The sequence below is a fragment of the Micromys minutus genome, assembly GCF_963924665.1.
Source record: "Micromys minutus genome assembly, chromosome: 29".
NCBI lineage: Eukaryota > Metazoa > Chordata > Mammalia > Rodentia > Muridae > Micromys > Micromys minutus.
This window is the reverse complement of record NC_137964.1, coordinates 14,454,302-14,594,800: the sequence shown is the minus strand read 5'-3', so window position 1 is coordinate 14,594,800 and position 140,499 is coordinate 14,454,302. Positions and strand designations below refer to the sequence as shown.

General features: G+C 49.8%; 8 protein-coding genes across 10 annotated transcripts in view; 5 read left to right on the top strand and 3 right to left on the bottom strand.

The window, feature by feature from the left end:
• Window positions 1-5,382, top strand: part of METTL27 (methyltransferase like 27) — an 8,375-nt gene extending 2,993 nt beyond the window's left edge. The window contains exons 5-6 of the mRNA XM_080941176.1: window positions 541-633; window positions 4,476-5,382. Coding sequence (XP_080797302.1) covers window positions 541-633; window positions 4,476-4,756 — 374 coding nt within the window. The 3' untranslated portion in view covers window positions 4,757-5,382. The remainder of the gene's footprint in view (window positions 1-540; window positions 634-4,475) is intronic.
• A 5,522-nt stretch (window positions 5,383-10,904) lies between these two features.
• Window positions 10,905-12,300, bottom strand: CLDN4 (claudin 4). Its single transcript, XM_080940456.1, has one exon. It carries the CDS (start codon window positions 12,122-12,124, stop codon window positions 11,492-11,494), a length of 633 nt encoding a protein of 210 aa, XP_080796582.1. The 5' UTR covers window positions 12,125-12,300; the 3' UTR covers window positions 10,905-11,491.
• A 35,483-nt stretch (window positions 12,301-47,783) lies between these two features.
• On the top strand, window positions 47,784-49,013 carry CLDN3 (claudin 3). Its single transcript, XM_080940525.1, has one exon. The coding sequence runs from the start codon at window positions 47,991-47,993 to the stop codon at window positions 48,648-48,650; it is 660 nt and encodes a 219-aa protein (XP_080796651.1). The 5' UTR covers window positions 47,784-47,990; the 3' UTR covers window positions 48,651-49,013.
• Window positions 49,014-70,004: 20,991 nt separating this feature from the next.
• Window positions 70,005-72,610, top strand: ABHD11 (abhydrolase domain containing 11). The gene is made up of 6 exons (XM_080940862.1): window positions 70,005-70,184; window positions 70,313-70,448; window positions 71,342-71,515; window positions 71,667-71,837; window positions 71,956-72,137; window positions 72,347-72,610. Exons 1-6 carry the CDS (start codon window positions 70,057-70,059, stop codon window positions 72,477-72,479), a joined length of 924 nt encoding a protein of 307 aa, XP_080796988.1. The 5' UTR covers window positions 70,005-70,056; the 3' UTR covers window positions 72,480-72,610.
• An 11,830-nt stretch (window positions 72,611-84,440) lies between these two features.
• STX1A (syntaxin 1A) lies at window positions 84,441-110,248 on the top strand (the record flags this gene model as incomplete). 2 transcript variants are annotated; one of them, XM_080941297.1, is made up of 10 exons in its annotated part: window positions 84,441-84,470; window positions 96,772-96,849; window positions 97,165-97,264; window positions 100,835-100,909; window positions 101,604-101,677; window positions 101,779-101,887; window positions 102,334-102,407; window positions 105,174-105,311; window positions 108,544-108,654; window positions 109,323-110,248. In XM_080941297.1, 10 exons carry the CDS (start codon window positions 84,441-84,443, stop codon window positions 109,398-109,400), a joined length of 867 nt encoding a protein of 288 aa, XP_080797423.1. In that variant the 3' UTR covers window positions 109,401-110,248. The 2 variants fall into 2 exon arrangements, with proteins under 2 accessions (XP_080797423.1, XP_080797422.1); XM_080941296.1 differs by lacking the exon at window positions 109,323-110,248 and having other exon boundaries at window positions 108,461-108,589.
• A 1,693-nt stretch (window positions 110,249-111,941) lies between these two features.
• BUD23 (BUD23 rRNA methyltransferase and ribosome maturation factor) lies at window positions 111,942-122,173 on the bottom strand. The gene is made up of 12 exons (XM_080940577.1): window positions 122,100-122,173; window positions 121,972-122,009; window positions 119,562-119,657; window positions 119,403-119,485; window positions 119,087-119,183; window positions 117,568-117,664; window positions 116,118-116,168; window positions 115,346-115,431; window positions 114,832-114,877; window positions 114,547-114,605; window positions 112,501-112,590; window positions 111,942-112,384 (listed from the first exon to the last, which is right to left on the bottom strand). The coding sequence occupies exons 1-12, from the start codon at window positions 122,145-122,147 to the stop codon at window positions 112,330-112,332; spliced, it is 846 nt and encodes a 281-aa protein (XP_080796703.1). The 5' UTR covers window positions 122,148-122,173; the 3' UTR covers window positions 111,942-112,329.
• Window positions 122,174-122,332: 159 nt separating this feature from the next.
• On the top strand, window positions 122,333-123,398 carry DNAJC30 (DnaJ heat shock protein family (Hsp40) member C30). Its single transcript, XM_080940787.1, has one exon. The coding sequence runs from the start codon at window positions 122,337-122,339 to the stop codon at window positions 122,994-122,996; it is 660 nt and encodes a 219-aa protein (XP_080796913.1). The 5' UTR covers window positions 122,333-122,336; the 3' UTR covers window positions 122,997-123,398.
• A 10,433-nt stretch (window positions 123,399-133,831) lies between these two features.
• On the bottom strand, window positions 133,832-138,613 carry VPS37D (VPS37D subunit of ESCRT-I; the record flags this gene model as incomplete). Of its 2 annotated transcripts, XM_080941316.1 has the most annotated exons (4): window positions 133,832-134,221; window positions 134,637-134,719; window positions 136,887-137,058; window positions 138,476-138,613. In XM_080941316.1, the coding sequence occupies 4 exons, from the start codon at window positions 138,611-138,613 to the stop codon at window positions 133,832-133,834; spliced, it is 783 nt and encodes a 260-aa protein (XP_080797442.1). The 2 variants fall into 2 exon arrangements, with proteins under 2 accessions (XP_080797442.1, XP_080797443.1); XM_080941317.1 differs by lacking the exons at window positions 134,637-134,719; window positions 136,887-137,058.
• Window positions 138,614-140,499: the final 1,886 nt, after the last annotated feature.

Genomic DNA, 140,499 nt, shown 5'->3' with positions numbered 1-140,499 from the left:
CAGTGAAGAATGCTTGGAGATTTTGCAGAAGACCTAGGTTCGCTTCTCAGCACCCACATAGTGGCTCACAACCTTCTCTAACTCCAATTCTAGGGGAATCTGTCTGATGCCCTCTTCTGGCCTTCTTGGGTACTGCATGCAGGTGACCCTCAACCATACATGCAGACAAAACCATACACATAAAATCAAAATAAATCAAAATTAATTAACTAAAAATAAAATCATTTAAAAGTGACTTATGGGAAGAAGGGTTAATTTTGGTTCACAGTCTGAAGGTACAATCCATCCTGGTGAGGTTGTCACAGCAGCCAGAACAGAATGCAGCAGAGAGATAAGCTAGTATTCGATCCGCTTTCTCCCTTTTCTTCAGTCTGGGATCCCAGCCATGGGACAGTGCCATCCACCATTAGGGCAGGTCTTCCTAAATTAGCTCAGTCTAGAAACTCCCTTACAGACAAGCCCAGAGATTTGTCTCCTAGATCCTGTCAAGTTAACAAACAACAGTAACCATTACACATCTCCACCCCGCCCCATGCGCAGGCACCTTTGACGCGGTGATCATTGTGGGAGCCCTCAGTGAGGGACAGGTGCCCTGCAGTGCCATACCTGAGCTCCTAAGAGTCACCAAGCCGGGTGAGTCAGAACCCAGCCAACCACGCCCCTCAGGCGCCCTTTCCCCTCTCCACATCTCTCAGGCCAAAGAAGGGGGAGCACTGCATGGGGGTACCCACCCCAGACCAGCACCCCACTGCTGCCACTTTATTGCCCCAACTTGGCTGGCACAGGATAAGGACAGACAGCTGGCCAGCTCACCTGCTAGCCATGGGCAACCAGAAGCATCTCCACCCTGCTGCCCTTTGTCCTGTCTTATAACCAAATGGCTTTGTTACTAGGATCCCACCCCATCAGTCATGTGGTGACAGTTGGGTGCCGTCATGTCTGTGAGGCCTTTGCTTCAGCCTAGTACCCGATAGAGGTCAGCTGAGCTCCATCTTCCTGTCTCCTTATTGATTTGGGGACTGCCCGTCCCTGAGTGTTTTTGATAGTTCTTTTTTCCTGGTCTGTTCATTCAAGATGACAATGGGACTAGCTTGGATCAATTCCACACGCTGAGGGGTGGAGAAGGCTAGAGCTTTCTTTTTCCTATGGTACTGAAGATGGAACTCAGCACCTCTGGCAGGCCATGTTCCCCCAGACCACTCATGGGGCAATTCTGGGAAGAACCTCCTTTACTGAGCCACGCCCCCAGCCCCTCACTGGGGGATTCTAGGCAGGGGCTCTACCACTGAGCCACGCCCCCAGCCCCTCACTGGGGGATTCTAGGCAGGGGCTCTACCACTGAGCCACACCCCCAGCCCCTCACTGGGGGATTCTAGGCAGGGGCTCTACCACTGAGCCACGCCCCCAGCCCCTCACTGGGGGATTCTAGGCAGGGGCTCTACCACTGAGCCACGCCCCCAGCCCCTCACTGGGGGATTCTAGGCAGGGGCTCTACCACTGAGCCACGCCCCCAGCCCCTCACTGGGGGATTCTAGGCAGGGGCTCTACCACTGAGCCACACCCCCAGCTCCTCACTGGGGGATTCTAGGCAGGGGCTCTACCACTGAGCCACGCCCCCAGCCCCTCACTGGGGGATTCTAGGCAGGGGCTCTACCACTGAGCCACGCCCCCAGCCCCTCACTGGGGGATTCTAGGCAGGGGCTCTACCACTGAGCCACGCCCCCAGCCCCTCACTGGGGGATTCTAGGCAGGGGCTCTACCACTGAGCCACGCCCCCAGCCCCTCACTGGGGGATTCTAGGCAGGGGCTCTACCACTAAGCCATGCCCCCAGCCCCTCACTGGGGGATTCTAGGCAGGGGCTCTACCACTAAGCCACGCCCCCAGCCCCTCACTGGGGGATTTCAGAGAAAGCAGGGAAGATCAGTACTCTCAGAATAAATTTTTTTTTCAAGGGTTGGGGGCAGGGCAATCCCAGGAGATAGGGTAAGGAGTTGCCTGGAAGAAGTCAGAAACTCAGGAAAATAGGAAGATTCAGAAGAGGGTCTACCTGGCCTAGGGACAGAATGAGGAAGTTAGGAGGTAAAAATATTTCCTTTCCCCAAGCCCTACTTCTGGAGCTAAGCCTAGGCATGTCTGGGCAGGATTCTGTTTCAGAGAGGCCAACAGAAGCTAGGGCATCCATAGGGTCATCAGCAGTAACACAGGTTGGGCTCAGAAGCTCCGGAAATGCCCTTTGTGTGAACCTAAACAAAATAGACTCTCCTGTTCCAGCCTGAACCCCTCACCTTCCTCACCCCATCTGCCAGGAACTAGCCATACTGGATACACTGTAGCTACTTGGACATAGTTCAAGACAGATTAAATTATATCAAATGCAGATTTATTCTGCTCCCATGCAAGTACACTGGCCCAAGGGATGTCATCATGGGAAGGGAGAGAGGGGAGAGACCAAAATGTCTAGATTATATAGGGAAGAGCCTCTAGGGGAAGGCAACCTAGATTCCAGGGCCTGGAGTAGGGTTGGGGGCAGGATGTGTCAGGTAGGGACTGAGGGATGCTGGGAGAACCTGGAGGCCAGGTCTGCTTTGGTGTGTAAAATATGCACCTCAGCTCCTTGGGGTCTGAACCCAAACAAGGGTTAAGATCACTTGCTGCTCTTGTGAATGACCCAGGTTTGATTCCCAGCACCCACATGGCAGCTCACACCTCTGTGTAACTCAAATTCCAGGGGATCCAATACCCTTTTCAGGTGCCCACCTGCACCAGGCATGCACAAGGCACAAGGTATATTAATTATTAATATGAAATAGTTTTGTGTCATCACGTCCAGATTTTTTCTTCCCCCACCCCAAAAAAAGTGAATGTCAAAGCTTGGATCCCAACAGCCCTAGTAAATTGGGCCTGGCCATCTATCTCCAATGCATCAATTAAAGTCAAATTGCCAGGTGGTGGCGGTGGCACCCTCTAGGCCTGTGCTGGGAGGCAGAGACAGTCAGGTTCTGAGTTTGAAGCCAGCCTGTAGAGAGTGAGTTCCAGGAAAGCCAGGGCTACACAGAGAAATCCTGTCCGAGAACATAAATAAGAACCAAGCAATACAAAACGCAATGAAAGCTTTGTTCAGTGTGGCCCCATTGGGAAGGGGCGCACAGCTGTCTAGTGATACACACGTGCCCCAAGCCCCTCTTCCCAGTCCTCACATGGAATTTAGGTTTAAAGATGGGGCAGGAGTTTGCATAGGTAAGTGGTCCTGGTTAAGATACAGTACCACCTTACCACTGACCCACTGTTATCTGAGCTGCAGTGTTTCTAGCCAGGTGTCAGAACTGTAGGAAGACCTTTCGGAGAAACAAGTTCCTCCTCCGGCTGGCTCCAGGCTCAATCTGAGCTTCTTAGGACCACAGAGATGAGTTGCTGGTTAAGAGGACCTAGGTTTGGGGTTGGGGATTTAGCTCAATGGTAGAGCACTTGCTAGGCCCTGGGTTCAGTCCTCAGCTCTGTAAAATAAAAAGACCTGGGTTTGATTCCCAGCACCCACAGTGTGGCTCACAACCTTCTCTAACCCTAGTTCCAGGAGACTCAACACTCTTTACATAGCCCCTATGGGTACAGCACATGCCTGGTGCACAGACACACAAAGACAGGTAAAATAAGCGCTCCATTTTTTTTTTAATTTTATTTTACTCTTCCTGCCTGAGCATGCTAAATGCTGAGATATTAGACCTGAACCCCCATGCTTGGCTCTGTCCAGGATTTTGCACCCACGTATGCACAATGCACCTACTTGTCCTTCTTCCCGTGAAACAGAATTACCATTTCCCCCTGTGCCTGCAAGAAACTTAGCAAAAAGAGATGGACGGCCATGGAAGGACCAATACTTGTGTGCTTTCCTGCTGTTCCCTGAGTCTTGTCTTTTAATGGGGCTGAGTTACAGACCGCGTGGTGCTCCCTGTCCCCACTAGGGTGAAGAATTCCCAGAGTAAAGGACACTGTTAAGGGATTGCACAGGAGCCTGACCTAGTAATACAGACCCGTTATCTCAACTACTGAGAAACTGAAGCAGCAGAATCTCAAAACCAAGGCCTGCCTGTGCTACACAGGGATTTCAGACAGCCTTGGCAATGCAGCAAGACCCCGTCTCAAAAGCAAAAATTAAAAGAAATAGGCACATAGCTCAGGGACAGAGTATTCACTTAGGAACCTTCATGACAACTAGGAGTGTGGCTCAATGGAAGAGTACCTGCCTAGAATTCCCCCAGTAAGGGGCTAGGGCTAAGTTTTTGTTTTGTTTAATGGAAATCATGGCAAACCATCAGGTTAAGAAAACTGAAGGGGATTCCTGGGGGGGGGGGGGTTGAGGGGAAGTAACTTTAGGCACCAAACCCTAGAAGTAGAAAGCTGGCCCGGAACTGAAGTCTTGAGCAGGGACCTTTGTACATTCCTCCAGCTCACTTACCCATCTCCCAATCCCCCCTAGGTGGGCTTGTTTGTCTGACCACCAGGACCAACCCATCCAACATCCCATACAAGGATGCCCTGGAAGCCATCTTAGACTCCCTGGAGCAGGCTGGAGCCTGGGAACGCCTGGTGACCCAGCCTGTGGACCACTGGGAGCTAGCAACGTCAGAACAAGAGACAGGGCTGGGCACCTGTGCCAACGATGGCTTCATCTCTGGCATCATCTACCTTTACCGAAAGCAGGATACAGCTCAGGGTGGGAGAGGGAGGCTCAGTATCCAACCCCTAGATGACCACTGATCCTCTATGTATGGCCTTTGCCCAGTGTGTTTTCTTGGCAGGTCACCAAACCAAAACAGGCAGCTTTCCACTCAGTGAGACGTCCTGTGTTGAGGTAATAAAGCTGAGAGGGATGGGAAGGGCAACTCCCAGCACCTTGGCATGTACATTGATTGTGCAGGCACGTCCATACATTCTGGTGCACGGGCTACACATATACCAGATACAGAAAAGATAAAAATAAAGCCATCAAGAGACCACTGTGTTCTGTAGCACAACCAAGCACCATCCCACCGCATTTTCCAAAAGATGTTGAATTCCAACCCATGAGACGGCTCAGCAGATAAAGCCACACATGCCACCAAACCTGATAACCTGAGTTGGAGCCTTAGGAGCCATGCAGCGAATGGAGAGAAATGACCCCTACAAGTTGTCCTTTGCCATCTGGCTATAGCATACCCGTGCATGTGTGTGCAGGCTTACACACGCACAAGACAAGTAAATGAAGAACTAAATGGGGTGTCACTCACACTAAGGGCCATGGTGGCATACGCATTTAGTCCTCCTAGCTAGCACTCAGGCAGAGGCAGGCAGATCTCTGAGTTCGAGGCCAGCCTGGTCTATAGGATAGCCACAGCTACACAGAGACGCCCTGTCTTGGGAAGGGGGAGGGAAGGGGAAAAAGAGAAAAGAAAAATGTTAAGGGCTGGAGAGATGGCTCAGTGGTTAAGAGCACTGACTGTTCTTCCAGAGGTCCTGAGTTCAAATCCCAGCAACCACATGGTGGCTCACGACCATCTGTAATGGGATCTGATGTCCTCTTCTGGTGTGTCTGAAGACAGTGACGGTGTACTCATATAAACAATAATAAATAAATCTTTAAAAAAAAAACCACAAAAAAGAAAAATGTTAAGGTATTGGTTTAACTAGCCATCACATGTTTCACATGTATGTTGATTGTGCAGGCGCGTCCATACACTCTGGTGCACGGGCTACACTTATACCTTTGGGTGGCAGGTATAAGGATCATGAGTTATAGGCCAACCTGGGCTACCTAGTCTCAAAAACTAAAATAAAATAAGCGGGGCAGAGAGTTTGCTCAGCGGTTAAGATCATTGTGCCAGATCATTAATCTCAAGGCTCGGAAGGCAGAGGCAGGCAGATCTCTCCGTTCCAGCCAGAAGATCTGGAGGACAGAAGGAGTTCCAGGACAGCCAGGGTACACAGACAAAGAAACCTTTTCTTAAAAAACAACAAACCAAGGGCATCTGTTGCTCTTGCAGAGGACCTGGGTTCAATTCCCAGCCCCCATGTTACAGCCCACAACTTTCTGTAACTCCAGTCCCAGAGAGTCTAAATGCTTTCTTCCTGACCTTGGCAGGCACCAGATATGCACATGGCACACATACATATATGTACAGGTCAGACACACACACACACAAAATAATAAAGAACTTTTAAAATGAAAACAAAACAAAGTTTTAAATGAATCGATAAAATGAATTTTAAGAGACATTTATTTTAAAACCTTAGCTCTGGTGTGGTATTGCGTACCTATAACCCAGGCACTCAGGAAGTAGAGAAGAGGATTGGGAGTTCAAGACCAGTCTCTGCTACATAGAAAGTTCAAAACCAGTCTAGGCAGCACGAGATCCTGTCCCAAAGAAACAAACCATGTGGCTGACAAAGATGGCTCAGCAGATCCAGGCACTTATTTGAAGCCTAGAGACCTCAGAGTTCAGTCCTCATAACCCAGACTGTGAAGGGAGAGAGAAAACCAACGCCACAAGTTTGACCTCTGACCTTCATGCAAGTGTTATGGGGTTGCAGAGACAAGAGAATCCCTGAAGACTGGCCAACCAGGCTAGCCAAATCTGTGAGCTCTGAGTTCAGTGAGAGACTCTGTCTCAAAAACCAAGGCGGAGAGTGACTGAGAATACCTGATATGTTTATACACACACACATACACACACACACACACACACACACACAGGTGGGGGTGGCGGAGGGAGACTGACTCAAATGTGCCTCCATAAAGGGAATTTCAAGGCATTTAGGAGACAGGTTGGCGAGATGTCTCAGAGAGTAACTTGAGTTCAATCTCCAGGACTCACATGACAGTGAAGAGAACCAACTCCAGCAAGGTGTACTCTGACCTCCACAAACTGCATGCACACACACAGTAACAATAGAAAATAGATGTAAAATAACTTCTAATGACAAAGAAATGGGGTGATCTGATTTGTGGGAGAAGGTGGCTGGAAAACCATATTCAGAGAACTGTGGTTTAGCCTGGTCTGAGATAGTAGCCCGGGGCCCCATGATGTCAAAATAACAGTCCCTGGATACTTGTGCAGCCCCAAGCAAAGAACCTGGCTTCAACCGGTCTGAGCTAGGCAAGACTAGATCCAAACTCGAAATAGAGTAAAGCAAAGTAAACAACCTTGCACCATCCAACTTCCCTGTCCCATCCAGTCCTCTCCCCCACCCCCAAGAGAGATGTTATCTGTTGTTAGCTAACAGGGGAGTAAACTGGGCTTTCCAGAGTCACATGTGCAGCTGGGCTGAGGAGATCGGTAGATTAGCCTGCCCAGAACAAAGAGCTATGCCTAGGTGGGCAGGTTATACACACCTAGCACCCCAGCCACCTGAGCAGCCGAGGCTAAAGATCTAAAGAGGCCGGAGAGATGGCTCAGCGGTTAAGAGCACTGACTGCCCTTCCAGACAACCCAGGCTTCATTCCCAACACCCACGTGGAAACTCACAACTTCCTGCATTTTCAGGGGACCTGACAAAACACCGATGCACGTGAAATAAAACTAAATGAATAAATAAAAAACTTTAAAAGAGGGCTGGAGAGATGGCTCAGTGGTTAAGAGCACTGACTGCTCTTCCAGAGGTCCTGAGTTCAAGTCCCAGCAACCACATGGTGGCTCACGACCATCTGTAATGGGATCTGATGCCCTCCTCTGGTGTGTCTGAAGACAGTGACAGTGTACTTAGATATAATAAGCAAATAAATCTTAAAAAAAATAATTTTAGAAGAGCTAGAACTGTAGGGCTCTTTAGGATCCCCCAGTGAGGGGCTACAGGTGTACTTTGTAATAGCCTGGAAGTCCTGCCCAGAAGCCCTGGATTCCATTCCCAGCACAGGGGATAAAAATAGATTAACAATAGAAAAAAATATAATTTTTTCATCTCTTTTTTTTTTCTTTTATATATTTCTCTCCCACCCCCAGTTTTTCAGTGTGGCCAGCCCTGGCTGTCCTAGACCAGGCTGGCCTTGAACTCACAGAGACCCACCTGCCTCTGCCTCCCCAGTACTGTGACTAAAGGCACGTGCCACCAAACCTGGTTTATATTTCTTTACGGCATGTGTTTGTGTGCTATGGAATAACCTGCTTACAGAGGTCTGACGACAGCTTGCAGAACTATTTGAGCTCTGGAAATACAATTTAGGTTATCAGACTTGGCCGCAAGCTCCATTATCTGTGGAGCCATCTCACTGGCCCAAGAAAGGAAAATGATGTAATGTCACCTTTGTTGTTCTGACATCTTTTTTGTTAATCTGACACAGGCTCAGAGGGAGGTCAGGTGGGCCTCTAACTGGCTAAGGGCTAGCAGGTTTCTCAAGCCCTGATCCTCTAGCAGCCTCCTCTGGAGCATCTAGGATTACTTAAAGGCCTTTGTGTCTGTGTTGCTTAATTTCAGGCAGTGCTGAGACTTGAATTCAGGACCCCTGGTATGCTAGGCTAGCCCTCAACCCAGGAAGGGTACATTCCTGCACCTTGGTGAAAGGATGGTGTTGTTTGTTTTGTTGGTTTTTCTGGCTTTAAAGAGGGTTGAACTATGTAGCCCTGGCAGGCCTGGAACTCACTATGTAGAGCAGGCTGGCTTCGAACTCACAGAGATCTGCCTCTCAGCCACCTGGCTTTTCAATGTTTAACAAAGAGGAGATTGGGGCTGCTCAACAGTAGAGCCCTTGTCCAATATAGAGCCCCTGGATTTGATCCCCAGGACCATAGGGAGTAAAAAATTAACTAAGAAGAGAAAATAGAACAGATTGGGTCATTATATAGTCTCAGGAAGCCCAGCTTGGCCTCAGACTGCCTATGTAATGAAGGATGGTCCTGAACTCGTGAGTGCTGGAATTCTATCACAAGCACACTCACCTGACTCTAAAACAACATAATTTCACTATGAGATCTTGGTTATCCCCACAAAGTCAAGAAATGGTAAGTGGGTGGTTGAGGTGGCTCAGCCAGCAAAGGCATGGGCTGTGTAAGCCCAGTGCTGAGTTCCGCCCTGAACCCACGTAAAGATGGAAGTCCCGTCTCGGTTTTGGAGCTGAGCCACAGTTGCCCATGAACAGGGAAGGGTTGTTTCCTTTCCCACAAAGGGACTGTGTGGATGGGTTTCAGAGCTAGAAAGCTAGTGTATGTACTTGAAGCCCTGGGTTTCATTCCAGCTCCGGATGATGTCCGTGCCCATAATCCTAGCACCAGAGAAGGGGAGGAAGGAGAGTGCAGAGTTCAAAACCATCCTTTGCAATGAACCAAGTTTGAGTTCAGTCAGGATATATGAGACCCTGTCTCAACAGACAGAGTGGGGATCCAGGCCTGGTAGCTATGTCTCAAGAGCAAATCCTTCAGCCTCAGCACCACATAAAACAGGCATGTGGTACACATCTCCAATCCCAACACTAGGGAGGGAAATGGAAGCAGGAGAGTGAGTTCAAGGCCATCCATACACACACACACACACACACACACACACACACACACACACACACACATACCTGGAGGCTAGCCTGAGCTACGTTAAGATTTTTTTTTTTTAAGATTTATTTAAAGAGGGCATCAGATCCCATTACAGATGGTTGTGAGCCACCACATGGTTGCCGGGATTTGAACTCAGGACCTCTGGAAAAGCAGTTAGTGCCTTTAACCACTGAGGCATCTCTCCAGCCCTACATAAAGAGATCGTATATCAAAACAATAAAAACCCAAAGGAGTGGATAGAAAAGTCAGGGCGTGGTCCAGGAAGCCTTGGGGTGGTGCAGGTGTGGGTTTAAGGCTTCTCCATACCTTGGACATTCCAGGGCTGTGAAAGGACGCCTGAGGGAAGAGACTACAGCCCGGACCTGTAAGACCAGCAAGGCTTCAAGAGCAGGGCAAGGACATCCTTAGCAAAGGGGGCTCTTGTACAGTGTCCTGTGGAAGAAAAGCAGGCCAGCCTGGTTGCTCAGAGAAATAAGACAAGGGTAGAAGAGGCAGGTGAATTAGCCCCCATTGTTCCTGTCATCTGTTCTTTCCTGGTATCCCCAGCCCCACCCCATCCCCCAGTCCTGGACATACACTAGGCCCTGGATAGAGTTTCCCCTCTAATAAATTAAGAGCTTGCCATCATGGTAGCGCACTCAAGGACTGAGGGAGGAGGATTGCGTTTGAGTTTGATGATAGTCTGGACTTTATACTGTGACTCCATCTCAAAAAAAAAAAAAAAAAAAAAATTCTTTTTTAAGGGCTCAAATCCCATGGTCCTCCAGGTTAGAGATAGTTCTCATTTTTACAATTCTCCTGAATCACTTTTTGAAACAGGGTCTCATGTAGACCAGGCTAGCCTTGAACCTACTAGGTAGAGGGAGATGACCTTTTGGGGATGAGTATGGGACACTGGGCCTCAGACGAACCGAGCTCCATCACTGTGTTATTACAGCACCAAGGTCTCCTGTGAACCCTCAGCCACCCCTCCAGCCCCATCCCATCCAGTCAGAGAACAGCCCAAACCTTTCCTGTATGCAGGTGTCATTTATTGTAGAAAATAATAATAATTACAGCTGTGAACAGACCTTAAATTACAAAACAAGAAACCACAGAGAAGGCAGGGGAGTCCAGGAAGCTCCCTGGTGAAATGCCATCAACCCCCCCATCTTCAGCAGACTGGCCAGCATCCTTGAAATGGACAAGGGTAGAGAATTCAGAGGGGCCCACCCAAAAGGCCCAGGGTCCTTCTGAGGAGGGGATACAGAGATCAGAACATTTAGCAAGATAGTAAGGGAAAGGGGTGGGGACACCCCGGGCTGCTTCTAGGTCCCCAACCCCAGCACTCCCCAAACCAGTTTAAACCAACTCCACCCTTCCCTCAAACCCGTCCATCCACTCCACAGAACTTCATTTCGAGGGTAGGTGGGTGGGTAAGGCCCCAGCCATTGCTAATTACTGGGAGGATTCCATGGCAGAACCCATGGGCTCTCAATGGCTCTTTCAGTCAGTCATCCGGCACAGCGAGACTCCAGGTAGGACCAGGTGTGCTCACAAACGTGGGCGGAATGGCAAGAGTGGCGCTGGAGTGACATGTGTAGGCTGAGAGAGTGAGGGGATAGAGAAAGGACAGTGGACGTTTGCTAACGAGCAGGACATCCACTCCAGAGTCCAGAGTCACAACCTGAGCTATCCCGGCCAGCAGGACCCAGCTCACACGCCACTGCTGTAACCAGCCGCTCCGTACCCAAGAGCAATTCGGGTGGAGGCAGCAACGAAATCCTTTTACATCCATCCTCGCGGGAGCCTTGAGATGTGTCCAAGTGGGGCAGGTGGGTCCCCAAGGGCTACGGGCTTGTAACTTAGCACAGTCCGGGTTTGCAAGTAGTCAATGCCCCATTAGCAGGTCCGGTCCTGGAGAATGTGAGGGGCCACAGGTTGTTATGAGCTCAATCCGGAAAATAAAGGCAATGCGGACATAGAGTGACCCACCTTACACATAGTTGCTGGCGGGGACGGAGCGGGCGGCGGAGTACTTGGCGGAGTAGGGCTTGTCGTTGCGGCGAGGTGGGCAATTGCAACAAAGGAGGCCTCCTCCCAGGAGCAGCAGCCCAGCGGCGGCCCAACCGATGTAGAGCGAGGCCCCCATCTCCCTTTTCTGCCCGGAAGCCACCAGAGGGTTGTAGAAGTCGCGGATGACGTTGTGTGCGGTCCAGGACACAGGCACCATAATCAGCGTGCTCGCCACGATGAACACGGCTCCGGCTGTGATCATGACCTTGGCCTTGACGGTCTCGTCCTCCATGCAGTTGGTGCACTTGCCCCCGACCACCGACAGAAGCATCCCCAGAGCCCCCACGATGATGCTGATGACCATTAGGGCTCGGGCGGCCTGCAGGTCCTGAGGCAGGGCCAGCATCGAGTCGTACACCTTGCACTGCATCTGGCCGGTGCTCTGAACCACGCAGTTCATCCACAGGCCTTCCCAGCTGGTCTGGGCCGTGACGATGTTGCTGCCGATGAAGGCGGTCACCCGCCACATGGGGAGCGAGCAACTCAGGATGACTCCCAACCAGCCCAGGACTGCCAAGGAGATTCCCAGCACCTGTAGTCCCATGGACGCCATTGCTCAGCCTCTGCAGGAGTCAAGGGTGGTGACCGCAAAAAGTATCTCTCTCTCTCTGGAGTCTGTGGGCTGAGAAAGCCTTTTCTGGGGAGCCGCGAGGACACAAAGCCAGCCGAAGGTGCTGAGCCCGCTACCCTAGCCACCAAGCGCGAACTCTGCCGCTCTCTCCTGCCCGCACCTGCCACCAGGACCGGAGGCCACAGGTGCTACAGTTAAAGACCGTGGAGGAGGGGCGGAGGCAGAGGGAGGGGTTTCAGTCCCCAAGGCCTCCCTCCCGACCAGTTTCTCTGGATTCCTGAGCCCGGGCCAACAAAGGCGTTCTTCTGAGGCCCCACTCCTGGGCCCCTGAGTCACCCGCCAGTATCACAAGAAACTACCATCTCCCCCAGCCTCCAGGCTCACGCTGAGGTCAGCCGGGAGACAGACACTGAGTCACCAGCCAAAAGCACCTGGATGCTCACCGGGTGGGGACAACTAGGAGGGAAAGGAAACCAAGCCTAGCCAGGGTTCAGAGAGGAAAGCGAGGGTCCCCAGGACTGATTCGGGGCTCCAGTGAGACCAGAGAATGGAGCCCCATCATAGGAGAATTGAGGGTAAAAGCCGGGCATGTATGTCTAAGAGAACCCCTGTCTCAATGGTTTGCTGCTTTTGGCAGATCAATTTTATCACCACCATCATGGTTGTTACTGTCATTACTAGCCAGCATCTGCACTTTGCCTCAATAGCAACTTTCCTACCATCGGTGGGAGGAAGTTGGTGTGGGGAAATGAGGGCCTGGGGTGAGGACCTGGGGAGCCAGGTCACCTGCTGTCCTCATGTGATTTCTCCACCCAGCCCCAGTGCCTCAGGGTGTAGAGGTGAGGCACTTTGGGCCGGAACAGGAGACACAGAAACACAGAAGGGCTAGTGGGATGCTTTAGTGGGTAGAGTTGCTTGCTGCCAAGCCCCAAGGAGACACACACGTCCTCTGACCCACAAATTCGACCGATAAATAAATAAATAAATGCAATTTTAAATGGGGGGTGTGGGGGCAGAATCCTGTCCTCTCTTCCTGCAAAACCCGGCCGGGCCCCAGAGACAGGATTCATTTCATAAATGGCTGTTTACCCTTCAGAGACACAGGGGCTATTCCCAGAAAGTCAACCTGGGCACAAAAATCTGTGGAGACTTCAGGGGTGGGGGGAGCCTCCAGCAGAGGTGCAGACAGGGAGATCAATAAAGATGGTATGCTTCCTGGCACAATTCTAGGGGGCTTCTCTGGGCCACTGTATAAGAGTATTCTGGGAACACCAGTATGGAGAAACACCCTCTCGGGGTGATTGGGCTACGTAGTGAGTACTGGGTCAAAGGGAACATCTCAGGAGGAGACAGCAAGGAGATGGGGGTCAGAGAGATGTTTCACAACACAAGGAATCTAGTTTGACCGGACAATGGCCTTGGGAGATACAGGGAGGGGATTCTGAGGGAAAGGTAGTCTCAGACTCACCTCCCGCCCCCCATCTGGTAAAGGCCAGAGATGAACATGTCTGAGAGCAGGCTGAGAGGGGACCATGTGTATCCCAAAGGCACCTGGGAAATGCTGGTGAGGAGAACCGCAGGTTCACAATAGGGACAGAGGGGACCTAGAAGAAATGATTGTTGATGTAGTTCCTGATCACAGCCATATCTGCCTCTGCCTTTCGAACGCTAGGATTAAAGGCCTGTGCCACCACTGTGCCTGGCTTTGTTTTTTTTTTTTTTTTTTTTTCCTAAAACAGCATCTTGGCATCTCCAAGCTAGCCTGGAACACAAACTGGCCTCGAACACTTGGTAATGCCCCTGCCTCAGTCTCCAATCTGCTAGGTGTGCACCCCACTCTCTCGTGTTTCTCTTTGTGCCACTTTTGTGGGTGAACAGCTCGAAGACCACCGTTGCCGTAGATCCCTGAATGCTGGTCACTGTTCAGAACCCTATCCGCTGCCCCGGGCTGCCCGCCTGCCTGCTGATTCCAACCCTAACAGACACACAGTCTCTTTAAAATAGCCCCCCCCCCGCACCCCTCCCCCTGTATTTGAAACTGGAGTCTCGGTACGTAGCCCAGGCTGTCCTCAGATTCTCGTTTCTTATCCTCCTGGGTGCTGGGATTACAGTTGCTGGGATATGCTATTGTATACAACTGGTGCATAATCTCGGAATCTATAGAGGATGATCTTCCCCCATCCCATGTGGTCTGTGAGTGCTCAGTACTTGGAGTTTGTTGGAGACTGGATCTGGGCCAGTAATATGCTCCAGGGTGAAAAGACCCAATGGAGCAGGGTTCCCCTCCCTGTTACAAGAGGGAGGTCAAGGCCGTGGCGGGCACACACACGTCCATGCCTCTTTCTGAGCTGGGGGCTCATGAAGCCTAGAGCAATGTCTTATCAAGTTAAATTCGAAAACTAGGTGCGGCGGGGGCACACACCTGTAACCTCAGCACTCTGAGGGGGAGGCAGGAAGACTATCACAAATTCAAGGCCAGCCTGGGCTACCTGTGGAAATTATATTCCAAAAAATAAAGTTATCTGGACATGAGGGTAATTCCAGCCCTGGGTAAGGCTGAAGCAAGTAGAGACAGGCTGCTGAGCATCCACCATTACCAAGGTGACTCCTTTCCGCTGTCTGTGTGACCTGCCTATGAGCACGTCGCTTACCTCCTGTAAGGCCTGCTACCCTCAGGGCTTTGCCACCAAAGGACCACATACTCCCTTCACCACAAAACCCTTTCGCAAGCTACAAGTCTGAGGCCAGCTTGGGCTCATAGCAGGACTCGGTATCAATAAATAAATAGAAATAGAAATTTAAAATAAACAAGAGCTAGGGATAGACTTTTTAGTTGGTATCATGCTTACGTATCATACGTGAGCCCCGGGTTCCCTCCAAGGCCCCACACAGACTAAACATGTGGTGCATAACTGTAACCCCAAAACCCAAAGGTGGAAACAACAAGATTAGAAGCTCCAGGCCAGTCTGGGGGCCACATGAGATGCCTTCAAAATCAACAGAAAGACTGGGCATGAATGCTTATGCCTTTAGAGGCGGGAGAGTCGTGGCAGGCAGAAAGGTCTCCGTTAGGGAGTCCTGCGCAAGCCAGAGGCAAGACCCTACCCCAGAAACAAACATACAAAAGCAAGTTCAGTGTTCCGCACGGGGGACCTGCACATAGTAGGTGTGTGGAGGACGTGTGATTCAGGGTGCCCAGTGCATCTCCTGTTTTCTCACCACCGTCCTGCCCCTCCCCCAGGCGGCAACACTTCAGCAACACAAACAGGGACGGTTTCAGCCTGGACCACGCCTCCCCTGGACTTTCCAAACATGGCTCTGAAGACTCTCTCGGAAGTCTGTGGGTTCAGCAATAACAGAGATAAGCAGCAGTCCAAACCGGAAGTGCTTTCCTGCCCACGAATGACCTCACGCCAGACTCCCAGTCACCCTGCAAGACTCCAGGGGCACCGGTGCTAATGATGAATAAACTGAGGCCCAAGGAGAAGCAAGCACTTGCCTTGGATGGGTGGGGCAGCCTTAGCCAGGTTTTCCTTCCCTGTTGCCCCAGCAGGAAGCAGATGGCCAGACCCCCACCCCCAACACACACACCTCTAACTGTCTTGTCCTCCACTTCCGGCTCTCACCAAATGTCACCGAGAAAGCAAGACGGAGGAGGGAAAAGCACACAAGCCCTAAAACTTTCCACCTGTGTCCTGAGTGACTAAGCGGTTCAGCCATCCACACAGGAACAGGAAATGGGAAGGGCTGTGGCAGAACATTGGGGGAGGGATGGGGGGACAGGTGTTCCCAGGTCCCACAGGCATCGGTGGTCAGCCAGGGCAGGTGAGGCTGCGGAGCCTCCTAGAGGTTAGACAAACAAAGCGGTATCCTGGGAGAGCAATCAGATCCGGACAGGCGGTGGTTGGGCGAGGCTGGAGGACATTTGAAGGTAGCCATGTTCCCCACACCCTGCCTGCCATAAAGCAAAGCACTCGTAGGCCCAGGAAGCCTCTCTACAGCTTCCATGGCTCCCTGAACAGTAAAGCGGAGAAGACAAAAAAAAAAAAAAAAAAAGAAAATTCACCTCCACCTGGCCCTGGCCTTGATGCAGATGGTATGCAAACTCCTGCTGCAAGCCTTCCGAATGTGTCTGCAATTTGTTTGTGGGTTATGGGAGGCAGATTGGTGTGTGTGTGTGTGTGTGTGTGTGTGTGTGTATGTGTGGATGTGTGTGTGGATGTGGTGTGGTGAATGTGTGATACGGATGTGTTGATTGTCTGGTGTGTGTGTAGGGTGTATGTGTGTATGGTGTATGTGATGTGGATGGTGTGTGTATGTGTATATGGTGTCTGGTGTGTGGTATGGATGTGTGTGGTGTGTGTAAAATGTATGTATAGTGTGTATGTGTGGGTGGTGTGTGTATAGTGTGTGTGTTTGTGTGAGAGAGAGAGACTGACAGACTCTTGCTGATCCCTGAATTCACCAGTAGGCCAGGTTAACTTAACAACAAGCCCCAAATCCTCCTGCCTCCACCTTCCCAGCCCTGAAATTACAGATACCCCAAACTCAGCTCTTCTTATTAGTGCAGCAAGCACTTTTCCCACGGAGCCATCTCCTCAGCCCAAAGGCTACATTAGGTTCCCGGCCTGGGCACTGGCAGATCTAAGGAGGGAGACACATCCTCAAAACCACGAGGTCACTGGAACAGCAGAGAAAACATACATCGTTAACCTAGCCACACTGAGAAGAGTAACAGAGATCTGGTGACACCCCTGAAAGTTCACCCTTGGCATCCAGACAAGAGTTTTAGCTTTGAATAGGGGGCAAGGGGCAAGAGGTAGGCAGAGCTGTAATGGTCACATACTCTGCAACACAGGGCCAACCAAGCAATCCTAGTAGGCATGGGCCCACCCACCAATGACCCATCATCCTCTCCTGTAAGTTGTCAGAACTGTGTGAACCCCCTTTCCAGGGGAGGCAAACTCCCCCTCTGGCTGGGGTCAGGCTTCAGCCTTTTGCTTCCACCAACATGAGACTCTTGGGGAATTCCAATTTCTTAAGAGCCATTGTTCTAACATGGCGCATTGGGATGCACGCCTGGGAAGAGCCTGGAATGGTCTGAACACTCTCTCCCTCGGTCCTCCTCTTGGTTTTCGGGCTCACATCTATATCCTGACAGCATCCGTTTGCATAGGGATGGACAGCACGGAGAGGCTGGTGAGCCAGCGGATGGGACAGCTGTGGTGGGGGTTGGAGGAGGGCGCTGCCCCTGAGAAAAGCCAGCTTGGATGATCTGAATCCACCAGCACAGGCATTACAGTCTCTCCTGTGAAAAAGACAGTGACCGTGTAGTGTGACAGTCCTGATGAGCTAAACACACACCTGTGTCCCCCTCTTCGCCCATCATTCTGTTAGAACAATGGCTCCTGAGATATTGGGGCAGGGCAAAAAGCAGAGAGGCAAGACTTAACCAATGTCAGTTTCACCTTCAGAACAGTGGTATAAGCATTGAATTCCGAAAATGGGAGAACGGGGAGCTGGTGGTGAGAGCTACGCAGAACTAAACGGTCCAGGTCAAAGTGGGGGTTCGTTGATTTACAACAGTGGTTCTCAACCTTACTAATGCTGTGACCCTTAGTGCGGTTCCTCGTGTTGTGCTGAGCTGCAACCATGAAATTATTTCATTGCTACTTCATAACTAATTTATGCAGGATATCTGATATGCGACTCCTTCAAAGGGTCACACACACCCAGGTTGGGAACTGTCATCTACAAGATGGTTCTGAGCAACCCTTCTTGCCTGAGGGAACAAGCTGTTTCTAGGTTTTTTATATTTGTTTGTTTGGTTGGTTGGTTGACTGATGGATTGATTGCTTAGTGTGTCTGTTTCTCTCTCTGTGTGTGCACATGCTCAGAGGTCACAGTACACTTGTAAGAGTAAGCTCTCTCCTTCCACCCAGTGAATCCCAGGAATTGAACTCATGTTCTCAAGCTTGACAGCAAGCACCCTTACCCACCGAGCCATCTCGCCAGCCCCACAAACTGCTTAGAAACAGATAATTAATTACTCTGCTCCAAAGTGCCATCTGGACATAGTGGAGATGCCTTTGTTAGGGGACTGGATCTTTCCAGAGGGGCTCTGTTGTCCTAGAGTCCAGGGTGACTGCAGGTTCAGGACAAGGGTTGTACACCTTCGGGTGCTTTACGGGAAACCTGGAACAGAAAGTTGTGAAAGCCTGCAGCTGGATGCAGGTTCCTCTTATCTCTGGGCCTTCTGCCTTGGAGGTTGATTAGATAGTGTAGGGATCTCAGAACAATAGAAAGGCATTCCTGGGATGACTGACATGCCTACAAGCAAAAGCAGCAGCTGTCCCAAAATCAAGGAGACAGGACCAAATGGAAGATCCTAGACTCCTGTCTGCTTTTAGTCACCCACCGGGCCCAGGTGGAGAGTCGGGTACGGGGAACAAGGAAATTTTCTTCTGTTTGATTTTGAGTCCCATGGTGCACAGGTTAGACTCAAACTTGCCATTCAGCTGAGAGTGACCTTAAACTCCTGATCCTCCTGGAATTATAGGTATGTGCCACCAAGCCCTGCTCCAGTGGTACCGAAATAGTGTTAGTGTCAAGTGGCCTTTCAGTCACTCGACGCCTTACTATTTTAATTACTTTGATTTATTTTGGAGGGGGTTGGTGCACTTGTGACAATCAGAGGAAAACCTACAGGAGTCCGTTCTCCTCTTCTATCACATGGATCCCAGGAATCGAACTCTGCCCATCTAGACACTCCCTCCCCTTTTCTCTCATCGAACCCGAAGTTGACCAGTTTAGCTAGGCTAGCATTTGGATCTTCCGTCTCCAACATCTGGCTTTTGGCAGGAGTGCTGGTTACTTAGACCAGTATGGTGGTAACCCAGCACTCCAGAGGCAAGGCAGGAAGCTCTTTGAATTTGGGCCAGCCTCGTCTACAGATCGAGGACAGCCAGGGCTACACAGAGAAACCCTGTCTATAAAGAAAAGAAAAATCAGGCTTAGATCATGTCCGTAGAGATTCATTTGTTTTCGTTTTAAGATTTATTTATGTGTGTGAGTGTTTGGCCTGCTTATAGGTACGGGCACATACATGCTTGGTGTCTACAGAGACCAGAAAAAGGTGTCAGATCCCATGGAACTGGGGTTTCAGATGGTTGTGAGCTGCCATGTAGGGACTGGTATCTGAACTTGGGTCCTCTGCAAGAACAGCCAGTGCTCTTAACCACTGAGCCATCCTTCCAGCTCCCAGTTACTTTTTTTTTTAAAGTAACTAGTCTGTCAAAAGTTTTGCAAAACCTTAAACATATTTCCTGTGTAAGTGTATACCCTACAGGTTCATGGCAGAGTCATCGGCAGAGAATGATCTTGAAGGACAGTCACGTGGACGGTTACAGGAAGCAGCAACTCCTTCCGGACACAGGCCAGTATGGACTGACCGCTTTCTATACTGTAGTCCTGGGCTGGGGTCCAAACACTCTTTACTGCCAGGAAAGGATGCCAGGCAACAGAAATGACATCTCAGCCAATCTCCCCGTAGGAGAGTAGACATTTCCTGAGTCTGTGATCCAGGGCCTCAGAAGCCAGGCCTGGGCAGCCCCTTCAATCGGTTGTTTTCAACCTGTGGGTCATGACCCCTTTGGGGGTCCAACGACCCTCTCACAGCGGGTGCCTAACAGATGTCCTGTGTCTCACATGTTTACATTACGATTCATAAGAGTAGCAAAATCACAGTTAGGAAGTAGCATTGAAAATGATTTTACGATGGGGGAGGGGAGTCACCACACCATGAAGAATTATGTTAAAGGTCTGAGCATTAGGAAGGCTGAGAACCACACTGCCTACAGTAATGCTGACTAATGGGCTGGGTTGTTTGGGGCTTGCCAAGCCACTAGGAAGCCAAGGTTCTGGATCTCAGAAGTGGGAAAGAGAACAGAAATGTCTCAGGTTCCAGGCCAGCTCAGGCAGCCGGGGACCGTGTCTCCGAATAGGAAGGATTAGTGAATCTGTCCTAACCTGTGCCGTAAGGCAGGTTCGGCCACTGGTCTTCAGTTAGCCAATTCAAAGAGCCAAATTGATAGTGGGAAGTTGAAAAGGGGAGGGGGCTTATTCAGTGTGACCTTGGGAAGAGGGTCAGAGATCCAGGGACTCGCACACAGACACACACAGAGCCTGTCTTTAGGGTCCTAAAATGAGATTCAAGTTTAAATAGATGGCCAGGAATATACACATTTAAGCGGCCATGGTCAAGGTGTGGTTCCGTCCACCCTGGCTCATGGTTGTCTGGGCTTCATGTTCCCTGCTGCTTCATTCACTCTCAGGGAGGCAACTTCCTCCTCTGCCTGGGACCTCTTCCTTCTCCCAGTATGACACTCTTAGTTCTTTGGGAGCCCTCATCTCAGGAGTCCGATGGAGAGATGGGGGTGTGTCTTTGGGACATCTTCATTCCCCCTGAACCTGTAACCAGAGCAAAGGAATCACTGATGTAGCCCAGTGGGTAAAACAGGAGTTCTTTCCTAGAATCTACGTAAAAAGCCAAGTACGGCTTAATCCCAGACCTGGGGAAGTAGAGACAGATCACTAGCCACTCAGCTTAGCTGAAAACCTCTCAAAAAGTCTCCCCAGGTGTGGCTCACACCTTTGATCGAGGCACCGGGGAAGCAGAGGCAGGCAGATCTCTGAGTTCAAGGCCAGCCTGATCTACAGAGTGAGTTCCAGGGCAGCCTGGGCTACACCGAGAAACCTTGTCTCCAAACACACACACACACACACATACACACACACACACACACACACACACACAGAGTCACTAGCTCCTGAGAAATGATACCAGAGGTTGACTTCTGACCTCTCTACATGTGCATCAACATACTTAGACACACATACATGTACATGAACACACACAAGAAGAATAAAGCCAGGCTAGGGATGTAGCTAATGATAGAGTACTTACCTCGCATGGGAATCCCCAACCCTCCTCTGTCCTGGTAGCCTGAATGGGTGGGCCATCCACCCCCTAAGGCCTGAGGCCAGGTAATGACAGGCCTGGCTGCCCTGCCTGGCTAGACTGGCCAGGCAAGTGCTGAGCCCTACATGGCCTGGGGTGGAGGTGGCCATGTTTCTAAGGACTAGAAAAGACACTTTGCCGCTCGCTCCGTCGTGGCTGGAGTCCCAAGGCCCACACTGGATGGCACAGCATGTGGAGAGAGAGAGAGAGAGAGAGGGAGAGAGAAGGGCTCAGAGAAAGGAAAGCTCAGAGAGAAGAAACAGGAACGAGGATGTAGAGGAAACTTAATCACCTCAAGGACAGCTGTTAGATTACTTTCCCTGGAATTAGTTAATTTTCCTGGAATTCCCTCCCTACTAGGTGCTGGGGGTGTCCTTCAGTGGTAGGGCACCAGCCAAGAATCCCCGAGGGGAGGGGAGACTAGAAGATGGTTAACAGTTGCCAAGACCCTTGGCTCCACCCCTGACATCACTCTGTATTTGCACAGGACCTCGGCCATTTCTGTCTCTAGTGACCATCAGCCCACTTCCCCACACCCGAGGTCTATCAGGCCTCATTAGTAAACCACCCCATCTCATCCACTGCTCCCCTCCTCTGAGGACTTCACTTCAGGTGGCCTGGTCTATGAAGATTGTCTGTCTGCGCTGGCTTTGGGAGACAGCCCTTCAGCCCCACATAGCTCCGGGACCCCAGAAGCCTCTCTAATCCAATGCCCTAGCTCTGTTTACCTATCTATCCCTGCAGCCTCCCCAGGCAAAGAAACTTCAGTGTCAGCAAACTATCTGCTGGCTATAGGATGGGCACTGGAATTTCTAAAACAGGAATTAGACTTATCTCCCCATTAAACTGCCAGCTCAGAATAAAAATAAGAAAGAAAGAAAGAAAGAGAGAGAGAGAGAGAGAGAGAGAGAGAGAGAGAGAGAGAAAGAGAGAGAGAAAGAAAGAGGGAAAGGAAGAAAGGTTCTGGGAGCTGATGCGACGTTCTAGGCCACACCAGTATGACCAGACCAAGCTTCACACCCCGCTGGGAGATGCTCTGTGGTTTTCTGATTCCCGTTTGTCTCCTACCTGCTAAAGGCTTCTAAGAAGTCATACCAATGAGCATATTACCAGCCCTTTCTGTCAGTCTGTTTGTTTGTTTATGTGTTGTTTTTTTGAGACAGAGTTTATCTGTGTAACCCTGGCTGTCTTGGAACTCACCCTAGACCAGACGGGTCAGACAGCTCACAGCTTCCTGTAACTTTTTGTGTGTGCAAATGCAGCAGACAAGTGTGTGTGCATGTGCGTGTGTATGCACGCACACACACACAGACACACACACATATAATTAAAAACAAATAAAACTCAGGTCCTCTGAAAGAGTAGTACATTTTCTTAACCACTGAGCAATCTTCGAGCCCCATTTATATTTTGAGACAGAGTTCCACTAAATTACCCTAAACCCTAAGAAAGCCTTGGACTTTCAATTTTCCTGCTTCAGTAGCTGGGTTAGCAGGCCTCCATTACCAGGCCCGGCGTGGGTGGGTTTTGAACAGATGCATGCCCTGACCATCTGTGATTGGCAGGAGTAACTGGGCCAGGCGTTGGACTAACCGAAGAGCCGTGGGTGGTTAGGGCATCAAAACAAAAGGAGACAGGACTTCGCTGGTGGGAAGGAGAGAATGTGTCTGAGCCAGGACCAGCCCTGACCTCCTGAATCGGCTCCTAGCCCTGAATGTGCCCAGTGGGCTGAGCAGGGGTATGTTTGGGAGCTTCAACGCTGTTTCCTCTTGGAACACGGGAAGCTGTTAAGGCAAACCCTCTGCACCCGTCACAAACCTGATGATGTCAGTTGGCAGAGAGAAAAGCGCTCTGTCTCTGTGACACACGGAGAAGCTGAGAGAAACTAGCAGACTGACCACGAGACTCCCCAGTAGATAGGCAGTGAGTCAGTTGTGACAAGGACATACCCAGGGAGTCCTAGGATCATAAGTCTATGTGACTCCAGCCCCGAGTGACTCAGAGGTTGTATTACCCCTCCCTGCTTACAGGTACAGAGGCCCAGCCTGGCCTCTGTCCTGCTCCGTACTTCAACTTACAGTGTGGTCCCAAGCACGGATAATACTCTTTCTTGCCGCCCACAAATTCTTCCTGGACCCAGAAAGTCCAGCTGCCACCTTTGGACCCTTTAGTTTTGTGTGTGTTTATACATGTCCATGTTTGTCCATATGTGTCTGTATGTGTATGTGCCAGCATACATATATGTGCTCCTCTGTGTGTGTGTGTGTGTGTGTGTGTGTGTACACATGTATGCATACCAGATGTCAATCTAAATTATCTTCAGTTGACTCTAGAAAGCAAAGCCAGGTCTTGAAGCTTAGGGGCGAGCTTCCCTACCTGTTGAGACATTCTTGCTGGCCCTTTGTTTTAATTTCACATGGGAGCTGTCTCGACCACTGGGTCCTCATGAATGAGAAAGGAGCTGTCTTACCTAAGGAGCCATCTTACCAGCCCACCTTGTTTTTTTGAGACAGGGTCTCTCCCTTTGACCTGGGACTTCCTGATTCAACTCCGAGAGCCCTGTGGACCTGCTTGTCCTGCCTCCCCAGCGCAGGTTATAAGCAGAAGCCATCAGGTCCAGCATGGGTTCTGGGAACCTCAACGTGGCACCTCACATTTGCGCAACAAACACCTTATCAGCCAAGCCCCAGCCCCTCTCCCTTTGCCACCAGCACCTCACATTGTCCAGCTTAGAAGCCAGCTGCTCTGACTTCCTGCTGGCTCTGCATCAGCCATGCCAAGAAAGGGCACAACCCACTGTGATCTGCTGCATCCCCTGGGGACAGGAGGTGGAGCAGAGCCAAGAGCAGCCAAGCTTGTGGTTAGTTTTGAACTCTTTAATCATTCAGTGCTCTTTTTATACCAGGGCTTAACCAACAGGGCTGGGATATTTGAAGGCTTCCTAAATGTTCCTCAGTTCCACCTTCCTGCCTTGCCTCTCATCCTCCCTCTGTTTGCACACGCCCCTGCTTCTTTGAGAACAAGACCCATGGAGATGGCCAGCTGCCACAGGACTATCTCTGCCACTCTGGGTCCCACTCTACCAGGGCTCACACATCTAGGTATACAGCACATGACCTCTGCGTTTCTCTATGTCCTTTTCCCTCATTCTCCTCTTGTCTGCCTGCCTTTCTGTAGTGCCCCGACTCAGGGCTTTCTACATACTAGGCAGGGGCTCTACCACTGAGCCACGCCCCCAGCCCCTCAATGGAGGATTCTAGACAGGGCCTCTACCACTGAGCCACACTCCCAACTCGTTGTTGAGGTTTTTTTTGTTTTTCTTTGTTGCTGGGGTCTTTAGCTTTTGTTATTGTTTTGTTGTTTTGTTTGGTTTGGTTTGGTTTTGGTGTTTTGTTCTTGTTTCTTTTGTTTTTCTGGCTTTTGTTATCATTAAGACAGGGTCTCACTGTGTAGCCCTGGCTGACTTCCTCCCTTGCCACCATGCCTGGCACTGGGTTTTTGTTTGGTTAGAGTCAAGCTCACACTAGCCTAGCCTGGACTGGCATTCCAGTTGTTCCCACACCTCTAACCTCTCCCTGTTCCTCCCTCTCTGACAGGGCTACTACTGGCCCACATCAGGAAGCCCTTCTTCAGTCCCATCAGCCATGGCCAAGCCCTGGTTGCCTTAGAAATCTCCAGAGTGATCCATGTCGCTTCTTGAGGGTGGGGGCTCAAGATCAGTGGCTTTGCAGCCACAAAAACGAAATCTAGAAGAGCCAGAGATAGATTGGTCAGAGGTTAAGAGCACTTGTTGATCTTCCAGGGGACCCCCATTTGGTTCCCAGCTCCCACATCTCAGCTCACAACCAGATTGGAACTCCAGCTCCACCAGATCCAAGGTTTTCCAGGCACCAAGGACACACAGAGTAACCAGAGGCACATAAATAAAAAAGTAAGGCCTATTTAGGCTTGGTGGCAGACGCCTTTGATCCCAGCACTTGGGAGGTGAGGGCAGGTGGATCTCTTGAGTTTGGGGTCAGCCTGGTCTACAGAACAAGTTTTAGGACAGCCAGGGCTGCACAGAAAAACTCTGTCTTGAAAAAAACAAAACAAGGTCAGGCAAGCATGGTCCTGGACAGGAGCCACAGGCCATCAATGAAAAGGTATCATTAGTTGCAAGCCACTCCCTAATTCACTTATTAGTCAGCTGTCTTTTCCTGCCAGCGAGTAATTGCCAGGAGGGCAGAAGCCTGTGTTTATTTCCTGAGCTTCATAACTGGATCTGATAACGCACACATGGCATCCTACCTACTTTGTAGTCTGAGGCACTAGGATCAACAAATCTCAGCTACCGGAGACAACAGAGAGCTTTCAGCGCCAACCTGCACACCTTAGACCTGTCCCAAGATGTAAAGCTGGGCAAGGAATGTGGCTCCCAGCTAGATTGCCTGCCTAGAATCACTGAAGAAGGGTTTGGGGGTGTGGCTCAGTGGTAGAGCCCCTGCCTAGAATCCCCCAGTGAGGGGCCGGGGGCGTGGCTCAGTGGTAGAGCCCCTGCCTAGAATCCCCCAGTGAGGGGCTGGGGGTGTGGCTCAGTGGTAGAGCCCCTGCCTAGAATCCTCCAATGAGGGGCTGGGGGCGTGGCTCAGTGGTAGAGCTCCTGCCTAGCTTTTGCAAAACCCTCCTTCTCTCCTTAGCATTAAAAGGGGGAAGAACAAAGACTCCAGAACATAACAGGGGCACACAGTAGAAGCTTTTTTTGATACCCTACATTCTCAGGTGACCAAAGCCTCCTCTTGCTCCTTCCCTTTCTAGTGGGAAAATCCCCCATTCATAGTTTCTGATATGATGATGCTCTTTCCCGGAAATGCTGGAATTGTTGGCCTGCCCACCACGCTCCAGCTCATTTGATTTTTTTCCCCCAATGCTAGGGATTAAATTTAGGGACTTTACTACAGAAGGAAGATGTTCGACTGCTGAACTACACCCCATTATTGTAAGTACTTTATATTGGAAAGTTGTTATGTGTTATTTAAGCTTACTTAGAAGCTGGCTCTGAGCTGGACACACTGGCTCATACCTTTAAACCCAACACTCTGGAGGCAGAGGCAAGAAAATACGAGTTCAAGGTCGGCCTGGTCTACAAGTCAAGCTCGAGACCTTGTCTCAAACAACAAATCGAAGCTGCCTCTACAAGTAGGTCAGCCCACCACTTTTCTGGAGTAGGAATGAGAGAATTCGAGACAGGGTTTCCATGTGTTTCCCTGGCTGTTCTAGAACTCATTCTGTAGACCAGGCTAGCCTGGAACTCAGAGATCTACCTGCCCCTGTCTCCCCAGTGCTGGGATTACATGTGTGTTCCTCCACCACCAGACTATCTCACTTTAGACTCAAACACCTTTATGTCAAGCACCCTCCAAGAATCCTGTTTGTCTGCCCCTGTCACTGCCCCTTTAGGGAGATGGAACAATAGCAAAACATCCCCAAAGTAACCCAGTATCTTTTTAACAATGGCTAGAAAGTAAACAACGTTGTCGCCAATGGTTATCCCACAGTATAAAAATGCCTACAGTGGGAGAGAGAAACCTCAAGCTCAGTAGTGGGAAGCTCAGCCCCAGGGTAACCATGGATTTCTGCTGAATGCTGTGAGATCCTGGTTTGATGACATCATCGCTATGGGCTGCTAATTTCTTTTTACTTGGAAGTGTCCCTCCCCATCTACCCCTCCCGCCTACGCAGGGAAATGTTTCAGTCTGCAAGGGCCTCCAAGGTATCAGGAACTTCAGTTGACTGCCTCAAAGGGATTTCCCTGGTGGATTTCTGATGGGTGTTTGTAAGCCCCAGATTTAATTTTGTTTTGCTATCATACACCTTGTTAAGCATGCCCCAATTCTAATGCTTAGAGCGTTCTTTTTTTTTTTTTTAAGATATATTTTATGAATGTGAGTACGCTGTCACTCTCTTCAGACACATCAGAAGAGGGCATCGGATCCCATTACAGATGGTTGTGAGCCACCATGTAGGTGCTGGGACTTGAACTCAGGACCTCTGGAAGAGCAGTCAGTGCTCTTAACCACTGACCTATCTCTCCAGCTCCCCCATTTTTTAATTAATTTTTTATAAATTTTATATGAGTAGGCGTTGTGCCTGCACGCACATCTGGACACCAAGAACATTCAGTGCCTGTGGAAGACAATGTTACTAGGCTAGGTCATTTCTAATAAAGTAGAAATACAAAGCCCCAAGGAAAGACCTTAGGGGACTGGAAACATGGCTGGATCTAATGCTCTTTTCTGTCCTTCAAGGGCCCTAGGCACACAACATCTGGTGCAAGACATAAATACAAAAACATACCCGTAAAATTGAAAAATACAATAAATTTAAATTTAGGCTATGTCTTTTAAAAACAGGAATGGGGATGGGCAATGGTAGCACAGGTCTACAGAGTGAGTTCTGGACAGCCAGGGCTACGCAGACAGATCCTGTCTCAAAAGTGGAGGGGGGCAGGTATTGGGATATTCCTCAGCAGTAGAACGCCTACCTAGCACTCATGAGGCCCTTGTTTTAACCAATACCACCAAACGAATAAATAAAAAGAATTTGAGACAGCATCTCACTATGTAGCCCTAACTGATCTGGACCTCACCATGTTGAGCAAGCTGGACTCGAACTCATAGAACCCCTCTTGCTTCTTCTGCCTCGAGTGGAGCGGGGTGGGGGAGGGGACGGTGGGGTGGTATTAAAGGTGTGCACCACTACCTCAGGCAAATATGAAATCTTAAAGCAAGCAAACAAAAAACCTCTCTCGGAGTATGACCACCTCCTATCCCACACTGCTCACATCAGCCTCAATTCCCTGTCCCACAGGCATCCCTGCTCCAAGGCTAGATTAGCCCTGGGCCTGCAATAGAGCTGGCTAGCGTCGCCCTCTCCTGTTAGCTCGTGGGAACTGCAGCCAGTGTCCAAGGTTTGGTAGAAATTTTTAAAATCTCATAACGGCGCTGGAGGAAGAAAAGGCGCGGGGAGTTAGAACAGGTTGCTAAGGCACCTACAAATTGGCTGCATACGTGGATAACTATAGGTGGGTTTCTTTTTACGTTTGCAAAAAAAAAAAAAAAAAAAAAAGTTGTGGAATACTGGAGGTCTGAATCTGTCCTTCCCTGGGTCCCTGCTGACAGGACTAGGCGGGGTTCAGTGTGCCTTATGTTGTCTGCTGAGGGAGGAGCAAGCGTAGCCGAGGCTGGGACATAGTCTGAGAAGGCCACCCTGGGGCAGAAACACGAGGTCCCAGGAGACTGAATGGCAAGAAGTGCCCGTCCATTCAAGGTGGGGAGTTGTGGCCCCAGATGCAAGAACACTCCTTAGTGGAGGTGAGCGTCCCTGCAACATAGTACGCTTGTGCACGCGCATGTGTGAGTGTGAGTATGTGTGTGTGCATGCCATGGCATGCATGTAGAGGTCAGAAAACAACCCACTGCACTTTCCTTCTTCCACCTTGTGATTTCTGGGAACAGAACTCGGGATTGGCTGCAAGCCCCTTCACACGCTGAGGCACCTCACGGCTCCCCGGCACACAAAGACTCAACCTTTGCTTGGTCTTGTGGAAGGAAATACTGCCACCCTGAGGACCCAGCTTAAAAGAGTCCTCCCAGGCCGGTCCTGATGTAGCACGGCTGATGAGTGTGCACCTTAGTTAGGGAAAGGAAAGAAGGAGGAGCTGTTTGAGCCACTAGAATGGCTGTAAAATTACGTATCCTCCCAGCAAAAGACAGAGACCCTTCCCACTTGCTCGAGATGGATGGAAAGCCCCACCTATAGATTCACTTCAGGACCTAAAGCTCCGCCCACACTCACCTTTGACTCATCTGGTCACTAGATGGCCTTGCCAACCTTCTTCTGATGGATTTGATAGGCCCGCTTGCAATAAGGTAAAAAAAAAAAAAACACGCCCACATGCTCACCTAGGAAGAGCCGCTGAACTCAACCCCCCCCCCCCCCCGCCAGCCAAACCTCAGAAACAGAGGCACCCACAAGGTTCTTGACTCCAGTTTCTGGGGATCTAAAGTACACTTCTGACCTCTGCCAGCACCAGGCACGCACGCGGTGTACAACACATACACACGAAACAGATACACAGGCAACACTCACATAAGCCAACCCAAATTAATGTACTTTTTAAAAAGGAAGAAAACCTTGGCCTCACACTAGACCCATTCACTAAGCTCCTGCTTCTTCACCCGCGGCCCTAAAGCTCAGACAGTGAAGGGGACTCGGATTGTCGCTAGAGGCAGCGGGGATCTAGGGGAATGAAAAAGGGGGTTAGAATGGGCCAAGGAATTCAGGGATCCAGTCTGAGACCAAGCTCCCTTGGCCAGGCAACCAGGCATCCCCCAGGCTCGGTTCCACCGGCCAAAGACCGAGACCGGAAGAAAGTGATCTTGGGTAGGGCCTGTTTACGACTTGGTGAAACCTAGCCCTGGGGAGCGAGAAGTTTCTCCCGAGGGGGAGGGGGAGGCAGGTGTGACTCACCCCTCCCTCACCTGATCTGTGACACCTCAGAGCCTGGGAATTACCCCAGAGCAGCGAGCAGCCAACCAGGTCAGACTGAGAGAAAACAGTTCCACCCTGGCCTGAACGCTCTCACCTCGCACCTTCCCAGTGTACCCCCACGGGAGGGATAGGTCACACCCCGAACTACGGACTCTCTGGGTGAGAATACAACACCCTGTCACGCAAGAAAAAAAAAAAAACCCAGAGTCCATCTGCCCCGTGGACTCAGTGGGAGGAAGAAGGCAGGAGGAAGGCAATATAAGGTAGGTGCGCACAGTATGCAGTAGGTACACGCGGGAGGCAGGCAGCTTGCAGGAGGTGCAGGAGGCAGGAGATCTAAGTGCTCATGACCCTGCTGCGAAGGACAGACACCAGGAAACCTACAAAGACTGGCTTCCACACAGGGTCCACTCACTCACTCACGCCTGTCTGCCCCAACCAGTTTTACCTCTCAAATGGCCCTAAGGGGGCCAGGAAGTTGGAAGGAGAAGCCAGAGCCTTGGGGCAACAGAGAAGAAGGGACCCATAAACTGCCTTGTCCCTGATCTAGAGCCAAGCCGGACTGAGAGAGAGAGAGAGAGAGAGAGAGAGAGAGAGAGAGAGAGAGAGAGAGGCTAAGAACAACGCAGAAGTCTCTGACAACCCTGATCATGCAGAGGGTGGAATGTCACATGGTGCCCGTGGGTCTACAACTGGGATTTCTCTATTTGCACTGACTGTCCTGGAACTTGCTCTGTAGACCAGGCTGGCCTCAAACTTAGAGACTGGCCTGTCTCTGCTGGGATTAAAGGATTACACCACCACTGCCCAGTCTTGGTTTTTGTTTGTTTGTTAATGCTGGGGATTGAACCAGAACCCAGAGCTCTTCTCCTGCTAGGCAAGTGCTTACTCAATAAAACACATCACCAGTCTCTCAACGTCATCCCAGCGCTGTGCCCAACTTGTTCTTTTATGTCAAATTAAAAAGTAATAATAGAGAATAAGAATCAGCTAGGCATGACAGCACACATCTTTGATCCCAACACTCAGGAGGCAGAGGCAGGGGGATCTCTGTGACCTTAAGCCAGTGTGGTCTATATAGCGTGGTCCAAGACAGCCAGGGCTACGTAGAAAGGCTCTGCTTCAAAAAACAAACAAACAAACAGACAAACAAAGCAAAACCAAAATGTATTAGTAAAATTAAGGGGGCTAAGGATGTGTAGGCAGAGGGTTTGGCTGCATGCATGACATCCTGGATTTGATTTCCAACAGTGCTGACTGTGGTGTTGTGCTGGTGCCCACCTGTAATCCCAGCACCCAACAGATTAGCAGGAGGATTAGAAACCCAAGATTATGCAAGGCAGGGACAGTGGTGATGGTTGATGCGTTTTATCACTTACTATGATATGGGGGGGGGGGGGGTATCAGCCATATGACAGGTCTAGTATAAAAGGAAGTTTATTTGGGACCTGGGAAGGGGGTCTGGGAAAAGGGAGTAGAGGCAGAGAAAGAAAGAGGACAGAGAAGGACATAAAGAGAAAGGAGAGAGAGAGAAGGGGGAAAAACCATCCAGGAATATATGTAGAGAGAGGGAAAAGATGGAAAGAAAGGGAGAGAAGCCTGAACAGTCTTTATGTGCCTGGCTCTTACCTGGCCATTGCTAGGTAACTGTTGGATGAAGTCTAGAGGAAATGCAGATAATCCCAGTGAATCTCTGAGTTTGAGGCCAGCCTGGTCTACAGAGCAAGTACTGGGCTGTTCATAGGACAGCCAGGGCTACCCAGAGAACCCCTGTCTTGAAAAACTATAAAACACAAGGAAGTTCCAGGTCATCCTCAACCACATAGCTAGTTTGAGACAGGGTCTCAGGGTTGTCCAGGATGACCTTGATGTTCTTATGTCTGACCCTGCTGACCCTGCCTCCCAAGTGCTGGGATTACAAGCTTGCTCCATGGTTCCACCAGCCATTTTCTTTGAGCATCTGCCCATCCAGCTGTAAATTAAGGCTTTCTTTGTCCTCTCCTATTGGTTTATTCGCCTCTTGGAGCTGTTCATAGTTCTCAGAAGGACAATAACAACATTGGCTGGCTAGCTTTCGATAAAGGAAATTATACAGGGCCAGGTGTAAGGCTCACACCTGTAATCACCAGCTACCAAAGAAGATGAGGCAGGGAGATCCAAAGTTCAAGGCTTATCTGGGAGACTTAGTTAGGTCCTGTCTCCAAATTGAAAAAAAGCTAAAGGGTTAGAAATATGGGTTAATGGTAGAGCATTTGTCTAGCATGCAAGGGGCCTAGACTCAATCTTTATTATTTTTTTTTTCTTTTTTTGAGACAGAGTCCAGGCTGACCTCAAAACCATTCATGTAAACTTGAACTTCATTTAGACTTCGGTTTGTTTGCTTTTTGAGACAAGGTGCCTTGACTGTCCTAAAACTTACTCTGTAGACCAAGATGGCCTAAACTCAAGATATTTGCCTGCCTCTGCCTCCCAGGTGCTGGATTAAAAGCATGCACCACCACACCAGGCTTCATTTAGATGTTTTTTTTTTTTTAATTTTACTTTATGTGTTTGAATGGTTTCGTCAGCATGCATGTATATGCAGCAACTACATGTCTGTTAAGTCCCCTGGAACTGGGACTAAAGATGGTCGTGAACTATTTTGTGGATGCTAGGAATCGAACCTGGGTCCTACACAAGAATAACGAATACTCTTAACCTCTAGTCACTTTGAACTCCAATCTCCCTGCTTCCACCTCTGAGCGCTGGGATAACAGGTACCACCTGGCCCAATTCTAGGAATCTAACCTCTTGGCACGCTAGGTGAGCATCACACACAACGGAACCACACTTCCAGCCCCACCTTTGGGAAGTCATCTCTGCCGAGGTGAGACTGAACCACTGCGCAAGGTCACGACTAGACAAAGAGTACATTCTAAGGCTGATGAATGGAGCAGGAAGCAGCCCACAAGGCCCGTCTGTTCACATTCCTCTTGGCCTCCGAGCATTCCTTCTCCCAAGTGATGAACTGAACAGTGGTCTGAAATGAGGGGTTTGTGAGTTCCCAGATGAGGGAGATAAGAGAACGGCCTTTGCTTTTCACTCTTTGTTTCTTGCTTTTGAGACAGGGTCTCTGGAAATACAGTCTGTCACCAGACTCAATCCTGCCTCACCTTCCCTAGTGTGGGGATTACAGATGCATTTCACTATATTTGGCTTGGTTTTATTTTTGGTTTTGTTTTGTTTTGTTTAATTGTTCGGGACAGAGTTTCTCTGTGTAGCCCTGACTGTCCTTGAACTCGCTCTGTAGACCAGGCTGACCTCGAACTCCTGATCATCCTGCCTCAGTGTCCACATTGTTGAGATTACAGGTATAAGTAATTAAGCCTGGTTATTTATCAATCTGTCTGTCTATCTTACTTTCCATTCAGGTATCTTATCCAATAACTCCCTCCTCTGGGCAGGCCACAGAAAGCAGAACTTCAATTCTCCGAGGCAGGTTGTCTTAGTCAGGGTTTCTATTCCTGCACAAAACGCCATGACCAAGAAGCAAGTTGGGGAGGAAAGGGTTTATTCAGTTTACACTTCCATATCACTGTTCATCACCAAAGGAAGTCAGGACTGGAACTCAAGCAGGTCAGGAAGCAGGAGCTGATGCAGAGGCCATGGAGGGATGTCACTTACTGGCTTGCTTCCCCTGGCTTGCTCAGCCTGCTTTCTTATAGATCCCAGATCTACCAGCCCAGGGATGGCATCACCCAAAATGGGCTGGGCCCTCCCCCCTAGATCACTAGTTGAGAAAATGCCTTACAGCTGGATCTCATGTAGGCATTTCCTCAACTGAGGCTTCTTTCTCTGTGATAACTCCAGCTAGTGTCAAGTTGATACTAAACCAGCCAGTACAGAGGTCATAGACATTCATCTTTCCTCTGGCTTCAGTCTAGGAGCCAGTAACAAAATTCTCTGACTGAGCGGGAACAGGCTGAGGCGGAAGGATCCTGAATTTGAGGCCAGCCTGGGCTACATAGTGAATCTGAGGCCAGCCAGAGTTCTATAGTGAGACTTTATGTATAATTAATCAATTACATATTTAATTATAAATAAATTTATATAATATATAAATTAAGTTACATATTAATTGATTAATTAATTAATTAGCCAATTAATTGTTAGTTGATTAAATTTTAGAGCCTGGAGAGATGACCCAGTAGTTAAGGGCACTGGCTGCTCTTCCAGAGGCTCTGGATTCGATTCCCTGCATCCACATGGCAGACTTAGAACCTTCTGTAATTTCAATTCCAGGAAATCCAACACCACCTTCCAACCTTTATGGGTACCAGGCACGAAAGTGGTGTACAGACATACATGTAGGCAGGACAGTCACATACATAAAACAACAGGAAAAATAATTTTAAATGTTTAATTTAAAAAAAAAAACAAAAAAAATTAAAAAATAAATTCAAATAAAAAATGTAATTCAGTGTTACAGACTATTTGTTAAAAAAGAAAGTCAAATGTGCTAAACAGTTCCATACCTTATGGATGGATATATACCTAAGGAGAAAAAAAATGTGTATATGTATATACATACACACACGCACACCGGATGGGGCACAGAGGCACACACCACTCCCACTTCTAGGGAGACAAAGACAGAAAGATAAAAAGCTTGAGACAAATTTGGCTGCACAGTGAGTCTTGTCTCAAAGTAAGTAAACAGAGCCAGGATCCATCGTGGTGGCCCAGGGGGTAAGGACACTTGGCTCTAACCCTGAGTTCATAAATGTCATCCCTGAAACTCACCTCTGCAAGAAGAGATTGTCTCCTGAAAGCTGCCCTCTGACCTCCGACCTCCGCACACACCAGGGTATACACGTGCACTCGAGCTTGCACACACACACTCTCACAAAAGTAATCAAACAAGTAGATAAAAACTAGCCTGGGACAAGGTGGTACAAGCCTTTAATTCTAGCATTTAGGAGGCAGGCAGGTAGATCTCTGTGAGTTCCAGGCTGGGCAGGGTTATAGCGTGTGTCTCAGAATAACAACGGCAACAAATGGACACTAAAACTATCGTCCAAATAATAGTACAACGTTAAGATAAATAAGAGGCTAGGGATGCACAGAATGCCACACGAGGCAGCTCGAATGACAGCTCCAAGGACTGGCTTCTCTGCTTCACCCATATGCGTTCAGAGACTCAAACTCAGGTCACCTTTACCTAATAAACCATCTTGCTGGTCCACTCAACACACTTTTGCTATAGGAGACCTGGTACATCAGTAGCAACGTTGCAAAATATATCTCAGCAGCCAGGGGGGCCTGGATGAATTTGTAAATATCAGAACGCACTGAAGAGACAGACAAGGAGTGAGCAATCCACAGGAGTCTTGACAAATTGGTCATACCCAAACAAGTAGGATGCCATATTTGGCATGGGTTGGTTGGGTACTCCTTGCATCCTCACTGGGAGATTCTAGGATCCGAGTCTGTTTTGTTTTTCTTTCTCCTCACTACATAGCCCTAGCTGGCCTAGAACTTACTATGTAGACCACACTGGCCTTGAACTCAGAGAGATCCAGCTTACTCTGCTAAGTGCTAATGTGCTGGGGTTGAAGATGTGCCTCAAAGCCAGCCTTTTCCCTTTAACTGTGCACGCTTGAGTGCCCGCATAGCTTTACACACACCATCTGTGTGCAAGTGTGCTTGGAGTCCAGAGGGCAATCCCCAAGAACTGGAGTTACAAGACATGGGAGCAGCCTGACGTTGTGGGCAGCAAGTGCTTAACCACTGGGCAGTCTCACTGGTCATGTTATTGTTCCCTTAAAAGAGGCTCTCATAGCCTAGCCCAGGCTGGCCTTGAACTCCCAATCCTCCTGCTTCCCCTCCTGAGTGCTGAGACAACCAGATATGACCACTTCAACTGGTTTGTGTTGAAGTTGAATCCAATCTCTCTTTCCCACTCCGAGACACCATCACGATGGTCTGTTACCAACTCAGATGGCCATGAATGGACTCTACATTACTGTGCTTCAAAGTGTCCTTGAGTTTGCTTTGCAGCACTGAGAGTGGGACTCACGCACGGCAGACAAATGCTTTACCACTGAGCCACGCCCCCAGCCCCTCCATGGGAGATTCTAGGCAGGGGCTCTACCACTGAGCCACGCCCCCAGCCCCTCACTGGAGGATTCTAGGCAGGGACTCTACTATTGAGCCACGCCCCCAGCCCCTCATTAGGAGATTCTAGGCAGGGGCACTACTGCTGGGCTATAGCCCAGGTCTGAATCATTTTTCTTTAATGATTCTGCCTTGTCACAATAGTCACGGTGAACTAGTGCTGGTGAACTGGGACAGAAGCTATTCCTCCATACCCAGAGAGAGCTGCTTGTGAACTTCAGCAGCAAGACTTCCCTGCAAATCGTACTTAGTTCAGAGCCAGCTGGTGGAACGGAGGTATGGGCCCCAGAGTGGAGCGTGCCTTTGCCAGTGATAAGCTGGAGCCTTACTTAAGGTTGAGTAACCACAGATAGAGCTCTATCTTAAATCAACTTCTCATTGCAGGTCTTGAAACCTCCTTTGTTTAACTTCATGCTGTTTGGATGTGGATATGATAAGAGCCCCTGGAACTTAAATAAACTTAGAAATCAACAGAGTGTGTTAGTCTTCATTCCGTTGGAAATGAGGCTTACAGACTGGAGCTCAACCACTCAAGACCCTCCCTCTACCCTCTCTTCCGATCCACTTGCGAAGACCCAGCCCAGCCCCCACCCACCATCCAAACAGGGTTTTCTTTCCTACTCCTCCTTCCCCCCTCCCCCACCTACCTCGATTCCTCCTCCTTCCCCTCCCTCACTTTCTCCTCTGTTTCTTCCTCCTTTTCTACTCCCTGTCCTTCTCTCCCTCCTCCTCCCCCTCTTTGCCTCCCCCAACCCCCTTCTCCCTCCTCTTCCTCCCTCACTTCCTTTTTTCCTTTCTCCTTTCTGCCTCCCTCCCCAAACCTCCTTTCTTTCTTCTTTTCTTCCTCATTCTCCTCCACCTCTTCTTCCCTTCCCCCTTTCCCTCTTTTATCTTTTTTTCTCTTTTTTCCCTCTACCTTCTCTTTCTCTTCTTATTTTTTGGCTCCTCCCCCTCCTTTGTATTTGAGACAAAGTCTCATATATGCCTCATACTCAGTATACAGCCAAGGATAACCTTGAACTCCTGATCCTCCCGCCTCCTCTGGAATGCTGGGATTGCAAGTGTGCACCACCACGATCAATTTGTGTGGTCCTGGATATGAAAGCCAGGGCTTCCTGCACCCTAAGGATTCCAAACCCCTTTCTACACTTGACTTTTTCTGGACACTATTTACTATAGCTCAGGCTGGCCTCCAACTCTAGGTCTTCCTGACTCAGCCCCCAGAGTGCTGTGATTACAAAACGTCATTTTTCCTTTCCCTTCAGGTATCCCTCGTGTAGAGCTGGGAAGCAGACAGCTGGGACTGGGGGACATAACAGAACGTGATTAAAGCCCCAGGCATGGCTTGTTTTTAGTCTGGAGATCAGGAAGGGAATGAAGTCCCAGAGAGGAATCAATTCTAACTACTGTCAATGGGACTAGCTTTTGAATTACCCAGGAGATGATCCTGTGATGGACGTGTCTACAAGAACATCTTCAGGAGTTTTTTCTGAGGAGGGAAGATCTACGCTGAATGTGGGCAGCACCATCCCACCAGCCTAGGATCTTGGATGGGATAAAAAGTTAGAGGGAGGAGGGGGAAGAGGAGGAGGAGCAGGAGGAGGAGCAGGAGGAGGAGCAGCAGGAGGAGGAGAGCACCAGCATTTACCTCTCTCTGCTTCCTGGCTGTGGATGCTGCGTGAGCAGCCACCACACACTCAAGCTGCCATGTCGTCCCTTCAGCTGTGAGCCCGACTAAACCCTCTCTTCCTTAAATTGCGTTTGCCCGGCAGAGCAATGAGAAAAAGAACTAAGACTCCTTAGGAAATTCATGTGCCAAACCACAGCAGCTCCACCAAAGGAGAAGCAGGGATATAGATTCAGTCTCTACTCTCAGAAGATGGAACACAGTATCCCACACATCCAACAAGATAGGGCCCTGTCCTCTGCCCTCATGTTGCCCCGTGCATAGACAGCAAGTCTCCTGCAATCAGGAGGTATTGATAAGACACCCCCACCCCATCCAACCACCAGGTTTATATCCCAGGGAACTATCCTACTGAATTATCAATAAAAATTTCTCAAGGGAGCTGGCACTCCCACCCCCACCCAGCAGTCAGGAGAAGACACCTTCTTCCACTGCCATGGGCATCACTAAAAGCTAAATAGGGAGCCGGGACTTTTGCTTCTGCCAATCATTGATAAGGAAACACCCTGTCCCCCTGCCAGCATGACATCACAATAAAGCTAAGGCAGAAGGTTAAAGGAATATCCAGAGTTCCAGGTCATAAATAAAAAAAAAAAAAATTTCCAGAATTCAGCTGAAAATCACCCCTTGAAGGCTAGGGATGCATTTTTCTATAATCCTTCAACGAGGGATCTAGGCGTGGCTCAGTGGTAGAGCCCCTGCTTAGAATCCCCCAGGGAGGGGCTGGGGGCGTGGCTCAGTGGTAGAGCCCCTGCCTAGAATCCCCAGTGACAGGCTGGGGATATGATTCTATAGTAGAGCCTATGTTTCAGATCATCTTGGGCTACCAGATGAAATCCAGATTCAAAAAACCACAACAGCCTTGGAGGTATAGCTCAGTTGGGAGAACACTGGCCTAGTGTACACAAAACCCTGGGTTTAGTTCCCACAACTGCATAAAACTGAGTGTGGTGATAACCATTTATAACCCTGGCACTCTGGGCTTGGGGGCAGGAGAATGAGTTCTCAATCATCCTTAGCTATTTCAGAAGTTGAGAAATGGGCTCCAGAAGGGAGGTAGGACCAGTTCTCCATCCCTCCAGAAGGGAGGTGGGACAAGCTCTCCTCCAATCACCTTGACAACACTTGTTATTGTCAGCATTTTAAATTATCCTTCCTCATTATATAGCCCAAGCTGGCCTGGAACTCACTCTGTAGACCAGGCTAGCCTCATACTCAGAGATCTGCCTCTGTTCTGTTTCTTTCTCTGATGACTATTGTTAATAAGCATCCTTTCATGTACTTTACCATTGTAGAAGGTTTTTTTTTCCCCATAGTCCACAGAACCCTATTATTTATGCTTTACATTTTTAAAAAGAATTCCAATAAAAAATTTCTCTCCTCTATGTTTTCGTCTTGCCTCTTCATGGTCCATGATGCCAGCAGAGGTTGTCAGCACAATGAAACCAAACTGCCGTGATGGTTGTTCTGCAATTGTTCTAGGTCTTTGAGTTGAACGTCAAACCTGGGGCTTATAACACAACACTTGTTCAACCTTCCTGTGAGGTTCACAACGATCTCCCAGCTCTGTGATCACCAATGATCTCGAATTCACCAATGTGTCCCTGCTTCATCATCACAGTTAAGAACCAAATGATGACCTTAGAACAGGGCCTGAGGAGGACCTGGGGCTTGCCTCTCTTCTCAGCGGTTTTGATGCTCCTGAGAGCATCTGCCAGAGCATTCATTCGAGAAGAGGGCAGAAAAAGAGTGGGAGGGGCAAACACGTTGTAGAAGTTTTTAATCCCAGTCCAGGATTTCTACCCCATCATTGGCCATTTAGTTCCCAGTTAAAAGACACACAACTTTTATTATTTATAAGCCTTGGTCAGCACACAAGCTGGACAGATATCTGCCCTCTATGCTATGAAAATTACATTCCTATCAATAACCCCAAGTTATTACTGTGTTTCATCTGGGCTGCTCTTAACTCCAGTTGGGCAGCCCTCGGGGCCATGTTTTCTTGACTCCTAACCCATGGCACCTCTCTGTTCTTCCTTCACCTCCTCCTCTTCACAGTGGTTGTTCTCTGACACCATCCCCCAAACCTGGGAATCCTAACACACACACACACACACACACACACACACACACACACACACCTGTCTCTTCTGCCCAGATGTCAGCATCCTCATTTACCAATCAGAAATAACTTGGGGAGCAAGGTCACATAGCATTACTTGGGTCTGCATTCAGACTCTTGCCTCAGAGGCAACCAGGTCTTGGAGACCTGCACTCAGCATTACAATACACAGCCAAAGACCAAACCTCAACACTTAACTTGTTGTCCAATTCTGAATGGCTGTTCCTACCTTCGCTTTCCCTGCCTCGGTCTCTGCATTTTAGCATGCTCGTATCTCCCCTTTTGTTTGCTTACCTTTTGAGACAGGGTCACCTGTAGCTCAGGCTATCCTTAAACTATCTGTATAGTCAAGAGGGAATGATCTTGATTCTCCTGACTCTGCCTTCTGAATACTGGGATCACAGGCCCCACCTCGCCCAGCTAATGGTTTACGTGTCACTAGAGAAAGAACTCGGGGCCTCATCTGTACTAGGCAAGTGCTCCACCACCTCTACCACTCAGCCTCATCCCCCAGCCACATCCCAGACCCTGTTCCTCATCTCATCCCGCCTCCCCATCCTCCCATCCACCTCTGATAGGTACTGTCTTTGTTGTTGTTGCTGCTGCTGTTACTCAAGACAAGGTCACACTGTGTAGCCCTGGCTGACCTGGAACTCTGTAGACCAAGCTAGCCTCACACTCTGCCTCTGCCTCCCAAGCACTGGGATTAGAGGCGTGCGCCGCCACCACCTGGCAGTAGCCACGACTCTACTCTAACTTCTATGACACCACCTTTGTCCAGATTCCGCATGTGGGTGAGATCACTCATCCCCCTTTATTCCCCTGAACCGGCCTCCAGTGCCATCAGTGTTGTAGAAATAGGCGAGCTTTTATCTGATTAGTACTCCAGAGTGTGTATTTTAATTCTTCCTCTTCCTCCTCTCCTTTCTCCTTCCTTCCTCTTCCCCTTTTTGTTAGTTTAGAGGTGGAGTTTCTCTCAGGTAGCCCAGGCTAGACTGGGATTTCCTATGTAGCCAAGGCTAGGTCAGCCTTGAACTCCCTGCCTTCTTCCTGCTTCTACTGCCACCTCCCAGTGTTGAGATTACAGGTGTCCACCACCCTGCCCCGGGGTTTCTTCATCCATTCATGTGTAGTCTCCACTCCTGGCTATTGCATTAATGGCCACAGTGAGTCAGAAGCATGGGTGCCTCTTCCCTGTCCTGACTACATTTCCTGTGTCTGCATATCTAAGGCAGGAGAGGAAGGTGGAAATGTCTGAGGATGGGAAAGGGGAAAGGAACCCTTGGCTCCGGAGTCTCGTGGGAGCCTCTGGCCATCCCAGGGATGTGTATAGATAACAACCACTCAAGGCTTCTTTCCCTTCCCAGTTGCAAACCTGCAATTTGCTAAGAATCTCAGCAGAAATGCCATTCACAAAGAAAGGTATCTACTTCCACCCCATCCGACCCTAGCAACCCCATCGTGTGACCAGATGATACATCCACGCAAGGCATCTCTCTGTGTCCATCTGCCCTCTCGTGTATGAAAAGAATAAAAACAAAGGGCTTTCCTAGAAAGCTTTTGAGAGCCACCAGTATTGTGGGGACTAGAAAGCGGGTTCGGCAGTGAAGAACACATTCTGCTGTTCCAGGGGACACGAGTTCGGTTCCCAGCACCCACAACAGGCATCTCACAGCTTCCTAGAACTCCAGCTCCAGGGGGATCTGACATCCTCTTCTGGATTGTGTGGGCCTGCACACGTGTGGCATAGAGTCACACAGACACAGACATACATGCATGTAATACGTAAGTAAAAATCACTTTAAAAAATGGTGTCTATGTCTAATGCTAATGCAGTTAACCGTGACATCCGTTGGGGATACTCCTACCCACACCTGGGTGTGTCTTTCTCTCTGAATGCCTCGTTCTCCTAACCCTCATGCCTAAAGCCTATATTAAAATAGCTTATTATTTATTCATTCATTTATTCATTTATTCATTCAAGACAGTGGTTTTGTTTACTGTTTGGTTTGATCTTTTGCCGAGTCTCACTCTGAACGCCAAGCTGGTCTTAAACTCTATACAGTTCCCTATCCTCTGTCTCCTTCATTATTGTTGTTATTTTTTGAGATACAGTCTGTCTGTGTAGCCTTGGCTGTCCCAGAACTCACTCTGTAGACCAGGCTGGCCTCATGGAGATTTCCCTGCCTCTCCCCTCCAGAATTGGAATGAAAGGTGGCACTCTGGCTGCCCAGCTAGATCAAAATATTTTTAAAATTTATTTTTATCTCATGTGCATAGTGTTTTGCCTGAATATATATCTGTATGAGGGTGTCAGGTCCTCTAAAATTGGAGCTACAGATGGTTTGTCTGTCACGTGAGTACAGGGAATTGAACCCAAGTCCTCTGGAAGAGTAGCCAATGCTCTTAATGGGTGAGTCATCTCTCCAGCCTCTTAAAATATCTTTAATAAAATCTCCATCTATGGGCCGGGTGTCCTGGTGGATACCTGTTATCTTAGCACTCTGGAGGCACAGGCAGGGGTATTTACTTATCCCTGTGGTTCAAAGCAGCCTGCTCTGTCTAGTGAGTTCCAGGTTAACCAGGACTACCACAGGCGAGAGCCTGTTGTTGTTTTTGTCTCTGATCCTGCTTCCTGAGGGTTTATCTTGTTTTATTTTATTTTATTTTTGACCAAACCCACAGATCCCTGTTTAGCTTAAGTTGAAGTCCCTGACAAAGTAAGGCTATTAAAGCTTAGGCAGCAGAAGACAGGTCTGTGGCTCTCTATCTGATCACCACTGACATACCCAGGAGTGGAATAGTTAAATCCTTTGATCATTTAAAATTTTTTTTTTTTTTTGCATTCCTTAATTCATTCGCCCTGTAGGGTCAGGCTCTGTGTGTGTGTGTCTGTGTATGTGTGTGTGTGTCTGTGTGTGTATCTGTGTGTGTCTCTCTGTGTGTGTATGTGTCTTTGTGTGTGTATGTGTGTATGTCTGTGTGTGTGTCTGTGTGTGTGTATCTGTGTGTGTCTCTGTGTGTGCATGTGTCTCTGTGTGTGTGTCTGTGTGTCTTGTGTATGTCTGTGTATGTGTCTCTCTGTGTGTATGTGTCTGTGTGTGTGTCTGTGTGTCTCTGTGTATGTCTGTGTGTCTTGTATGTGTGTGTGTGTCTGTGTTTGTGAGAGAGAAAGAGAATATGTGTCACAGAAAGTGTGTGGAAGTCAGAGAACAACTTTCATGAGAGTTTATTCTTTCCTTCCACTATGAGTCCAGGAGACTGAGGTCAGGTGGCTTGGAGCTGGGAGGCAAGGCCTGTAAACCATCTTACCAGTTCTGAATTGTTTTCCGTATTGGGTATAACAAATAACCCACATGGCCACCGAGAAGACACAGACTTCTGTCTTCCCTGCTTCCTCCCAGCAACCATTACTTCCAACCTCTTCAACACAGTCATCATTCTATCTGCAGCGAGGCAATAACCCATGGTTTTGATTTCCTTTGCCCAGTTTTCAATTAGGCTGTTTGTCTTTCAATTACTGAGTTATAAGACCTGGGGTAGATATTGAACTCAGAGCTGATTGGAGGTGTTTACTAGAAGCCAAAGTCTTATTTGTGGAGTCCCTGAAGTTTGGCCCCTGGGCATGAATACTGCTTACTTCTATTCGCCCTGCCCAACAGATCCACCTCAAAAACAAGCCAACTTTTCCTGCCCATCCCCCTCCACCACCCTGTCCAGAGCCTCAGAGCAAATCCTGTCTCTCCGGATGAGGAAACCGGCTAGAGAAATGAGCACAGGACTTGCCTGAGGTCTCCAGGGCTGACTAGTACAGATCTGAGTACAAATCATTTCTCAGGGTAAGTTTGTGCCCTGCCCTGGTTGTTTCTATTTTTAGGGACAGGTACATGGCTGTCCATCTCTTTACAGTGTTAGGACATGAGTCACGGGAACATAGTTTCCCCCTTTTTACAAGGGTAGAAATTGAGGTTGGAAAAGTCATAGAAAGTTTTCCTCTGCCTCAGAGACAAACAGGAATCAAAGTCCATATTGTCTAACCGCAGAACAACCAGTGGTCAGAGCAGCCTTCCCTACCTCTAAATTCTTGTGACTTCCCTCACAGTGTTTCTTTTCCTTTCCTTCCTTCTTCTTCTTCTTTAAAAAAAAAAAAAAAAGGAGATTTTATTTTGGCTTACAGTTCCAGAGGGAGAAAGTTCATAATGGAAGAGGCAGCTTGTCAACAGACAATAAGAGGCAAGAATAAGAAACAGAGGTTACATCTGGAAGTTTTGTCTGTTTGGTTTTAGTTTTTGGTCAGACAGGGCTTCTCTGTGTAGGCCTGATTATCCTGAATCTCGCTCTGTAGATCAGGCTGGCCTCAAACTCATCGAGATTCACCTGCCTCTGCCTCCCAAGTGCTGGGATTAAAGGCATGAGCTTGGCTTCTTTTGTTTAAGAAAGGACCTCACTAAGTAGTACTAGCTGGCCTGGAACTTTCTATGTAGACCAGGCTGGCTGTGAATTCACAAATATCTCTCACTTCTACCACGCAATTACTTTGATTAAAGGTGAATTCACCACTCCAGGTTTCCTTCACCCCCTTTTATTTGTAGTAAGTGTAGTAAGTGCGCGCGCGCACACACACACACACACACACACACACACACACACTTGCACATACTCAAAAACAACATATGGAAGTGAGAGACACCGTGGGAGTCTTCCTCAATCATTTCTCTATCTTATTGCTGAGGCCGGATCTCTCGCTGAATCTGGAACTCATCTATTTTTCCATCCAGCCCCAAGGTCCTCCTGTCTCTGCCTCCTAGGGGCTGGGACTACAATTGGAGGCCATTGTACTCAGCTTTATTTTATTTCTTGATTAATTTTTTTTGTTTATTGTTTTGTTTTTCTGAGACAGGGTTTTTTCTGTGTAGCCCTGAATGTCTTGGACCTTGATTTCTAGACCAGACTGGCCCCAGACTCTGGGATCCACCTGCTTCTGCCTCCCAAGTGCTGAGATTAAAGGCTTCTGACATCAACTCAGGTTTTATTATTGTTGTTGTTGTGTTGTCATTGTTGTTATTATTATTATTTATATTTTTAATGTGGATGTCAGGACCCAGGACCCAGGTCCTCATTTTTATGTGGCTACTCTTAACAGAGAAAGCCATATTCCCAGCCCCGAAGGCTCTCCCCCTTCCAAGATGGCATTACACCAGCACCCCATTAAAGACTTATACCTTTATTTCATTTTATTTTGTTTATTAAGTACCTTGGGCTTAAACTCCTTCCAGAAGAGCCCTGACCCAGCACCAGTTGGGCTTTGTGGCCTGGCACTCCCAGCCCTGCCCATCGGGACCAGCCCAAGACCTTTGCACTAAGAAGAAACAGAGCCCGGTTTCTGTGTGCCTCTGGGACTGTTTATTGGAATCTCTGTCACCCCAGGGTTTGAACTCTGAAGGAAGAGGGTGGTGTCCGTTTGTGATTTGACAGTTGGGGGTGTACCAGGCGGGAAAAAATGTAGGCTCAATTCAATGAAGCTTGAACCTTTATTTTGTTTATTCAGTATGAGTGTGTGTATGTGTGTGTGTTATGAGTGTGTGTGTATGAGTGTGTGTGTGTATGTGTGAGTGTGTGTGTAAGAATGTATGATGTATGTCAGTGTGTGCGTATGAGTGTGTGGGTATGTGAGTGTGTATGTGTGTGAGAATGTATATGTCAGTGTGCGTGTGCGTGAGTGTGCTGCACCAAGCATATGGAGGTCAGAGAATAACTTTGGGGAATGGGCTTCTTTCATCTTTGAAGTAACAGGGACCAAACTCGGGTTGTCAAGCTTCACCTCCGGGCTGTGCCTCCCGGAGAGCTCTCATCTAGCTAGAGGGATCTCAGGTTCCTAGCGAACTGCAAAGCCCCCTGGGGGCCCTCACAACACACCATTGCTGGATGCAGAGCCCTGGCAGGACAGCTTGCGGAAACAAGAGAAAGTGCTAAGTCGATTACCTCTCTGATTACCCAGCCCTGCTCTAGGCAGCCAGCGGGAGTGCCCTGTAATAAAACAGGCAAAAATGCTTGTCCATCTTGGAACATTCTGAATGTCCCCGTGGTGGTAACAGACCGGAGCAGAGACAAAGAAACAGAAATAAATGAGAAACCAAGCGTGGCCTCTCTCACAAAGAAGCTCACCACTTATGCAGGGGAGGTAAAACAAGGCCACCCTGTGCTACACAGTTCAGCCCTGTGGGGGAGGGGGAGGGAGGAAAAGAAGGCAGTCAGGAGAGAAGGAGGAGGAAGAGAGGAAAAAGGGAAACCCAGAGGCCACTTTAAATATGATGTCAAATATGAAGGAAAACAAAGGTATAGAAGAGGACGGGGCTCCGAGCACTCTGGAGGCAGAGGCAGGTGGATCTGTGAGTTCGAGGCCAGCCTGGTCTACAGCACAAGTTCCAGGACAGCCAGGGCTACACAGAGAAACCCTGCCTCGAAAAAAGCAAAACAAAACAAAAAGGAGAACGGGACATTGTGGGTAAGAAGCTGGGACGGTTTTGTTGTTGTCCTTTGTTTATTTGGGTACAGGGTTCCAAGCCATCCCCACCGACCTCCAAATCAGCTGGGGAGGCTCTAGATGTGGTGCTTACCCACTGACATGTCATCTCTCAGGGTTTAGTCAGTGCTGGGAACAGACCAAAGGCTTCGTGCTCGCTGGCCAAGCACTCTATTCCCCGTCCCTGAAACTGAACGATTTGGGAATGGAGCAAGTTAGTTGTGTGGGCAGCTGCAGGAGTGTCTCATGGAGAAAGGACCCCAAGCACCGGTCCTCGAAGAGGATGTATAGGAACTAACCAAAAGAGCTATACTCCCCCCTCCCCCGCTGTAGTGAGGGGAAGAGGCGAAGGGAGCATGCGCCACCTCAAGGTGTGCGGCAGGGGATGAGTCGGTGTCCAGAGGCAAAAGGGATTGGTGTTTGTGTTGCTGTTTTGGGTACCAGTTTGTAGTTTGTTTGAGCCAGGGTCCCTTGTAACCCGTCTGGCTTTGAAGTCTCCGTGTAGCCAAGATGGTCTTGGACTCCTTCCTGCCTCCACTTTCCCAAGCGCTAGGGATTACAGGCCTGAGACACTGCTTCAGCTTTGGCACGTGAGTTGTGTTGTAGTGCGGGACAGTTTTCACTGTACAGCCCACTCTGGCCTGGAACTCACAGCCGTCTTCTTGCCTCAGCTTCAAGCAGGAGCCAACACACCTGGCTAGACTTCTTTTCTCATGTGTGTCAAATCTCTTCCCCACTTTTCACTCCCCCTGGTACTCTGTGTCCCGCCTCCCCCCACCCCGAGGAAAGAAAACAAGACTCAATGAAGAAAATCTCAGTGGGGGAAAAACAGCTTCCGGGTGGGCCAGTAATTGAGCTAAGCCATGTAGGCCAGCCACCAGCCCAGGTCACAAGAATTTGAACTCAACACCTATCCCTGGGGTGCGGGGTGAGCTCTTCAGGTGAAGTCCCTGGCTTCAGAGTTCTGTACCGCCAGTCTGCACTTGAACAGCGCCAGAATGCTTGCCTCAAAGCTGGAGGGACCCGGAGCAGGTGCTACATTTCCATCCACCTACGGCGACAAACAGCCTCAGCCACGCCTCCACCTGGGTGCTCCCAGTCCCAGTCGTCTAGAGGAATTGGCCGCGCCCCCATCCTACGCCTCCCGCGCTAAAGAGGACGGAGGTGGGGGACGAGAGAGTGAGGCAGTTTACCATTGGTGATTTGCACTTCAAATCCCTGAAGCGCTCCTCCCACTCTGTGTATCACTAGAGAATTCATTATGCTTAAGGAGCTAGGGGAGGTTGGGAAGGAAGGGAGCTAGGAGACCCCGCCCTACCTCGATACCCCCCCTCCCCGCCTTACACACACACACACACACACACACACACACACACATACACACACACACGCACGCACACACACACATATACTTCAGCATTGAGGTTCTAGCCAAATCCTTTCTCCCATGGTGAAAGGGGGTGGGGGAGGACGGACCGGACTGGACGGGACACACGTCACTGTCCTCTGGGCCAGAAAAGCGAGCTCCACCCTCCTCCTCTGGTCACTAAGCTAAGTCCAACCCACCCTATCCCAGAGCCAACCCACTCTCAGAAGCCAGTCTCCAAAGCCACAAGCAGGTGCAGGGGCAGTCTCCGTGCGAGCCCCAGGAGAAGAGTCGTTAGTGCGCTCCGTCCTTCTCCATCCACCCGTCGTTCCCGGCGACAGACAATCAATTTTCGAAGGGCAGTTGTTTCTCGGGTCCAGCGGCCGCGATCCCTGGTCACCCAGTCCCCGCAGCTGCCCGGCCGAGCCGGTTCAAGTCCAGGAGCCATGTCCATGGGTCTGGAGATCACCGGCACTTCGCTGGCCGTGCTGGGCTGGCTGTGCACCATCGTGTGCTGCGCCCTTCCCATGTGGCGCGTTTCGGCGTTCATCGGCAGCAGCATCATCACGGCGCAGATCACCTGGGAAGGCCTGTGGATGAACTGCGTGGTTCAGAGCACCGGCCAGATGCAGTGCAAGATGTACGACTCGCTGCTGGCCCTGCCTCAGGACCTCCAGGCCGCCCGAGCTCTCATCGTGGTGTCTATCCTGCTGGCCGCCTTCGGGCTCCTCGTGGCGCTCGTGGGCGCCCAGTGTACCAACTGCGTACAAGACGAGACGGCCAAGGCCAAGATCACCATCGTGGCGGGAGTGCTTTTCCTGTTGGCGGCTCTGCTCACCTTAGTGCCGGTGTCCTGGTCTGCCAACACCATCATCAGAGATTTCTATAACCCGCTGGTGCCCGAGGCCCAGAAGCGGGAGATGGGAGCTGGCTTGTACGTGGGCTGGGCTGCCGCCGCGCTGCAGTTGCTAGGGGGCGCCTTGCTGTGTTGCTCCTGCCCACCACGCGAGAAGTACGCACCCACCAAGATCCTCTATTCGGCGCCGCGATCCACCGGCCCTGGCACCGCTACCGGCACCGCCTACGACCGCAAGGACTACGTCTGAGGGGCCGGGTGCGCGCAGACCGCACCATCACCACCAGCAGCAGTCGATGTACCCCACCCATCCAGCGTGCAGCCTCGGGTCAGAGACCACCCCACCTTCCAGATGGTTACAGGCGCCACGCAGTCCGCTTGCTAGGCTGGAAGAGGACAGACAGGCTGCCGTCTCCCCTTCTCCCGGCTGCTACCTGACTAGGAACTGTCCAAGCCGAATGGACAAAGAAACCTTGCCCCTCCCAAGTACAGGGCTGGGGTGGCCTCCGCGGCTACTTGCCAGCCCCGCAGCGGGAAGGCTCAGTGGGCAGAGACAGGCAAACCATAAAACGGGCCATTTCATATTTTTCAATAAAAGCCTTTTGTTTTTGCAGTCGCTGGAGCCTCCTTGTCCCGAACGTCGCACTGGCCACCACCTCCCCTACCAGGCACCTGCTGGGGAGTGTCCCTTGAAAGCCCTCACCATGGGCTGAGAGCTTTAAACAGCGTACAGGTTCAGTAAGGAGAAAGTGGGGTTACATATGAGTTTGGTACTCACTAGGTGGGTAACACCTGGAAGGTATCCCAGGACTGATCTCAACAGATCCTATGGCAGGGTTTATCTAGGAATCCAGCCAGGGGGATTCGGAACAAGGCTGGAGAGAAGCAAGGGGAAGAAGACAGGGGCTCTTCTCTGGGATCATCTAGTTGGTTTGTGCTTGGATCCACAGGCTTGCTCTGGGCATTTGGGGTGGCTGAGTACAGGTTAAAGAAGTACATTCTCTCCTGGGATTTCGTATTTGGAGACGTCAAACAAAAAGACCTATTGTTTGGACCAAATGCCTCACCTAAAGGCTAAGCGATGGGGGTGTGGCTCAGTGGTAGGAACTCTGTATAGCGTGCATGGGGCTCGGGTTATGTTCCCACTACTGGGGGTGGGGGGACACCTAAGAGGGACATTTAATAACGTCTTCTGACCTTGAGGTGGAGAGGTGAGGGGAAAGGCCACCTCACCTTCTTCCCAGTGCCCTCAAGCGAAGAAGGGACCTAGCTTTAAACAATACCGAGACTGGGGGCCAAGGACTGAAGGGTTGGTTTTTGGAGGGTAAACAAGGCTTCAAAAGGGTGACAGCATCTGGAAAGTGGAGGCAGAAATGTTGGAGTTCAAGAGTAGCCCCTCTGACACTTGCCAATTTCTTTTCTTTTCCTTTGTTTCCCTTCAAGACAGGGTTCCTTTGTGTAGCCCTGGCTGTCCTGGACCTGGCTCTGTAGACCAGGCTGGCTTCAAACCCACAGAGATCCACCTGCCTCTGCCTCCCTAGTGCTAGAGTTAAGGGTGTGTTTCTTTTTTCTCTTTCTCTTTCATTTGTTTGGTTTGCTTCTGGTTTGTTTGTTTGTTTGTTTGTTTGTTTGGAGGCAGTCTCTCTACACAGTCCTGGCTGTCCTGGAACTCATGTAGACCAGACTGACCACCATGCCTGGTTCACATATCAATTTCGAAGCCAGCCTGGGCTACATGAGTTGTCTCAAAAGGGGGGGGGGGGATGTTGGAACATGTCTTTAATGCCAGCACTGTGGAGGCAGGAGGATCTCTGTGAGTTGGAGACCAGCCTGGTCTATGTGGTGAGTTACAGGTTAGCCAGGGCTTCGTGAGGAAACTTTTTTATCTCAAACAAGACACAGAAGAAAAAAAAGGTAAAAGAAACTGAAGAAGACACTCAAAGCAGGACCCCATCTTTCTGAAGCAGAACTGACTTGGGATGTGAAAGCCTGATTCTTCAGGCTCCAGAACCATTAGGGTGTCAGCGTTCAGGAGAGAGAGGAAAAAAGCTTTAACGTTCCCGGGATGGTGGCAGGGCTGGCCTTTTTCCCCCAGAATGGGCAGTGGCAGAGGCAGAGGCAGGCAGATCTGCCTCTGGTCTACAGAGAGAAATCCAGGACAGCCAGGACTCCACAAGATAAAAGGTAAAAGAGCCTAAACTTTCTGCCTTAGGTTACTGACTACAGGGAGCCTGAAGAGTTTCACTTTGAGTGTAAGAGTTGATCAGACAAGGAGGAGCGTCCACGTAAGATGACCCAGGAAACAGGAAAGAGACCTTGTAAACCTGGGAGTTGTTAACGTACAGTACAGATGGCAGCCGAAACCAGGGCGACAATGAGCTCAGCTGAGAAACCAAAGGAAGAGTTTCAAGGACGTGGACAAGAGGGGGCTGGGAAGGAGACTCGGGTTAGGAAAGTAGGGTGACTATGAGGGCCTTAGCAAGAATGCCGGGGATGGGAGGGAGAGGGGAAAGTGAGTGGGTGGCATGCTGTTTAAGATGGGCACTTTAGATACCATGTGCCTAAAACAGGACTCCCAGGGAGGCTGGAGCAGGAAGCTACTGAGGAACAGTGACTGGGAGGGAAAGAGGGTCACACAGATATTTACTCAAATGAACTTGATGTTGGGTTTGGTTTGAGACAAGGTCTCAAGTCTGTAGCCCTGGGGCTAGCTTGATGCTCTTCTTACTTCAACATCTGGTATTAGAGGCAGGTTCCAGGGTGCCCAGTGCCAAAAGATTGCTTAGTCTCTCCTCTTCCCTAAGGAATGCCAGCTTGCTGTCGTCAGGATGACCTAAGGAAGAAGAAACGGTTGCTATTAGTAGCGAGCGCCCTAGTCTTTAGTTCATTCCTGAGATCTTAGGAGAGGAGCGCGTTGATGACTATCCCGGCAGCTTTCCCTGGGAAACAGGTCTTCTATCACGCAGGAGGCGAGAGACACCACAAAGAGCAAGTGTCTGATGAGCTTTGGAGTCAAGTGTGTACCATGACTGTGAGGAGGGTGAGCAGAAAGATCATGAGTTCAAAGCCAGCCAAGACTACATAGTGAGTTTGAGGACAGCCTAGGTAGGCTGCACTAAGCCCTGTCTCCAAAGAACTAGAAGATGCTGGCTCCATGAAGGTGAGGGGCTCTAAGGAGCAGTTTGGTTTTTGGTTTTTGGGTTGGGTTTTTTTTTTTTTTTTTTTTTTTTTTTTTTTTAAATTATGACTTAAATTGATTTTCGTTGTCTCTCCAGTGCTGTGCCACCACTGCCCCATAGTTTTGTTCTTTATAGGGGCTTTCAGGATTGAATCCAGGTCTTCAAGCTTACTGGGTAGGCACTTAACCCACTGAGCTATCTTACTGACATGGGAGGGTCTCAGTCTGTAGCCCGGGGCTAGCCTGACGCTCATCTTAACTTAGTATCTGGTATTAGAAGTAGACTCCAGTGTACCCAGTGCTAAAAGATTGCAAGGTGCTCCATGAAATGCAGGTTGAAGGGGGGCCTCAGATAATGAGAGGACTTAAGTGGAGGAAGGGACGAGGAAGGTGGAGACCGTGTCTCTGGTCCTGACTAGAATTGGGGCTGTGGGCAGAGAACCAGCTTGTAGTGCCTCTGTCTAGCTTTCATATTCTCTGTCCCAGGGAACCAAGTTGGGTCAAGGCACAACTGAGAGGCATCTCTGACCTCACTGTCCCAGAGAGCCCGGAAGGTGGGTGTGGGGTTACTCACTGACACCCTAGCTTCCAGAAGGAAGTAAAGCCAGCTGTACTGATGCTCCCCAATAATCCTCTTACTCTGGAGGCTGAAGCAGGAGCATCTTGAGTTTGAACCCAATGTGGGCTACGGAGTGAGTTCGAGGGTGGCCTGGGTAGTTTGATGAGATTGTTGTGATAAAGTGAAATGGTTCCGGAGAGAAGATGTCATAGTCTACAAGCACATACTTCTCTCCCAGAGGACCCGAGTTCAGTGCCGCCCACCCATGTGAGACAGTTCTCACAGCCATCTGTCACTCCAGCTTTGAGGGGACATGCTGTCCCTTGTCTCCTTAGACACCCCCATGTATATGCAATACCTCCCATAATACAAAATAATAATAATAATAATAAATAATAGTGTTCATTGGTGGTGGCTCACGCCTTTAATTCCAGTAATTCAGAAGCAGAGGCAGGTGGATCTCTGTGAGTTGAAGGCCTCGTCTACATTGTAAATTCCAGGACAGCCAAAGCTACAAAGAGAAACCCTATATCATAAAACAAAAACTACCACCAAAAAACGACAGTAGTGAGACAAATCCTTAATAAGGGAAGTGGAAGTATACAATTCTTTTTAAAATAAAAAATAAAAAATTGGGCTGGAGAGATGGCTCAGTGGTTAAGAGCACTGAATGCTCTTCCAGAGGTCCTGAGTTCAAATCCCAGCAACCACATGGTGGCTCACAACCATCTGTAATGATGAGTGACAGTGGACTCATATTAAACAAATAAATAAATCTTTAAATAATAAAACAAATAAAAACAACAACTAAATATTTGTCCTGGTACCAGGTATCGTGCTGAACATGGAGGGGATTAATTAATTTGTATTCTTTATCGTTAATATTTTTACGTGCAGCTTAGAAATGCGAAGGTGGGTAGTTGCTTTGGGAGAGAAATCTCCAGCTTCCTTTAGCCTGCACAGGTTCAGAGTTCCTCACCAGGCCCTGCAGCTGAGCTGTGGCTTAGGGCTTTCCTGCTGTTGCCACACCAGTTTGAGCTCTTCCTGCTGGCTGGACCCCAAGCCAAGTTCTTCTTCAAACACAGTTGCAATGTTTACTGTGGCTCCTCCAAGGCCTTCAGGAGGCCTGTCCTGGCTCTGCCAGCGATTCAGAAAAGGCCACTCGAGCCAATAGGGTTGGGTTTTGCCAAGCTGGTGATGAAGCCAGCCAGGGCTGGGGCTCCTGACGCCTGCTGAAGGACCTTCTGCAGGGCCTGTGCGCTTGCAGGTCTATCTGTAAGACAGGTGACATTGTTCCAGTTTTAGATGCTTCTGCCTTTGCTTCTTGGTTCTTGTCGTTTCTATCCCCATTTAATAATAATAATAATAATAATAATAATAGTAATAATAGTAATAATAATAATAAAGCCAGGCAGTGATGGCACACACCTTTAATCCCAGCATTCAGGAGGAAGAGACAGGCAGATCTCTATGAGTTTGAGGCCAGCCTGGTCTACAGAGCAAGTTCCAGGACAGCCAGAGCTACATAGAGGAATCCTTCCTTGGAAAACTAAAACAACAAATGATTTTATGTGTTTTGCCTGCATGTATGTATGTGCACCACCACGTGCGTGCCAGTCAGTGCTCTTGACCGCTGAGCCGTCTCTCCAGCCCCTCTTTTTCAATGTTAAATTTATGTATATACATGTAGGAGGTATGTTGCCGCGTGTAGACACCAGCAGAGGCCAGTGAGGGTACCACATCCCCTGGGGACGAAGTTACAGGTGGCCGTGTGATGCCCAGTGTGGGTGATGTGAGTTGAGCTCAGGTCCTCCTCAGCAAGAGCAGCTCACACTGTAAACTGCTGAGCTCTGTCTCCAGCATCACGTAGGGGTTTTATCTCCACAAAGGTCATGCTGGAAGACCATTGAGCTCCATGAAATGAGAAAAGGTTTCGCCCTTCTGGGCCTCAGTTTCCCCATTAATCCAACACAGTAGTTAGACCCAATGATCCCTTCTAATTTAACTTTTCCATCCTTTGTCAATAATGAGCCCAAACCCATTTATTTTCTTGTTCTAGAATGTCAGAGTCCACAATGCAGCCTTGCTCATGCAAGGAAGAAGTTAGGCAGGTTCTCTATTGCTGAGCCATTTCTCCTAGTCCTTCGGGGAGGATTCTAGGCAGTTGCTCTACCACTGAACACACACATCCTTCACTGAGGGATGGTAGGCCATTGCTCTGGCACTGAGCCACAACTCCAGCCCCTCACTGGGGAATTCTAGGCAGGGGCTCTACCACTAAGCCACACCCCCAGCCCCTCACTGGGGGATTCTAGGCAGGGGCTCTACCACTGAGCCACGCCCCCAGCCCCTCACTGGGGGCTTCTAGGCAAGGGCTCTACCACTGAGCCACACCCCCAGCCCCTCACTGGGGGATTCTAGGCAGGGGCTCTACCACTGAGCCACGCCCCCAGCCCCTCACTGGAAGATTCTAGGCAGGGGCTCTACCACTGAGCCACGCCCCTAACCATTCACACAGGAGCTCTACTTCTGGACAACAGCCCAGCCTAAATCATCTTTCTTTAATGATCCCCTCATGGCCACCATGACTACGCTGGTCCCTAGTCTTTAAACTGAACTATGGTGAACTGAGGAAGAAGTGACTACCTGAAACCCAGAGAGGGCTGCGGCAAGTGTGTGACAGTCAAAGAGAAACTTCTCAGAACAGTTCTCTCCTTCCACCATGTGGGTCCCTGAATCAAACACACATCCTCAGGCTTGGCAGCACTGATACTATCTATCTATCTATCTATCTATCTATCTATCTATATATCTATCTATCTATGGATCTATCTACCTATCTACCTATCTACCTATCTATCTATCTATCTATCTATCTATCTATCTATCTATCTATCCATCTATCTATCTATGGATCTATCTACCTATCTATCTATCTATCTATCTATCTATCTATGTATCTATCTATCTATCTATCTATCTATCTATCTATCTATCATCTATCTATCTATCCTCTATCTACTATTTCTAATTTATCTTCTATCATCTATCTTCCATCTACCTATTATCTACTATCTATCTTCTATCATCTATATCTTCTACCAACACCTATCACTATCAATCAATCATCTGCGTATGTATCACCTAGATACCATCTGTCTGTCTCTCTATTTAGAGACTGCCTATATATCCCCTACCTGGGCACATCAATCTAGATATCCTCTATCTGGATTCCTATTTTAATGTATGTGGGTGGTTTTGCTTACAAGTACGTCTGTGCACCACATGAGTGCCTGGTGCGGTTGGGGATCAGAAGAGGGGCTCACATCTCCTTTGAACTGGAGTTACATGCAGATGGTTGTGAGCCACCATGTGGGTGCTGGAAATTGAACTCAGGTCCTCTTGGAAGAGCAGCCAGTGTTCTTACGTGATGAGCTAACTCTCCAGCCCCTGTACTGAGCCATGTTTTTTTTTTCAGTCCAGATCCTTTATTTCCTTTTGTACCTTAGGCCACGAATTCATGTGGAACAGGCTCCAGCAGCTCAGGGTTCTTTCTGTCAGTCCCCACAAAGCAGGCGCGCCTCTCTCTGGCTTCCTTTTTCTTCTGATGGTTCTCCCTCACCTGCTCAGGAAGCTGTCTCTGCTCTTCAGGTGCCTGATGTGCTCAATCCGCACACTGGTCCTCCCGGCCAGAATCTTGCCCTTAAGTTGCTTGTTTACAATGATGCCCATGGCATGCTGGGTGACATTGTAGACTCTTTTGGTTTTTATTGTGGTAACACTTATGAGGCATTTCTTTCTGCCCATTCCCTTGATGTCTACAATGTCACCCTCCTTGTAGATTTGCAAGTATGTGGCCAAAGGAACAACTCCATGTTTCCTAAAAGGTCCAGAGAACACAGAGTGAGCACCTCTCCTCTGTGTTGAGCCATCTTAAAAGCTCTCATAAATGAGATTTTTTTTAAAGCGTGCTATTTGCATTAATAAAAATACATATACATATATATGTATATATACATATGCATATCTATCGGAATTCTTTTTTCTCCATGTTGTCAAATTCTGTCCCCTCGATACTGTATACTTTAATTAAAATGCAGTACTCAGCTATTGGATGTGTGACTTATTGGTAGAGCAGTTGCCTAGAATCCCCCAGTGAGGGGCTGGGGTCATAAATCAGTAACACAATGCTTTCCTAGTATTCTCCAGTGAAGAACCAAGCCCAAGGCCAGAGGCCACAGGACTTACATAGATAGCATCAACTACACTCTGGATCCTGCCCCTTACGCCACAGCAGAATGTCTGCCTAAACAATGACAAAGCCGGCTGACACTGACAGGCCAACATGCCAAGGAGTGCAGGAAAGATATCTAGACGGTCCCTCCCCTAGTGAAAGAGCTACAAGCAACACCTTCTAAGAGGGGAAGAATCAGCCTTCTTGTCTTCTCTGGGGTTGAGCCTTCTAATTAACTATTCAATACCAAGTGGTCAGCCCTAAAACATATGCAACAATAAGCAAGTAGACGCCAAATACTAAGCTTTAGCAGGTTGTATTTATATATTTATATATGTGTGTGTGCACATACATACACATATACATCAGAAATCATATACATATATTTATAATCACATACATATATATACATCATACACACACACACACACACACATATACACATACATACACATGTTTGGATGGGACATGAGGGGGTGAGGAGAAAAGAGGGGAGAAAATGATATAAATACAGAACCCATATATGAAATAAATTTTTACATTGTATGTGTGTGTGTGTTTTGACGGGCATATACATGACACAGCACTCACATGAAGTCATGGAACAAATTAGGGAACTGATTTCATCCTTCTACTATGTGGGTTCCAGGGATCAAACTCAAGTCATCACACTTAGCAGTCAGCACCTTTACCCACTGAGTCATGCCACTGGGCCTCATTTTATTTCTTAGCATATGACTGCTTCTGCCTGCATGCATATCCACACTCCGTGCATTCCCGGTGCCCACAAGAGCAACCGTCATCTCTGCAGCCCTGACATCTATGAAATTTTTATAAAAATAATTTAATAAAACCAGACAATGCTGGCTGGGAGGTGGTGGCTCACATCTTTAATCCCAGCACTCAGGAGGCAGAGGTGAGCTGATCTCTGAGTGTGAGGCAAGCCTGGTCTACAGAGTGAATTCCAGGACAGCCAGAGCTACATAGCAAGACCCTGTAAAAACAAACAAAAACAAAAAGCAAACAGAACAAAACAACAACAAACTTGCACCACCATGCCCAGCTTATCCTTAGATCTTGAGACAGGATTTTTCTCTGATACTTGAGTTCTCCAGTTTCAGCTTGAGCCCTTAGAATTTGCCTGTCTCTGTATCCCCTGCCACCCAAAGTTGGGGTTAGAGATGGACATTGCCCATGGATGCCAGTGATCTGAGCTGATGCTTTCCTAGCCCTCAGTGGCTTTACCCAATGAGCCATGTCCCCAACCCTAGGTTTGGATCTCATATTCTGCAAGGTCATGTCATTGGTGCATATCTAGCTCCAGATGTCATGCTGTGTCCTGGAGATGGAGCTCAGTGGTAGAGGACAAGCCTTGTCATATGTGAGAGCCCCTGCGACCATTCCCAGTTCTACCAAAGAATAAAAGAAAGAAAAGTAAAATAAAACAATGGCCAGCATCAGCAGCATAAAAAAATAACCCAGATACTCCGGAGGCTAAGGCGGGAGGGTTGGCGGTTCAAGGCCAACCTGACACAGAGTAAGTTCAATGCCAGTCTGGAGAACATTGTGAGACCCTGTCTCAAAGTAAAAAAGATGAAGTTGGAAGGTAGTGCCTTTAATCCCAGCACTCCGGAGATAGAGGCAGGTGGCTCTCTGAGTTCCAGAGATCCTCTGAGGGCAGCCTGGTCTACAGAGTAAGTTCCAGAACAGAGAAACCATGACAACAACAGTAATAATAATAATAATAATAATAATAAAGTTGTAAACAAAGACCTGAGGTTGCCATTCAGTAGCAGTATAGCCAGCTGGTTCCCAAATCCCCAGTGAGGGGCTCAGCTGTTAGAGTGTTTGCCTGGCATGTCTGGACACCCAGGTTCAGTCCCCAGTCCTGAAGAGAGAAGAGGAAGAAGAAGAAGAAGAAGAAGAAAGAAAAATGAAGGTCACCCTTGTCCTTAGCAGGCACTTAGTAAATATTTGTCAGATGAATGATCAGCATCCTGTTGGTTTAGAAGACGTCAGTGAAAGGAACAGTGTGTGCTTAGGACACCGCAGCACTTCCAGATGACAGTCCACAGACTTAGGTATGGAATGGCCTCTTCTGTAGTCCTTCATGAAGTGACCCTGGATGCTTCATTCTGCAGAGGCTGCTGCAGACAGTGAGTTCAGTCCTACCCAGTGTGGACCTCAGATCCAAGGAAGTCAAAGGACTAGGCAGAGTGATGGAGGTATATGCCGACCCTCCCAGTGTATAGGAAGCAGAGGCAGGAGGATTCCTAAAAGTATAAGGCTACCCTTATCTATCATCCATCCATCCATCAATCTATTTATCCATCTGTCTGTCTATCTATCTATCTATCCGTGTATGTATGTATGTGTATATAGTGAGTCCCAGGCTAGCCAAAGCTATGCAGCAAGATCCTGTCTCTAAAAACTAGAAACAAAAAAAAAAAAAAAAAAAAAAAAAAAAACAAAAAAACAAAAAAACAACCCAGCATCTGGGCATGGTGGTGCAAGCTATAACCCCAGCATTTACAAGGCAGAGCAAGAGGACCAGCAATTTAAAGTCATCCTTGGCTGCATAGTGTAAGTTCGAGGCTAACCTGGGCTACATGAGATGACATCTCAAAAAATCTGACAGCAGAGGGTTGGTGAGATAAATGACTTAGTGCTTAAGGGCACTTGTCATACAAGCCTACCAACCTGAGTGTGATCCCTGGAACCCATATAAATATGCAAGACAAGAATCCACTCCACAAGCTTATCCTCAATGGTCACTGTGTATCACAGTGTAAGTAACAACCTCTCAAACACACACACACACACACACACACACACATGCACACATACAAACACACACACACACATGCACACATACAAACACACACAGGGGGCGGGGAAAAATAAAAACTAAAAATAATTTTAAAGAATTTTATAAGTGGCTGGACTATGATGGCGCATGCCTTTAACCCCAGCACTCAGGAGGCAGAGACAGGAGGATCTTTGAGTTCAAGGCCAGCCTGGTCTACAGAGTAAGTTCCAGGACAACTAGAGCTACACAGAGAAACCCTGTCTGGAAAAACCAAAAGAGGAAATCAACAAACAAACAAAACAAAACAAAGCAAAAAAAAAAAAAAAAAAAAACTTTCAAAACAAATTAAGAAGAAGAAGGGGGAGAAAACTAGTTTGGGAATGGCTAAGAGTTTGGAGAATTTAACAAATCTCAGAGGTCCCTAAAGTCTTGTCTGTCTTTCCCCCAAAGGGCTTCAGCTTTGGAAACACAAAGCCAATATTTTTTTGCTCCTAGAGCAGCCCCATGTGCCCCGAGGCCATGAGCACAGACCCAGAGTGCAGAAAAAACAGTTTAATGGGGGACGAAACAGAACAGACCAACAGAGAACTATGTTCTGAGTTGGGGACAGATGGTGCTGATCTATGCGGAGAAATGACCGCAGGCGGGCGGAGAGGGGAACAGTCAGAGCCCTGCGGGATAAAAATCAACAGAGCTAGGAGGGAGTGGGTTGGAGGAAATAGCTCTAATGGCCTGTGTGTGTGCGTGTGTGTGTGTGTGTGTGTGTGTGTGTGTGTGTGTGTGTGCACAAGCACGTGTGTTTGTGTGTGTGCACGTGTGTGAACGTGTGTATTTGTGTATTTGTGAGTGTGTGTGTGTGTACATGTGTGTGTGTGTGTGTGTGTGTGTGTGTGTTCAAGGAATCCAGGGAGTGTCAGTTCCCCTGGAGCTGGAGGTACAAGCCACACTGTGAGGCACTCGTTGTGGTGCTGGGAGACAAACTCGGGTCCTCTAGATAGGAAAGCAGTGATTGCTATTAACCTGTGAGCCACCTTATTTTGTGAGGCAAGACTTCTCAATGAACCTGGAGCTCATTAATTCTGTTAGCCTGACTGGATCCCAGTATCTGCCTGTCTGGTCTGGTTTCCCACGACCAGCTTTAGAGAGGCACTTCAGTGCCCTGCGTTTATGTGGGTGACAGGGATTTGAACTCAGGTCCTCATACTTCAAACACAAACACTTTATCTGCTGAATCAATCCCCTGCCCCTCTAGAATGACTTTAAAAGCCAGACAAGGTCTGCACATGTGTAATCCCAACACTCAGAAAACAGGAGAATCAAGGACTAGCAGGATGGTTCAGTGGTTAGGAGCAGCTGTTTTTCTTTCAGAAGGACCTGAGTTCAACTCCCAGCACCCACATGGTAGCTCACAACCATCCATTACTTCAGTTCCAGAGGTTCCAATGCTCATGGGTACCAGGCTCACCCATGATACATATACATACATGTAAAACAAAACATCCATACACATAAAGACAAAATAAATAACATAAAAGAGTTCCAGACTACACGCCTGTAATCCCAGCATTAGGGAGGATGAGGATCCAGAGTTCAAGTTTATGCTAGGCTACAGAGCGAGTTCAAGGTCAACCTTGGCTATTCGAGAGCCTGTCTTAAACAAGGGTCTGAGGAGAAGCAGACTGTTGGGAGATGAGCTACGTGTGTTTTACATATGGAGGTAGGCATAAACTTTATAGGCCTAGGAGAGGAAGGTTGCTGATTAATGCAATGCATTGTGGGTGTCAAGTGGACTCGGGGTGGATTTGTGGTTAATAGGCATTGTCATTCTGGCCGGATTTGGAATCATCTTGGAGACATACTGCATCTGTGAAGGTGTTTCCAGAGATTTAACCCAGCTGGGCATATCCACCCGGAATGTGGTGGTACCATCCCGTGGGCTGGGGTCCTGCACTGAGTGAGGAGACGGTGAGGTGAGCACCAGCATCCGTCTCTCTCTGCTTCCTGTGGATGCCACATGAGCAGCTTCTGCGGCTATGTCTTCCCTGTCAAGATGGACCATAGACCCTCAGATCCTGAGTCAAAATGAACGGTTCCTGTCCATTTTGGGTTTTTTGTTTGTTTGTTTGTGCTCTGAGACAACCTGGCTTGGCATCCTATGCCTTTAATCCCAGCACTCAAGAGAGGCAGAGGCAGGAGGAGCTCTGAGTTGAGGCTAGGCTGGTCAACAGAGCAGGTTCCAGGACAGCTAGAGCGACACAGAGAAACCGAGTCTCAAACAAACAAAACCTAAACAAACAAAAACCCCAAAGAGTTTAAGTCAGCCTAAGGCACATAGAGAAATCTCAAAAATAAGCACATAAACAAACAAACAAACAAATGAGTTGGGTGTTCTGCGTGATAGATGACTTCACCGTTGTCCATGGTGTTCTGGCTTCTAGAACATCCTCTTCCCCTGTAACCCCACTCACCTCGTCAAAAACTCTTCCACCTCCGGGTCTTTCATTGAACCGTCTCTTTCCAATATGCTAGTTTAGAAGATCCAGGATTGGATCCGATTCTTTGCTTTGAAGTTGTTGTTTTAGAAGTAGCATCTGTTCCATCTGGAGTTAACCTGGCTTCTTCCCGCACCCCAGACCTCTGTATATAGTAGATTTTCAATGAACAAAGTCTCGGGCTTTCAGGCAGAGAAGATAGGATTATAATCTTCAGAATGGCCTTTTCCAAGCAGAGCAGATTGCTACCACCTCAAAACAAGCATAGGCTCTTGGTTTGTGTGCCTTGTGGTGTCTGGTGTGGCGTGCCTTGCGTGGTGTGCGTGGTGCGATGTGTCTGGTGTGGCATACCTTGCGTGGTGTCCCTGCTGTGTTGTGTCTGGTGTGGTGTCCCTGGCGTGGTTTGCCTGGCTTCGTTTGCCTAGTGTGTTGTGCCTGGTGTAGTGTCTTCCTGGTGCGGTGTCCCTGGCGTGGTGTGGATAATGTACTGTGCCTAGCATAGAACGGATGGCGTGTCATGGCTGCTTCCGTCCTTCGAAGTTGTTTCCTTTTGTTCGTAATCTTTTTTCTTTTTACATTTTTTTGGAGCGGTATTAGTAGTATGTGCCCCATCTGGCATTGGTGTACCTGGGGGTAAGAATGTAGATGGAAGGCGTCAACAGATTGCTCAGTTTAGGTTCAGAATCTGCGAAGACACCAGGCAGATGGAGAAACGGGACCTCAGGTTAGTCACGGGGCCCCTGGGAGGATGAGCCCCAGCGGGAACCTCCAGGGGCCCTCGGGGAACTCCTAAACAAGGTGCAATGCAGCTGATACCCCTGCCACACCCGCACCAGCCGGCAGGAATTTGCCCCTGTGACCTCTCCAGGCACACTCCTGTCACCATGGCGACCGGCTTAGGGAACAAGCGGCCTGATTGTCCCTGCCCAGCAGGGCAGGTGAAACCCTGGCCACGTGACCGATACTGAGCCAGGTGCGGTTCCCGAGACACTCGCTGCCTCCGGCCTTAACCCGTTCAACTCCCGGCCGCCAGCAGGGTGCAGTGTCTCTAAGTGTCTCTACCTCCCAGCCTGCGGCGCGCGCGACACACACACTCCTCTCTCCCTCTAACTCTCTCTCTCTCTCTCTCTCTCTCTCTCTCTCTCTCTCTCTCTCTCTCTCTCTCTCTCACACACACACACACACACACACTCACTCACACAACGGAAGATGGAATCTGGGAAGAAATCCAGCCTCAGCCACACTAGTGACTCAAGCTGGGTAACTTCGCCTTTCTTTGTTTCTTTCCTTTGGTGTAATATAAGAATGGACCGAGCGAGATGGAGTGACTTGAGTTCGGTCCTTGGGACCTACATGGAAGGAGAGAACTGATTCCCTCTTGTCCTCTGACTCCACATGCCGGCTACACACATACAGACACACAGTACATAAATAAAAATGTAAAAAAGAAAGGAAGTAAGTAAATAAGTAAGAAAGGAAGAAGGAAAGGTGCATTGGGCTCATTCGGTCCTCCTTGATATAATCTCTTGGGCTAGGAGCTCTGGCCCAGTAGCATGTCTGAATTGCTGGAAGCTCAACCAATGCAAATTCCCTGGTTTGGCCAACAAGCTGGGAAGAGTGGGCAGGTCTGGAATGACCCTTCCCCAACAAGCCACCTCCAGAGTCCTGCCCAGGGAGCTTTACCCCCTTCTCTGCCCCGCCCACAACTTTCTTTGGAGTGTTCACCTGGGACCTTCAAACCAACTGGTTTTTCTTCTCTCCAGGCTCAGCCTAGAGCAAGCCATGTGACCACAAAGCCTGGGGCCCAGGACTATGTATGTCCTCAAAGCCACTTCTAACACCAGATCTGGGCTATTTGGCTTTTGGGCATGGGGTCAAAGGTTGTGTGCCAGGTTGGGGTGAGCTCACTAGACAGAGGTTGACTGGTCAGAAACTGTTTAACAACACTACCTTTCCCCAAAAGAACTATGAACCCTTTGGCTCTGAGAGCTGGTGAGATGGCTTAGTGGATAAAGGCATTTGCTGCCATGTTTGTTGATGTGAGTTCCATCCCTGGAACCCTGGAACTAGAAACAGAAAACAGACTCCTGTCTTCTGACCACTACATGCATGCTGTGACACCTGTAACAACCACAGACAGACAGAGGGGACACACACACACACAGAGGGGGGGGGTGGGAGGTAGGGGAAACACAGAAAGATATACACATAGACATAATAAATACATGTAAAGAAAAGTTTAGGTGTGCGGTGGTGGAACAGGCCTTTAATCACAGCACTTGTGGGGCAAACAGATCTCTGAGTTTAAGGCCAGCCTGACCAACAGAACTAGTTCTAGGACAGCCAAAGCCATGAAAAACAAAAAGAACCCTGTCTCGAAAAAACAAAAACATTAAAAAATATATATATCTAAGCATTCTTCCCAGAACTTGGCCTGAAATCTCAGCATTCAGGAGGCTTGAGGCAGGAGAATTGCTGTGAGATCGAGTCCAGCATGGGTTACACAGTGAGCTTCAGGGCAGCCTGAGCTATAGAACCTGACTCTATCTTAAAAAAAGAAAAAAGAAGGAGGAGGAAGAGAAGGAAGAGGAATGTGGTGATTTGCATACGCTTGTCCCAGGGAGTGGCACTATTAGAAGGTGGGGCCTTGTTGGAGGAAGTGTGTCACTGTGGGGGTGGGTTTGGAGACCCTCCTCCTAGCTGCCTGAGGATGCCTAGTCTGTTCCTGGCTTCCTTCAGATGAAGATGTAGAACTCTCAGCTCCTCCTGCACCATGCCTGCCTGGATGCTGCCATGTTCCTGCCTTGATGATACTGGACTGAACCTCTGAACCTGTGAGCCAGACCAAGTTAAATGCTGTCTTTTATCTTTGGACATAGTGCCTGTTCACAGCAGTAAAACCCTAAGACAAGGAGAAAAAGGAGGAGGAGGAGGAGGAAGAGGAGGAGGAAGAAGAGAGGCAGAAGCAGCAGCAGCAGGGAGGTGGTGGCATATGTTTTTTTAATCCCAGCATGAAAGGCAGAGGCAAGTGGATTTCTCTGAGTCTGAGGACAACCCAGGCCACAAAGAGAGAGTACCAGGATGGCCAGCTCTGTTAAACAGAGAAACCCTGTCTCAAAAAAAACAAACAAACAAACAAAAAAACAAACAAACAATCCCTCCCCCCAAAAAAGTCTGCGTAGAAGAGAGGATCTGGGAGTGTAGCTCAGTTGGCTCTGGCTAAGCATGAAGGAGGCCTTAGTTCCCTCCCCACCTCTGCATAAACCAGGTTTGGTGGTACACACTTGTACTCCCAGCACTCCAGAAGGAGAGGCTTGAGAATCAAGGGTCAAGGCCATCTACCCTATATGAAAGAAGAAAGGGAAGAAGGAAGGAAGGAAGGAGGGAGGGAGGAAGGAAGGGAGTCTGGAGATTTGTCACCCTTTCAGAGAAACCATCTATCTATATACCAGGGGATCCACTGTTTTCTGGCCTCCGTGGGTTCCAGGCACTCACATGGCATGCAGACATATATGCAGGCAAAGGATCCATACAATACAATAAAAAATGAAATAAAATAAAATGAAAATAGATCAACCTACAAGCAAATTCAAAAAAAAAGGAAGAAAGATAAAGGCCTTTCCCAGCCTTTGAATCATACAGAGCTTAGGTGTTCCTGTCAAGCAGCTAATAAACTCTCTGTGGACAACAAATCAAGCACATTCAGCCCAGTAAACATCCCTTGTGAGCTCAGAATAGAAGGAAACAGCTGTGGCCTCCCCTTCTGCAGAGGGAAGCCTGGGAGTTGGAACACAGCCCGTTTCAGTCTTGTCCTGAAGGGTAGAGATGTGAACGCCCGGTGCAGCCCTGATCAGTTGGCTGTTAGTGAGCACTTGACCAGACATCTAAGGAAGTTTTGCCTAAGTATTTCTCCAGCACTCTTAAGTACTCCACTTTTTTGTGTAGGGGGCTAGAGTTTGAAAACAGGAAGTCATGAATTTACTAGGCAAGCACTCTACCACTGATCTGTATTCTTTTGTTTTGTTTTTGTTTGTTTATTTGTTTGAGATGGTGTCTGGCTATCCGGGGATTTACTGTGTAGAACCAATGTGCACCATGTGCATGCAGTACCCAAGGAAGCCAGAAGAGGGCATCAGATTCCCTGGAACGGGAGTTACAGACAGTTGAGAGCTGCTATGTGGGTGCTTGGAAATGAAGCCAGTTCTTCTGGAAAAACAGTCAGAACTCATATCTGTTGGGCCATCACCCCAGCCCTTTGAAGATCCTTTAGTAGAATTAAATTTTTGGAGCAGATGAACAAAAGATTGTTGGGTTCTCAGGGCACCCCTGGGTCAGGATGGAAAGAGAGGAGATATTGCTATAGAATTCTATAGAGTCTAATATAGGATCAAACACTGTTTGAATATGGGTTAGAAATGAGTCGTGTCAGGCTGAGTGTGGTGGCGCATGCCTTTTGTTCCAGGGGCACAGAGGCAGGAGGATTTCTGAATTGGAGACCAGCCTTATCTACAGAGATAGTTCCAGGACAGCCAGGGGATACACAGAGAACCCCTGTCTTGAAGAAAAAAGAGTGGGATGGTTGGTGACAGAGATAGCAGTAACTCTTGTATCCCAAAACATGTCTAAAACAGAGGTAGACTTGGTGGGACAGGCCTATCATTCCAGTTATCCACGAGAGGGCCAGATGCCCAAGGCCAGTATGGGCTAATTAGAAAGACCCTATCTCAAAATAAAAAGTAAAAAGAGGACTTAGATGCCCTACGTTCAATCCCCAGCACCATTCAAAAGTAAAAAGATAGGCTGAGGACATGATTTAGTGGCTGCTCTTGCAGAGGGCCTAGGCTTGGTCCTTAGCATCCACACAATAGCTCACAATCAGAATTACAGTCCCAGGAGATCCGATGTCCTGTTCTGGTACATTCAGGCACCAGACAGGCATGTGGTACACAGACATGCATGCAGGCTAAACACATACACACATCACATAAAATACAGTAAAATACATTCAAAGGTCATAGTATCACAGAAGGAAAGAAAAGCCACACGCTCCCAATCCTGCGAATCTAGCCAGTAATATATATGTATACATGCAACATATGTACACATATGAGAACAGTAGGAACACTAAGACCAAATATGACATGAGTGGGGTGGTGGTGGCACATGCTTTTAATCCCAATCCTCAGGAGGCAGGGGAATCTCTGAGTTTGAAGCCAACCTTGCCTACAGAGTCCTAGGACAGCAGGGGATACACAGAGAAATCCTATCTCAAAAAACTAAGAGAAGAAGAAGAGGTGGAAGAGGAGGAGAAGGAAAAGAAGAAGAAGAGGAGGAGAAGGAGGGGGTGGAGAAGAAGAAGAAAAAGAAGAAGAAGAAGATGATGATGATGGAGGAGGTGGAGGAGAAGAAGAAGAAGAAGGAGGAGGAGGAGGAGAAGATGATGATGATGATGATAATGAAGGAGGAGAAGAAGGAGAAGAGGAGGAGGAGGAGGAGAAGAAGATGATGATGATGATGAAGGAGGAGGAGAAGAAGGGGAAGAAGAAGAAGATGATGATGATGAAGGAGGAGAAGGAGAAGAATAAGAATACAGGTCATGAGGAAGGACTGATGCAGGCACTGGACACAGGAAAACAAAGAGGATATAAAGATAATTGTTTTCTAATTCCAACTCTGTCAGGGATCTTTTGGTTTCCGTAGTGAATAAGTGCGGAAAGCATGTTTTTGATACTGAAAGTATAACATTTAATGTGCGAGAAGGATTTGTTTAGTTACAAATCACTTTATAATAAAGCTTTTATTCAATAGTTAAAAAATAAAAGGATATATGAGACGGGCAGAGTGGGGGGAGCAACAGGATCTTCTGGGTCAACACACAAATGTGAGGTCAGCTTGGGCTGTATGTTGATATCCTGCCACAACAAACCAAAACAAAAAACAACCAAAAAGGAACATCTATAGATGCAGCATCTGGGAGATGGAGGCAGGAGGATCAGGAGTTTAAGACCATTCTCAACTACATACCAAGTTTGAGGCCAGCCTGCGCTACATAAGATCCTGTCTAAAAAGCAATCGAGACAAACAAATAAACAACAACCAAAGACCAGTTGTCAGGAGTAGGCACACACCTCTAATCTCAGCACTCTGGAGACAGAGGCAAGTGAATCTCTGAGTTTGAGGCCAGTCTGGTCTACATAGCGAGTTCCAGGGCGGTCAGAGTTGTATAATAGAGACCCTGTCTCAAAAACAAACAAACAAACCAAAAAAAAAAAAAAAAACAAAAGGTTGGAGACTCAGGAGTTAAGAGCACATGATGTTCTTGCAAATGGCTGAAATGTGGTTCCCAGGACCTACATGGTGGCTCACCTCCATCTGCAATTCCCGTTCCAGGAAATTCTATGCCCTCTGCTCAACTCTGAAGGCATAGGGTACAGGCGTGGTACACAGACATAAATGCAAGCAAACACTTAAACACATAAAGCAATATAAATAAACCTCTCTGCGTGTGTATGTGTCTAGGCAACTAGAGGGGCGGAAGGCAGACACCAGCGCTGACAAAGAACAAAAGGGAGCTAAGAGCCAGAGGCTCGGTGCCCGCGCTGAGGATGCTGGGAAGGACTCTGGAGGGTTTGAAGTGCTACTTCAGTGACAAGGAGTCCTGAAGACTCCAAGCAGATGTGTTTGCTATGACCAAAACAGATCAAGAACGGCTAAAGGATGAACCACAGCAGAAGCGGGGGGGGGGGGGGTGGGATTCGGGGGCTGGAATAAAAAAAAAAAAACGGCTTTCCCCAGACTATGAGGGGAGAGAGCAGGGGGCAGGCTCACTGTGGGAAATAATGCCAGTGCAGAATGGGGTACGTTCTGGGCAGAGGGTTGCCACCCTCTGCTAATGGCATGTATTTAGTGTTCTTTGTTTTTTGAGACAGAGTTTCTCTATGTAGTTCTGGATGTTCTCGAACTCTTATACACAAGGCTGGCCTTGAACTCAGAGAACCTCTTCCTCCCATGTGTGGGATTAAAGTCATAGCCACCACGCCTGGCCTGGAGCCATTTTCTAATCAGTGCAGGTAACTACAGTACAAATCCCTGGCCAAGGGAGTTGATCCTGGTTTTTCAAATTGACCTGGACCAGGAACGGAAGACCGGACCAAGACTCTGGTTCTGTCTAATGGACAAATCTTTTGCCCTTTCTGCACTTCAGTTTACCGATTCAAGCGAGATCGAGATCAAGCTCGCGAGCCCCTTCCTCCTAGCAGTTTCTTGTGAAAGGACTAAGAGAAATAATCTGGGGTATGGAGCAAGGAGCCAGAGAACTGGCGGGACAAGAGTCACTCCTGGCGTCTCCTGACCATGCCGGCGGCACAAGAGAGTGGCATCCACCCAGCGAGGTGCCTGAGGACTGTGGAGCAGGCCAGGTGGGGTCTGCTCGCCAAGCCAAGAAAAGACTTTGCCAGGGACACGCCCCACACTTGCGCCTTGAACTGAGGACCTCTGGTCAGAACTAGGGGAACATTAGAAGACGTCGAGCCTCTTAAAAACTGGGGCGTGGCCTACAACGTTGTCAAGGGGCTCAGGGAGGTGTGCACAGAACCAGGCAGGATTACGTAATGGTGCAAAAGCTGGCGCCAGAATCTCCGGTGGCTCCGCCCAAGGCGTGGCCAAGGAGCCAAATTCCCGGAGCTACAGCAATTTACAAGGTTGCGAAACCGCGCAAGGGCCCGCCCAGCTTCCATCATAGCCCCGCCCATGATAGGGCGTGGCCAAGGAGCGGAGCGAGCAGATGCAAGCCAAGTGAGAATTACGTAATGATGCAGAAGGCGGTCCCCCGAGTCCGTGGTGGCTCCGCAAAGGTGCGACCAAGGAGCCCACCTCCCGGTGCCTGACAGTGGCTACCGGGGTTAAGTGACGGTACAAAGACCATGCTCAGTGCGTGGCAGGGCTCACAGGTCTGAAGGGGATTGTATATTGCCCAAGAGGAGGGACCAGTCCCTTGTAGCGCTGTCTGGGGCCCCGGTTAGGAACTGGTCTCTAAGCGGCTCGCAGTGTCTGCAGGAATTGCGTAATGGTACAAGGGGGCAGGGCTAGTGTATGGCTACGCCCAGCCTGTAACCAAGACAGCTAATCCTACAGACCCGGCTCAAAGTGGCTTCAGGAAATGCGTAATGTGCAAAGGCTGGGTAAGTACTTCTGGCTCCTCCCAAGAAGCTCCTGCCTTGGGAGGTGTCTGAACTGAGCTCGGGAGTAAATTAGGCCACGTGACCGAAAGTGGCGACTCCACGGGGGAAGGAGGATGGGCGGAGCCTCAGTTGAAATAGACAGGGCTCTGGGAGGCGGAGCGTACGCAGGACAGCAACAGGAAGCACGGTTTGCAGGCTGTGAGCATGCTCCGCTGGGCGAGAGCGTGGAGGGTCCCCCATGGGATACCCGGTGCCTCCTCTCCCAGGAGTTCGGTGGTTCCTGTCACGTTCAGTAGCAGCCGCAGTAGTGGCCAAGGAAACGCCGATCGAAGGTCAGTCAAGGACACCGGGACGGTGACCCTCCACTGGTCTACTTTGCACGTGGCCCAGCTGGCTCCGCCCCTCCTTTGGCCTCGCCCCTTCTTCCCCCCCTTACTCTATAGTGGCCCCTACTCTCCAGGCCGCTGCCGCTGTCCTACAATCTTCTAGATGGAGATGCGACACTCCCAGCCATCGTCATTTTGCATGGACTCTTCGGCAGCAAAACCAACTTCAACTCCCTTGCCAAGGCGATGGTTCAGAGGACCGGCAGGAGGGTGAGCTTCCGGGTGGGGCGGTGCATGGGTGGGCGGGGGCTAAGGGTTGAGTTTGAGGGCTGTGGACCTAGTTTCAATCTCTCAGGTCTGGGCTCTTGCTGATAAATGGAAAGTTTCTGTGCACAGTTAACCGGAAAACATCTGTGAAGAGGCCTGGTCCTGCAAGATACCCCACCGTTAGTCCATTCTTGTTACAGAACTCCACCTGTCTCCTTGTCAGGTCCCAAAGAAACTTGGGATAATTTTGTGGAGCCTACTAGCTTACCAAAACACACTCTAGCCTCCCGATTTACTTAGTTTCTGTGACACCCCTCTGCTCTTCTCACCCCCACCCCTTACTATAAACCTTTCCAACACAGAGGCTTCCCTTCCCCCATCTTCTTTTGCCTATTAACACAATCATTTAAGCCATGTGGTCTCTTGGTACTTCGGTCCTCTTTTGGTCAGTATGCCCTCTCTCCTTGGCACCTGAAGTTATCTTTTCACCTCCACATGTACACCATGGTATGTGCTTGCACAAATATAACTTGCACACGGGCTGGAGGGATGGCTCAGTGGTTAAGAGCCACTGACTGCTCTTCTAGAGGTCCTGAGTTCAATTCCCAGCAACCACATGGTGGCTCACAGTCATCTGTAATAGGATCTGATGCTCTCTTGTGGTGTGTCTGAAGACACTACAATGTGCTCGTATGAATAAAATAAGTAAATAAAAATAACTTGCACACATACATGCATACATGGGTGTATATAATAAAATAAAGGTATATGTTAGATGGGAACTAAGGAAGTTGTGTCTTCAGACTTCTCTCCCTGGCTGTTCAATAGTCCCTGCCATGCTTTTTGTTGTCCCTAATCAGAACAACACGGCTCCGCCTATTTTACCCCCATTCCAGGTGCTGACCGTGGATGCTCGGAACCATGGTGACAGCCCCCACAGTCCAGATGCCAGCTATGAGGCCATGAGTCAGGACCTCCAGGCTCTCCTCCCACAGCTGGGCCTGGTGCCCTGCGTCCTCGTTGGCCACAGCATGGGAGGAAAGACGGCCATGCTGCTGGCATTGCAGAGGGTGAGCTACACCTATCTGGGTCCTCTTAATGCACCCTAAGCCTTAAGTGTCCCATTGATAACGTGAGACTCTGTGCCTTGGATGGCCAGGCTCCAGAAACTCTGCCAGAGAGTTTGTCTGGGACCTGCTCTGCTCTGATTCTGTTTCTCAGCCAGATGTTGTGGAAAGACTGGTTGCTGTAGACATAAGCCCAGTAGGAACCACACCTGGATCATACCTTGGAACTTTCATAGCAGCCATGAAGGCTGTTGATATCCCAGAGAAGGCGCTGCCCTCTCAGGCCCGAAAACTGGCGGATAAGCAGCTTAGCTCGGTTGTCAAGGTGACGCGCACTCCTCCCCTTTCCCTGTCGTGTTGTGGACTAAAACCCTGTCAGAGGAAAAAGTGGTGGGTGGGCTTCACAGAGAGCCCCCTTTGCAGCTGCCAGATCTCCCCCACAGGATGCAAGCATTCGGCAGTTCCTGCTCACTAACTTGGTGCAGGTGGATGGGCGCTTCTCCTGGAGAGTGAACTTGGATACATTAGCTCAGCACTTGGACAAGATTTTGACCTTCCCACAGCAGCTTGAATCCTATTCGAGGCCAACTCTCTTTCTGCTCGGTGGAAATTCTTCATATGTACAGTAAGCCAGTGTGGGATCATAGGAAGGGGCGTGCTTTACCCACCCCCCAGCTGCGGGGGCCTGCTTGGGTGGGGGAGGGCTTGGGCTTGGGCATGAAGGCACAGGCAGCTCTCACCCATTCCTGTTCTCTCCCCGCCCCCTTTCTCCCTCTCCCCCCACCTCTCCATTGTCTTCCTTAACCCCATCTTCATTGGCTTCACTGTGGTCAGACCGAGCCACCACTCAGAGATCAGGCGACTCTTCCCTCAAGCCCAGATTCAGACTGTGCCTAATGCTGGCCACTGGGTCCACAGCGACAAACCCCAAGACTTCATAGATGCCGTCACCAGGTTCTTGGCTTAAGAAGTAGCTCCTTGGAAGAATATCCAGGGGACTCTAGGCTTGGTATCTGTGCTAAAACTCAGGGGCACTGAGAGGGCCCAGGGGTACAGAGGTGGTCTAACACTTTAATGAATAAAGGCAGTTCCTTTAAAGACCTGGATCCATTTTCACCGCCGTCGTCCCCACTGACCCCGGGAGAGTTGGATCCAGGAACTCCCACCCGCACTTCTGTTCTCGCGTGCGCCCAGCGTGCCTCTGGACTCTTCCTGAAGCTGACTCCACACCCGTTCTTGAACCATCTGCTGCATGTCTTCCTGGGCACAGGAGAGAGAACGGGTCCGAGGCGATCCCTGGGGACGTAAGGGCATCTTCCAAGCCTCCCGAGTCAGAGGCCCCACCCTACCTCCCAGGCCTCCACCTCCTGTTTCAGCCTCAGTTTCTCCTGCAGGACCTCCAGCAGCTGAGCCTCCACTGTGCGCAACCTGGCTCGACAGGAGTCCAGCTCCTCTTCCACCGCTCGCTTCCTGCGGGCAGCAGAGATGGGGGAGGGGTGTTCTAGTGGCTGTCTTCTGGAGATATCTGGAGTCCCCTTCCTCTCCTCTAGTAGAAGTGAGTCTCCCCCTCTTCCCCCTCCCCCACCCCCACCTGGTGTTCCGCTCACTTAGCAATGGCTTCATCCCTCTCCTGTAGTACTTGCTCCAGGGAAGGCTCCGCCCGAGTGTCCCCCAGTGCTCCTGCCGCTTGGGATTCTGGGTTCTGTTGGAGGGTGATGAATGAGGAGGCAGTGACCTGGAGCTCCTCAGAATGAGAAGCCTCACCCTGGGTCCTTCTGCCCTGCCCCTGCCCCTGCCCTGCCTCGTGCTATTTCTACACAGTCTTACCACCCTTTGCCTCCAGGGGGTGCTGCGCCCATATCTTGTAAAGCCTCCGGAGACCCTTAGTCTGGCCAACTGGGAAGTAGACCTGGGAACTTTTGGTCTTATTCAGGAGTGGCCTGATTTAGCAGAATGAACAGTGTTTTAAGCGCCCGAGGAGAAAGGGGTTTCCACACAGCCCTATAGAAATATTGAGTAGATTGCGGACGCTTGCTTACCTTTCTATGCTCTTAGAGAGTCAAGACCTGGTGACTGAAAACTCTTGTCAGTTGGTTGAGGTTACTAGACAGAGCCCTTTGCCCTTCCAGGCAAGACACTCCCTAGCAGACTCCACCTACCGGAGGACAGCCTAGGGCAAGGAGCAAGTGCACCTCCCTCTTACCCCTTGGAAGGTCTCGGAGCCTTTTTCTCAAGTCTTGCCGGCCGTCGCCTCCAGGGGGCGCTCCACCCGTGTCTCGCTAAGGAGGGACAGACAATCTAGGTTAACTGAACTCGACGCAGTCCCCCAGCTTGAGGGGTTGACTCTTTGGTAGCCCTTCAAGGAATCATCTGCCCCCAGAATTCTAACCCCACCTCAGGAGAAAACAAACAACAATCCAAGGCATCGTTACCAATTTCTTGGTTTTTGTTTTTTTGCTTTGTTTTTCAAGACTTTCTGAGTCACCCTGGCTATCCTTTGTAGACCAAGACCTGGCCTTGAACTTTGAGATCCACCTGTCTCTGCTTTCTGAATGTTGGGATTAAAGGCGGGCATCACCAATGCCTGATTCATTACCAACAGCTTGAATACTGACATTCCCTTTGCTATTACTAGAAGCTGACTAACTGCATTTCCAAGCTGAGCGAATTTGTTTTGAGACAGTGTTTCTCTGTGCACCACCACTACTTGACTATAAGATGTCTAATCCATATTGGGAATAGGAAAATACTTTTGAGACTTTGAGCATCTCTCTCTCTCCTTCCCTCCCTCCCTCTTTCTTCCATTTCTTTCTTTTTTTTTTCTTTCTTCCATTTCTTTGTGCAGTGCTATCTAAGGAATGAACACAGGCACTTGTATATGCTAAGCAGGTGTTCTGCTGCCTAGCCATGCTCCATACCCTAATCTAGGGATTCTAGGCAGGGGCTCTACCGCTAGGCCACGCCCCCAGCCTCTCCCTGGGAGATCCTAGGCAGGGGCTCTACCACTGAGCCACGCCCCCAGCCTCTCCCTGGGGGATTCTAGGCAGGGGCTCTACCACTGAGCCACGCCCCCAGCCTCTCCCTGGGGGATTCTAGGCAGGGGCTCTACCACTGAGCCACGCCCCCAGCTCCTCACTGGGGGATTCTAGGCAGGAGCTCTACCATTGAGCCACGCCCCCAGCCTCTCCCTGGGGGATTCTAGGCAGGGGCTCTACCACTGAGCCACACCCCCAGCCCATAGTATTACCATTCTGTATAAGGAACTTGAGCATCTCAGTATCCTTTGTAGAGGTTTTGTTTTTGTTTTTTCCTCTGTGTAGTCTCGGCTATCCTCTGGAGGACCAGGCTGACCTTGAATTTGGAGGAACCTCTTCCTCCTGAGTGCTAGGATTGAAGGCATCTGGCTCCTGTTTGGTCCATTTGTTTATTTTAAAGAATTGTTTATTTTATGTATATGAGTATACGCTAGTTGTCTTCAGACTCTGAACCTGAGCATTCTAAAGGAATCTGGAGATTTCTCTCCCAAAGCAACTACCCACCTTCTTTGTATCTCTAAGCCCCTGCTTGGCTGCACATACTAAAATATTAATGATAAAAATGAATATTAATTAATCTCCAGCATGGTACCAAGACAAATGTGTTGTTGTTTTTATTTATTTTATTTTTTTAGATTTTTAAAAAGTTTCCAGCATGGTACCTGGTACCAAGACAAATGTGTTGTTGTTTTTATTTATTTTATTTTATTTTTTAGATTTTTAAAAAGTTTTAAGTATGTGAGTACACTGTCACTGTCTTCAGACACACCAGAAGAGGGCATCAGATCTCATTACAGATGGTTGTGAGCCACCATGTGGTTGCTGAGAATTGAACTCAGGACCTCTGGAAGAGCAGTCAGTGCTCTAACCACTGAGCCATCTCTCCAGCCCTCCTGCTTGTTTCTTGAGACAAGGCTTTTATTTATTTGTTTGTTTGTTTGTTTGTTTGTTTTGGTTAGGCATGGTGGTTTATGCCTTTAATCCAGTGCTCAGGAAGCAGAGGCAGGAGATCTCTCAGTCTGAGGCCCAGGTCTCCAGCACTAGCTCCAGGACAGCCTGTGGGGAGGAGAGGGACCTAGTTCAGCATAACTAAGTAGCCAGTGTTGACTCAAACTTCTAGAGTTTGACACCAGATGATTTATTCACATAAATACAGTACAATTTGGAAGGGGGAAAAAAGTTCCCTAGTGTTGCACAAGTCCATGTTCACAAGGAGGCAAAATTACATTGAAATTCTCAGAAAGTACATGACATGGGAGATGCATTCTAAAGAGGATATATGTGTTACCTTCCCCCGCCCCTTCTGAATTCTGTGGGGACCTGGTGTACTCTGGTAAAAAACACTCATACTCATTAAAAAGAAAAGGCATTGCCTAACTTTTTTTCTCCCTCTTCATTTGTGGTTCCTTATGCCATGTCGAGAATATTTCTTTCCAGCTCAGGGACAGCTCAGTGGCTGAGAGCCTTTGTTGCAGAAAACCAGAGTTCAGTTCCCAGCACCCTGTCTGGTGGCTCAAAACTTTGTGTATTTCCAGCTCCAGAGAATCCAACGTCTTCATCTGGCTTCCAAAGGCATTCATCCATGCACACATAAAATTTTAAAAAAAGAACCTATACAATAAACATCATTTTGGGGCTGTAGCTAAGCAATAGAGCACCTGCCTAGAATTCCCACTAGTGAGGGGTGGCTTCGTGGTAAAGCGCATGTGTGAAGCGCTGGGTTTTATTGCCAACACTCAAAAACACATGGGGGGAGGACTTTCTCTTCCTTCTCCATGCACATACAGCCCTATACTTTTCTGTTACCCTCCTCTGTCACTGGTAGCCAAGATGTCACTGCCACCAGCTGAGGGCTTCTAAAAGGAAGGCAGCTTCAAGCGAAGCAGTACCACTCTTAGCCTGAAGGTGGCAGCAGCTCTCAAGAGCAAAGATCCCATGAGCTGCCCCCCTACTCCGTCAATGTGTGAGATGGAAACCCTTCCCAGGGTGCTTGGCATTTCCCAGGGTTCCTCTGTAAAAATGTCTGCTCACCTGACCTTGCATATATTTTCTGCCCACTCTATCGACACCTCTGGAATCACGGGACATTGACCCAATGTGGGTGGTGGTGGCAGCGGTCCAGGCCTGTAATCCAAGCATTGGTGAGGTGAAGTCCAAAGAAAATGGAATTCAAGGTCATCCTTGGTTACATATCAAGGTAAAAGCCATAGCAGGAATGGTGGCCAAGCCTTTAATTTCAGCACTCGGAGGCAGAAGCCGGAAGATCTCTGAGTTCAAGGCCAATCTGCTCTACACAGCGAGTTCCGGAATAGCCGAGGCTACTTTGGTGTCTCGAAAACCAAAAAGGGAAGAGGGAAGTAAAGGAGGGATGGAGGGAAGAAAGGAAAGAAAGAAGAGGCCAGTGGAGGTAAATGAGAAGCCAACTCTACAGATGTTTTCCTGCCCCACCCTCATCTGAATTCTAGGACACACTTATCTGCTGGCTTTCCCATGGAGCTGAGAGGAGAGCTCAAATGTAAGAATACAGGAATAGACACCGAAGTCCAGTTATCCTTTACCCTGATGCCGACTCCCTCCTCTCCCCCTCCCTGTCTCGTTGCTGCCCTTCCGAGAGTTGAGGTTAAAGGTGTGAGCCACACAGAGCTTTATTTTGAATTTTAAGGATATGGGTATTTTGCCTGATGCCTACAGAGGCTGAAAGAGGGTGACAGATCCCCTGAGTTATCCTTCCTTGTGAGAGCTGAAAGCCAAATCCAGGTCTTCTGAAAGACCAGAGGGTGCTTATTTTTTATCTGTCTGTCTGTCTGTTTATCTATTGGGCTTTTTTTTAAAAGACAGGGTTTCTCTGTGTCTTCGTTTTTTGTTGTTTTTATTTATGTATTTCTTCATTTTGAGACAGGCTATCCTGGAACTCACTCGGTTGGTCAGGCTGGCCTCCAACTCAGAGATTCCCCCTGCTGAGTACTGGAATTAAAGGCGTGTACCACCACTGTTTGGCATTATTTTCTTCTTAATTTTGTGGATGTGTGTCCATGCACATAAGTGTGGGTGCCGATGGAAGCCAGAGGAATTGGATCCCCTGGGGAACTCCCTAGGGTTGCAGGTATGGGGCCTTGGGAGCCACCCTTGTATTGGGGATTGAACTGAGCCCCTTCTGCAGGAGCAGTGCTGTTAACCACTGAGCCATTCCTCTAGGTCCTGGACCACTTTAAAATAATCTTTTTGAGATATGGTCTTAGTAGCTCAGGCTGGTCTAGAACTCAAAATCCTTCTGCTTTCAGTATCCACTATGATATTATTTATCTTTGGAAAAGCAATACCAAGGGTCTGGAAAGATGGTTTAGAAGGTAAAGGTGTTTGCCACTAAGCCCGATGACCTGAGTCCAGCTTCCAGGACCCACATAGTGGAAGGAGAGAACTGACTTCTGAAAGTTGTCCTCAGACCTCAATAAGCACACTGTGGTACACATATGTGCACACACACACACACACACACACACACACAAACTATATAATAAGAGTGTTTGTTTATTTGTTTGTTTACTTATTTATTTATTGAGACAGGGTTTCTCTGTGTAGCCCTGGCTGTACTCGGATACTTGCTTTGTAGACCAGGCTGGCCTCATACTCACAGAGATCCACCTGCCTCTGCCTCTTGAGTGCTGAACTAAAAGGTAGGTGCCACCACTGCCTACCAAAGCTTTTGTAAAAAAACGGTAACCATTATTCAAATACTAAAGATGGCTAGCTGCATCTTTAGTAGATGTCTAGGATGCGGCAGCTCACTCTTTCATCATGGCCACGATTGTCTGTCACCTGCATTCAGGACATTTCGTCTGCATGTTCCTACACCTGTCCTCAACCCCGCCCCTCCCCCCAGTCTGTTTTAACCTGAAACTCTCCTGTTAAAGCCTATGGTGGATAGTATGCGTGCCTCGTCTGCTCCCAGGCCCACCAGCAATAAGCTAAGGTCTTTTAAATCTTCTAGAGCCCAGTCCCTCCCTGCACTCTGACTTCATCTCTTCCTGGGTCTTCATTACCCACAATGCTCCAGGCCTCCTCGCCTCCCATTTGTTGCCACACGCATGCTTCCTTGGCATTGCTGTTGTACGTACTGCCCCCCCCCCCCGACCTGCCCCAAGGGCTCTTCCCTACATGGTCTACCCCTCCCCTCCTGAAGTTTCCTCAAAAGCTGTCTTCTCAGCAGAGACCTCTGGGAGGAAGTAGGGGCGGGACAGAAGGTATGATGTTGCCCACTTCAGTCTCAGCACTGGGAGGCAGAGGTGGCATTCCAGGGCCAGCCTGCTCTACCTAGCAAGTTCCAGACCATCCAAGGCTACATAGTGAAACCTGGAGGTGCCTAGGCTACACTGTGAGTTTCACTTTAGGCTCTGATGTACTTACTTCTTTGTTTTATGTTTTAGGGTTTCTTTCTTTCTATTTTTTTTTTTTTTTTTTTTTTTTTTTTTTTTTTGGCAATCTCTATGTAACTGGCTGTCCTGGAACTTGCTCTGTATGTAGATCAGGGTGATCTCAAACCCAGTGAGATGCCAAAAGAGTGCCTACGGAGATTAAAGGCCTGCCCCACCATGCCTCCTAGTTGAGACTCTGAGTCTAACATCAAAAGGAACTGGGGAGAGGGAAGGGGTGGCTCAGTCATTGAAATGCTTGTTTTGAAGTGTGAGGATCAGTTTGATCATCAAAATCCACGTGAGAAAACTAGGCATGGTGGTGTGTCCTTGTATGTACAATGTTGGGGAGGTGGAGGCAGGAGGATCCCTGGCCAGCCAGTATCACCTGCTTAGTTCCAGAACAAAAGTGTGTATATGGTGAGATGGGCTAGGGGTGGGGGAGGCTGGAGAATTGACTCAGCAGTTAAGGGCATTGTCTACTCTTGTAGAAGACCAGGGTTCAACGTCCAGCCACCACTTGGCAGCACAGAGCGGCCTGTTCTCCAATCCCAGGGAGCCTGGTGCCCTCCTTTGGTCTCCTCGGGCACCAGGCATGCATATGGTGCCCACACATACCTGCAGACACAATACCCATATACATTTCTTTTTCTGAGACAGGGATCTGTTGTGTAGCCCTGGCTGTCCCAGAAAGAGCTCTGTAGACCAGGCTGGCCACTCCAACTCAGAGATTCTGCCTCCCAAGAGAACAGATTAAAGGCGTGCACCACCACATAAAACAAATATTTTTTTTAAAAGACAAAAGAAAGCACAGAGGTAGAAATTATAATAAAGGATGATTTAGAACAAAACAAAACACATGAAGAACAGTAGCAGAGGTCCATTTCAGGGCTTCACACAAACCACTCTACACATACATGAATGCATGCACACACAACACGGAAAGAGAGAGATCAAGTCACAATACGCATGCTATGTGTCATGCCTGGTGTCTGTAATTCCCATCCCTTGAGAAGCCGAGACAAGGTGATTGTATCAAGTTTGGCGCTAGTCTGAGTGGGCTACATAGCAAGTTCTAGGCTAGCCTTGGTTATATAAAGAGGGTTACATAACCCTCTTTAGAGGTTAGGAATATAACTCCATGGTAGAGTTCCTTAGAATCTCCCAGTGAGGGGTTGGGGGCGTGGCTCAGTGGTAGAGCCCCTGCCTAGAATCCCCCAGTAAGGGGCTGGGGGCGTGGCCCAGTGGTAGAGCCCCTGCCTAGAATCTCCCAGTGAGGGGCTGAGGGCATGGCTCAGTGGTAGAGCCCCTGCCTAGAATACCCCAGTGAGGGGCTGGGGGCGTGGCCCAGTGGTAGAGCCCCTGCCTAGAATCTCCCAGTGAGGAGTTGGGGCGTGGCTCAGTGGTAGAGCTCCTGCCTAGAATCCCCCAGTGAGGGGCTGGGGGCGTGGCTCAGTGGTAGAGCATTCAACAATCCAGAGAGAGAGAGAGAGAGAGAGAGAGAGAGAGAGAGAGAGAGAGAGGAAAAAAAGAAAAGCAGTTTAGAGGGAAGTGCACACTGTCGTTTCTTCATTCATTTTTCATGCTAATATTTAACATGTCTACATGAGTGATGTTGGCAAGATAGTATGGATTTCTTCGGGAAGCAGCTGTTTCTCATCTTCCTGAAGTCTCACCCCCCACAGCCGGATACTGACTTCTGAGGACACAGCCAGGTCCCATTCCACACCCCTACATATAGGAAATCCACCAGATCGGGGCTAGGCAGCTTCCCATTTCAGTTAAATGGGCCCTGTGGAGCGCAGAGGGAGGAGATACGCAAAGTACACTGGTGCACTGAGGGGCATCTGCGCTTTTAGCATTCAAGAGCCTGAGGTAAGAGGATCTTAAATTTGAAGCTAGCCTGGGCTACGTAATACAGTATATCCCAGGCTAGCCAGAGCAGTGTGAGGTGCTGTCTCAAAATACAAAGAAGAAAAATGCTAGGGCTGGAGAGATGGCTCAGCAGTTAAGAGCACCAAATGCTCTCCCCAAGGTCCTGAGTTCAAATCCCACAACCACGTGGTGGCTCATGACCATCTGTAATGGGATCTGATGCCCTCTTCTGGTGTGTCTGAAGACAGCTAAAGTGTGCTTATATAATAAATAAATAAATCTTTAAAAAAGAAAGAAAGGAAGGAAGGAAGGAATAAAGAAAGAAAGAAGAATGCTGGACTTATAATTCAGTTGGTAGAATGCTAGCCTAGCCTGCATGAAACCCTAGGTCTCTCCCACAGCTCTGCATGAAATGGGAAAAGTGGTACACATCTGTAATCCTAGCACTTGGGAGGCAGGCTGTTTTAGACAAGTGTTCTCTGAGCCAAACTTGCACCGTCTTCAGGAGCTGGGCAGGGCCTGCTCACAGTAGCTCATCCCAGATGGGCCTGTTGAACATTGATCTTTCCTCAGAAAAGGAGGGAGCAGAAAGGGTCATGGAGCCTCACTTGAGTCTCCAGGCGCCCCTCCCAACCAGTTGTATACAATTCTGCCCTCATGTGGCATGTGCAGGTGGGTGATGCTTTAGGGAGGGGCTAGAGTATAAAAATGTGGAGACTTAGGGGAAGGGCCCCATCCATGCAACCATGGAAAAATCATTTGGGTGCCATCTTAGCGTTTCCATTGCTGTGAAAACTACTGTGACCATGGCAATTCTTATAAATTAGAACATTCGATTGAGGCTGGCTTACATTTTCAGAGGATTGTCCATAATCATCACGGTGGGAAGCGTGGCGGCACACAGGCAGACATGGTGCTGGATAAGGAGCTGAGAGCTCTACACCGTGATCTGCAGGCAGCAGAGGGGGACTGTTAACCACACTGGGCATGGTTTAAGCATGTATAACCTCAAGGCCCACCTCCACAGTGACACACTTCCTCCAACAAGGCCACACCTCCTAATAGAGCCACCTCCTGTGGATCCATGAAGGCCATTCCTATTCACACCAAGTTGGGGGTGGGGGTAGGTTGAGGGAGCATCCATTCACCTGTAAGAAACCCCTTACCTATGCTCTGTAAGTGAGGCCAATAGACTTATTGGCAGCCCAGGGTAAACTTTGGTTTCATTATATCTTGGTTTGTTTGGGGGACCTTGGAGTTGAGGAATGAATCTTAGCAATACAGAGACAGGAAGATCAGGGACTCAAGGTCCTTTTCAGCAACATAGCAAGTTTGGGGCCAACCTGAGACACAAGGGACACACACACTAAAATGGCTCATTGAGTAAAGGCACTTGCTGCCCAGTCTGATGACAGGGATTGATCCCTGGGACCCACACAGAGGAAGCCAAGAACTGACTCCGGTGAGTTGTCCTGACCTCCCTGTGTAAGCTGTGGCATTTTCATGCACATAAATAAATGATGTAACCAATATTAAAAATAAAATATAGCATAATGTTGATGTCTAGACAATCGGAAAGGATATGGCTCTCTCCCATATACCAGGACACATTCGTCTCCCGTCAGGTTTTTCTAGGGACAGAGGGAAGGCTGAGCCAGTGTCCCAGCTTGCCTGTCAGCCAGCTATCTAACCTGCACTGAAAGTCTGGGAGAGGTGCCAGGGCCAGACACCGGGCAGCCGGCAGCTGGATCGGATCCAGAACCAGCCTTAGTAACCCTAGTGTACAAGGAGGTGTAGGCATGCTTGGCTGGGGTCAAGAAAGCCTGAGACCACTTACACAAAAGGGAGGGCTGGCAGATGAGTGTGTGTGTGTGTGTGTGTGTGTGGTGTTTGTGTGTGTGTGTGTATGTGTGTGTGTGTGTGTGTGTGTGTGTGTGTGTGTGTGTGGTGTTTGTGTGTGTGTGTGTGGTGTTTGTGTGTGTGTGTGTGTGGTGTTTGTGTGTGTGTGTGTGTGTGGTGTGTGTGTGTTTGTACTGTGTAACAAGATGCTGGCAGGGAGCTAAAAGGTACATGTCAACCAACAGACACACCATTCACACTGCTCTGCAGGTACTGACAAGATCTTCCCACTGGGCCTGGGATCTTCTGAGCAGCCTGCAGCTTCCACAGAGGAAATAAAACATCAGGCCCGGCATTTGAACTCTTGAGTGGAGGCATGAAGGGGTGGTGAGCCTTTCCTTCCTCTTTTCTTTTTTTTCTTTTTTAAAACCAACTTTTTATTTATGCTTACATGTGAGTACACTGTAGCTGTCTTCAGACACACCAGAAGAGGGCATCAGATCCCATTACAGATGGTTGTGAGCCACCATGTGGTTGCTGGGAATTGAACTCAGGACCTCTGGAAGAGCAGTCAGTGCTCTTAACTGCTGAGCCATCTCTCCAGCCCCCTCTTTTTTCTTTTTTAACCATCTTAAACATTTTCCTTATTTATTTATTTATTTATTTATTTACTTACTTACTTACTTATTTAGTGAAAAGAGAAAGTCAGTCATCTTGAATCCAAACAGGTGAGCTTTGAAACCCTTGGGAAAGTAAGGAGGCAGCGTCCCAGTCTGGAGACAGGAGGATGCTCGGAGAGGTGGGAAGGCTTGGGATTGACCACTATGGAGAAGGGTTTTATTTTATTTGATATTCACTGGTTCACGTGCCTCCCGCCTCCTTTGTGTGGTCGCACATAGCAGAGCTCACTCACGTGGAGGTCAGAAGACAATTCCAGGAGTCACTCTCTTCAGTCACGTGGGTCCCAGGATGGAACGCCGATCATTTGTGTGTTTGTTTTTTGTTGTTATTTTTTAAAGACAGGGTTTTTCTGCGCACTTTTTGGCTGTCCTGCAACTCGCTCAGTAGGTCAGGCCGGCCTTGAACTCAGAGATCTGCCTACTAGGATTACAGACATGTGCCATCACTGCCCCACTAGGACTCAGATCTTTTTTAGTGGCAAGCATCTTTATCTGTTCAGCCGTCTCAGGACAGGATGGAGAGGAATTTTGACTCGTGGAAGAAAGGGGATGCTGGAGGTCCTGAGGCAATCAGTCCAAGAAGGGATTTTAAACCTGACATGGAGGCTCATGTCTGTAAAGCCTGTACTCCTGTGGCTGAGGTAGGAACTTGAGTTCAAGACTAGCCTGGGCTACACAGTGAGACTATCATTAAGACAAGTGGTAAGGGTTCCACTCCAGCAGATCCAGGGGATAGGAAGGACTCCACCGGTCAGGACCCAGGGTTAGATAATGGGTGACTGAGCAGAAGTGGGGGCTGGGGCACAGGAGAGCCAGGGAGTTGGAGGCACATCCAGATAGAGAACACTAGTTGATGCGTGGAACCAGGTGCATAAGGCTGGGTTTGTACCCCTTTGCGCTCCTGGGGGCGGAGCCCTGGGCGGGATCTATCCGGGCGTGGAAGGGTGATGGGCGTGGCCAGCTGGGGTTGGGCTTGGGGGTCCCAGGGACTGGGGCGGGGCGCGGGCTGGCGCTGCGCAGCCGCGGGGCGGCATCCGCGCATGCGGGGCTTACTCGGTTGCAGCCGGCGCCTACTGCCACTCCCGGGAGCATGAAGGACCGAACCCAGGAGCTCCGCACGGTGAGTCCGATCCCCGCGCGCCGCTCACCCCGCGCCTTGTAATTCTCCATTTGGTTCCGGCATGCCACGGGGACGCCCACAAGGGGACGGAGAGAACCTTGCAAGCCTGGGGGACCCCCGAACCCCCATGGGAGTCTCACCCCTCCGATCTACTTCTGGTCACGGACTTGAGCTCTTCAGCGCCGGGACTGATGGCTAGAACCCGGGGTTTTAAGGAACTTTTTGGGGCGCTCCTGTTTGGGGGCGATTGGAGGGCTGTTATGGGGTTTCGGTGGCGGGATGCAAAATCGTGACCTGTTCTTCGCCCGCTTGTCACCGTCCTTGCACTGTCCCCTGGAGGCTGATCCTCGGCTCCCTCCTACCCCCCTGGCCAGAGTTCCCCTCCCAACCCCATCCTTGGGCGCGCTGCGGAAACGAGGCCGCCCGGTGGGGGTGGCCTCTGCGGGAGCCGTCTCTTGGGGCTCCCCATCACCTGTGGCTCCCATCACCTGTGGCTCCCGGTTCACCCCGGTCGCTTTAGTGATCCCCGGCTTGCTCTGAATTCAAGGACTCAACCGTATCTACCCTTGGTCCACCTTTGGGCTTCTAGGCAACCCAAGCTGTCATTGCGCAGACCCTTCCCGGATCTCCAGGTCTAACTGCGACCTGAGTCTATTTTCCTACCTGTGTGACGGAGGCCTCTGGGGTGTGGCTCTTGGGGCGGGGTTTTGAGAGGAGTAGAAGGCAGTAGATAGGTTCTATCAAAGTCAGAGCCCACGGTTCTTCCATCATGAGACCCCAGTCGCCTACTTTTAACACACAGGGGAGTGTCCTTTCTCTGGCTCCAGACTATAAGAGGGACAGAAATTAAGCTCTCTCGTGGGAGGGTAGATAAAGGCGCTTTATCAGATTGTCTCCTGTGATTCCTCAGCAAGCCCCACCCGTTGATTTCTGGGTGCTCCCCCCACCCAGCTGGGTGGCTTCCTAGAATCCTCTTGTGCCCCACTTACAGCCCTCCATAGAAAGTTTTGTTTGGGGTCTTTTGACCAAATGGCTGTGATTTCTGCCTAGCTTTCCCATCTGTGCCTGGATCCCCCTACCACAATACGGGTCATGTCTGTGCTCTCCAGTCTAGCCTTCATCCTGTTCCCGACCTGCAGCCGACCCCCACATGCCTTCAGACTTGCATTATTCTTGGCTGGATGCCCAGTGCCTCATCTATTTCAAAGGAAATAGACAGCCTTTCATGTCATATATAGTCTTTAAGCACTTCCCCCACCAGCCCCTTGTCACTGCCCTCAAGTTTCCTGTGTTTTTATGTTTTATGTGTTTTTATTGGTTTTTTGGTTTTTTGTTTTGTTTGGGGGGGGTGTTTTGTTTTGTTTTGTTTTGTTTTGTTTTGTAAAAGGTTTCTCTGTAGCCCAGGCTGGCTTGGAACTATGTAACCCCGCCGGGTCCTAAACTCAAAGCAGTCCTCCTGCCTCAACTTCATGAGCTTCATGAGATGACAGCACGCACCATCGTGTCAGACTGGAGCCAAACTTGAATGAGCTAGCATGCCCAGGTGATAGACGGTAATGACATGGCCGTGCCCATGTTGGGGCACCCAGTGTGACCGTCAGAAGTGTTTGACACCCAGTGTGACCATCACGTGTGTTTGAGGGAACCAAGTGCCCATGAACACAGGCCTCCCTTTACGACAGCAGCCTTTCGCTTACCAGTCTTCAGCCTTTCTGCCAAAGCTGAAATGGAGGCACAGCCAAAGTGGCCCAATTGTTTGTTAGTCGATCAGGGTCAGACAGCTTGGGTCATAAAAAGCTTGAACCTAGAGCTGTGCCTTCAACACTGTCCTGGGTAGCCCACTTAGAGATGACAAACTTGACTTCAAACTAATGCTACATGGATTCCACTCCATCCGGGCATCAGATCGGCTGGAGACAGTGCTCTCAGCCTGCTGGCCTTGTCCGGTTGCAGGGGCGGGGGTTCTTAGGTTCTTAGCTGTCCCAAGCCAACCTGGGATGAAATACCTTGGTTGGGGGTGGAATAGTCTGGTGGCCTGCTGCCATTCTTAGAAATCCTTCGCTCTCCTGTCCCGGAGTTCCGGTTGTGAGATGCCAACAGCACACTCGCAGCTAGAAAGGTAGCTTAGCTTGTAGACATTTGCCTAGCATAAACCCTGTGTGGGGGGGGGGTGCAGCTTCCAGTCACGTCAGCACTCCCAAGCTGGCGGCAGAAGGACCCTGGATTCACCATCATTCTTAGCCTCACGGGGATCCATGAGAAATGAAAAGGGGGAAAACTCAACACCCAGCTTCTTGGAGCTTGAAGAGAGGTCCTCAGGTTTCCGATGGTGGCTGGATTTTCAGGAGCCCCGGAAACCCCAGGAGTCAGGGTTTTAAAAGCAGAGTCACCAAGAATGGAGACACTGGTGCTGATGCTGCTGGGTATCTGTGTGCCTGCTCCAGCCTTCCCTCCCCTTCCCTCCCCTTCCCTCCTCTGCCTCCTCCTCCTCTTCCTCCCCCACCCAGCACCACCACATTTGGAAGGAAGGAGAAAGAAGGGAGCTTATTTATAAAAGTCACACTTGGGGAAAGAGCTGGCTTGCTTCCTCGCTGCTGTGCTGTAGGCTGGGCCTGGCCCTCTAGCCATCCTCAGCCCCGCCTCTCCCAGATCTGCAGATTGCACATGAGAATCGATCCTGAAGGGGCCAGCAGGGCCCCCTGGCCCTAGCCTTGTAGATAGACCTATGGAAGTTTAACCCCTCCGGAGCCAAGACTAGTCCAGGATCACACAGCTAGAAAGAGTCGAGGAGTATAGTATTTTCCTAACATGGGATGTAAAGAGGCCTCCTCCCCAGAACTCAAAGGTCTCCCTCTTCTCCTTCCTTCCCTTCACTTGTGAGAGAAGAGCTGATCTTAAACTTGTTATGTAGCCAAGGATGGCCTTGAACTCATGATCTTGCAGCCTCGATAGGATGGATAGCAAGCACGCAGGCACCCGCACACATATTCTCTTTCTCTCTCTCTCTCTCTCTCTCTCTCTCTCTCTCTCTCTCTCTCTCTCTCTCTCTCTCTTTCTTTTTCTCCCCTTGATGCAGATTTACTAAGCATCCCAGACTGGCCTGGAATTCATTATGTAGCTGAGGGTAGCCTCAGACTACATACAGTTCTTGTGCTTCCGAGTCCCAGTGTTGGGATTTCAGGCGTGCACGGCTGCAGGCTCAGTTTATGTGGAGATTGGGGTAGAACTCAGGGCTTCCCGCATGCTAATCATACAGCTCTACCAAGTGAGCAACAGCCCCAGCCCCAGGTCTTCATTTTCTTCCCGAGAATTCTGGAACTCATCTTCCCGTTCTAACACAGAGTTTCTAGATCACTAATCACGTTTCTGTGGGGCTGGCATGACACAGGGACCCACTACGGGCAGTAGAGGATTGGTGTGGAGGGGTAGTCAGAGCAAGCCAGCCTGAAAGTAGGTAAGAGACAAATGTGTGGCCCAGATGGAGCTGGACTTCTGAAGGCGGAGTCAGTAATCCCAGAGGAGGGGCTAGTGATGGAAAGAGAATTTAGACCTTCCCCCAAATGAAAGATTTCAGCGCCAGACCTGCTGTGTCTTCTGGTACATGCCTGTCATGCATGTACTCGGGATGTTGGAGCAGGAATATCTCAAATTCAAGGTCAACCTGAGCTACACTGTGAGTTCAACATCAGCCTTAGCAATGTAATGGGACCCAGTCTCAAATAAATATGTAAAAAAAGGAGTCAAGAGCACCTGTTATGGCTGGGCCATGGTGGCACACACCTTTAATCCCAGCACTTGGGAGGCAGAGGCAGGTGGGTCTCTATGAGGTCGAGGCCCACTTTATCAACAGAGTGAGTTTCAGGACAGCCAGGGCTCTTTTATCTTCCTGGGCACCGGGCACACATGTGGTACATATATGTGAGCAAAATACACACATAAAATCAAATAAATAAATCTAAAAAATATGTTAAAAATATAAGACCTGTGATGTAGCTTACTGCAGCCCCTGCCTAGAATCCACCAGTGAGGGGCTGGGGGCGTGGCTCAGTGGTAGAGCCCCTGCCTAGAATCCCCCAGTGAGGGGCTGGGGGCGTGGCTCAGTGGTAGAGCCCCTGCCTAGAATCCCCCAGTGAGGGGCTGGGGGCGTGGCTCAGTGGTAGAGTGCTTGCCAAGTATGTATGATGCCCTGGGTTCAACTGTAGTATCCAAAAAATTTTAAAAGGTGGGAGTTAGAAATCAGGACCCTTCACACCTGGTACCCATGTTCCATGAGACATAGGACAGGCTGAACTTTCTGGAAGAAGAAGCCCAGGGTTTCCTTTTTCCTTCCCTACCACGAGTCTCCTGCTCTTCTAGGTACCATCTCTGTCTTATGCTTAATTGAGCTTAATCTGTCTTCTTGTTGGTAAGATGGAGCGGACACTGGCTAAATATAGTGGCACAGGCCTGTCATCCTGAAACTTAGGGGATGGAGACAAAAAGATAGAGAGTTCGAGGCCATCTTTCGTTCCATAGCAGTTAAAGCAGACCTGGGCTACATGATACCATGTCTCAGAAAAAGAGAGGAAAGAAGGAAGGAAGGAAAGCAGACATTAAAATGGAGCTGTTCTACCTATAGGTGACAGTGGACAATGTATGGTTTCTGTGCTCCTTTGCAGCTCCTTAGGAGAGGGCCCAGAATGCATTCTACTTGTGTATCTGGAATGGTTTACAGGACCGTCTAGTCCAGTGGTTTTCAACGCTGAGACCCTTTAATACAGCCCGCTTGGGGTGCAGTGAACCCCCAACCATAAAATTGCGTTCGTGGCTACTTCATAACTGTCATTTTGCTACTATTATGAGTCGTAATGTAATGACGATTCTGATATGTGACCCCTGTGAAAGGGTCATCCGACATCCCAGGGTCACAACCCACAGACTGAGAACCACTAATCTAGTCAAACCACTGTTTTTACACAAACATAAGCTTGGAAGAGGGCCAGGAGTTTATTTAAGGGTGCACACCAGCACAGCCCCTTTCTGGGGTCTGTGGAGGTCACTGAGCCTGGGCAGGAACCTTGAGTTGGAATTGCAGGAATCACTCAGCCCCAGAGGTGGAGACAGGAAGCTAGGCTTGACTTGGGAGTGTGCTTTTCTGGGGACCAGACTGCCTTTATATCCCTGTCTGGAGCTTGGGCCTCTCTACACTAGCGATACTGACTTTGATTAGTCACTAAAAAGAGGAAGGGAAAAAGAAAATAACCCTGTAGGTAGACAGCCGGGCTGGCTGGGCTCAACAGATGAATCAACCCCGCTGGCTGGCCTGCTGCCATCCCCCAGCCTCTGCGCCTCCCAGAGCAATCACACTGGCTTCCTGGAGAAAAAGTGTCCTAGAATACGGGAGTCTCTGCCAGGAAGACCACGTAGACTGTCCTCAACACCGCTAGGGACAGCTTCCGGCTTCCTGTCCTCGGTGGCTCTTGTGACCTCAGTGGCCCTATCGTCATTGGTGTCTTTGCTTGGAAAGGCACTGGCTCCCAGCCCTGCAAATTCCTGGAGGTCAGGAGGTCGGAGTGTTAGGGGCAGGGGCGGTTCTCTCCTTCCACCTCTGCGTGGATCCCAGGGATCCAACTCCAGGTTCCTGTGGGAAGGGTTTTCTCCATCTGAGCCATGTCACTGACCGAGGCTGGCGTCTTATACGGAGGACACCTCACAGAAGTCAGTTCTTTTTATCCAGTAGGTGGGTTGAACTTGGGTCATTGTGCATTGTGGCGAGCCACTAAGACAATTCACTTGCCCAGGGAGGATGTGTGAGTTTCTTTATGTTTGCTTCACAGATGGCTTAGTTGTTGTTTTTTGTTTGTTTGTTTGTTTGTTTGTTTTTTGTTTTTTTGTTTTTTTGGTTTTTTTTTGAGCAAGATTTTGCTGTAGCCCAGGCTATCCTTAAACATCTTTTGATTTTTCTGACTTTGACTCCAGCATGCTGAGATTAGTTAGTTATACTGATTTCAGTGGAGACTGTCATGTTTGTTTGCAGTACTGGAAATCATTCTCAGGACATTATACATTCTAGACAGGGGCTCTACCACTGAGCCACACCCTCAGCCCCTCACTGGGGGATATTTAGATTATGTGGGTATATGCATGTGTATTCAGGTGTCTCAGGATTCCAGAAGAGGGTGTTGGATCTCCTGGAGGTGGAATTACTGGCCCTGTGAACTACCTGATGTGGGTGCTGAGAACTGAACTCAATCAGCCTTCATCTCCAGTTAAGAGGCCATTCTTGGCCAGTGGGATGGCTCAGCAGAGTAATGTTGAGTTTTTAGCTGCTGAGCCATCTCTCCAGCCACCTGGGAAAAAAAGATTTTTAATTCTTCTCCTAAAGTGTCCTGGATATGAATCGGGGTCAAACAAAACAAAGCAACCAGGGGACAGACTACAAAACCTGCCAGGAAGAATCAAAATGTTAGAATATGTGAAAGAGAGGGAAAGCCTGGGGGTTTGTGTCACGCAGCGGACCGTGGAAGCAAGGGGAGTTCTGTGCATTCAAGGCTAGCCTGGGCTACATAGCAAGACTCTGTCTCATAGAACACAAAAGGAAGGAAGAAAGGAAGGAAGGAAGGAGGTGAAGATTTTCCCATGTTTCTGGTTTGGGGCTCCTGATCACTGAAGGGTTTCAGTTTTGACAAGAGGGCTCTGGAGAAGGGCCAGATTGGCAGCCAGGGAGCTGTATGCTCACTGGGGCTTGTCTATTTAATTGTTTCAAGGTCTCATGTAGCCCAGGCTGGCCTTGCTTTGTAGCAGAGGATCATCTTGAACTCCTGGTCCTCCTGCTTCCACCACCCCAAGTGCTAAGATCACAGACATGCACCACCACATTCAGTTTATTGGGTGCTGGGGATCAAACCCAGGGCTCCCTTCATGGTAGGCAAGCAGTCTGCCAACTGAGTCACCTTCCTGGTGCATGGGTAACCACCGTGTGTTCATGTATCATGTCCATCCTGCTCCAGGAAGAAGGCAGGCCAGGATAGCCAGCTGAGCCAGGTAACCTGATTTTGTTTTGGTCAAGAATGTGTGGGGCTGGAGAGGTGGCTCAGCGGTTACGAGCACTGACTGATCTTCCAGAGGTCCTGAGTTCAAACCCCAGCAACCCCATGGTGGCTCACAACCATCTGTACTGAGATCTGATGCCCTCTTCTGGTATGTCTGAAGACAGGTACAGTGTACTCACATAAAATAAATAAATACATCTTTTTTTGTGTGTTTGGTAGGAACATCATAGGCCATATCCGTAATCCTACTGCTAGGGAAACGGAGACAGAAAGATGGGAGTTGGAGGCCAGCCCTGTGGGTAGAGACCCTGACTCAAGAAAACCCAGAATGAGAGAGGACCAAACAAAGGAAACAGGGTAGCTCCTTCCTGTGTCCATCCTCTAACCTTAAGGACCAGGCAGGGAGGGTTTGAGGGTTTCCTTGGGAGGAAGTATTAAGTGATTGTAATTTTTTAAAAGCTGTTTCAATTTTCTCTCTTCTGTATGCCCCATCTTCCCCCCTCCCTCACCCCAGGGTATTGTGGGGACGCATGCTGGCTATGGCTGTGTGTTGAGGTCAGAGAACAACTTCATACAGCTCTCTCTGTCCATCCACCTCCCTGTGGGTTCTAAGGATCCAACGAGGACCATCAGACTTTGCAGCAAATGTGTTTACCTGCTCAGCCACCTCAGTAGCTCCTGCCTTGTTTTTAAGCCAGGGTCTCTCTTATTTCTTCAGCTTGACTGCTTATGTGTGTTTGTATGTTTCCAGTGGCTTCTTCTGGCCCCGACTCCCTCCCACCCCCCCCCCCCACACACACACACCATAACCATGCCGAGATCTCAAATAATGGCCACTGCATCCAGATTTTTTTTTTTTTAAATGTAGATTCTGGGAATTGAACCCAGGTAGTTGAACTCAGGTCGTTAGGAAAGCAAGGAGCTCTTTGACCTGCTGAGCCAGCCATCTTGGCAGCCCGTTGTTGATTATGTGATCTCTGGCTATATTAATAGAGTTAGACCGTCCATCTTGGCCAGCTTTTGTTTGTTTGCCTTTTTTTTTGTTTGTTTTTGTTTTTGATTTTTTTTTTTTTTTGAGGGTGGGGAGGGGTTCTCTGTGTAGCCCTGGCTATCCTGGAACTCACTCTGTAGACCATCAGGCTGGCCTCGAACTCAGAGAACAATCTGCTTCTGCCTCCTGAGTGCTGGGCTGGATGATGTGTGCCCAGTTTTTGACACTGCTCAGACTACAGCGGGTTTATTTGTGTACTGTGCTACAGAGGACAGAGGCAGGACGAAACAAGACTTGGGTCTCTGTAGAAGAAAAGGAATGCACACTCCAGTCGAAAAGAGAAGGGCAGGGAAAACACTGGCAAGACCGTTAGATCTCTGATACAGCCACCCTAGGGAGAAGGCGTGAACGGATTCTTTAGAGCACAGAACCCAACCACAGGGAAGAAGAGACTGCCAAACAGCGGTGCCTTCCAGATGTGAGCAGAGCCCTCTGGGTAAGGTGCTGATGGAGCACTCTACCATAGAAGGCATACAGGCAAAGGGGAATCTCTCCTCGGGTCCCTGAGGGCATGAAAGTGTGGTTGTGGCTCCCATCAGGACACGAGTAGTGTTTGGGGAACCAAAGGAATGAGGGAAGTTCCCCTGGGGGAGGGAGCGGAAGTCCGGGGGTGGGGGGGAAGCAGAGTGGATTACAGGGGTAGGAAGATGTTCATAGCGACTGTGTAGATTCTGGAAAGAGAGGAAAAGAAACAGAAAGGTACTAGTGAGAAACTCTGAAGGAACAAGGCAGGGATGTCTGGCTTTATTTTTTCATTTTATGGTTTTTGTTTGTTTGTTTGTTTTGTTTTGTTTTGTTTTTTTCAAGACAGGGTTTCTCCATTGTAGTTCTAGCTGTCCTGGAAGTCACTCTGTAGACCAGAGATTCCTCTGCCTCTGCCTCTCAAATTCTGGGATTAAAGACACAGGCCACCACTGCCCAGCTGATGGCTAGCTCGAATTGTCAACCTGACACAACCTGGGAAGAGACTTAATCTTCAGAATGTCTATATCGGTTTGGCCCATGGACAATTCTGTTTGGGGCTGTGTTAAGTTTATGTGGCAAACCCCAGCCCACTGTGGGTGGCACCATTTCTTAGGTCCTGAACTGAATAAAGGTGGATGGTTGTGAGCCACCATGTGAGTACTGAGAACTGAACTCAGGTTCTGTGCAAGAGCAACACGTGCTTTTAACCACTGAGCCATCTCTCTAGCCCAAGTTCTTTCTGCTCTTTACTACATGTGATGTGCTTGGCTCTCTCAAGCTCCTGCCACTATGACTTTTGTCACCTGGAATTGTGAACTAAAGTAACCCCTTTCTCCACTGAGTTGCCTGCTCTCAGGACATTCATCACTTGAGAGGAAAGTTAAGACAGGAAGAAAGACTTGGGAAAGATGATTCCTGTGGACTTTGGCCTCAGGGTACTTGGGAGCAATGACAGGTTTTCACTACAACGGGGAGGTCTGACCCACACCTTCTGATTGGCCTTGGGGCCACTCCGAAAGACACCTTCAGAGTCTCCCCTAAAATGGTACCTTTCCAACTTTGCCCTCGTGGATGAGGTCTGGCCATTTCCCTGCCAGTCTCCAGTCTAGTCCAGCCCTCGGGAGCTGGTGGGAATAGTAGGTCAGATTCTAGAGAGGTCAAGTGCCTGTGTGAGGGATGGCAAAGTGAGGTATAGAGAGGTACCAGTCCAGTGCCTGTGGCCCCAACAAGGGTGGAGCAGGGGGCTCAGCAAAGCTGGCACATGGGTTCTGGGGTGTTAGTGATAGAACCCAGGGCTTCATGCATTGTAGGTCCTCTACCAACTGAACTCTTTTTAGTGCAAATTTTTATTTTTAAATTTTTTAGTATATATTTATGTCTCTGAGTGGTATGTCAGTCACTACTTGAGTGCAGTGCCTGCAGAGTCCAGCAGAGGGCGCCAGATCCCTCACAGCTGGAGTTGCAGTGGTTGTGAGCTTCCTGTTGTGAGTGCTGGAAACCAAAACTCTGATCCTCTATAAAATGCAATGTGAGATCTTAGCTGATGAGACAACGCTCCGACGCCATTTTAGTCTTGTGATACAGCATCACATGCAGCCCAGGCTAGCCCTTAACTCCCCAAATAAGGATGGCCTTTATGTTCTTGCTTCAGCTTCTGGAGTTTTATTGGGATTATAGGCTGGGCTAGCTTGCCCAGCTTTGGACATTCCCAGGCAAGGGAACTGGAAACTGGATATAGTAGTTAATGACTAGGACCTAGGAGATGGAGGCAGAGGGTCAGGAGTTCAAGGCCATCCTCAGTTTCACATTGAGTTGGTGGTTATCTTGAGCTAAATGAGACCCTATCTCAAAAATAAAAATAAAGGAGCAGGCAAAATGGCTCAGTGAGTAAAGGGGCTTGCTGCTAAACCCAGTGACCTGAGTCTTATCCCCAGGACCCACATGGTGGAAGGAGAGGACCAACTCCTACGATTTGATCTCTGGCCTACAAGGTCAGGAGCGTACTTACCTATGCCTGGTGTATGCATGCATTCCTGTATGTACCACAACTATATGTAATATTTTTAAATTAAAAATGTTAAATAACTAAGAAAAAAATCAAAGGCGATAGAACATTCTCCTTCTGCCTTTCCTGGTACCCCCATCCTTTCCTGGGACCCAGAGCTTGCAAGAGGCTAAATGACAGGAGCCCCAGTTCTGTTGCTCAGGACCTGGCTGGCTGCCTGGTGATAGGCAACAGGCTGTGCCATGCCTCAGTTTCCCTACAGAGTGCCCTGTGTGACTCAACCCTGGATCCAGGAATGGCCCCTAAGTGTGACAATGGTTCCTTGTCTGTAGGATGGGGGAGGGATGGCCACCTGGTGGAGTCCACAGGCACTCCAGGGGAAGGAGCAGAGTGGGGGTTTATTTTAGCTGCCCGGGGGAGGAGGTGTGATCTGTAGATGGGAGGGGCCCCTCAGAGCTGCCTCCAGAGAAGCTTGGAGCGGCTTCCTCAGCGGGTCCTGCTTTGACTACGTAATGGGGCCCGAGGAGATGCCTATGTTTTGTTCTAAGCCTCTATCCCCACTTCACAGTAGAGCATCAGTCTTGGAGCATGGTATGTCCCTGAGCCAGGCTTTCTCATCTACCCGAGTCATGTTGAGAAAAGCAGGCAGTACCCTCTGTAGTGAGCAGTGAACCATGGCCCTTAGGGTCACGCTGGTGGACCTTGGCTGTGGGAAGGACATTGGACTGGCCAGTTCATGACCCTGGCTGACTCCAGATTTGTTGGGTAGGATGACCATGGCCAGGGCTGGGGAGATTGCTCAGCAGTTAAAATGCTTGCCCCAGAAGCAAGAGAACCCGAGTTCAGATCCCTGGAACTCATGCCATATGAGTGTGGCAGCCCGCCCGTAAATCCAGCCTCAGAAGGAAGAGACAGGGCAGCCTTAGAGCAAGCTGGCTAGCAAGACTAGCCACATGTAATCAGCAAGCTCTGGGCTTGATTGAGAGACCCTGCCTCAATCAATAAGGTGGATGCATAGTGGAAGACATCAACTTCAGGCACACACACATGTGCAAATATGCATATGGCATCACGCACACATATACATGTGCACACACATATGAAATGGAAAAGGAAAAAAAATAACTATGGACAGAAGAGAGAAGTCTAGTAATTATTCCCTAGCTTGTGATGGTGGGTTTTTTTATGACTGCTTGTGGGACATTGGGACCAACAGGTCTTGGAAACACAGCTCCATTTTAATTGAGAAGCAGGCATGGTGTGGCACACGCCCATAATGCCAGCATTTGAGAGGCTGAGGTAAGGTCAGGAGTTTAACCATAGCCCAGGCTACAAAGTGAACCACTGTCTAAAAACAGCAAAGCAAAGACTGCTGGTTCCGGAGAGCAGGGAATCCTGGCTTGCAGGGAGTCCGTGAGACAGAATCTGGAGACCCCAGCCAGGCTCAGACTCCATTAACTCAGACAACAACCTATTGGCTGGCTTCAATTTTAGGGACCACCGGCATGGTGACCTAGTTTCTTAACTACTGGAAGGGGACATGAGTCTGTCACCCAGTTGACAGGCAGATCCTCTCTACTGTGCTGGGTGCCTAGGGACCCTCCAGGTGGCATTGTGGCTGAAAGCGTGTGGGACACAGGTTGTCTCCCAAGAGGAAGATTAATGGCCAAAGAGCTACGTGTGAAGATGTCTCATAGTTTGGGATCTTGAGGGGTCCGTGCATACTCACGTGTATTCAACCCTGTTCAGGCCAAGGACAGCGATGACGACGATGATGTCACTGTCACTGTGGACCGAGATCGCTTCATGGATGAGTTCTTCGAACAGGTGGGAGCCAGGCTTCTTGATGTCCCCTCTTGGACCTACCATTTCTCACTCATGAGCCAGTGCAGGGCTCTCACGCACCTAACCCCTGCTCGCCCTCATCCCCCTCACCCCATCCCCCTCATCCCCACCCCAGGTGAGGGTGCTCCAGTGTGAGCCAGTTTGAGGGTGAATAGGCCAGTGCTTAGCAGAGTCTATGCTTAAGGTTTTCCAGCTGCTGTTACCCAGCTCCCAGTGCCGGCCATCTTTCCTCTGATTTCCTACTATTTTCCTCTAACCACCCCCACCACCCCCACTACCCCCCCCCCCCGTCCACAGGTGGAAGAGATCCGGGGCTTTATTGACAAGATTGCCGAAAACGTGGAGGAGGTGAAGCGGAAACACAGCGCCATCCTGGCCTCCCCGAACCCCGATGAGAGTAAGCGAGAAGTCAGGGCTCCTGAGTTCCAGCTACCCTGCCCTGGGCTGTGCTGGGCAGTGGGGTGTTTGACCTACTACATGTGTAGAAGACAGGGTTCCCGGCACTGACCCAGTGCTGGAGTTACCTCACTCTCACCTGTAGCCACTGGCTTGCTGTGAAGGTTGGCCGTGACCAGGGATTGGCGTGACATATCTGTGATCCCAGCAGGTGGTAGTTGAAGGACTCCCCAACCCAAAGTTTCAAGGTCATCCTGAGCTACAAAGAGAGTTTCAGGCCAGCTCCACCCTCTGCAGCTACCTGGTTTTTCCTTAAGGGCACAGGAATGGCAGGCAGCTCTTCTGGGATTACTAAGGAAGAGCCCCATGAAGAGCTGGGTAGGTGGGTGGATGGATGGATGGATGGATGGATGGATGGATGGATGGATGGATGGATGGATGGATGGACTGATGGAGGGGAAAGTAAGGTTGCCTGATGAGTTGGAGGCTGCCCAGCCCAGCCCCACCCTTCTTGCCTCTCCAGGGAGCAGATGGCAACTCTGAGGTAGCTCTCTGACCAAGCAGGCAGAGCTTCCTGTGGGATCTGGCACCCTGCCGCCTGGTAGCTCAGAGCCCTGCATTCTCACAGCTCCAGGAAGTCAGTCACCTGTCTCCCTTCACAGGAGCAGTCAGTCCTAGACAGGGCCCCTTGACCCTTGACCTGGCTTCAACACTCCTGTTGAGACTGTGTGTGTGTGTGTGTGTGTGTGTGTGTGTCCGTGTGTGTCCTCCGCTCGTGAATGTCCGTGTTCAGGGATGTGTGCCGGTAGGTGGGCTTCCAGGACCAGAGCAAACTGTCAGGTGTCCTCTTTGCCCACCATGCCTTGTGTTTTGCTTGGTTTTGTTTGTTGAAATACTGTCTCAACCAGGCGGGTGGTGCTAGCGGCCCACGCCTTTAATCCCAGCACTCCCAGGGCTGCTGCAGAGGCAGGTGGATCTCTGTGTGTTCAAGGTTAGCCTGGTCTACAAAGCTAAAACAGTCAGGGCTACACAGAGAAACCCAGTCTCAAAAAAAAGAAAAGAAAAAAAAAAAAAAAACAAAGAGGTGGGGGGGGGGGGGATTCAGACCAAGCTGACCTCTCTTTGTTATTTTGTTACTATTTTTAGAATTTTTTTTTGTTACTGCACAAGGTGTTTTGCCAGCATGTTTGAAGGTGTAAGGTGTGCATGCCTGGTATCCAAGGAGGCGAGAAGAGGGCATTATGTCTCCTGGAACTGAATGGAATTAGCATGTGGGTGCTGGGAACCGAACCTAGGTCCTTTTAGCCATTGAGCCATCTGTCCAACCCCCTTCCCCCCTTGCTGTTTGTAAAAGTTACATTTTTCTTTATTTTATTTGTATGTGGTGCTAAGATGTGTGAGTGTACACATTCAGAAGCCAACCTGAACTTTCAGGGCTCAGTCCTCTCTGTCCACCGTGTGGGTCCCAGGTATTAAACCCAGGCTGTGAGCCTTGACGACAAGCTCCTTTACCTTCTGATCCAGCTCACAGCACCCCCAGGCTGGTCTTGAAATCACTAAATTGGACCTGATACACCTTAGTCCGAGTCTTATGTGCTGGGATTACAGGCACATGCCCCTACCCCTGGTGCTCTGTTCAGACAGTGATTGGCAGTTGATTTGCACCAGATTGCTGGGGTCCAGCTGAGACCCTCTGCCTGGGAGGGTTTTAACTGTAGGCCCACGGAGGCATTGACTGGCAAGTTCTCTGTCTCAGGGACCTAGGCTAGCCAGCCATTCATGCCTCCTGCCCTCCATGGTCACTGTTCCCTGCAGAGACCTATCCATCAGTGCATGTCTTCTGGGAGGTCCCAAGCCCCTATGGACAAGAGAAGGAAGGGGGGGGACCTTGTGTTCCCCTAGTTCAGGACCCGGTTCAATATGTATGAACCAAGAGCCATGACGTCAGTTGTATTTTCTGTGCCCCCTAGGAAGACAGAATGGAGTGTTTGTGATCTAAGGAGACATCTAGCAGAGAGAGAGGGAGGGACCACCCAGGACCATGGAAAGGGAGTCCGGTTACCTCACTTCATCTCTTTTCCTAAAGATATGTCCACAATGGCGAGGATGACGTGTGTGTCTCTGTCTGTGGTTATCTAGGTCACTGTGTGTCCCTGTGTGGGCTGCGTAATATGGTAATTTTGTGGTAAGAAGAAAGCAATGAGCTTTCGGGTGTAGCCCAGTGGAGGGAGAGTTTGGCTGCTGAGCGTGATGTTCTGGGTTCAATCTCCAGCAGCACATAAACGGGACACTAATGGCACATGTCCGTAGTCATTCTAGCATTTGGGGAGGTGGAAGCCAAGAGATTAGGAGTCCCGAGTCATCTCTAGCTACACAGCAAGTTTCAGGATAGCCTGGACTACATGAGGTTATATCTGAAGAAAAGGGGAGTCTGGCAAGGACCCTTCAGCTGCTGGGCATACAAACCATGAAACTACTCAGTTTCCTTTCTCAGCATCCCTGTGTGGCCTACAGAGTGGGTGTGGTACCCGGGCCAGGGTAAGATGCAGCCACTCACCCAGGGGAGGGGACACCTCACAGGGCTGTGGGGTGGGGCAGAGCTAAGGAGGGATCTGGACATGGGTATTGGTTCGGGGGCTTTCCTAGATCAATGCCGGCTCTCCTTCCTCCGGGGCTGCCATCGGCTGGGCTATTTTGGGTCTGAGCAAAAAAGGCTGAGATTGCAAGAGCAGCTGGTGACCAAGTTTCCTTTTGTTCGTGGGAGGAAGGCTCCCGCCTCCGCGGCGCAGAGCCCCCTGCGCTGTCTCACTCACAGTCCACCCTGTAGGTGGCTCTCCTTCCTGATACAGCGCTGCCATCACCCCTGAGCCCCATTCCCGGCGTGTACGGTAGCCAAGAACCTGCTCCCAGGTCCTGGTGGCTTCCTGGGAGAGCAGCAAGCTGAGCACCCTGGGGCCTCAGCCAGCCCAAGGTCACAGCTGTGGCTAGGACAACGGCCACTGTCTTCCTTTACCTCTAATCACCTCTCATGACCCCCAGTGACTTGTCACCTCCGTGACCTCCCCTCCTCCCCTGACCCGGGGGTATTATAGCTTTGAAACTGTTCTTCCGTTACTTCCCCCAAGCCCGCAAAACCAGGTGCCCCCTGTCTCAGACACTCAGGGCAGAACCACCTAGGAAGGATAGCTCTGTGAGGAGTTCAAGGTCTGCTGTTGCTTCTTCGACTGGGTAGGCAAAGTGGACCACTGTGCTCCGGGCCTGGTGGGTATCTTCATCTTCCCCTCCTGAGCCATCGGGTCCTACCCCGGCACCCGTTAAGTAAACAGTCCTAGGCACTCCAGGGAACGGGGGGGGGGGGGCACCAGAGGAGGAGAGCAGCTTCTTGGAAGGAGGTGGGAGAGAGGGCAAGGCTGTAACCAGGGTGGCCTTGGCCTAGAATTGCAGCTGTAGACCAAGACGCAGCCAAGGGAAGGAGGGAGATCACAGTGCTGGGTTTCGCTCAGCCCCCTCCATCCCATTCCTGGTGCTAGAGGCTGGGATCTACACCATGTCTTCTTCCCTCCCCCCATAGAAACCAAGGAGGAACTGGAGGAGCTCATGTCAGACATTAAGAAGACAGCGAACAAAGTTCGCTCCAAGCTAAAGAGTAAGTTGCTCTGGTGGCTGGGGACTTGGCTCAGTGGTGGCTGGGGACCTGGCTCAGTTGGTACAGTGCTTGCCCAGCCTACACGAGGCCCTGAATTAGATTCACAGAATCCCGTAAGTTGGGTGTGGAAACTCACACCCGTCTCCGAAAGTGGAGTTTCTGAGGATCAGGACAGCCTAGGCTACGTAGCTTGGTGACAGCTTGGGCTATATGAGAGTTATATAGAAATAATCAATTAAAATAATTTTTTAAAGTAAAAAAAAGAAGCCCACCCACAGAAGATTTATGCACGGACCAAATGTCTCTGCTCACAGACACGCATGCATGTCAGGTGGCCAGAGCTACTTAGGGGAACATGAGCTACAGGTGGTAGACACCTTGGCCTCCCCACCTTCCTCCACAAAAGAGGAATTATCAGGTCACAAAGTGGCCTGAGCTGCCAGACCCAGGGCAGCAAGTACGCCTGGGTTCGAAGGTGTGGGTGTGTGTGTTCACACACGAGTGTACACAGCTGCACACACCTCCCAGCTGTAAGGACTGATGTTGGTCCCACCTCCATAATTGTTTACAATTCGCCTTCCACGTGACCCCCATCCCTTGTGGTTGGGGAGGGGAGCGGAATCCTTGACTTATGGGTGGGGCCCGAGGCACCGAGGCAGGGTACTGCTCAGCGGCGCCTACCTTCCCACCCCAGGCATTGAGCAGGGCATCGAGCAGGAAGAAGGTCTGAACCGCTCATCAGCCGACCTGCGGATCCGGAAGACGCAGGTGCAGCGGGATGGCGAGGGTGGGCGGGCATCTGAGTCTCCGGATCCTCTGTGGAGCCCAATACCTACCAGTACCCCTGTCTCCCTGCCCCGGGCTCCCAGCACTCCACGCTGTCCCGAAAGTTTGTGGAGGTCATGTCCGAATACAACGCCACCCAGTCAGACTACCGAGAACGCTGCAAAGGGCGCATCCAGAGGCAGCTGGAGATCAGTGAGCTTGGGGCAGGGTCCGGGCTGGAAGGGAGGCCCTGTGACTGAAGAAGTGGTAAACGGGGCTCGTGGTTGGCTAAGGAAGTAGTGTGGGTTGGAGGGTTGGAGCCACGAGCAGGGAGGGCCTGGGGTTGTGGTTTGAGCCAAGTGGTGGTAGATGTGGCCCGTGGCTAGGGGCATCATATGAGTTGGAGGGGTGGTGCCATGAATAGAGTCTAGGTATGGAGTTAGGGCTACATAGGGTGGGGTGGGTAGGACCTCGAGGTGCGGATATAGCTTGGGGGGGTGAGGCCATTGGTGAAAGCTGGGGCTAGAGATGGAGTCAACTATAAGGGCCTGGGGGCGGGGCTTATAGCTAGAGGTGTGGTTGGGGTGGGGCTTTGGTTGGAAGCTAGAAGCTATTGAGCTCCCCCGGGAGGGCCTGACTTAGTGTGACCCCACCCATAGCTGGCCGGACCACGACCAGTGAGGAGTTGGAAGACATGCTGGAGAGTGGGAATCCTGCCATCTTTGCCTCTGGGGTGAGTGTGAACCCCTCCCCTGTTACCAGGACCCATTAACCACACCCCTCCACAGTACAGCGCAGTGTGTGAGCCAAACCCAGGGTCAGGGTAATGTTTGGATACGGCACCCGAATGAGGCAGAGTTTAGAGAAAGCCTGAATCGAAAGTGAAGGGAGGAAACCACATTGAGGGTCATGTAGATGTCAGTGGCAACGGTGAAATTCAAGACTTGTATTCAGGTTAAAATCAGGTAAAGAAGGTTGCTGCCAGGCCTGACCACCTGAGTTGGATCCCTGGGACTGAAACGGTAGAAGCGGAAAACTGCAAGTTGTGTGTACACACACACACACACACACACACACACACACTTATTACACAAAGTAATAAGGAAAGTCTTACTGCCAGTTCAGAGCCAACCAGGGCACTGAGTAGTCACGGTGCAGCGTACCTTTCATCCCGACCCCGGGTGGGTGGAGGGAGGAGGAGTCCCTATCATCCTTGGCTCTACGGCAGAACTGTATGTGACCCTACCTAAAAACAAACTGTGTACCTGTAATTCCAGCAGTGAGGGGGCAGACCCGGCCAAAGCTGAGAGCTCACTGGCCAGCCATCCTAACCAAAAGGGCTAATTTCTGGTTCATCGTGAAGACTGTCTCACTGAGGCAGGGCTGACAAGGTGCCTAAGAAGGGAGAGGAAAGCAATGCTAACTGTGCCTTACAGCATGACTTCCGTCCCCAAGAGCCCCCTGGGGGGAGGAGAGAACTGGCTTCCTTCTCAGAGTTGCCCTCTGACTAGAAGCAAGCTGTAGAGTGTTACGCTCCACACATGCAAACAGATGCAGACAGATGTAGAAACATTTTCTTACATGGTGACATAGAGAGTGATAGAGGAGATACACAAACACACACACACACACACACACACACACACACACAATTATTATTTTTTAATCCCAGAAAACTAGGGTTCAGTTTCCAGTACTTACATGACAACTCACAACTGTCTGTAACTCCTATTCCTCCAGGGGACCTGGCACACTCCCCCCCCTTATACACACACACTCACACAGGGAAAACACAATGCATGTAAAATAAAAATAAATGTTAAAAAAGAAAATAAATGTGTAGAACACCCCCCCTCAAAAAAAAAAAAAAAAAAAAAAAAAAGGGCTGGAGAGATGGCTCAGTGGTTAAGAGCACTGACTGCTCTTCCAGAGGTCCTGAGTTCAATTCCCAGCAACCACATGGTGGCTCACAACCATCTGTAATGGCATCTGATGCCTTTTTCTGGAGTGTCTCAAGACAATGACAGTGTATTCATATATACACAAAATAAATAAAATCTTAGAGAGAGAGAGAGAGAGAGAAAAAGAGAGAGACCGGAAAAACAAAACTGGGCTGTAGCACGATTGTTAAATAAATTAAAATAAATTACATTCTTACCTGCCACTATGAAACCTGGGACTCAGTTCTCTGCACTTTCTAAAACCCAGCATGGTTGCAGGCCTGTAATTTCAGCACTAAAGTGGTAGAGGCAGGAGAATTAGGAGATGAAGCTTATTTTGGGCTATATAGCTTGTTCCAGGCCAGCCTGGGATTCATGAGATCCTGTCTCAAAAACAACCCAATAAGGGCCAACAGGATGGCTCAGCAGGTAAAAGCACTTGCTGCTAAACCCAAGTATGTGGGTTCAATGCCCAGGACTCTCTTTGTGAAAGGAGAAAATTGACTCCCATCTGGCTTCCACATATGTGCTGTTGGACATGCTTGCATAAGTATACATATATATACAATAAGTAATGAATGCATTTTTTTTTTTTTTTTGCAACAGGGTCTCACTGTGTAGCCCTGGCTATCCTGGAATCTTTGTATAGGCCTGGGTAGTTTGGAACTCAGAGGTTGGCCTGCTTATGCCTCTCGGGGTCTAGGATTGAAGGTGTGCACCACATGCCTGCCATAATAAAGCAGTCACTTGGTGAGCACTAACTGTGTGGGGGAGTGTCATCAGCTCCTTATTTCAGGCAGGAATTGAGTCATACACAGAGACTAATTAGCAATAGTGCCAAACAGGAGGTTGGAAAGGCTGTGGCTGCTGCTTTTGGGAAACCTTTACTCATCCCAGCTGCCTCCCTCCTTGGCCCCTATTCTAGTCTCATTTCTGTTGCTGTGAGGGGAAAAAAAAAGCCCCAACACAGAGCAACTCAGGGGACAGGGGTCATGTTTAGCTGACAGGATTGAAGCAGCTAGTCACATCGCAGTCAAATGGAGAGAAAATAAATGTTTGCTTGCCTAGTGCCCAGCTAGCTTTCTCTTCACATAGTCCAGGATCTTCTGTGTAGGGAATGGCACCACCCATAGTGAGCTGGGTCTTCTCACATCAGTTAACATTGGTAATTAAGACAGTCCTTCACAGACATGTCTCTACCTCATTGAGATGAGACTTTCTTCCCAAGTGACTTTAGTTTATGTGAACTTGGCAAAACTAACTATCGAGCCTGGAGAAATGACTCTGTGGTCATTACAAATGGATTAGTCCTTGCTGCTCTTCTAGAAAACATGAATTTGGTTCCCAGCATCCATGTCTGATAGCTCATAACCACCCGTAACTCCAGCTCCGGGGCCTCCAACATCCTCTTCTGACCTTCTCAGGCACCGCACTTGTGCATATACCCAGACAAACAAATATGAATAGATTTAAAAACAAACAAACAAAAAAAAATGACAGCCTCCCTTGTAGTCCAGCCCTTCCCCTCAGCATCAGGGTCCCTCTGCCCTACCCTGTAGATCATCATGGACTCCAGCATCTCGAAGCAGGCCCTCAGTGAGATCGAGACCAGACACAGTGAGATCATCAAGCTGGAGAACAGCATCCGGGAGCTGCATGATATGTTCATGGACATGGCGATGCTGGTGGAGAGCCAGGTGAGGATCCTCGTCTCCGGTGTTGGCCTCTGGCCCCCAGCAACATCCAGGGCCACACTAACCCCTTCCCTTTCCACCCAACACGCTGCCCTGCCCGGGAGGGACAGAGCATCTTCAGGTAACTTGTACTGTTATAAGAGCCTCCGGGGATCTGGTTGCATGACTCTGCTTGGTCCCCTAGGCCCTGCATGGCCCCATCCCTCACTCCAGTCCTGTCCTGGCTTCATGAACTATGTCAAGGGCCACTATAGACTGGCTGCTTTGCTAGGAGCAGAAGGCGTAGCAAGGAATTGGGCAACTGAGCGGTGCTTACACAAGTGAATGTCTATTGGACGGGAGAGGGTAGCTTAGCCTCTAATAGAACAATGGATTAGTCCTTAGTGCTGAGAGCTCGGGAGAGTCCTAGGTAGGAGTGTTCAACATATGGCCTAAAAGTTGAGATTGTGTGTGTTTGTGTGTGCACATGCATGCTTGCGTGTGTGCGTATGTGAGTGCACAGACCTTATATTTTTTGAGACAGGGTCCCTTATTGAATCTGGAGTTTACCAAATCAGTTATACTGGCTACCCAGCCAGCCTCAGATCCTCCTGTTTCTAGCTCCCAGAAGTGGGGTTACAGGCACGTGCCACTATGCTTGACTTCTTACATGGCTGCCAAGGATCAAAACCCAGGTGCTTGTCAACTGAGTCAGCCCTTGATTACAAGTTTTTTTCCTTTCTTTCTGCTTCTTTATTTTTATTTTTTGAGACCTTATCTTGCTGACTAAGGACTTGACCTCACAGAGATACTATTGTTTCTGTTTCCCACATGCTGGGGTGAAAGGCCATGCCCATGGCATAGTATATATTCATTCATGGGGCTGGAGAGATGGCTCAGCGGGTAAGAGCACTGACTGCTCTTCCAGAGGTCCTGAGTTCAATTCTCAGCAACCACATGGTGGCTCACAACCATCTGCAATGGGATCTGATGCCCTCTTCTGGTGTGTCTGAAGACAGCAATGGTGTACTCACATACATAAAATAAATAAAAATTTTAAAAAATATATATTCATTCAGGACTTGGTCTACACAAGGCTTCCTTTGCCCCAACAGACACACATGTATGGTGGAAAGGGACCAGCTGGGAGTGGCTCCCAGGAGCAGTGAGAAGTGGCACCCAGCTGAGGGACCAGCAGTACCAAGCTCTCAGCAAGAGGCTAAGGTTGAGGAGAAAGGAGGACTGTGGACTCGGGTGGTCAGGGCCAACCCAAAGGAGACAGACGAGGTGGTAGCTGGTAATGTCGGATGTATGAACAAGGCTATTCATGTATTTGTTTGGCTCTTAGCGGATGTGTTTTGTTTTGGAGACATCTCATTTATGTCACGACAGCCTCAAACTTACGCAGCCTAAGATGACCTTGAACTTTGTGTGTTTTAAATGTGTGACTGCTCTGTGTGCACACCTGCATGTAGGAGAGGGTATCAGATTCCTATGTAAATGGTTGTGAGCCAACTTCTGGTGCTGGGAATCTGGAACTTCCTGGACCCTAGAAGAACACCCAGTGCTTTTAACTGCTGAGCCAGCTCTCCATCCCAACCCTGGACTTTTTTTTAGAGTTTTTATTTATCATTTCAATGTGTGTGGGTGTTTTGTCTGTATACATGTCTGGGCACTAAGTGCCCAGGGCTTATGGAGGACAGAAGAGGGTGTCTAATCCCCTGGGACTGATGTTCTGAATGGTTGTGATCGGCCATGCGGGTGCTGAGAATTGAACCAGGGACCTCTGTAAGAGCCTCCAGTGTTCATAACCACTGAGCCATCTCTCCAGTCTAACACTCAACTTTTTTATTTAAGAAAAAGGGTTTTTTTTTGTTTGTTTGTTTGTTTGTTTTTTAATATCTGCTTGCAGGAGAAGCGCAAATTCTCTCTTTTGATCATGTGGGGCCAAGGGTTGAACAACACTTGGTAGCAATCAGCTTTTATCCTCTATGGCACCTTACCTTCTGGACCTTGAACTACTATTCTCTTGCCTCTCCTTCCCAAAGGATGGGCTCACAGGGCTGTGTGACTATATTCAGTGGACATGATGCTGGAGGTCAAATGTGAGCCTCCCCACATTCTAGGCAACCACAACACAACTGAGTTTGCTTCTGAGACAGCGTTTTCCTCTACAGCCTTGGCCTCAAACCTAAGGAGGTCCTCATCCCTGAGTGCTGGGATTACAGGGGTGAGACGCCATGTCTGGCTTTGTTGACGTGGATCTTATTGATTTAAAAAAAAAAAATTTTGGTTTGGTTTTGTTCTTTTGCCTTTGTGAAATAATCTTGCTGTTAAGGCCAAGCTAGACTTTGAAGTCAGGATCCTGTCTGGGTCTCTTCAGTGCTAAACTTTTAGCTGTCCTCACACCTAGCTTTGTTGACGTTTTGTTATTGTTTGTCTCTCTGTCTGTTTTGGTCATGGTCTTCAGGTATGTTGTGATTTGTGATTTCTTTTACCTTTGTAAGAAAGGGTTTTGTTATGTATCCTAGGCTAGCCCTTGAACTCCTGCTCTTGTTGCCTCAATCTCCTGAGTGCTAGGCTCACAAATCATGCCTGGCCAGACCAAGGGTCCTAGGTGTAAGTGTGACATGAGTCGTGGGCAGGTCTGTGGAAATGGCTGTGTTTGCTTGAGAAACCCTCAGGAGAAGTCCTCAGACTTAGACTGAGACCCAACATGGTTGTAAGTCTTGTGGGGCAGGGTGGCACTCAGATGAAGGACATGGCTCTAAAGAGGACGGTAGGGGCTGGCCAGAGAGTTTCAACGTTTGAAGACAGAAGACATGAGGTTTCCTGAACTGTCCCCCTAAGGAAAGGGCAGAGGCTAGCCCATGCTTACCTGGTAAGCTTTGGCCAGGGAAAGTACAGACTGTGACCCACCCACTCCTTCCCTGCCTTTGCCTGGCATTGTCCATTTCCTGGGGTCACAGCTGACCACCCTCTGCATGGTCCTCAACCTTGTCTGAGACTGCATGGCCAATTCCACCCCCCAGGATGGCGGCTGTTTGGGAAAGGTGGTGGCTGCTCCTGCCATGTCTTGTACTTGGGATACTTTGGCCAGGTACCTGGCCTGGTGGCACAGTTGAGAAGCTACATGCCCTCCTCACACAGCTCTTCTCTCTCTCTGACTTCAGGGGACTTTCCCGAAGCCCTACCCTGCGCTCCCTCCTGGTCCTGAGGCGGGAGGCCTGGACCTTGGGTACCCCTGGTCCTGCAGGGGGAGATGATTGACAGGATCGAGTACAATGTGGAACACGCCGTGGACTACGTGGAGAGGGCTGTGTCTGACACCAAGAAAGCCGTCAAGTACCAGAGCAAGGCACGCAGGGTCAGTGGCCAGCTCTGCCTAAGCCCATGCCCTGGAGAGCCCCCAGACTGTGGGATCTGCCTCCCCCCCCACCCCACCTTATCCCATTTTCAGAAGCTTCAACCATAGCCTTCACTTCATTAACAATCCATCTCATCCTCTATCTTAGCCCTGACTCTCCAGACTCCAATCCTCATTTTACTTATTTTTGGTTGTTTTCTTTGTTTTGTTTTAATTTGTTCCTTACTGGGGATAGATGGAACTCAGGATCTAGCAAATGCTAGACGAAAGCTCTCCCACTGAGCCACGCCCCCAGCCCCTCACTGGGGGATTCTAGGCAGGGGCTCTACCACTGAGCCACGCCCCCAGCCCCTCACTGGGGGATTCTAGGCAGGTGCTCTACCACTGAGCCACGCCCCCAGCCCCTCACTGGGGATTCTAGGCAGGGGCTCTACCACTGAGCCACGCCCCCAGCCCCTCACTGGGGGATTCTAGGCAGGTGCTCTACCACTGAGCCACGCCCCCAGCCCCTCACTGGGGGATTCTAGGCAGGGGCTCTACCACTGAGCCACGCCCCCAGCCCCTCACTGGGGGATTCTAGGCAGGTGCTCTACTCTTCAGCTCTAGCATGAACCTTCATTCCAGTTTCCCCACTGCTCCTCTAAAGCCTGCCTTTTGTGTCCCTGCAGAAGAAGATCATGATCATCATTTGCTGTGTGATTCTGGGCATTGTTATCGCCTCCACCATCGGGGGCATCTTTGGATAGAGACCACCCCACCCTCCGCTCCATTCTGGATGGGTCTCCCTGAGGAGGCCCCTGGCTGCTGCACCTAGCTGGGTTGCCCTCCCCACTCCTGCCTTCTGGCTGGGAGTCCTTTTCCCTCCCATCCAACACTGCTCCCTCTCTGCCATGAGGCTCCCGTCCCTACCACCCTGCCCCAAGCCGTGTCGTGTGCATGATCTTGTGACAGTGTGTGTCTGTACAAGAGGCAGAGGGGAGCAGGATTGGGAACAGCCAGAGGGGCTGGGTACAGGCCAGTGTGGGCAAGACTCGGGCCCTGCCCAGGTCCGCCTTTCTTCAGGCCTGGGGTCTACTCTTCCCTGGGACGCAGGCTCCTTTCTGGACCCCAACCTTGCCCTTACTTGCCCTGCCCTCTGGCTTCTCCAGCTCTTCCCACCATGCCAAGGCACCTGGAGGGTGGGACCAGCTGGTCACATGGTGCTGCTTTTCAGGTTAGGGGTGGGGATAGCTCAGCACTGAGTCTTTGTTAGTTGCCCATTGAGAGGAGGCTCAGGGTACCATGGCTGCTGGTGTGTTAGGAGTACCCAGTACCCCCTCTTTGGACAAAGCCTGACAATGTCTCTGGCCTCAGCTACCCTTACCACAGCCCTGGCTGGGCCTGAGCCTAGTGCTCCTTTGCTAAGAAGTTTAGTGGTGCCATCTCCAGCCTTGCTTTGAGCTGGAGAGGTGAGGCAGGCCATAGTCTTCAGCCTGCAGTCTAACGGGCATGTTAAGTTGTGGCCAGAGCTGCATGTTGGGGACAGCGGTTCCCTGCTCCCTTTATGCTCTGAAAAGCCAGGTGTCACTTTGAGCCTGCAGACTCACCCTGCCCCTCTCCCACTGATGTGCCACGTGGTGTCAGGTGTACTGGATGCAGTATTCAGCAGCCAGCTGGGGAGGGGGATCCCCACTCCCTCCCCTGCCGTCTTGGGGCTTCTCAGAGTCAAAAATGTACCCCCTGCCCCGGGACCCCTTTCTCGTCCACAGGCAAGGAGTATGCATGCGATTGCATGCAGCGGGAGCTGGGGCCGTGTCTGTGTGCCCCCTTTCCCTCAGCTTTGCTCCTGCCCAGTGACTGTGACCACTGTCCGTGCTGCCTTCTCACGGCCACCTCCCTTTCCCCCTTCACCAAAGGTCTTGGTACAACCAGCTGCCCATTTTGTGAGATTTTTATGTAGAATAAACATTTGTATCTGTAGTGAGCCTCTGTTTGGAACTTTGTTTTTCTGCCTGCAGTATAGGGGATGTGGGATCAACCATGGAAGTGCTGATAGGGAAGAGGCTCAGAGATGAAGGATCGCTCCCCTCAACACACAGGCCTTCATTTGCCTCTGGGTGGTCAGGGGTTTTTGAGACAAGCCCCAAACCCCACTTCCTTACTTAGAGGGAAGCCAAAGCCCTTGCTTATCAAGGTCTCACATCTTTATGAATGTTTTATCAGCATGCATGCGTGTGCCTGGGGCTCTAAGAGGTCAGAAAAGATGGATAGTCTTAGACCCCATGTGGGTGCTGGGAACTAATCCCAGTTTCTCTGCATAAACAACAAATGTTCGTAACCACTGAGCCATCTCTCTACCTCAGAGATCTTGTTTTTTTAAGTTTTACTTGTTTTAAGATACAGTTTCACTAGGTAGCCAAGGTTGGCTGTTCTAGAACTTACTATATAGTCTAGGCTGGCTTCAAATTCAGAAATCTGCCTGCTTTGCTTCCCAGGTGCTGGGATTAAAGGGAACACCTCCACACCTGGCCATTCATGTGTCTGACATGAGTATGTCTGGCTTTCACAGCCAGGAGAGTGCTGGATCCCCTGGACCTGCTATAATAGGTGTTACATGCACCCAATGTGGGTTATAGAGAGCAGTAAATGACGGTAACCACTGAGCCATCTCTCCCGCCCCTTAAAGAAAAGGTGCACATGTGTACTTGTGTGGAGAGATCCAAGGACAACTTTGGTCCTCACCTTTCACCTCGTTCAAGGCAGGCAGTATCTCGTTCCCTGGGTATATGTGACCCAGAGGATCGGGGCATCCGGCCCCACATGGGTTCTGGGCATCCGACTTCATTTGCTTGGCAGGAACTACCCAGTGAACCTAGGTCTGGGATCTGGTCCTTGGGAGATGCCCTTCCAGGGGTTAAGGCCGTAGGCCCCTCACCCTCCCTCCCTGTTCAGCCCCTTCCTGCTATGCCAATCTCCTTCCTAGAGCTCACAGAACATAGCTAGCAAATGTCCTCAGCTCCCCACTTCCCTCTCTTGCCATCTTGGATGGCTGTTGGATCCCACACATCCCAGAGCATATACCTCAAATTCCCAAACCCCATTGCCAATCCTGTGTGTAACAAAGTGACAAGCAAGATGAGTCCTGATTCAGGGACCCACCTATGCCCTTCGAAAGCTGCAAGAATGCTTCTGTCCATTCCAGGCCTGTGAATGCAGCTCTTGCCTGGGAGCCATGTGGTAGTGTCCAACAGAGGAACCTGAGACACAAGTCATGGACAGCCAGGGACACCAGTACTCAGAAAGTAATTTAATGCATTTAAGACAAAATAAAACATCCTTAGAAATGTTTTTCTTTTTGTTTTTTTAAGATAGGTTTTTGCTGTGTAGCCCAGACCGGCCTGGAACTTTCCATCTTGTCTCAGACTCCCTGGAGGGTGTTGGGATTACAGAATCTGAGCTGCCAAGCCCAGAACCCTGCAACTCTTAGTAAAAGGATATTTTGAGAGCTTCCCAACTTTTCTAAAATACTATGTTGCTAGCTGATGAGGTAAACAGTTCAATCCAGAAAATTCCTCAGAGGCAGGTCCCAGGTTGGCCAGCTCCCATTCTCTGAACAGAGTGGGTGGCCAGGACCATCTGCAGGACTGGATGCAGGTGTGGGTGGCCAGCCTCTCCAACTGAATAGATGTAGTGGCCTCAGAAGCGGGGCTTGCGCTTGCGGCCGGTATACTGGGTGTCAGGTCTGACCTCCCTGCAGACAGACAGATTGGACTCAGAATCAAGAGCTCTGAGACCTCAAATGCAGATGACTTCTCAGCGGCCACAGCATCCCCTCCCTGCCTGCCATCTATCCCAGCCGATACTCACTTGCCCTGGCGCCTGCGCCTCTCCTTCTTCTCTAGGACCCACTCCCGGCTCTTCTTCACCAGGTCCCTCCGTGCCTTCTTGTGTGGAGCCCTGGCCAAACGGAGCAAGAGGATGGCAAAGCTGTGCTCAGGGGCAGCCCTGAGGCTCTCCTTTCTGTGATTTCCACTCTGGACTCCTCAGCAACAGAGCCAAACCCCTGGCTTAGCAAAGTTGGAGTGTGGTCTCTGTCCCTGCAAGGTGTCACTGAGTAGATGGCCTTATATCTGGCACACACCTGGTCCATGGGTGACTCTAGGAAGGAGTAACTCAAAAGCCTGGTAGTGTCCAAGGGAAGCCATGGAGTCTGCACGGTCCAGTGTTGTCACTGAAGGAGCTCCTCAGGCTTGGGAATTCAGAGTGGCTATAGAAGCTAGTGTCCACCCCACTCCCCACCCACTCAAGCTTCTGTCAATGTCTGAGGCCGGAAAACAAGGCTGCCAGCTCACAGCAGTCCTGACGAAATGCTCCTCACAGGCTTGATCTTGGCCTTCAGCCCTGGCCAAAGAGGAACATGATCCCCATAGCTGAATGGATGGACTAGAGGCCCAAGGAAGACAGGGTGCCTGCTCACCCACCCACAGCTACATTCTCATTGGCTGCTGGGATGCAGTGTTCAAGCCTAGCTTGAAGGAGAACTGCTGGCTGCTTCAGTGGAGACTGAGGCCCCTGGGTGCTGGCAAAAGCCATGGCCTAGCCTTGCCAAACCCTCTGCCAGCAGAGCTAGAGCAGAAGTCCAAGAGCTACTGAGCATTTGTGGTGGGGGCAGGGCTGTGTCAGCTACCCAGGCCACCAGGAAAGAAGGCAGGCTACATGAGGCCAGAAGGGAGCCACGGAAGGAAGGACCTGGTTGGTTGAAAAGCGATCAGGATCCTGCCCTTCTTTGTGACAGGTGAAGAGCAGGAATTAGTGACGTAGTTTCGGCAGCACACACCATCATGCACACTGCAAGATGTGTAAGCATGGCTTGTGACTGGGATCTAGGAGGCCCCTAGCTGCCATGAAGGCAAGGAGGGAAGCAGGGGACTAAGTGGGGTGAGGAAGAAAGGGACGAGGGATGGAACCCAGCCACTCGCTGACACTACGTGAAGCTAAGGGACCCTAAGATGCATGGAGGGAACTGGATGCCTTGTGCTTCCTCTGCAAAGCTGAGTAGAAACATCTAGAACAGTCCTAAAGCCCAATGGGGAATGAGCAGGGATGGTAAGAAAGGACTCTCTGAACAAGGGCCAGGGGTCAGGCACAGTGAGGTTACTGCCAACATGGGAGAGCCAAAGAGTAAACAACACTGTGTGTGTGTGGACAGAGCGGGGACAAGATGGGAGTCACTAAAACAAGAAAGTCACTGAAGTGGTAAAGAAAGGGGAAGTCACTGCAGGGGATCGTGTGGAAACCTGTTTCTTTTCTTACTAACACGGAAACAGAAGGGCAGGTGAGAAGGCTCAGAAGGCTCTGGAGCTGCAGGAGCCTGGCCCCCAAGCCTCACCCACTCAAAGTCCCTACTCCTTCTTCACTGAGCTTTGGAACTCTGTTAGATGTTTCTTCATCTCCTCCGTGGATCTTATGGTCACCTCGTTCTTACACTAGGGTCTGTTGGTGACACAGGCTTTCTGTAAGCCGAGCTTCCTTTAATGATCCGAGTATCCGTTCCCCATCTGTGGGGAGCTGTGTATAGATAGGAAGGACTCAGGAGGTGGGGATGAGGATACAGGAGCCAAGGGACCCTGGGACCCGGGCTGTAGTTGAAAGTGGCTGGGGGGAAAGTGTGGGGGAATTGTAATGGAGCACCCTCTGCCCAGTGCATTGAGAAGGGACATATGCAGGTTCACCCAGGAAGCTAAGGCACTGTGGCTACCCCCTGCTCATCCTGAAGAGGGACAGACACAGTACGGGAGGCACATCTGGTAGTAACAAGTCTCTGGTGCTGCAGCTGTGTCTAAGCTAAGGCTCAGGTGGAAGCGGACACTAATGCCCCAGCCCTTGTATGGGCCCCACATCTATGCACCTTACCGCTCACTGGTGAAAGTGGACTCGGAGGCCTGGTCTGCATCCTGACTTTCAGTCAGCCCCTGCAGGAAACAATGATCTTAGTGAGCCTGGAACTCACTGCCCCAACACAGAAACATTTGCGTCCAGGCCTGAGTAAGCCAAACAGGCCTAAGGACAGGCTACAGGGGTGGGAGTTCCTTCTCAGGACCTGCAGAAGTCTCAGACAGCTGGGCTCTGTGTGCAGGGGACTGGGGAACCCTACCAGCATGCTCTTGTGTTGGGAAAACAAGTTGTGCCCTTCCTTACCTTTGGCAGGGAGGTAGAAGGCCCAGAAAACAGACAGAGGTAGAACCTGAAATGAGAGGGCAGCAGGAAGCATGGCTCACAAGGCCTAGCAGCAGCACAGGGTCCTTGCCCTACATCTTGTGGCCCTGCCCACCTACCCAGCATTCCTCTGGCTACTCTGTAGCCTGAAAGGGCTCAGCGCTGTGTAGACTGACTGCTCTTGGCCCCAGCACTCGCTGTGTATGTGCATACACATGAAGGCAGAGGACAGCCTCAGCTGTCATTCCTGAAGACACCACCCACCTCATTCTTTGACAGGGTGTCTTGCTATCCGAGAGCTCACTAAGTAGGCTAGGCTGGCTGACCAGTGATTCCCCAGAGATCTCCCTATCCTCATCTCCGGGATACCGGGATTACAAGAAAACAGCACCACACCTGGCTCTTTAACACAAGTGCACGAAATGGGACCTCAGGTCCCCCTGCTTGCAAAACACACACTTCATCCACTGAGCCATCGCCTCAGCCCGGCACTTACTTCTTTGCTTTGGCACTGTTGGGGAAGTCTACCACCACGCCGCCAGTGAAGCCTGCCCTCGTGGCCTGGGTTGTGATCAGCTCCAGCTGAGGAGAGGGGTGAGAAATGGACAGAGGCACAAGAGGAACACGAAAGGGTCAAAAGCTCGAGATATCCTCAGCCCTCGTTGATCAGAATCTAAAGCACTCTCTTGCTAGACCTTTTTAACTCCCAAGGCCTAGAAAGCCACCAAGACAGAACGCAGGCTGCAGCCAGCCTCGGCAGCCCACCAAGGGAGCATCAGAACAAGCCAGTTCTGCTCATTCCCAACACCTGCCCCAGAGACCCACCTCCCAGCCCTCAGGAAATGAATGAGGCCAAGTAGAGCAGACGTGGTTCAGTCACTACAGAAACCCTCGCTTATGCCGCACAGGATGGAGCTGCTGAGGTCCTCTCGCCTGCCCCTTTGGAAATGGACAGTATCACAGCACCGCCTGGCACCAATGCAGCTCTCTCCTCTCTCTCAGAGCTGCACATGGGGGTCCCAAGCATACTAGACGGGACTGAGCCAACTACAGCCTCCCCACCATCTCCCCTGGCAACAGAAGACAGCATTCCAGTCTCCCTACAGATGCAACCCCTCTCAGGAAGCCATCGCTAGGGCACCCATTCCCTCACTTCCACCAGGAAGCATGACTTCCTTGTTTTGTCATGGTGCTCAGCGGCAAGAAGGCAGCTTAGTGGAGAAAACTGTCCTACACTCTCCCCTCCCTGCAGCCCTAGACCTGCTCACCTGCTCCGAGTTCTCGGGGTACAGCTGGAGGACAGCTCGGGCACCGCGGACCTGTGGACAACAGAAATGTCAGAACCACAGCTCTCTGCGGAACCATGACCACGGCACTCCTGTTACGGGCACACACCACTCTTACGGCTCAGAAAACCACCACCAACAGAAGACTCCTGAACTTCTGGGGTGCATGCTGGCAAAGCAGACATCTAACTTGTAGTTAGAGGAGGAAAACTGGGGTCAGGTGGTGCATGTCTGTAACCTAAGCCTTCGGGAGGCAGAGGCAGGAGGATCACCATGTGCTCAAGTCTAGCCTGGTTTACACAGTAAGTCCCTGTCTCAAAAGAAGACACAAAAACCAAAAATAACCCAGTAGGTACTGGGATTAAAGGTGTTCACCATGACCTAAAAGAGACAGTTCAAGGGCAAAGAGCAGTTGCTGCTCTCCTGGAGGGCCCAGGATCCACTCCCAGCACCATGGTGGCAGCTCACTACCATCTGTAACCCCACACCCAGGAGATCGCTGCATTCACCTGGCTTCTGTAGGCACCAAGCATGAATGTAGTGCACAGACATCCATGCAGACATTCACACATGTAATATAAAATAAGAAAAAAAAAAAAACAAACAAAAAAGCAAAAACAAAAAAGGAAAAAGGTGTATGCCACAATGCCTGCATGAGTTTTTTTGTTTGTTTTTTGAGACAGGGTTTTTTTTTTTTTTTGTGTCTGTCCTGGAACTCACTCTGTTGACCGGGCTGACATTGAACTCAGAGATCTGCCTGCCTCTGCCTCCAGAGTGCAGGATTAAAGGTGTGCACCAACACCCAGCTAATAAATATTAAAAAAAAAAAAAAAAAAGTTAAAGTTAGATAGTGGTTAAGAGCACTGACTGTTCTTCCAGAGGTCCTGAGTTCAATCCCCAGAAACAACATAGTGACTCACAACCATCTGTAATAGGATCCGATGCCCTCTTCTGGTGTGTCTGAGGACAGCGGCCAAGTATTTACATGCAGAAAATAAATAAATCTTTAAAAACACAAGAGGAGGAACTGGGGAGAAACTTGTAGAGGACAGGAGCACGCTAGCAGGTGACCTCTGTGAGCTACCCATGTCCCCCACTCACCTCAGTGTCATGCTGCCCCTGGGCTTGATTGTGTCAGCTCCTTACACCTGGGCTTTTTTCTTTTGCAATTTTGAGACTTCTATGGTGGATTTTGAACCTCCTATGTATTAAAGGCTGGCCTCGAACTTCCAACTCCCCAGTCTCTGCCTCTAAGTGTTAGGATTCCATATCTACACAACATGCACCTGAGTCTCCACACACTGTGTGTTCCTTTCCTAGCAGCCTTATCATAAATCCCTTCAACTTCATCCTTGGATTTACCAGACAGGAAGAAGAGTGACTGACTGACTGGCAGACAGACAGACATGCAGAGGAAGGAGCTTATACTCACAAGGGCAGAGTACAGGGAAGAGAAGAAACGGTAGAGACGCCTGGCAGGGATGTCCGACTTCTTGTTTGCATTGCAGAGCCACTGCACAGCAGAGATACTGAAAAGGAAGACACCCTGTAACAAGGGACCAATGCCTTCCCCAAGGCCTCCTGAGTACTCTGCTATCACCCACACCAATCTGCTGCCTGTAGCTCCTGTCCTGCAGAGACCAGTCCTCTTGTCTTGGTCACTTCTTTACAACACAGGCCCACTTGGGGGAAGAACATACTTCCGTCAGCCGTTCCAGGAAAACGTTTTCTCAGCCAATGTCTCTGTGGACTTCCAGGTACCAAGGCCAATACTGCCTACCTACCCTGCATTCTCTCCCAGCAAAGGACGCCCAGCCATATCAGTCTGCTGTATCTATCTCTTTAAACCACCCAGACCTCACATCTTCTGCAGTGACGTTCTTCACTTCTGGGCCACCCCTCTTCACACCCAGCCACAGAACGCTTTCCTACCGGCCCAACATTTCATCTCCGATGCCACAAAACAAAACCAACACCCCGTCAGCCAGACAATATACACATTTAACTCCAGCCCTTGGGAGGCAGAGGCAAGTGGATCTCTGAGTCTACATAGGGACTTTGGGCCAGATAGGGCTACATAGTAAGATCCTGTCTTTAAAAACAAAACAGAACACTCCCCCCAGGCCCTGCCACACACAGCCATACCCATGCTTCATATTTCTTTACTATTATTGCTTTAACTTTGAGCCAAGATCTCATGCAGCCTAGCTTCCAACTCATGTGGCAGAGGATGAGCTTGAACTGCTAATCCTCCTGTTTCCACCTCCCAAGTTCAGGACTACAACCATGTGCAGCAACATTTCATATTCCCAACAGGAATTCCAATACTCCAAAGCCGGTTATTAAAGTTCAGGGGCTGGAGAGATGACCAGTGATTAAGAGTACTTGCTGCTCTTGTAGGACACAAGTTTAGTTCCCACCACCTTACAGCCATCTCTAGCTCAGGGGACTGGCCACTGCTCTCTAGCAACCACAGGGGCCAGGCATGCATGTGGTACATGTGCACTGGCTAACACACGCATAAAATAAAAATAAATAAGTCTTGCCAATGAGAGCTTGTCTGAGACTAAAGGTAGTGTCTGAGGAACAAACCCTGAAAGTGATCTCTTGCCTCCTGTCTGTACCCACAAACACAAGAATGTGCGCACATATAACTATTTTTTAGCTGTCTTCATCCTTATAAATCCAAAAATCTTAGAACACGTACACTGGTTGAATTACATCTATTTACTGAGTCTACCTCCTGGTTCTTGTAAGGAGAACAAATACTTTTCAAGAATCTTCCTTCCCTCTACCATGTGAGTTTGGAGTATTGCCAGGCTTGGTAACAAGCCCCAGTGATCACAAAGCCAGTGCCCAGAACAGTTTCCAATGGGATGTAACAACTGCTGCACGGCCGGGGTTAGGAAACGCTGAGCTATGAAACCAAATCAGAAGGTAAAGACTGTCACCTGATGCAGCCATCAAAAGAACCCGGTCTGAAAGGGACTCCCTGGCCCATGTCCCCAAGCAGCAGGTCTCCCTCTGTGTCTCGGTCCAGGGCGGCATCTACATTGGAGGCAAACAAAGTAAGGGTCCAGCTGAGACAGACAGGTATAAGCAGGCCTGTGATCACAGTAACAGGGAGACTGAGGGAGGTGTATCCCAAGATGGGAACTAGCCTCAGCTATATAGCAAGACTTCATCTCAGACAACCAGAAATTCAATTCAGCTGCTTCACACAAAAGGGGAAGAGACCTTGGTACAAGGCAGGGCACACACACTTACCCAACATGGCAGGACTGATGTCAATGCCTACCCAGTAGTGTCCCTCTTCTGAGATATAATCTCCACTTAGTCCAGAACCGCAGCTGGAAGAAACAATCCATTGGGGCTCACGTTGCAGAACAGCAGAAACCCTCCACCCTTGCCCAGATAGGACCTTACCCAATGTCTAACAGATAAGAAGGCTGACCCTCTGGCAAACAGAGGAGTTCCAGTGCTCTCTCAGTCATCTTGGTCTGGATGTCAATCATCCGTGAGCTGGGAAGCAGAAAAATATAGGAAGGGTTATGGAATTCCAGGTCATATTTCTCCTAGACCAAAAGAGTCAGGAAAATAAAGAAGCAATAATCAACTACAGGTACTTTTTCTACTTTAAGTTCTTTTCATTTCATTTTCTGTGTGTGTGTGTGTGTGTGTGTGTGTGTGTGTGTGTGTGTACATGGTGTTAGAAGTCAGAGGCCAAATGCTTAATTTGGTCCTCTTCTTGCAACATGAATTTCTAGAGATTTAGGCATTTCCTAATTACCTAAGTCATGAGGCTTGGGAATTACCCCGTGAGCTATCAGGATAGCCCATGCTCAACAATTTAAACTTACAATTCTAATTTGAGATCAACAGATAATAACTCAAATGCAGTTATTAAAGTAGCCCATGATGGGCATGGTTGCTCCCACAAATTTCTGTACTCAAATAGCTGAGGCAAGACTAAGAATTTATGGCCAACCTGGGTCAGTGCCTGTCTCAAAACACCAGTAAAGTAGTCCCAAAAGTGCCTTTGATAGAGGTGCATGTGATTTTATTGTGCACATATTTTATTAAAATGTATATATACACACACACAAAGTATATTGTTGTTTTGCCTGCATGTATGTATGTGTGAAAATGTCAGATCTTGGAGTTAGAGATGGTTGTGAGCAGCCATCTGGGTGCTGGGAACTGAACCCAGGTCCTATGGAAGAGCATTCCATATTCCTAACCACTGATCCACCTCTTCCGCAAAGCTGACAGATATAGGGCCAATCACTTAGCAAATGACCAGTCAATGACAATCTACAACTCTACTGGGCCTCTCTTTATTACTCAGGAATGTGTTCCCTCAAAGAGTCACCCTCCTTCTTTACTTTCACATACAAGAATCAACAACGAACAACAAATGTTAGGGATGTGGCTTGGTGGTAGGGCACTTGTCCAACCCTAAGGAGGCCCTATGTTTAATCCTTAGTACCTCCAAAAAGCAAAAAGAGTCATCTTAGTAGTAAAAGGTGTGTACCAGGCCATACATCCCACCCCAGCAGAAAATGAAAAACTTACAGCATTGGTAACCCTGAAAAATACAATATAATGCATACCAGGTCCACATATCTCTACAGAATCAGAACCTGGGAGGTGGAGGCATGCATATCTCTGTGAGTTCAAGACCAGCTAGGGAAGTGGGGAAAGAGACAATAAATCAGACTACAGTAGAGCAAAGCAATACATGCCTAAAATCTGCAGAAGGCAGAAGCAGGAGGGTTATTACAAGTATGGCCAACCTCATATGATAATGTGACCATATCTCAAAAAAATATATGGGAAAATAAATTATAATCAACTTACTTAACGCCATATACCAAAGAATAACTTTTAGGCCGATATACTCAAAATTACATTTCAATATGTAATCAGTATAAAATTGTGAGATGTGTTGTGTGTATATGTTTTATATGTGTGTGTATATGTTTGTGTGTTCATTTCTTCACATTAGGCCATTAAGACTTGCAGAAATTTAATAGCTAGCTCCTGGCTGCCACATTGAACAGAATGGTCACACCTAGTCTTTCCAAAAACCAAGGTAAACAATCCCACAGAATAGTGTATCACTTGTAAGGTGGAGACAAGGAGGCCAGGAATTCAGAATTCACCTCCACTACAAAGCAAGTTCAAGAATACTCTGGGTCATATGAGACCATGTTTCAGACAAACAAAACCAAATAAACTACCATGTGAAGGATTCAGACATTATTTATGTCAATGGTCGTCATGACAACTCAGTGCACTCATGCATTTAAATAAGGGTCACAATAAACCCACAATGAGTATGTCCTCCCTCTAATAGCAATGATACGTTTTAGGGGTGTAGCCTCATGGTAGAGTGCTTTTCAGAATTCTCCAGTGAATGGCTAGGAGTTTGCCTCAAAGGCAAAACTTCTGCTTAGAACACCCAAGTAAGGTGCAGAAGGTGTGGCTCAGTGACAGAGCACTTATACAATATGACAGTACCCTATTCCGTATCTTCTATTACCTATTTTACAACATATTTAAAGCACACTGTCAAACGACCTAGTGTAAACTTGAGATGAATATACGCACATAGTACCGAGGTAGCAAGATCTTTCCAGGAGCTCAATGGTTTAAACCTCACTTTACCGGTGACAAAACTGCATTTACGCATACACACAAGCACCACACAAACCCCCGCCACACACACACACACACTCCTAAATTCTACAAGCTTTCCAAGCGACGCCCATAATCGCGGCGACTTGCCGATCCCGACCCCCGTGATGCCGCTGAGCAGCCATGGTCTCCTCACTTGCGAACGTATTTCCGGGCTTCATTCTGGTCATAAAACTGTTGAGAAGAGAAAACACATGGTGTTTGAAGGGGAGAACCCAAAAGCATTTATTTTAGAAAAAGACCAAGACCTGGCGGGGTTCTCACCAGCTCTGGTGGCCCGCTGTGTTCGGGTCTCCGGCTACGAGATGCCATTTCTAAGGGATGGCAACACGCTGGGACCGGCGAATACAAGCGCAATGTTTTGACGTCACCAATCTGCGACTGCTTCAGTCTAATCTTTCCCCGCCTTTTCTTTTATTTGATTGGCTATAAGGCGGAGACGCCGCTCACGATGCGAAGCTTCCATTGGCTGCTTCGGCGCCGACCTGGCCCCGCCACAACATGGCGGCCGCGCGCTGCCTGGGGCGGCCCCTGTCACCGCTATGGAGATTGTGGCAGGTCCGGGGGTTGCCTCAAAGTTCGGCTACGGGCTTGTGTTCACGAGTGAGGACTTACTCCCGCACCGCCCTCTATGAGCTACTGGGCGTTCCCTCCACGGCCACGCAGGCACAGATCAAAGCGGCATACTACCGGCAAAGCTTCCTCTACCATCCGGATCGCAATCAAGGGAGCACCGAGGCCGCCGAGCGCTTCACGCGCATCTCCGAAGCCTATCTGGTCTTGGGCAGTACCATCCTCCGTCGCAAGTATGACCGAGGTTTGCTCAGCGACCAGGACCTGCGCGGACCTGGTGTCAAGCCCTCTAAGACGCCCGTGTCCGATCCCACTCCTTCCCGCCCTCCTCCCTATACCCCTCGGGCTCACGGTGGCTTTCGAGCTTCTCCCGGAGACGGTCGCACTATGTTCGATTTTGATGCCTTCTACCAGGCGCACTATGGAGAACAGCTAGAGAGAGAGCGGCGTCTGCGCGCCCGAAGGGAAGCCCTTCGCAAAAAGCAGAAGGACCCGGCCTACAAGGGGGCCCGCTGGGACGATACCCGAGATGCCACGTTCTTTGTCGTGCTTTTTCTTATCTTCGTCTTTGTCGGCTTTCGTATTTAATCGGAGAAAAGGAGGGAAAGGGATCCAGCCCAGGAAACATCACTTTCTTGACCTTTGAACAATATTGGTCTAAGATCGAATTGACTTCCTCTAATGGTGTTCTCTTGACCCTCCTGACACCCTCCAGCCTGGCCAGAGATCAACACATCACTCTCCTTTGTTCCAGAAAAAGACGCTTTTCAGTGGCCATGAAGAGGCCCCAGGATAAAGATTCCTGAAAGTCACAAATTTAAGTGCTTTCCAGAGTCCCTTGGGTGCCTGCTCATTTCTAGAAGTTGCCTTCCAGATGCCAACCACTTGCTTCAGCTTTATCCAGAAGCCCTAGGCAAGATTTGCCCTGTTCCCTGCCATATGTCTGTATAATAGGTGGTTGTCCGATGCCAAAAAGATTCAATTCCTGGGGGCTCGTGTGAAATTTGTTTTTTTCTGTTGCCCCAAGCCACAGGTGAGACTCGATCAGTGATTCAGCAGACACTGGGGATGTAGCTCCCTGAGAGAATGCTAGCATGCCAAAGGCTCTGGGTTACATCCCCAACTTTGTTGTCTTCCTGTGTCCCTTTTCCCTGCTAAGAAAAAATTTAGTGAAAGATTGCCAGTTTCCTCCTCAGGTGTGTCCTACACCATTTCTGTCATGTGGGAGAGAGAGAGAAAACAAAGCTTAGAGGATAAGGGATACAGTCCTGTGTCCATGTGTATCAAGGGAGTGGCCTTGGGGAAAGGCAGTGTGAGCCTAACAGCAGAAGATGTTTTGTCCTACTAAGGTCTGTCCGTATTTCTCATATACTGCTTCAGGGATGGCATAGGGTGGTGGTACTGGGGCCAAGTTCATCTTGGAGACAGAGTGCCTTCCCTTGGTCTTTCTTTTACTAGCCACTTGCATTGCTAAGTATGCAGCCTGTTAACTATGACGAGACGTGGAGGCCAAGATCCTGAGTGTGGCCCATACATCTGCAGGGTTGATCACAAGCGCCACAAGTCAAATCCCTCTGATGAGGTTATTGGACTGTGAGTAATTTCAGCCCAGAAGAAACTTGAGGCTCACTGGTCAAGGTGAAGGGTATGCCTGTCATCCAGGGAGGCTGAGGCTGGGGATTGTGACCAATCATAGTAAGGCCTGTGTTTAAAAGGATACAAAATGACAGACTTGGGCCATGTGCAAAGCCAAGAGACTACAGGCTGTGGCTCAGTTGATAGGGCTTGCCTCTAATGCACAAATCACTGGGTTTCTCCCCAGCACTATTATATAAGCCAGGCACTGTGATCTCTGCATATTTTGAAAACAATATCAACTATGTATTACAGACTGGCCTAGAACTTTCCAAACCCTGCCTCAGTCTCCTGTATGCTAACACCTCAGGCAGGGGCCACAAATCCACAGGGATATAGGAGGCTTTCTGGAGAACTGCCACAAAGTGGTTCCTTTGGTAACATTTTATGCTTCCCATCTCTCAAGATTTTACAGAGTTTTCTGCCCTGGCAAGAAGAATGAACTTGGCAGTGGACATGAGCCCCGCCTTCTAGGGCTATTCCCCAACCCCTGGCAGTGGAGGGAGGAGCTGAAGAGATAGTGCAAACACCGAAGGCCGAGTGAGCTGCAGGCTTGAAGCTCAGTCAGGAAGATGGGAAGGCGAGGATGCCACACCTGGGGATCTGTTCTTGCCAGACTGCTAAAATGGGCAAACTGAGAAAAATATTCCTTTACTGATCATGGTGTTGATGCAACTGGATTCCTTCCCAGTTCCCACACTCTGGCAGGTCATCCACACTGTGCTTCTTTGGCCTCTGTCATGGTTCCATTATGATTCAAGACAGGTCATGATAGCATTTATACAATCCCAGCATGTGGCAGGCTGAGGCAGGAAGGTCTCCAGCTTAAGACCAGCCTAGGCTACATAGTGAGACCCTGCCTTATGAAAGGTAGAACCTGGACATGGTGCTCCACACTTGCAATCCCAGCACTGGGAAGGCAGAAACAGGAGGATCACCCACAAGTTACTGTACCAGCTGGGTTTACATAGTTTCAGGCCAAGAAGGGCTGTATAGTGAAGCCCTGTTTCAAAAAGAGAAAAGGGGTGTGCCTATGAAGTGTCTCAGTGGGTTAAGGAGTTTGTCTTATCCCTAAGCCTATATCTCTGGGAGAAAACATACCGCTGAAGTATTCCTCTAACCTCCACATAAGCGAGTGACAAGTCTGTGTGTACCCATGTGCATTCTTAAACCTTACACAGACTAAATAAATAAATACAAACAATGTACATAAATTTAAAATGTCATATCCGACTCAGGAGATTCCCCATAGCACCATGAGAACAGCCACCAACACTCATTTTGGAAAAATGAGGTCCTGTTTCTTGAACCTATGTGTTTCCTGCTAGGTCACCAGATCCTATGAAGAGGGAGAAGTCATGGGTCTCCCTCTGCCATTGTCTTGAGTGGGTGAGGATGGAGAGAAGTGGGAATATTGCTCCATGGGTACAGGGCTTATGAAGCCCTGGGTTCCAGCTGCAGCACTGCATACACTGAGCGTGGTGGTGCAGACCTGTAATCACAGGACTCAGCGGAGGCAAGAGGTCCGAAGTTCGGGGTCACCCCAAGACACAGAGTTTAAGGCCAGTCTGGTCTACACAGTGAGTTCCAGGACAGCCAGAGCAACCCTGGACAGCAGTGAAACCCTGCAGCAAACCATAACAACAACAGAAATTGAGGGCGGGATAGAGTTTGGGGCTTGGAGGGATGGTTCTGTGGTTAAGAGCATGAACTGCTCTTACAGAGGACCCAAGTTCAGAGCCCAGCACCCAAATCAAGTGGTTCACAATGGCCTGTGACTCTCGATCCAAGGGTCCATACCTTCTTCTAGTCTGTGTGGATATTACACTCACAGACATCTAAGTGCATACACACACATACACAATTATATAAAATAAATCTTTAAAAAGAAAAAAGAATGGCCAGGTGCTGGTGGCACACACCTTTAATCCTAGCACTTAAAAGGCAGAGGCTGGAGAGATGGCTCAGTGGCTAAGAGCACTGACTGGTCCTGAGTTCAATTCCCAGGAACCACATGGTGGATCACAACCATCTGTAATGGGATCTGATGCCCTCTACTGGTGTGTCTGAAAACAGCTACAGTGTACTCATATAAATAAAATAAATCTTAAAAAAAAAAAAAAAAAAAAAAAAAAAGGCAGAGGCAAGTGGATATCTGAGTTTGAGGGTAGCCTGGTCTACACAGCAAGTTCCAGGACAGCCTGAGCTACACAGAAAAACCTGGTCTCAAAAAACAAAACAGGGCTGGAGAGATGGCTCAGCAGTTAAGAGCACTAACTGCTCTTCCAGAAGTCCTGAGTTCAAATCCCAGAAACCACATGATGGCTCACAACCATCTGTAATGGGATCTGATGCCCCCTTCTGCTGTGTAAGCACATATACAGGCAGAACACTGTGTACATAATAAATAAATAAATCTTGAAAAGAAAAAAAGAAAAGATGAAGCCTTTGAGTCAGCTCAGGCTACACATGAGAATGTATCTCAAATCAACCACATAGAAAGAGAAAAGCAGGAAGAAAGAAAAAGAACGCATCACTTGTAGAAATGGATGGCTTTGCAGTACCTCATCACTAACAGGTAAAGATGCTTACCACCAGCCCAACAGCCTGAGCTAATAATCCTGATCCCTAGGACCTATGGGAGAGAACCAACTCTCACAGGTGGTCCTCTGACCTTCACTGGTGTGCAAACACCCACACACACACATTATATTTTAAGAACTCTTATTATATAAAGAAAATGAGTATGAATCTTAATATATAATTTTTGAGGCAGGGCTTCTCTGTGTAGCTTTGGCTGTCCTAGAACCAGCTCTTTAGTCTGGGCCGGCCTCAAACTCACAAAGATCAGGAGTGCTCTGCCTCCTGGTTGCCAGGATTAAAAGCATGGGCCACCACCACCCAGCTTTAAATCTTAACTTTTTTTTTTCACTGCTGGGGATTGACTCAAGACTTGCACATACTAGGCAGGTGCTCTACCACTGAGCCACATCCCCAGCTCCTCACTGGGCGATTCTAGGCAGGGGCTCTACCACTGAGCCACACCCCCAGCCCCTCACTGGGCGATTCTAGGCAGGGGCTCTACCACTGAGCCACACCCCCAGCCCCTCACTGGGCGATTCTAGGCAGGGGCTCTACCACTGAGCCACGCCCCCAGCCCCTCACTGGGGGATTCTAGGCAGGGGCTCTACCATTGAGCCACGCCCCCAGCCCCTCACTGGGGGATTCTAGGCAGGGGCTCTACCACTGAGCCACACCCCCAGCCCCTCACTGGGCGATTCTAGGCAGGGGCTCTACCACTGAGCCACACCCCCAGCCCCTCACTGGGGGATTCTAGGCAGGGGCTCTACCATTGAGCCACGCCCCCAGCCCCTCACTGGGGGATTCTAGGCAGGGGCTCTACCATTGAGCCACGCCCCCAGCCCCTCACTGGGGGATTCTAGGCAGGGGCTCTACCATTGAGCCACGCCCCCAGCCCCTCACTGGGGGATTCTAGGCAGGGGCTCTACCATTGAGCCACGCCCCCAGCCCCTCACTGGGGGATTCTAGGCAGGGGCTCTACCATTGAGCCACGCCCCCAGCCCCTCATTGGGGTATTCTAGGCAGGTGCTCTACCACTGAGCCACACCCCCAGCTCCTCACTGGGGGATTCTAAGCATGGGCTCTGCCACTGAGACACGTCCCCAAACCCTCATCGGGGGGAGGATGTGCACGGGGAGGGGGGGTTCTGGGCAATGTCTATCCCTACTTTGTAGTTACTTAGAGTCCCAGGTCCTGAGTGTAAGTCACTTTAGTTAGGAGTCATTAGTTAGTGTTGGTTTATTATTATTTATCATTTGAGGGATAGAGACAGAGTATCTCTATGTAGCCCAGGCTGGCCTTGAGTGGTCTGTATTCCTTAAAGGTACACTAAGGATCTTTAAAGATCTCTGACAAGGGCTTAGTCCATGGTACAGTCACACCAACTCTTCCACCCAACCGCAAGGGAAAACTGGAGTATAAAGTAAGATGAACCCACAGTTATAGCAGATGTTGGAAACAATCTATTTTTCTATTCCTGGGTGATTAGGGGCAAGCTGTTAGACAGAGCTTTGAAGAGACCACAGGCTGACTGGCAACTGCTAGACTTAGCCTTGCTTGGCACATTGTTCACTTAACAGGGTATAGCGGCTCACACCTTTAATCCAAGCAGTTGGAAAGCAGAGGCAAGTGAATCTCTGTGAATTCAAGGCCAGCTTAGTCTACATAGGGAGATCCTATCTTGAGGAAGAGAGAGGGAGAAGAGGGAGATGATGGTGGGGAATAGTCTATTTTTATTAAAGATTTATTTATTATATATTAAGTACACTATAGCTATCTTCAGACACACCAGAAGAGGGTATCATATCTCATCAAAGATGGTTGTGAGCCACCATGTGATTGCTGGGAATTGAACTCAGGACCTCTGGAAGAGCAAGCAGTTCTCTTAACCACTGAGCCATCTCTTCAGCCTGGGAATAGTCTACTTAATGACATGTTTCCTACTTGAAAAATGAGGGACTCTGGGGGAAATATGTAGAAGTTGGTTTCTAAATAAAGCCATAGGAATAAGCCTTCCTAAGGCCAGCATCACCTCTAGCAGGATGGTTCAGTGGGTAAATATGTTTTCACCACGCCTGACAAACTGAGTTCAGTTCCCACTTAGTGGGGAGATCTGATTCCAGCAAATTAGTGCACCCTCACACTCACATGCACAGACACACACACACACACACACACACACACACACACATGTATTTTAAAAAGTAGATTTGAGGCTGGAGAGACGGCTCAGCAGTTAAGTGAGTTTCCTGCTCTGCAGAGGATTCTAATTTAATTTGCTAAACCCATTGGCTTCTGCTGCAAAGGATCAGACGCCCTCTTCTGCCATCCAAGACCCCCCCACACACACACACATAGGACAGCACAGACACACAGAAGAGACACATGAATAAACAGTAAAATAAACCTTCAACGAACAACAATGAAACCAACTTCCCGTCTGAGCATCCACATAGTGAGCCATCAAGAGACGACATTAGTAGTAGTAGTAATAGTAGTTATTAGTCTTATTGTTTGGCAAAACCAGATGGGGATGGAGAGGAGATTTGGCAGCAGTTAAGGGCACCTGCAGCGCAATCTTGAGGAGTGAAGAAGTCATTCGCCCTCCGTATCCCCGTGACCCCAGCTCTGACCCGGGCAGAGATATGAGGATTTCCAGGGCTTGATATCTTAAGAAAATATGAGCCCCAGGTTCAGGGAGAGACCCTGCCTCAAAACACTAGGTGGAGAGTCAGGTGGTAGTGATGCTTCATGCATTTAATCCCAGTCCTCAGGAGGAAGAGGCAGGCAGATCTCTGAGTTCAAGACTAGCCTAGTCTACAGAGCGAGTTCCAGAGTAGCCAGGACTACACAGAGAAACCCTGTCTCAAAAAATACCCGATGCCTTCTTATAGCCTCTGCAAGCTGAAAAGTACATTTTCCCAAACACACACACACACACACACACATCAAAAAAAAAAACCCAAAACACGATGTTTACAAATCCAATCCCCAAACCCTGCAAAACAAAACAAGCCAGACAGTGATGGCACAGCTTTATCCCTAGCACTGCAGAGGCAGAGGCGGAGACAGTTGGATCTCTGTAAGTTCAAGGCCAGCCTGGTCTACAGAGTTGAGTTCCAGGCTGGCTAGGACTACACTGAGAAACTCTCCCCAAAACTAGAACCAAACCAAACCAAACTACCACCACCACCAAACCTAACAGGGGCTTGCAAGATGGTCCAGTGGATAAAAGCACTCGATGCCAAGCCAACCTGATGCCTTGAGTTTGATCCCCACACAGCAGAAGCACAGAATTTTCATAAGTTGCTCTCTGACTGCAAAACAACACGTGGTCTCCCCTATAAATTAAACAAACATAATTTAAAGGTATTCAAATTCTCCAATTAAGAAACCAGCCACTCTGGGGTTAGGGATGCATGCCATAGTGCCAGCTCCAAGATGGAGGAGTCTGTCCTAGCTAGATTCCTCCCCCGCCCCCAGGCAGTGGGGATGGAATGGGAGCCGTCACAGATGCCAGACATCCTCCCTGATACAATGTTACAGCACACTATGGCCCCTAGGGTAAGACTTGCCTCCAGCTCCCTTATGGAAAACTCTAGCTTTTTCCTCTCTCGCAGAGGGTCATCCCAGAGTCATTCTGGGTACGTTCATCCCTAGTACCTAGAGGCAGAACTGGGAAAACAGGAGTGCCCAACATCTTCAGAACGACTAGTATACATTTATTTGCAAGGGGCACTGAGATTTTGATTTTTTTTGTTGTTGTTGTTTTGTTTTGTTTTGTTTTGTTGGAGTCAGAGTCTGTCCTGAAACTCTGTAGACCAAATTGGCCTTAAACTCAGAAAGCCACTTGCTTCTGCCTGGCAAGGGTTGGGATTAAAGGTATGGGCCACCAAATCTCACCGCACAGTGAGGCAACCTGAAGAACCCATCTGGTTTCCATGGTAACACTTATCCCTTCCTATGCCCTCTTTGGGTTGGATCCTTTGCTTTGTTTTGCAGAGTGGATCTCTCTATATAGCCCTGGCTGTCCTGAAACTCACTCTGTAGACCAGGCTGGCCTTGAACTCACAGAGATAAGCTTTCCTCTGCCTCCTAAGTGCTGGGATTAAAAGCGCCGGGGCTACCACTGCCCTTTGGGTCTTTTGATTTTGTTTTGAATTTTGAGACAGGGTTTCGTTTAGCCTAGGCTAGCTTTCAGCTTCCTATGTAGTCAAGGATGAGCTTGACTCTCCTGCCTCCAGCTCTCACACGCTGGGACTGAGCCTGTGCACTATTACACCTGGATTTTGCAGTGTTGGGGATGTAGTGTTGGGTCAGAACCAAGGACTGCATGTAGGGTAGGCAGGCATGCTACTAACTAAACCACACCCCAAGCTGCCTGGCTTCCTACCTGCTCTAAGGAAGGAAGCCTGAAGTCACTCCTAGACACTACTTCTCAAAGTCCTGATAATGGAAAAAGAGGTAGCCAGGCCCAGTCTTAGGCCTCCCTGACTTCACATTTTTGAGACAAACTCTCAGGTTAGCCTTGGCTGACCTGGGACTCAACAGAAATCCTCCTGCCTCAGACTCCTAAATGCTGAGTTTTAAGACATGAGCTACCACACCCCACCTTTCTTTTTTTGGTTACATTCTCAAACAAAACTGCCTGGAATGTTGGTCCCAATGTGCCAAAGACAGCACAGAAGAGGCTGGGAAAATAAAGACTAGGTCCAGTGGGGTTTCTCCAGTAGGCACTCTTCCCTCCATCCTTCTAGGAATGGCTGTAGGGTCCAGCCAGGTGGCGGCACACACCTTTGATCCCAGCACTATTGAGGCAAAGGCAGGGGGATCTCTGTGAGTCCTAGACCAGCCTCCTCTACAGAGAGTTCCAGGACAGTCAGACCTACACAGGGAAACCCTGTCTGGGAGAGGGATGAGGGGGTCTCTAAGATCTAGCAAAGCTCTTCTCACACACCAGCAGGGATCTCCACCTCTAGGAACAGCCGCTAAGCCCCCACAGGAAGCCAGCCCACTTCTGGTCCCTAAATTCTCCTGGTCTCTAAATTCTCTATCCTTGAGGCAGTCCTTGGGATATCCTGGGAACATACATTTTTTCTATTTGCATACTTTTCTACTCTGGGCAACTTAGTCCCAAGCCTCCTTCTCACCCTATATACTCCAAAGATGACAATGTGGTGTCTCTTTCATATAAAAAACTTCAGTGAAAAATAAGAGTCAACCCAACAACCTCATTATAGCCCATCGTTCTCAACCTGTGGGTCAAGACCCCTTGGGCTAACCTCTATTCCCCACCCCAACATTTACATCTTGATTCTTAACAATAACAAAATTGCAGTTGTGAAGTCTCAAAGAAAATAAATGTCTGGTTGGGGTCACAGCAGCAAGAGGAACTGCATTAAAGAGTGAGTCCCAGTGTTAGGAAAGACGAGAACCACTGTTCTAGATGGTTCTTTAGTCATGACAAAGTCCACACCAGCTTTGTAAGCTTCAATAACACCCTCGTTAATTTGAGACAATGTCTCACTCTATACTTTAGGGTAGCCTGGAACTCATTACCCCAGGCTAGACCCAAACTCAGGGTAATCCTGCCTGTCATGGGAATGCTGGGATTATGGGATTGTGCCACCACACCTGGCTTCTCTAGTGCTTTGGCAGCCTACCATTATTTACAGGAGTTTCTGTGCCTCTTGGCCAAATTCCTTCTACTTAGACTTGACCTTGGCTGACCCAAGAAAGCTACTGTTGCAGATAGGGATCTCACCATGTATTTGGACTTAAATTCTTAGGTAGACTTGGTCAGCTTTGCATGGGTTTTTTGGTGAGGGTGACCTTGAACTCCTGACCTTTCAGCCCCTACCCTAGCTGCTAGATTACAAGTGTGACTCAACATCCCCGGTTTAGGGAGCGCTGGGGATCGAACCCATGGCTTCCTGCATGCTACACAAGCACTCTTCCAACTCTGCTATGTTCCCAGGCCTGGGTCCTTGAATTTTCAATCTTCCTGAGTCAGCCTGCCATGTTCTGGGGTCACAGAAATGCCCCTCTCCCCAACGTTCTGTTTGACAGTCTTCTTGCCCTACATCCGTCAAGCTAGCCACTTAATGTTGCCCTAGTGGAAGACAGATGTCTGCATTCTTAACAGAATCCCTTCATCACCCACCGAAGGCACCATCGGTGGAGGCTGTGGTTTAGCAGGCCAGAGACGGTGGTACCATCCTGATCCAGCTGACAAGCAATCCTGGAATAGAAGGTGCAAGCCAAGTGAGGCGACAGAGTCACTTCCGGCCAGGCTGGGAAGTCAGGCGAAGGAGAGGCTCTCAAGAGCAGGAAATCAGGCAGCTCCTCTCAGGAGGCTGCGGTTGGCCTTGCAGGTCAGTTGAGCCTTGGATGGGTAGAGAAAAGAAGGGCATCTCCGAAGAAGGAAGGGCCAGAGCAGAAGGTGTGGAGGCTGGCAGTAGGAGCAGAGAGGAGGCGGGGCATCATCTCCGTCATCCATCAGCACATTTATTGACAGCCCCTAGGAGGCGGGGCTGGGGACAGAACATACAAAGACAAGGACCTGCCCTCAAAAAGGTTCCATTCTAAGGAGACAGGGACAGAAAAATACAGAATGGTCTTTCCTGGGGGTGGCAGGCTCTCACCTGTGCAGGTCAGAAGCCTCTGTCCTACCTTGCCCCAGGGCCAGCTGCAAGGCCATTGGGGGACACTGTCCTTGGGCCCGCAGCTGAGGCATGACCACCAGGCTCCTAGGCGGAGGGCCCCCAAACTGCAGGAAGGGTTAGCTCAGGATATGAGGAGAACAATCCAGTAAGCCTTGGCGGTTGTTCGAGCCCAGTAGTGTGGCAGGGTGCGAAAGGCCCCCAAGCAAGACCCCTCTGGAGGAAGCAGGACCCCATAAAGTTCTTTGTCATTTGAGGACCTGGCTTGGCACCCTGGAGGCCCCAGCCGGGGAGACAAAAAAATAAAATAAAATAAAAAGGCAGAGTTTCCTTGGTGACCGAAGTCCAGCACCCTGCCCACCCCACCCCCAGCCCTCTACGGGCCTCTTCGGGGAGCCCCTCTTCCCCAGCTCAGCCTCCAGGGCCCTGGGCCTGCCTGAGGCTAGGGGGAGGGGCCTGCCCCTCCCCCCACCCAGGCAGTGGGGGGGAGGAGGAGCCATGAATCAAGTTTTTCTGGACCCCCGCTGGGAGGCCGCACCCTGGCTCCTACCGATGAGGGGGTTCAGGCTGAGAGGGTCGAGGGCTCAGCAAAGGGGCTGGGCCAAAAGGGCACCCGGGGGAGCCCTTCACTGGGGGCACTGGGCGGGAGTCCAAGGGGGGGAGGCTCCGGGGTACTGCTGGAGGTGGTCCCCGGGCGGCCCCAGTGGGCAGGACGGCAGCAGCAGGGAAGGGTTTGGGGGGATCCATGGCGGTGGAGGCGGCGGCAGCAGCAGCAGTTGTGGGGGCCGGCTGGGCAGAGCGCTCTCGACGTCTCAGCACTTCCTGTAGTTTCTCTGCCTGTGTCCGCCTCAGGTGGGCCAGGGCGCGGCCCCTCTGGAAGGCTGGCAGGAAGGCCTCAAGGCTCTGTTCCCCCAGCAGCAGCTGCTCCATCTGGACCTGGGTAGCGTCCAGGAGGGAAAGGGAGAGTTGGGGTGGCAATCTGCTCAGAGCCTGACTCCCTTCCCCACGGTGACCAGCCAGCAGAGGCCCTGAGCTTCCAACCTGGCCCAGCCTCTGGGTTACCCAGACCGGACAGATGTCCACCTTATGTCCACAATGAGGGCTGTCCCATGCCCTTCAACACACTTAAGTGATCTGCTCCCAACCCAGCCCAGAGAAATGGGCCTTACTACTCAGCCGACCCTGCCCTCCATTGTCTGTAGACATCCCTAGGACATCAAACTCGGCTGTCCCGGGCAGAGTCCAGAAAGTTCTGTAGGCAATCATGGAGGGCTTCTCGGAGGAGACCCCCAGTGAGACAAGATTGGTTTCCCTCCCTGTTCACCTGGACCCAGCCACCTCTACCCCTCACCTCAGCCTCCTGCTCAGCCTCTTCCAGCTCAGCCTGCAGCCAGCCCAGCGCACATTGGGGGCTCCAGCGATGCATGGTCTTCTCTGAGGACCACAGGGGGACAGACAGGGACTCTGACTCTCCCATCGACTGCAGGCGACTCTACAGTTCTCATCTCTGTGGCCTCCAAATCCTCAACTGGCTTTGTTTTTCTTTTGTTTGAGGCAGGGTCTCAAATAGCCTCTAACTTGCAACTCACTGTAGAGCCCTGGGCTGTCCAGTGTAGCCTAGGCTATCCTTAAGCTCCTGATCCTCCAGGCTCTCGACCTCCAAATGCTGAGATTAGAGGCATTTGCAATATGTTCAGTTTGTTGTTGTTGTTGTTTTCTATACTGTTGTTTTTCTTTTGAAAAAAGAACGTGGGGCTGGAGAGATGGCTCAGCGGTTAAGAGCACTGACTGCTCTTCCAGAGGTCCTGAGTTCAACTCCCAGCAACCACATGGTGGCTCACAACCGTCTGTAATGGGATCCAATGCCCTCTTCTGGTGTGTCTGAAGACAGCTACAGTGTACTTACATATAATAAATAAATGAATCTTTAAAAAATACATTTAAAAAGAAAAAAAGAAAAAAGAACGTAAGTTTTGGTTATATGCATGTGTCTGTGTACGGGCATGAGAGCTTGGGTGCAGATTCCCGAAGAGGCCTGAGCTTGTCTGACCCAACCTAGAGCTGCCCAGCAGCTGGGAACCAGACTCCTGTCCTTTCCAACAGCTGATCCGTCATCTCTCCAGCTGCAACTGCCACCAGCATCACCAGCATCATTGACATAGGTCTTGCTGTGTAGCCCAGGCTAGCCTGCCAGTGTGGTTATTTCTGCCTCCGTCTCCTGAGCACTGGGGATGACAAGCATGTACGGCCATACCTGGCTCGGTATGTTCAAGAACATGGGTACGGCTGAGTGTCTACGGACAGGCGGCCTCCTCATGTCCACACATGAGGCAGACCTACATCCTAGAATAAAAAATAAAGCGTGGTGGCTCTGACCACTGGGGTACTCCAAGCTTTGAGTTTTCGTTTCTTTTCTTTTTCTTTTGTAATTTTTATTTCACCATGTATGTATGATTGGCCTGCATGTATGTATGTATGTATGTGTACCATGTGATCATGTGATCATGGAGATCAGAGATATCGTTGGATTTTATGGACTTGGAATTATAGGCAGCTGTGAGCTGCCATGTGGGTGCTGGGAATCGAACCCACGTCCTGTGGAAGTGCTCTTAATTTCTGAGCCATCTCTCCAGTCCCGTTTCTCGTTTTCTGTTTTGATGTTGTTGTTCCCTAATGTGTGCATTTTCATTGTATTTGCATCGGTGTCTTGCCTGCACGGGTGTCTATGTGCAGGTGTCAGATCTCGTCACTGAAGACAATTGTGAGTTGCTATGTGGGTCCGGAGATTTGAACCTGGGTCCTTTGGAGGCATAGTTAGTGCCTTTAAATGCTGAGCCAACTCTCTAGCCCCTTGATGTTGTTTTGGGTGTTTTAAATTACATTGTTGTTTTGTGTTTCTGGGTGTACATGAGTGGACACACTCATACCACTGAATGGCTGCAGGGGTCAGAGGTCAATCATAGGAGCTGGTTTTCTCCTTCTACCTTGTAGCTCCTAAGAATCAGACTCAAGCTTGCCACCTAGTGTCTTTACTCAACGAACTGTCTCTCCTCAGCCCTGATGGGATTTTGTTCTTGGTCTTTTTTGTTTTATTTTGTTTTGTTTTGAGATAGGGGCTTAGGTATCCCAGACTGGCCTCAAACTCACTCTAGCCAAGCTTGGCCTTGAACTCCTGATCCTCCAGTGTCTGCCTTCCCAGCGGTGGGACTCTAAGCATATGTGACTATGCTCAGCTTGGGTTCCTTTCTCCTGCTGCCCAGGGTCTCAATCACGCCTCTTCAACACAACCGTTTGTTTTTGTTTATGAGGCAGAGTCTCCCCTCAAGAGGCAGAAGGGTCTGATGAAGAACTACATAACCTAGGGCTGGTCTTGAAGTTTTGGGATCCTCCTGCCTCTGCCTCCCAAGTCCTAGGATTGCTACCTGGGCCAGTTTTCCACGCCTGCTCCTCCTCAGACCACAACCTCACTCTTCCAGGAGGCCAAAACCAAACCCTTCACACCTTGTCCAGGAGTAGGCGTGTCCCCATCCCACCCTTAAGAACCCGGCACAAATTAGAAAGCCAACCCCATCCCAAGCAGGTCGCCTGGGCCGCCCCTCACCCAGTCTCTGCAGTTTGTCTGCGCAGTTCTCGGCCACCTCTCGAAGCTCTTGGTACTTGATGGCCAGGGCTGTCCGGCCCATCTCCAGGCGAGGCCGCAAGGCCAGGTTCTCCTTGGCCAGCGCGTAGTTAGAGGCCAAACAGGCATCGCGCTCCAGCTGCAGACCCTGGAACTGCCGGTGGGGGAGAGCTAAGAGGCCTGGGCTCACACCGCCCAGGGTCACCTGGAGTCCACCCTTGCACAACACCCACCACACAGCTGGCCAAAGGCACCTGGGAGCCCCCAACCTGCAAAGGTGTTGGGACCAACAGGTGGAGGGACCGGGCTTTGCCTTCCATCTTTCCTTTGGGCCCCAGTCTCTACTACAATTAAAAACAAAACATAAACAAAACAAAAAACCCGCCTATCTTACCCGAGCTGTTGTGAGACTCAAGTGAACCAAACTATGAAGGCCTCTACAAATGTTAGTTAATTTTTAATTTTTCAATTAATATGTCTGCTTAGGTCCCGGAGGACAACCTCCTCCCTCCTCTGTCCCATTTTCCACGCTTGGACAGCTTGCCTCTCATACCAGGCCTTTGTCTAGCTTCCTCCTCAGGTGTTTGTGTGGAAAACATCTCCACCCCCTGTTCTGACTCTTGGGGGAGTGATGTTTTCACCCTGGACCTTCCCAGCAACCCCCACTCAGGTCACCCTCTCATCTCTTATACCCCTTCGTTGGCCCTCTAGTGGAACCCCACACGCCCCCGCGAATACAATACACACCCCCTTTGCTTCTGTGGTCCCCTGCACCTGCTAGCTGCTCACCTAGCAGAAGGCAGCACCCGGGCCCAGAAGAAGGCTTTTTGAGCCTGTTTCTAGGAGGGCCCAAAGCCTAGCTCCCCGCCCCTGGAGAATGCGCTCCCCTCCATCTGTCCCCTGATCCATGCACATTCCCCTCCTTGTCTGGCTCCTTCTAACATCCACTTTCTCTTTCTGTACCCCCCTCCCAACAGACAACCAGCCCGGGCCTATGTCTCCCGTGAAATATACAACTTTCTCTTATGGTGGCCTACGGAATACCAGCCTCTGTATTCAAAGACCCATACCCAATGGCAGACACAAAGCCCCCTCCCCATCTAATCCATTACCCCCACCCCCTTTCCCAGCTAGCCTCCCCACCCCAGGTGTCAAGCAGGCCTTTAGTTCTCCCCCGAGCAAGGCGCCTCCCCTTTCTGGCCCTACTGAACGTGGGTGTGCTGAGCCAGGGCCCCCCATAACACAGCTCACCCTCCACCTCCCGCCCCCCAGAACACACCTCCCCGGAGCATCCTCAGGAGGGCACGCCTCGCGGCCATCCCGGGGTGCACGGGTGCATCTCCGGGCGCCCCCCCCCCGCACCACTCGCCCCAGGCTGGATCGGGGCGCCCCCCATTCCCCGGGGGCGGCTCCGCGGGGCCCACTCGGACGTGCCAGGCTCCCATGATCCCGAGGCCTGACAGCTCCTTGGGGGTGGCCTCCGCTGGCTGGGTCTCCGGGTCCCCGCAGGCCGCAGCCCGACCTCTCCATCCCCCCACACACCCTCCTCCTGCCCGCGCCCCCCGCGTTACCTTCCTGCTGAGCCGCACGATCCGGTCCAGCTTGGGCTCATCTTGAAGCAGATCCCGGAGCTGCCCGGTGCTGAGGATCCCAAAGCGCCCCGGGCTGCCGGGCTCCGGCCCCGCCCGCGCCGCCCGGGCCCGGTACATACCGCCCGCCCGCGCCCCCAGCTCGGCTGCTGGCTCGGCCCGATCGGCCCCGCTCCGCCCCGGCTCCGCTCCGGCTCCGCTCCGGGCTCCGGCTCCAGCTCCGGCCGTGCGCTGCGCTGTCCGCGTTCCGCCACCAGGGGGCGCCTTGCCCGCTCTTAAAGGAGCCGCCGCCGCGGCTGGCCAGACTGGGGGTGGGGTAGATAGGGGGCGGGCCGCACCCGGAGATCTCCCGCCGGGGTGCTCGGGAGCTCCAGCAAACCTGTGGCTCAACGTGGGCTCTCTCATGAAGTCCATCATCTCACCTATGTTTTGAAATCCAAATCATCCTCTCATCTCGCCCCTCCATCCTGCCACGCTTCACCGCGGACCCTCCCACCCCAGGCGCCTACAGTTTGCAAGGTTCTCCCCTTTGGATACTTACAGCTTTCTGAGTTGGGCTGGGCGCCAAAGCCCTTGTGTGGCTCCTAACTTAGACGCGTCATTCATCGCCTCCGTGCCTCAGTGTTTTTCATCTGTGCAATGGGGGAGTTGAAGCACCAGGAGCGTTGAGAGAGTGAATAGTGAGTACCTTTGGCACAGGGCAGGTGAATATGTAACTAACTTCCTGAATTTCTGTTACTTTAGAGATAGCGAGGCGTCACAGAGTGCTAGTGCCACTAGGCTGTAGTCTGTGCGTTTGCCTAGCCTGAGCAACGTCCTCTAGTCCATCCCCAACACCGCCAAGAAAATAAATGAATAAAAGGTAACTTACAAAATAAAATGGATTTTAAAATCTCAAAGATGACATCACCTTCCTAAAGTCATACCACTCTGATTGACAGTCCTTGTTCCCTTTGGTGCGACAAGGTCCACAGAGCACCACAGCTGAGTCACAACCTAGTGGGGCACTGTCCTCATCCAAGGAGTTCCCAGGCTAAGGCAGAATCTCAACCCAACATTTAGTGCAAGAAAGAACAGCAGGGGCAGTAATCCCAACACTACGATGGCTGAGGCAGGGGGATTATCTAGACTTTGATGCCAGTCTGCGATTTATAGCAAGTCTCTGTCCTAAAAATACGGATGGCAGGAACAAGGGAGACAGCTCGGGTGTGAAATGCTTGTCATGCAGGAAGGAGGACCTGAGTTCAAGTCCTAAGACACAGCTAAGAAGCCAGACCTGGCTGGGAGGTGGTCGTCCATGACTACAATCTCAGCACTCAGGATGCAGAGGCAGGCGGATCTCTGAGTTCGAGGCCAGCCTGCTCTGCAGAGAGTTCCGGGACAGCCAGAGGTATCCGGATTCCTGGGACTCAATGGTCAGCCAACCTCGCCTGGTCAGTGAGGTCCAGGCCCTGTTTAAAAACAAATCAACAAACAAACGCAGTCAGGACAGCTGGGAGGTGTTGACCTCTGTTTTCCGTGTACACCCGTGCATGCATATGCCCCCCACCAACGTGCTATGTGAATGTGTTCCCTGTATGTACACACACACACACACACACACACACACACACACACACACACACACAAAACTGAAAGCACATGACTGGTTTCAGCCAATCAGAAAGACTGATCTGAGGAGGTGACAATTTAATGGGGTTTCATAGGCTGAATAGGAGTTCTAAAGAAGACCATAAGCCAAGGCTGTCCCTAATCTAGCTCCATCCTCCTGCCTGGGCTCCCAAGTGTTAAGATTTCAGGTGTGCACCATCACATTGGCTCTAACTTAGCCAACTGAAATCCACTCATACGAAAGGTACCCCCCCCAAGCCATCTCCGCCTCCCCAGCCCGGGGTCCCATGTCTCCTTTTTCTGTGAGTTCACCATTCTGTATCCCTTGACCGTAGCTCCTAGCATTACCAACAGACCATCTCTGAGCGTCCCACTGACCTCCCCTAGTCTGCTTC

Bases quoted from the DNA above. Each gene is read 5' to 3' on its own strand.
- CLDN4 (XM_080940456.1), bottom strand. From the start codon at position 12,124: ATGGCGTCCATGGGACTACAGGTGCTGGGAATCTCCTTGGCAGTCCTG.
- CLDN3 (XM_080940525.1), top strand. From the start codon at position 47,991: ATGTCCATGGGTCTGGAGATCACCGGCACTTCGCTGGCCGTGCTGGGC.
- ABHD11 (XM_080940862.1), top strand. From the start codon at position 70,057: ATGCTCCGCTGGGCGAGAGCGTGGAGGGTCCCCCATGGGATACCCGGT. The intron at 70,185-70,312 runs GTCAGTCAAGGA...CCTACTCTCCAG, and splicing joins CAAGGAAACGCCGATCGAAG to GCCGCTGCCGCTGTCCTACA. The intron at 71,516-71,666 runs GTGAGCTACACC...TCTGTTTCTCAG, and splicing joins TGCTGCTGGCATTGCAGAGG to CCAGATGTTGTGGAAAGACT.
- BUD23 (XM_080940577.1), bottom strand. From the start codon at position 122,147: ATGGCATCTCGTAGCCGGAGACCCGAACACAGCGGGCCACCAGAGCTG. The intron at 119,486-119,561 runs GTAAGGTCCTAT...TGTTTCTTCCAG, and splicing joins TCTTATCTGTTAGACATTGG to CTGCGGTTCTGGACTAAGTG. The intron at 115,432-116,117 runs GTGAGCAGGTCT...CCCTCTCCTCAG, and splicing joins ACCCCGAGAACTCGGAGCAG to CTGGAGCTGATCACAACCCA.
- DNAJC30 (XM_080940787.1), top strand. From the start codon at position 122,337: ATGGCGGCCGCGCGCTGCCTGGGGCGGCCCCTGTCACCGCTATGGAGA.